At 36.9% G+C, this 130994-nt stretch overlaps 3 protein-coding genes and 2 long non-coding RNA genes across 8 annotated transcripts; 3 read left to right on the forward strand and 2 right to left on the reverse strand.

Annotated features, from left to right (window-relative positions):
• The first annotated feature begins 7400 nt into the window (after window positions 1-7400).
• Window positions 7401-20407, forward strand: st8sia2 (ST8 alpha-N-acetyl-neuraminide alpha-2,8-sialyltransferase 2). Its single transcript, XM_081372373.1, has 6 exons — window positions 7401-8147; window positions 11094-11150; window positions 11529-11681; window positions 11798-12055; window positions 15653-15946; window positions 19119-20407. The coding sequence occupies exons 1-6, from the start codon at window positions 8050-8052 to the stop codon at window positions 19402-19404; spliced, it is 1146 nt and encodes a 381-aa protein (XP_081228499.1). The 5' UTR covers window positions 7401-8049; the 3' UTR covers window positions 19405-20407.
• A 3897-nt stretch (window positions 20408-24304) lies between these two features.
• Window positions 24305-27013, reverse strand: LOC308694532. Its single transcript, XR_014030619.1, has 2 exons — window positions 26879-27013; window positions 24305-26044 (listed from the first exon to the last, which is right to left on the reverse strand). It is a non-coding gene; the product is annotated as an uncharacterized lncRNA (long non-coding RNA).
• Window positions 27014-32699: 5686 nt separating this feature from the next.
• Window positions 32700-40766, forward strand: LOC308695213. Its single transcript, XR_014030674.1, has 5 exons — window positions 32700-32960; window positions 34424-34482; window positions 34628-34678; window positions 37954-38009; window positions 40504-40766. It is a non-coding gene; the product is annotated as an uncharacterized lncRNA (long non-coding RNA).
• A 543-nt stretch (window positions 40767-41309) lies between these two features.
• On the forward strand, window positions 41310-69742 carry chd2 (chromodomain helicase DNA binding protein 2). Of its 4 annotated transcripts, none has more exons than XM_081373255.1 (39): window positions 41345-42045; window positions 42359-42465; window positions 44398-44483; window positions 46444-46690; window positions 46800-46886; window positions 47199-47260; window positions 48210-48326; window positions 48747-48917; window positions 49419-49552; window positions 49658-49883; window positions 49999-50099; window positions 50941-50982; window positions 51076-51245; window positions 51372-51496; window positions 52713-52929; window positions 53018-53107; window positions 53214-53404; window positions 54616-54804; window positions 55019-55181; window positions 55263-55415; window positions 56854-56925; window positions 57912-58061; window positions 58179-58327; window positions 58443-58632; window positions 59827-59997; window positions 61700-61869; window positions 61954-61995; window positions 62077-62216; window positions 62307-62445; window positions 63242-63392; window positions 63483-63605; window positions 63826-63942; window positions 64071-64208; window positions 64569-64685; window positions 64800-64978; window positions 65069-65168; window positions 65254-65440; window positions 65918-66164; window positions 67685-69742. In XM_081373255.1, exons 5-39 carry the CDS (start codon window positions 46800-46802, stop codon window positions 67986-67988), a joined length of 5124 nt encoding a protein of 1707 aa, XP_081229381.1. In that variant the 5' UTR covers window positions 41345-42045; window positions 42359-42465; window positions 44398-44483; window positions 46444-46690; the 3' UTR covers window positions 67989-69742. The 4 variants fall into 4 exon arrangements, with proteins under 4 accessions (XP_081229379.1, XP_081229381.1, XP_081229380.1 ...); XM_081373254.1 differs by having other exon boundaries at window positions 46444-46678; XM_081373253.1 differs by lacking the exon at window positions 44398-44483 and having other exon boundaries at window positions 41310-42045; window positions 46444-46678.
• Window positions 69743-72948: 3206 nt separating this feature from the next.
• rgma (repulsive guidance molecule BMP co-receptor a) lies at window positions 72949-83853 on the reverse strand. The gene is made up of 4 exons (XM_081373256.1): window positions 83710-83853; window positions 79877-79992; window positions 76112-76629; window positions 72949-73803 (listed from the first exon to the last, which is right to left on the reverse strand). Exons 1-4 carry the CDS (start codon window positions 83721-83723, stop codon window positions 73102-73104), a joined length of 1350 nt encoding a protein of 449 aa, XP_081229382.1. The 5' UTR covers window positions 83724-83853; the 3' UTR covers window positions 72949-73101.
• Between the last annotated feature and the right edge of the window lie 47141 nt (window positions 83854-130994).

The following is a 130994-nucleotide window of genomic DNA, read 5'->3' on the forward strand; positions in this document are numbered from 1 at the left end:
AATCTGCCCTGGTGTATAAGAAGATTAAAGTCTTTATTTGATGTGGCTTAGATTCCCTTTTGCAGGCTTGACAGATAAACGAAGAATCAGTAGAACTGGAAGGAGAGTGCGATTCAAGACTTAAGGGAAAGAGACCCATTAACTAATAGAGAGGCTCAAATGCTGAAAATTATGTGCAGCAGTGCTATTTTAGGATCATTTATATACTATTATAGTTTTTGTTCTTATATTTTCTGTTTTCATGTTAATTTTAGTTAAAGTTTTGTAATTTAGTTTTTGTTATTTTTATTATATCATATTTTGTCATGATTTTTTTTATATCTATATTTTATATTTTCTATATTATATTATCCATATATATTTTTTATGTATATATATATTTATTAGGATTATGTATTATTTTAATAATGTTTAGTTTTAGTTTATTTAGTTTTAGTTATTTTAGTACTTAAACTAAATGAAAATGTGAATGAGTTTTTTTATTATTAATGTTTATTTTATTTCAAGTAATAAAATATTTTTTAATGGGTTTAGCTTTAGTTAACGATAATAACCCAGGTTTTCAAAGCAGAACAATTTAAATTTTTTTTTTTTAAATGCACTTATTAGTAACAAAATGAAGGCAATATTCACTGAATAATGTACTAAATATTTATTTATAGCATGATGCCCTGTTCATCAGCACCTGCAGAAGACACAAAACATCTGCCAAGACTAAAAAGCTACTCTTGTTAAAAATATGCCTCACTGTTGTCAACACTGACATCTCAAACACAGCTTTGGTGTTGCTCAGTTCCCACTTTCACACATCTCAGAGGATCCATACTCAGGAGGGATGATGATATGAAGCATTCGTGTTCTGCAGTGCAAGACTATTTATCAGGGTTTTTATTGTCAGCAAATAGAGAGCTAAATTGATGTATAACAATAGCACAACTTAGAGAGCTAATTAATTTCCTTACCATATCAAATGTCTGTAACACTTTATGTCCTTGTTACACATGATGATATATAGTTACTACAGTAATAACTATAAATTATGCATAATTACATGCAACTAACCATAAACCAATCCCTAACCCTATAGTAAATACATGTAGTTCATTATATAACTCAGCTACTTAATAGATACACTGTAACACGGACACCTTAAAATAAAGGGTTACACTTTATTTAAGGTTTCATTGTCACAGTGTAATTATATATTTAAGTACTGAGTAATATTAATTAACAACATGCACTTATAGGATTAGGGTTTGGTTAAGGGTTAGTTGCATGTAATTAAGCATAATTTACTGTTATTACTAAGTACATGTAACATATATGTAATTAAGACACTAAAATAAAGTGTGCTGAGGATAATGGAATACAAACAATGTTTCCCTATGTGGTCTGGCATTGTGTTTATACGTTTATATGCATGTTGCATTCCTTTAGCTTTGTTTCACATAATAATCCATCACTGCTATGGCTATATCCCATTCAACTGTGATAAATCTGAGGATTCATTACAGGGCCTAATTTCTCAGGAGGCTGGTGTGTTTGTGTGAAAATGCACAGAATATTTTATGTAAATAAGTCATTCAAAATAGAGTCGATGTTCTGCTGCAGTGCTTTGCTGAATGTATGGTTATGAAAATTATCCTCCAGAACCAGTGCTCAAATTGTCCAAACAATTTATCGTCTTAAACTGAAGATAGCTGGTCTGCTGTGTCACAAATATAAATCAAAAGTACATCTGACACTCTTCAAATGGCATCCGTAATCTCTGAGAGAGAAGAGAGAAGGGTGGTTAGTCAGGCGGCTCTTTGTGTTGTGTATTTTTGATGTTCGGTTCAAAGCAGATGTTGAGAGCAGCTCAAATGCTCAAATACAGACTGAGTTTAGGAGAAAAAGAAGAAGCTTGATGCTTGATCAAGACCGAAGGATCCAACGCACACACACACACACACACACACACACACAACAGAACAAGCTAAAGTAAAAACTAAAATCTGGAAATTAAACCATTGTGGAATAGCCTATTCCTTCTTTTGAACTTTGTTTGTCGTCCATATAGGCTACACTAAGGTCCCATTAATGTTAAATAATGCTTTAATGAGCAATTCATTTGTTATTTATTAATCTGTGTTAAAGGGAAGTTTGGGGCCGTTTACACTGTTCAACTAAAAACTGAAAACTTTTTTTTTTGCGTTTGGCCATTAATTTACACGACAACGCCGTTTGGGGGGCCTGAAAATGCAAGCTTTTGAAAACGGTTTCAAAGTGCAAATTTTTGAAAACAATACCATTATCATCTCTGTGTAAACTACAAAAACGCAAATTTGTGCAAACCGTGTTCAGTCTATATGCTGATTTCACCATAGACAGTATGGATTTCACGCAGCCGCCATTTTGAAATCGAAAGTGAGGCTCCGGTGGGAAGAACCCCGGAAGTAAAGATAAACAACAATGCCTTGGACTACCAACCTGAAGCTGCTGCCGCGATTTACACTATTGGATGTTAATATTCAATATAGGATATGTATATACTGTAGTTCATTCCTGCTTCTTTTTTTACTTTCTTAATTATATATATAAAAAATATCTTATTTATAAATTAAATTCACTGTATATAGTCTAAAGTATGAAAGAAATGTATGTACAGTTTTAGAATTGACACAACATCATTAAACACAACAATACGCCATCGCATTCACGACTCTCCTGTGATTAAAGGCGACACTTCCGGTCCCACCAGAGCCTCGCTTTCGATTTAAAAATAACGGCTGCGTGAAATGAGCGTATGGGCGACAGCGTGTAGTGTTTCTTTTCAAAGTGACATCGCCAACTACTGGCCTGGCAGCGATTTTAATCGTTTTCACGGATACGTGGAAAAGTGTGCGGAACGTCATTTTGATAACGTTGTCATCTGTTTCCACATTCATCGCAAAACTAGTAGGCCTAAAGTATTTAATATTTTCATTTTAAAACAAATGAATACACATTTATAATGATATATTGTGTTACCTTGTCAGTAAATTACAAAAAAAAAAAAAAACGATTTAAAATACGATTTAAATCTAAATACATTTCTAATACAACGACGGCAAATTTGACACTTTTCTCTCTTCTGACCAACGTAATCAATCTCTCGATATTTTTTCCCTCTTTTAGAAAGTTGTTATTGGAGCCAATGGAAATACAAAAATTATACACTCACCTAAAGGATTATTAGGAACACCTGTTCAATTTCTCATTAATGCAATTATCTAATCAACCAATCACATGGCAGTTGCTTCAGTGCATTTAGGGGTGTGGTCCTGGTCAAGACGAAAATGCCTTGTTGATGCTAGAGGTCAGAGGAGAATGGCCCGACTGATTCAAGCTGATAGAAGAGCAACTTTGACTGAAATAACCACTCGTTACAACCGAGGGATGCAGCAAAGCATTTGTGAAGCCACAACACGCACAACCTTGAGGCGGATGGGCTACAACAGCAGAAGACCCCACCGGGTACCACTCATCTCCACTACAAATAGGAAAAAGAGGCTACAATTTGCACGAGCTCACCAAAATTGGACAGTTGAAGACTGGAAAAATGTTGCCTGGTCTGATGAGTCTCGATTTCTGTTGAGACATTCAGATGGTAGAGTCAGAATTTGGCGTAAACAGAATGAGAACATGGATCCATCATGCCTTGTTACCACTGTGCAGGCTGGTGGTGGTGGTGTAATGGTGTGGGGGATGTTTTCTTGGCACACTTTAGGCCCCTTAGTGCCAGTTGGGCATCGTTTAAATGCCACGGCCTACCTGAGCATTGTTTCTGACCATGTCCATCCCTTTATGACCACCATGTACCCATCCTCTGATGGCTACTTCCAGCAGGATAATGCACCATGTCACAAAGCTCGAATCATTTCAAATTGGTTTCTTGAACATGACAATGAGTTCACTGTACTAAAATGGCCCCCACAGTCACCAGATCTCAACCCAATAGAGCATCTTTGGGATGTGGTGGAACGGGAGCTTTGTGCCCTGGATGTGCATCCCACAAATCTCCATCAACTGCAAGATGCTATCCTATCAATATGGGCCAACATTTCTAAAGAATGCTTTCAGCACCTTGTTGAATCAATGCCATGTAGAATTAAGGCAGTTCTGAAGGCGAAAGGGGGTCAAACACAGTATTATGGTGTTCCTAATAATACTTTAGGTGAGTGTAATTTGCTGTCGTCTCCTCTTCACGTCGCATGTTCTTCCGGTTTGTATTTCCACCGCATATAAAGGTAAGTTCTTACTGATTTATGAATGAACCGCTCGTTTTGAAATCTTCCTGGTCTCCTGACATCTGATATGACATCCGTTTTAAACATTACATTGCTCAGGATAATTTAACTCTACAATAAGTAAATCCACTTCACCAGCTAATTATTCCTCGACAGCGATGCAATAGAAAAATACATGGCTACCGCAAAAACGGAAGTTCACTTCAAACACAAAACTCGAAAGAGTTGAACAGGCGTGCACGCCTCTTTCTCAGGCGCATAAGGCCTTCAGCTTCTGAGATCCCAGGGTCCATAAAAATACTACAACTGTCCACATTAGTTCATGCTAGCTCAGATCCATAACCTAATGTTGATACAACTTTTAATTTTAGTAATGTATTAATAAATGTTGAAATTAACATGAACTTATAATAAATGCCACAGAATTGTTTTTATTGTTAGTTCATGTTAGCTAATCTAACAGGTTAACTAATGTCACCATATTGTGCAATTATACAAATCGCTGTAGAAAGTCTCAGGAAGAGATTTTTCACGTGAAGAAAACGTGTCAAACATTCTTTGTTTCAAAATACCATCTTACATAAATTATTTTCCTTCCCTGTGGCTGAGCGTTGAGCAGTTTGTGTGTGGACGCAGGGGGAGATTATTTAAAAGCATTACAAAAACCCATTACTTGCCTTCATGAAATCCTTAGAAGCAGATTGGATATGGAGCATGGTCATTTTCCGTTGGATAACTTGATATACAAGTTGCATATGTGGAGCTAAGCTCGGTCCGGTGCAATGGCACACTGAGCTGATGGAAATATGGGCACTATTTTCCACCTTAATGTTGCAGCAGATGAATTATATCGGCTCAAGGCATTCAAGAACTGCTGTGACTCACTGACATAAAATGTTGCTCATTTATTTGCAGGCAGCTCTGCTGACTCTCCGACTGCTTCAAGAGCCTGGTCCAAATTGGTAAGATGAGGAAAAAAAGACCTACAAACAATTTTGAAAGTTATACCTTTTAAGACAGTTACATGAAATTTGACTTATAACCTATACAAATCTCTTTCACTTCGCTAGCATTTTCACTGACAGGTAGTAGATATTACACTACACATATATTACACACAATAAGCAAAATGTTAGTCAAAGGGTTTTCACAACCCATCATGCATACAGACTCCCTACGAAGCAATTGTGAGGACAAATTAAAAATATGGCAGAAAGATGACCCCCTTTTCCCTTTCCTTACTCTTTTCTCCACGGATATCACCATTTCTAGGTCATCTCTGGCAGCACGGTGAACATGCATTTATCAGGATGATTCCAATAAGATTCCTTCTGTCTGTCTGTCTGTCTGTCTGTCTGTCTATCTAAGATGAAAAATGGGACATATACAACTATCAGTTAATAGGTTGAATACAGGTAAAGTGGGACCCTTTCAGTTTACTCTTCCATCATTATGTGTAAAAACAGTATTAGGTTCAGCCTAAATATGCATTGGATGACAGTGATGTATGATGCATATTTGAATCATAAATCAATGCATTTTTGAATCATACATGCATCATAATAAATAGAATAAACATCCCACAGTGTCCCACTTTACTGTTATATCAGTATTACCTAATACAAACTTACACTGGCCTACACAAGCAGCATATTTTCATAAGCATTGGGGGAGTTAGACCTGGCAGGAAACAGTGATATAAACATAAACCTTTCACAGTGCTAGAAGCTTCTTCATGTGTAGGTTTAGAAATGATATGTCAGTGTATTCCTGAGGATGGAAGACGGTGAAAACTGTCATCCATGTTCTTCACATAAGTAAAATTTTGTCAGGTTTTTTTTTTTCTAGATATGTCTGCTGGGTGCACACAGCAAATTGTAATACCTCCCATAAAATCTGGTGTGCTAAGTGATGATAATAACCAGTCAATCTTAGCTATTAAACAATTATACTGCCTAATTGTGTTAGGGTTGTAGATCACTGAAATATCCAGCTGACAAAAACACATTTTACTACCTTCCAATTAAATCAGAGACGATGAACGGACTGTTGGCTGAAGCAGCAGGTGCTTTTGTCAGTCTGTGTGTGTGCTGTAGCCGGGGTTAAATGACCAAATGTCCCCACAATGAAAGCAAAACCACATTAGCACAGTGACATTGTGACCTCCAGCAAGTAAATTAGTTTTCTAACCAGCTATGACAGGCGATGCTCAGATGTATAATACCGCATTGCTCTTACTATTGTTTCCATATAAATACACAGCAATATCCACCATATTTTTATTTACAAAAACTGTTAAAATGTGGTCACATTAGCAAAATCGGTAGAATTTCGCTGACAAAAGAGGTTCATGGTCTATTTTCAATTGCGTAGCAATATATGAGGCATACAGAAGTCACTATCAAATAAAGCAAATAAAGTCAGGTGTGGTGAATCTGCATGCCAAACTTGACCCCGTTGTGAAATCTGCAGCTTCCCCCTAAATGAAATTTGTGATTGCATGGATTTCTATTGAAATTATTGGATTTCTCCTGTGAAAATAGGCTACACTGAACGTTTCTTGACATTGCGTAGCCCTGCCCACACGGAATTCTCATTAGACCAAATTACTGCTCCAGACAGCGTGAAACAGAAGTGATAGTCTTTTCTTCCCTGTTTTGACATATGCAAGTGAAAAAAGTAGACAGGACTTCATTTTTGATCGGATCGTTAGATCATTGTCATTTGCTTTTGCTGTAATCTCATGTGATTGACAGGTTATTCCGCCCTCACGTCAATAAACACGTCATCAGTGAAGAAAATAAATGTTTTTTTTGCAAGAAGGAACATTAAGAGGGCACTTACATTAAAAATAATAATATGATCTTCACAGATAAGTAATTTATAATAAATAGCCTACCGTAATATTCCATGTGAAAATGCCTAAGTTGATTTCATGGTGACTTTAAAACTCAAACACGAATAAGGTAAGGCTGGAAGTTGAGAAATATTGTATAGGCTAAAGTTCCAAAGAGAAAACCATAAAATGAAAGTCGTGGATGTTGTGCAGCGTGAGAGAGCGTTCAAACGGAGAGAACGGTTCTGATTGGCTGTGTTTTGTGATTGATTATGTCGCGTCGTGCAGCTGTTTTCGGGTTCATTGTGGACAGACAAATGCCTTGTAAGCCTGTCGCGTCGCACCTGGTTAGGACACGGTTGTGGGATTAGATGTTATAGCCTAATAACCATTAGCCATTTTATTGAGACCATTAGCTTAATATAGAAGTCAATAGAAAGTCCTCACCGTAGAAAACCAAACGTCTGTCTTTGTCAAATAGAAACAAAGAGAGCAAGACAGAGAGGTGGATTCATATTTCATATTCAATTTTAAATGCACGCCTCTTCCTCTATATAGCCTTCCAAGAACGCAGTTTATCTGAATGCATTACATTCATATGTGAGTTTATGCACCTTGCAGGCAAAGTTTCAAGGGAACTGCCACCAACCAGATCTCCGAGGAGTAGCGGCAGGAGTAGAAGAGAAGAAAGGACGTTCACGTTTGCCGTATCCCTCCCTTCACTACTTTCGTAAAGGTGGAAGAAGCTGATGGACGTGATAGCCGATTTAACGCAGACAACTGTTCGTTAACCTGCACGGACTATTAGAATGGGTCCAGCTTTGTCGAGGAGACGGAGGAACATTACATGTGTTGCCCTGCGTAAGAGCCCAGTGTGAAAGAAGAACAGATTTCTATTGCGCTTTATAGTTCAACGCATTTGTAGAATCGCACGGCGGTCAAGTCATGTCTTTTGAATTCCGAATACTGATGTTTGGAATCGGGACAGCCCTGGTTATATTTGTTATTATATCTGATATATCGGAAGTGGAGGAAGAAATCGCGTAAGTAGCCTTGAATTCGATTAACCTACAATAAACAAAACAGTAAGCCTAAATATAACATTCTCTTTTTGTCTTTCTATTTGTTTTAACGCACAGCTGTACTCTATGTTTATGTGATGTTTTTGTTTAGGACCTATGTCTACCTAGCTTTGATTTTCTCAAGAGAGACTTTGTATAGAAGCCCAAACAATGGACAGTCCATTTAGGACTATGGGCTGTTGGCTATTGGCTTGATATGAATATAGGCTACACGAGAAAACAGAAAATAACTGTGTATTTTATCTACCTAATTATTATTATTTGTCTGGAAAAATCAGTTTTTTGGAAAAGAACTGGTTTCTAGTTGGTCATCATTAGGTGGTCTAAACCAGGTTTTCCCCCTCCTCTTGGCTATTGTACTGGTATATTATTTTTTGTGTATTTAAACATTTTTATTTGTTTTAATAAGTTTTTATTGATTTAAATCAAGTTTTTAATTTATTTTAATTCAAAAGAATTAATAAATACATTTTTACTTTTTCTTCTTCTTTTTTTTTACATTTCCAAGGACCCCCTATCTTGCGTTCCCCGGAGGGTCCCTGGACCCCAGTTTGAAAACCCCTGGTCTAAGCTGTTCAGTAGTCTGACCAGCTACGGTATTCCAAAAACCAGCCTGACCACCCTACAGAGCTGATTTGTTGCTAGTCTGAGATAATGTGCACATTGGGCCAACTTAATGACCACCTTGGACCTGCTAATGATTGGCTTGGCCCAGTAAATAACCACTTTGGCCCAGCAATCAACCAGCTTAGACCAGCTAGAACGTTCCAAAACACAGACTATACATTTTAAACTGTATTTTTCAGCAGGATTGGCTTGATCTTTCATCAATCAGTGTAATACTGTGTCTAGTCAAAGGAGGGAGACAATGTGTTGTCCCGAGGACTATTGTTTGCAAAGCCACAGTCTGTGGATGTGGGACTTTAATTTGAGGGAACACCTCACATGTTTGATATCACATCAATTTGATAGAAGATTCTGTACATTCTGGAGGGGATGTTTGATATTTTAAAGCCTTTAAACGGTTAGTTCACCCAAAATCAGTTTCTCATCCTCCTCATGTTGTTCCAAAGCCTTAAGGCAGGGGTGTCCAATCCTGCTCCCGGAGGACCACTGTCCTGCAGAGTTTTCAGTTTCACCACTGAAGCAGCCAATCAAGGTCTTACTAGGCATACTAGAAACTTTCAGGCAAGTGAGTTAAAGCAAGTTGGAGCTAAACTCTGCTGGACACTGAGTTTGGACACCCCTGCCACAAGACGTTCGCTCATATTTGGAATGCAGATGAAGATATTTTTAATGAAAACTGACCCTTTTTGGTTAATCTCTTATCCATTCAGATTAAGTTATCAGCAGAGCGATCAATCCGTGTATGCATTTTGGAACTGGTTTTGCTGAATATACATAGTTTCTTATTTATTCTTGGCTGATCTCCAAAATGTGTCATTCAGACTTTTGCTGAGTGTGAAACCTTGTATGGGAGCCATCAAATAAACGCAGCTGACCCTGCTGCTCTGTGACGGATGGCTGTTGGTCTGTGGTTTTGTTCTACTCTTGAGTGTGTTCTGTTTGCACCCATTCATGCAAGTGAAAAGACAGTCTGATCTGTGGTCTGTGGCATATAGAGGATTACTGTTTGATTTGTAGCTTTAAAGCTACAGATTGGGGACCAAAATGAACAGTGTCTTTCCTCAGCTATAATTGAACCCTGTAGCAGAAATCCTCAGGCTTACATAATTGCAAATCTTGCTGTCTCGGGACATACACTTTAAAGCTCCTGAGTGAGAAGAATGTTTGTGCATAGATGGATTAATTGCAAGAATAATTGCATGAGAAAACAAGAGTGTGCCGCCAAGACATGTAGTCATTCATTTTTAAATAGATACTTTGAAATGCCATTTGGCGTTTTATGCAAAGTATTTGGCTTGTTTGCTCTGTACCGTGATATTTTATTTCATGTTTCTGCCGCACTAATTACAGTTTATCCATTAAGCATGCAAAGGGAATATTTCCTCCCTCATATTTGCAAACCCAATATATCCCAGAGACAAATCCCAATTCGGAAATTTCACACCTCGTTTACTAGCTGTCAGAAGGCATTAGATGACACTTATGATCTATCTTTTGCTTAAGTTATTGGTAAGATTTATAATTTATGGAATTATATTCTAAATTGCAGTATCAAACAAAGGATCTAAGGGGTATCTCTCAGAACAGTTATAAGTGCTTTGAAGCAACACCACCATTAAATCTACATTTCAAGCTGCTCCCCAGAATTTTAAGAGATCAATGCTCTGTCTGCTTAATAATGCACGTAGCCATGACTTTGGGGGAAAGATGGAGAACATTGCAGTGAATGGTAGACAAATAGGACTGATTTGCTCAATTGGCACCCAGTAGGTATGTGAACGGCTCTAATCCTTGCCGTTATATTAATGTGATTCCTTAAAGTATGAATATAAATTGTAATGTTTTTTTAATTGCTGCTTCTGTTTGAGTTCACAATGACCAACATATTTGTTTACATGTATCTGACCATCTCAAACAGTTTCAAGAAATTGCTTTTGGTTGTTGTTGTAAATCTTCCTTCTAAACATCCTCTGTGCTAGTAATGGCTGAAATAATTGTTGTAATGAGTTGATGAAATGATTCATAAATAACAAGGGTTAAAACACACTAGCCATGTCCTTGGATTTGTACCATGAAAAAGAGTTCATATAAGTGGAATGGCTCGCATAAAAGTGCTAAATAATAATGATCATCATCCCAATTAAATTTGACGTATTTGTTCCAGTCTGAGGTCTAATTGCCTCTTTCTCAAATATCTACTCACTGATGTGATTTCAGAGCATTATTAATGGTCATATTACTGGATAAAGATGATGAATATTTTCTGCCTTCTGCTCTTAGGAACATTGAGGATTCGCAGAGATTTCACTTAAAAAGCTTTGTCTTTCAGTCCGACAGGTTTGTAATCTGATTTGTTATATCGTTTATGATTTATGTTTCCAGAGAAAATGTCATTGTTGCTTCCAGACAAATATTTAAGTCTGTTTTGTTTTAGCCCTCTAAAACTAATACAAGAAATTTAAATTTTAAATGTGTTCTATTTTCTGTTTCTTTACATTTCGTTTTTAAATTACTAAAACTATAATATCAGTGAGAATTTAAAATGTTCTCAAGATCTGTTGTTTGTTCTGCATTACGGTTTCATCAGGGTTTTGAGAATTGATTTCACGGTTTACCAAAACACATCAGATGATATTTGTAGCCGTGTCTAAGTTGCTAATACTGATGTATGGTAAGTGCATATAAACACACTGTTACAATCTTTCTTTTCTTCAGAAATTCAGTCCTGAATGCTGTCCCTACTACTCTAGTTACCTATAGAAAGAGCAAAGTCTCCTCTTCAATTCCACTGCCAGGAATAAAGAGCAAAACCTGCAATTCATCTTCACCTGAATGGACTTTCAACAGAACCCTGTCTAACCTCATCAGGTATGGCTCGATATTTTTCAAATGCACAGTATGACATTTCTGAAGAATGTATAATGTGGTTCCCTGTTAAAACTTCTATATTCATAAAGCGTTATGATTTTTCACTTTCCCTCCAGGAAAAACATTTTGAGGTTCCTGGATGCTGAGAGGGACATCTCAATTCTTAAGAGCACCTTTAAACCGGGGGATGTAATTCATTATATATTTGACCGCCAGAGCACCACAAACATCTCTGAGAACCTGTACCAACTGTTGCCGACGGTGTCCCCCATGAAGAACCAGCATTACAAACAATGTGCCATCGTAGGGAACTCTGGGATATTACTGAATAGCAGCTGCGGCAGAGAGATTGATTCACATGACTTTGTCATTAGGTAAACATCTGTCTTCTGTCACATTCAACGTCCGTTGACAACCTGTGATGTAACTTAGATAGTTAGTAAATGTTCTCATCTTGAATCAAACAACAAACCAACCTAAACTAGCTGTAAAGAATAATTATGTCATAACTAGCAATGTAGAGCTTTTTTATAAAACAAGCTCCTAAAAAAGTAATTACTCCATTTTGAGGCACACAACACACTGTGGTGTCTCTTCATTATCCATTGTACTGGTGAATCTGAGGGCGAGATATGCCTCATCATATTTTCTTGCCTTGGAGTACGTCAGAAATGTAACGGGGCAACAGTTAACTGACGGAATTTGTCGCGACACACCACATTCAGTGTAGACAGCAATACTGTTTATAATGAGTTCTGTTAGCTTTTGTCGTGTCGTGCCGTTTGCGTCTGGTGAAAACACGTAGTTGTGATGTTTAAAGTAGATTCATCATCTGCTTTACGTTTACCTGGCACTGGCAGGCCTTTCACAAACTTGTCCATGCTTAGTGCTGAACCATGGGTCGTTATATTTTTTGCACGGCTCCCTGCAATCAATTCTGATTCTTCAGTCGTGCCCTTTAGCGGTCTGTTATTCCACAACAACAACTGCTTCAGACCGTTCAAGCAGGTGTCTCAAGTTATCTTGAGGTAATAAAATGTCAAATTAATATTTTGTTCAATTATTTATTTATGTGGCAGGTAGCCACACAACATAATAAGCGGGATAATTTCGCAACGTGGTCTTCAATCACCTTGAAGGGGTGTCTTTTGCATAACAATGCTGACTGTACACTATCCCTTGCCGCTCCCCCCTCCATGTTTGGGAATCACTGCTTTAAATACTGTTTCAAACAGCTTGCTGTAACAGCTGTACGTGACAAAATACACTTTTGAAATATCTGTCAGTAGTACTACCAGGCTCGACTCACAAAGTCTTCAGTCTTTCAGAACTGAAGGGTGATGCATACTGCAATTTGTGACCAGCTGAGCAAATATGACATTTGTACAAGTCATACTAAGCCATAGCCTTGGAAACGTAATTAGGCTGTTTTCTGAAAGTGACTAAAGTTCACTTGCCTGTAAAATGTTCTGCCTATGGCCGAAAGCTGCTTGCTTAAAATACCAGCAAGTGTGCTTCATGTGATGCCTACAGTAGTGTAATACTGTGAAATTCTCAATCCTAAATGAGTCTCATCAGCCCAGATGTGCTCTAGGACATTGATGTCATTCAACCCCAGTCCAGGGACATATAGAGCCTCAAAGATTAAGTAATGTAGGAACTTAAATCCCTCTTGTGTGGTTGGCATGGCTGTTCCACTGGGCAAGGACAAAACTGTGTGGGAGTGTGACTGTGACAGCTAAGCCTCGGCAGTCGGCATGGTGCCAGTGTTGAAAGGTTTTTCCAGGTATTGTGGCAAGATGATAATGCCAGCACCCTGCTTGGTATTTGCTTTAAAGTCACCTCTGTGTTTTTTCATTTTTTTTTAAGTTAAATGATAGGATGAGCTGTAAAAGGTGCTTGCTTAGTCTTTTGGAGTATTCTGCACGTATGACTAATGCATAGTGTAATATTATGCTGTATTTTATAGTAAGATAAATTACTTGTTTTAAAATGAAGCAAGTCTGGTGTGAAGGTCATCCATGAGACCTGTGTCGTGCATCCTGAGACTATCCACGTGTGGGTCTGCCCAATGACACTACCATGAATAAAGAAAAAAGTGCTGAAGTTCAACAAGAGCATATACGTAAGGGATAACGTAGAGCGAGGCGGTTGTTACAGCGAATACAACCCCGACAGGCTGATCAGGACACCGACGTGAAGCGGAGGGGTCTTGAATCAGTCTGAAGGGGTTGTATTCGCTATAACAACCGCCTCGCTCTACATTTTAATAATAATAATAATTTGACACAAAATATTGATTTAAAAAGGAGTTTATTGATATAAAAATGATTGTATTACTTCCGCTAAAGAAAATAGTCCGTTCCGTCTCTATGGTTAGAATCCTGCATCCATAGCAACGCTCTGTTTTTCATGGCAACGGTGTGTTATACTTCGCAGCGGTCTGTTATTAAGAAATAACAGACCGCATTCTACATTGGAATTCAACCAAGCCATGTAATAACATGGATTAACAACCCTGTAGCTGCTGACATTAGGGTTATGTTATTATTTAAAAAAATACCCCTATGGACAAAAAATGAATGGGAGTTTAACTCCTTGAACTCAACTATTGCACTCGTTTGAAAAATGGACATGAAAGTTGTTAAATAGACACTTGTGCTCACTTATCAATGCATATCTGAATTCGCGGGTGGGCTGGGTGCAGGACGACTCAACCTCCATGCACAGTTTTTAATGTTTTATCAGACAATATCTACTCAAGATTTTGCTTTAGTATAATTTTTGGGACAATTAGGGCCGGATTCGGGACAACAGCTTAGATTTCGGGACATCTGGTCACTAGGCTAATTTCTACTTCAGATGACTTTTTTGCTCTCTGGGAAACTATGATAATAATGTTCCCACTGTTCAGTCAAATCAAATCTGTTATTGGCTTTTAGTGACATGCTTTTTAATTATAAATGAAAGCTGCAGTCCGTAACTTTTGGTGCTCTAGCGGTAAATAAATTTGCAGGCGTCTTGGTACTGTGCAGGTACGTGCTACTCGGCAGCGATGCCGACTCGCGTTTATGCGCGTACAAATTCGTTATTTCAAAAGTACACTGTAAAAAGTGAACAGTTGGATCAACTTAAAAAAATTACTTCAATTGGTAACACCTAAAGAAATTAAGTTTTCTCAACTTAAATTATCACATTTTTCACGATAAAACGTGATAATTTAAGTTGAGAACTTAATTTCTTTAGGTGTTACCTATTGAAGTTATTTTTTTAAGTTGATCCAACTGTTCACTTTTTACAGTGTAGGCTCATAATAGAAGCGACGCGGTCGGTTGAAAACATCTCAACTTTTCAGTATGGCAAGCGCACAGCTGGTCATGTGACAAAAACCAACCGATCAGCTTCGGCCTTTCCGTAACAACATTGAAAGTTCGTCCGAACAGCTGATCATAGCTGTAGAGGGCGGGTTTTTATTTCTCATCTCCATAAATATATCTAGTTGTAAAGCTAATGTAAGCTAATGCTTAGAAATCAATTAATCCTTTGCTGATACTTCCTCGTCATCATGTCATGGAGAGCGCAAGGGACCTGGATAATGGATAGGGGGCGCTGGCCCAAAAAAGGTTGAGAACCACTGTGCTAAAGCGTCTTTTTCTGCAACCACAAAAATGCAAAACGCTTCCTTTTAGCCTCTGCACTGACATATTTGTGTAGAATGTTTTGGGTCTAATGTGTATGTTTATATAACATATGAAAATAAAATTTAATGTGTTTATATAAAATTATGTTTATGGCTTGCTGAAGTGTTAAGATAACTAAGGCTGACCAAAAGGAATTACTATATCAGTGTTATACACTGTTTAAACGTTGAACTTTTGGGGGTTGTAATGTGTGTGTCCATGCATGGTGAGCCACCTAACCTGAGATTGTGACTTAACCATATATACTGTATGTGTGTGTGCATTTCCAAGGTGCAACCTGGCTCCAGTGGAGGAGTATTCAGCTGATGTGGGCTTGCGCACCAGTCTGGTGACCATGAACCCTTCTGTGGTCCAGCGTGCCTTTCAGGACCTGAACAGTGAGGAGTGGGTGCAGCGCTTCGTCCACAGGTTGCAGAGCCTCAGTGGGAGTGTGCTGTGGATCCCTGCCTTCATGGCTAAAGGAGGAGAGGAGCGAGTGCAGTGGGTCATCCGCCTCATTCTTCTGCACACCATGAACGTCCGCACCGCCTTCCCCTCCCTGCGCCTTCTCCATGCCGTCAGAGGGTACGTGCCCATGCATAAGGGTTAGGTCACCCAAAAATTACAATTCTGTCATTAATTTCTCACTCTGTCATTCCAAACCCGTAAGACTTTAGTGAAGATCTTTTTGCTGAAATCTGAGAGCTTTCTGTCCCTCCATTGACAGCTGCACAACTACTAGTTTGATGCTTTAAAAAGTTAATTAAGAGATTGTGTGAATAGATCGGTTGAGTCCAAATTTTATAAAGAGACTTGATCGCTTTATATTATAAACAGATTGAATTTAGTCTTTTATTCACATATAAACATTGATCAGCAAACATAAACAGAAGCTCAACTAAACTTGCTTGACGTGTGAGAACAAACCTCATTGGTTCTTGCTGAAGCTCAAACAGCTGCGTAAGACAAGAATGAACCTCATTGGTTCTTGCACGTCAAGCAAACATGCTTGAGCTTCTGTTTACCACAACTGATGAGTTGATGAATATTTATGTGAATAAAAGCCTAAATTAAATCTGTTCATCATATAAAGTGAACAAGTCTCTTCAGAAAATTTGGACTAAACCGCTCAATTAATATGGATTAGTTTTACGATCTCGGATCTCTTTATGAACTTTTTGAAGCGTCACAGTGGTAGTTGCGTTGCTGTCAATGGAGGGACAGAAATATATCAGATTTCATCAAAAAGTTCTTCATTTGTGTTCCAAAGACGAACAAAAGTCTTATGGGTTTGGAACGACATGAGAGTAATTATTGACAGAATTTTCATTTCAGAGAACTATCCCTTTAAGACTACTCAAATCCATGCTGGCTAAAGCAGGTGTATCAAGCCTCTCGCTATTTATAGTTCAGGCATCAATACATTCACATCTTGCCCCACGACCACAGACTGTTCCTGTAAATGGATGAGGGCGCACACTAAGTGCACTCAGGCATCTATGTATCTAACAGGCATCTATATATTACAGAAGGACTTTTGTTAGTTCGCTCAACAAATTCAAGCCCCTCTGGGCTCAATTGTAGTCGGTGGTTTTTAAATAGCTCAACCTTTGCCTCCTCCATTGACCTCTGCATATTTCAAGACCGTCATTCAGCCCTCCCTCAGAGCAGTGTCTGAACCCACCATCGTGGTAATGCACCTAGCCGAGGATGGTTTTTCTTAGATCCATCTGTGGGCCAGATTAAAGGTCAAGTAAGAGACAGCTGTTCAGTGGATGGTGTATTGAGGAAAACATGCCATAAACAATATGTTGTAGTTGTTCAAATGATTTAAAAAAGAAGTATATTTGTAAAGGAATAGTTCTTCCAAAAACAAAAATTCCATCATTTACTCACCCTCATGTCATTTTAAATTAGAATCTAGTTTATACGACACAGGCTTTTTCAGCATGTTACTTTTTGATAGGGTCGATATTGTCCCTACCACTTTTTGAAACATCTTGTACCTAATACAATCAATCAATAAATGCAAAAATCACCCAAAAAAATCGTAAAAAAAAAAACACATCTTCAGTCGACTATAGCAGAGTATTCATTTATTTAATAAAGAGGCGATCAGGTGCTGGAATGTGTTTTTTTTTTTTTTTTTTTTATCATTAGAGTGTTTGTTGCCACTGTTATCAGGAGTTATTAAATTGAAATTTATGGTACGTTTACATGACAGTAATGTACTAACTCATTTTACGTGTACAGATGACAATGTTGTTAAATCGATCCGCAAAAACGATCATGCACATGACGTCACCATTTTCACAAATTCGTGTTTTTGTAGTTTACATGGAGATGATAACGGTATCGTTTTCAAAAACTTGCACTTCGAAACCCATTTTCAGAAGTTTGCGTTTTCAGGCCCTCAAAATGCTGCTGTTGTGTACCAGATCTCTAAGTTTGAAAATGGTGCCGTGTAAACTGCTCCTAAATCCTGATGAATCAGAACAAAGGCATTGTACTCAGCCCAAATGTACAAAGTCCAAAGGTAGCTTTAAAAAATTAGATCCCAAACCCCTTTGTTATCTGAAACTCCTTTTCTCCAGACTCCCCTTTTCTTCAGCCGTCCTGAATGAATGGCACCTCACGGATACACAGAGAGAGCCCTATTCAGGGTTATTCAGGGGTGAGTGGACTGGAGAGGGTTCAGTGCATCTTAATGGACATTGTTCAATTGTCTGATCTCCTCCTTTTAAACGTGGAAGAGCTGCACAACCCTCAGGTTTGGATGTGGGTGGGGCTTGCATGAGAATATTTAAAAAGGGGGATTTAGCTTAAATGCAGCTGAGGCGCCTTTTTTAATAACCTTAGCTGAGCTAACAGTGTTTTGGGTGCCAATTTACACTACAACGGTGGTTTTGGGGCCTGAAAATGCAAACTTTAGAAAACAGGTTTCAGTTTTTGAAAACGATACCGTTGTCGTCTCAGTGTAAACTACAAAATTAAGCATTTGTGAAAGCGGTGATGTCATGCGTATTATGTATTCAGTCTATAGGCGCATAGTGTTTCTTTACAAAGTGACATCGCCAACTACTGGCCTGGCAGCAGAATACAGCATTTTTAGTCGTTTTCACGGATCCGTGCGAACGGGATCGTTTTGACAACATTGTCGTCTGTACGCGAAAAATGCATTGGAAAAAGTTTTCTGTTTTTAGTAGCCTACATCATTGTCGTGTAAATGTTCCCTTAGATTGTCACTCTTTTAAAACCTAATGTACTACCGTTCAAAAGTTTTAAAGAATTATTATTCTTTAAAGGACAAATTAAATTGAGAAGGTGACAGTGAAGACATTTATAATGTTACAAAATATTTCTATCTCAAATAATATTTCAAATTTCCACAAAAATATTACACCGCACAACTGTTTTCAACATTGATAATAATAATAAATGTTTCTTGGACACCTAATCAGCATATCAGAATGATTTCTGAAGGATCATGTGACACTGAAAACTGGAGTAATGATGCTAAAAACTCAGCTTTGCATCACAGGGATAAATTATATTCTAAAATATATCAAAATAGATTATTTTTTTTATTGTAATAATATTTCACACTATTACTGTTGCTGTATTTTTGATCAGTAGTGTGTCTGATTTTCTAGGTTTTCTGAAGATTTTAACAATGTAGTTGATCTACAAGTATAGATCATACTAATTTTAAAAAAGAATGAACTTCTTAAGTTTGTAATCATCAAATTTCTTACAGGTACTGGTTGACCAATCATGTCCAGATCAAAAGGCCCACCACTGGACTCCTGATGTACACCATGGCCACACGCTTTTGTGATGAGATCCACCTGTACGGCTTCTGGCCTTTCGCTCATGGACCTGACGGCAAACCGGTCAAGTATCACTACTACGACACGCTAACTTACCACTACACATCTAGAGCCAGTCCGCATACAATGCCTTTGGAATTTCGAACTTTAAGTGCTCTTCACAGACAGGGGGCGCTGCGGCTGCACACGGGACCATGTGAACTGCCAACATGAGTTTTTTACAGTCCCATTCAAAATGGTTTTATACACTGGACCTTAGGAAAGAAATGCTGTGAAAAAATCTGGATTACCTGAATATTCCAGGTAAATCTCTGACCAAATGTGAGAATGCAATATATGAACGGGGCAAGGGTTTCTTACGTGATTAACCTTAAGAAGGTTTTTAATCCCCAAATAAGGCTCTTTTTTTTGTGTGTTAAGAGTTTTTTCGTGTTTTTTTTTAACATGATTCATTAAGTGTCTCATTTGTTCAGATTTAGTTGTATGCCATATTTGGCCACAAGATGGGAGCATAGTGATAAAATGGGTCTTCAGCCTTAGTCTTTTGGGACAATTTGTGTAAAAAAGGAAAGGAAAGGAAAATCTAAATTAGGAATGTCATTTATTTGTTGCCTTTACAGTCGACGTGTCTGTTAAGCCCACAGACGGCGTGGCTGAATGTAGAAAGTTTTTGCATTTAACATGGTACAGTTTAGAGTTAGAATTAACATTTAAACAGTATAAAGGGGTTTTACCACTATGTTGCTACATGCGTTCTTTTAGACAATACTTTACAATTTAGTGCCTGAAGTAGGAAAAAACTGTTATGCTGATAAAGTTGCCTTAGAAAGACATAGCGAGTAGTGTTGTGACCTTTAGCGGGCATTCAAAACGTTTGCATTAATGAGCTGTAATACCTGAGGAACATGTTTGCACAGTGAGGCAGCTATCAGAGCCTGTGGAGCCACACACTGAGATACTGGAGCCAAATCCAGCACACACCCAGCTGTTCACACACTCATGTGTGCTCAAGAATGTTCAGCCGTGAAGGGACATTGAGTATGTAAACTTATGAATTTGCTAAAGCCACATAGTATCTGTTTTAGGATCGCAAACAGTGTTTCTGTATAAAGGAGGGTTTTGGGAAGGTGTTTTGGATTTCTTTTGTATGTGACACATATTACATGTTTAAGTGAATGTATTTGTGATAACTTATAAGTAAAAAACATACTGCTGTACTTCTCTGGCCTCTGTGATGATGACTGTGTGTGTAAGAAAATTACCATTCAAAACTTTTTTTTTTAAAGTCTTTTATTCTTACCAAGGCTGCATTCATTTGATCAAAAATATAGTAACTAATATTGTGACAATTACAATTTCAATTAACTTTTTTTATATATATATATTTAACTAATTTATCTCTGAATTTTCAGCATCATTTGTGTCACATGATCCTTCAAAAATCATTCATTTTAACTATCATTCATCAATGCTGAAAATAGTTGTGCTGCTTAAATATTTCTGTGGAAAACATGATTTTATTTTTCATGATTTGTTCACAAGAACAAATTATCTTGTGTAACAGTGTAAAACTATTTAATCTAATCTTTATTTTTTTTAAGAAATATTGGAAATGTAGTGTATATTGGCTTAAAAATGGGCATCTTTGTCGATACCCATAGCCTCGTGGTCAGCGCGCCGGCATATAGCGCCGTTGCGCTTCGGGCGACCCGAGTTCGAATCCCGGTTTGTGGACCTTTCCCAATCCCGTCCACCCATCTCTCTCCCACCCCGCTTTCTGACCACTCTATACTATCCTATCACAAGGCAAAAATCACCAAAAATTAAAAGAAAATTCTGTCAGTAATCACTCACCCTCATGTTGTTCCAACCCCGTAAGACTTTCGTTCATCTTCGGAACGCAAATTAAGATATTTTTGATGAAGTCTGAGAGCTGGCTAGTGAGTTCACATAGTGTAACAGGGCATTGCTTCTGGGTTGTACGTCAGAACATAGGCTCACTAAAAAAGCCCTGCGCTGTTACTCTACGTGAAAATGAATAGATGAATAAAGTTGTAATTTTTGTTTACTTTTTGTGCGCAAAAAGTATTTTCCTCGCTTGATAAACGGTTGAGCCACTGTAGTCACTTGGACTATTTTAAACATTGTCTTTACTAACTTTCTGGGCCGGAAAGTTTCAATTACAGAGAAGCCTATGGAGGAGTGAGATTTATTGGAAAGAAATTCATATTTATTGTAATATATTAATATAAAAGAAATACTTTTTAACTTTTTTCTTTTAATTAATGGCATTAGATTAGACTTTAAATTTAATACATAATCCCCTGGTTTCACAGACAAGGATTAAGCCTAGTCCCAGACTAAAATGCATGTTTAAGATGTTTTAACTGCACTGGCATATCTTAAAATATGTCAGTGCCATTGTTTCGTCTCAAGATGTAATGGTTTTTAGGAATGCATATGAAATGCACTTAAATGTCCTAATTGAACTAAGGCCTAATCCTGGCTTAACTTCTTCAAAATTGTTCAAAAGTTTTTCACAACCAACATGAGTAAGATTTTATTTTGGACACTTGTTTATTGACCCCAAAAAACGTATTTTTCCAAAAACAAGCTGACAAATTTAATTAGGCTACATGTGCTTTGAGGCCTGATAAGGCTGAGAGGACTTTTTCATAGAAGTTGGACATTTTTTCTAGAGGGAGTTAATCAAAATTAGTGAAGTATTTGAAATATTTCTGTGCCAGCCCAGAGAGGGGCTTCTCATGTTTTCTGAACCATGTGATCTGTCGTGTTTTTGACAAGCATTCACTGCACTACATGTTGCTCTTATTATGTCTCCATTTAAGTTAAAAATAGATAATTGTGTCTCGGCAGGCTAGCCGGCATAATGAACACATTTATCCGTAAAAGCATCCCTGTGTTAAAAAAAGAGAGAGAGAAACGGTCTGTAACCAATATGACTAAACTTAATTACACTGCAACTGACTGCGGGCCACAGCTGGGAGCACGTGGGGAAGAGATGTCCATGTTTCCTGCTTTCATGTGTTAATGATTACCACAGTGTCTGGTTTTGAGGAGAAAGGGGAATCCTTTTGTTTCTGTTTTTATTGGATGACCTGTGTGGTTAGAGACCCTATTAACTCTACACCCAAAATAGCTCTGATGCTTCTGGAGATGAGAGCTGCTTTGTCTTCACTGAGGTAAAACTGAGACAGGTTGTGGTAAATCCTTGTTGCCTAGTCGCATGCATATTAGGTTGGATGCTGGATCTCTGAGCCAAGGCAACTTACAAGAAAGTGATTCAGTTAATAAAGCGTCATAGACTTTAAAGAAAAAGAAAGACAGGAACTGAGGAGAAAACAACTTTAGCACAGGATGCCACAAGATGGATCCGGTCTGGGAAAAGTGAAACAATTTATGATCTGTGAGCCACATAACAGTATTCAGCCGATATTTTATGAGAAATATGTGGAGTGATGTCTTGTTAGGCTTATTTCTGGAAATGTGGTGTGTTTTAAGGTTTAAAAGGCTTGTGGGTAACCAACGCGTGAGGAGTTGCTGTACCCGTAGAATGATTCGTTTGTTTTTACAAAACTTTATCACAGGGGGAAAAAAAAGGCCTTTTATGTCAGGCAAAAGGGGAATTTACAATATTCTGTTAATTTAATTTAATTTAGAAGGGAACAGCCACAAAGGATGAAAGGCTCATTTAACACTAAAGTTCCACATAAACCTTCAAATGAATTTTTAAAGCCAGAATTGTGTTGTGTGGAACAAAATGTGTTTGCCTCCTGCACTCTATTATTTTTTTTTGCCTATTTCTAATAGTAAACATTCCATCAAATTGAATTGAATAAACCTTACATATTATTCATATTATGAATTAAGAATTTTAAAATGAGTAAAAAAAATCTTAAACTTAAATTTAAACGTATTTTCTTTTTCTTTTTCAAATCACATAAACGAAATGGTCCATTCCCTTGTTCCATTGTGAAATTTATTTCAAATGTTTTATTAAGCTCTAGGTTTTTTTACTCGTTTAAAAATCTTAATTCGTATGAAATTGCTATTCAATTCAATTGGATGGAATTTTACTATTAAGTGAAAATGCGCAAATCTTGAAGTGTTTCTTTCTTATGTGCATGAAGTGACAAAAACTAAGAGGGCTCGGCTATCAACATGCAGGTGTATCATTAAAGGGCCATTACAAAAATAGATGCAAACATTTTTAGCGTTAGGCTTGTTCACTCAACGACAACTATAACGATAGCCAGTTACTGATGTATAACTTCGGTTTCCTCACGTGACCACACCTTGTTTTATACAGTCCACACCAGTTCTGTTTATTCTAATCGTGCGCTGAGTTTTGTCGTCTGCCGATTTGAAAGCGCGAGCTCTTTAAAGCAGAATGGATTCTGATTGGCTGGCAATATTTTTATCGTTCACCAGCTGGAAAAATCGTAACGATATTGTTTCACTGTGTCATCATCGTTATAGTTGTGGTGTGAACTCTGCTATTTATATTTAGAACGATTTTTAGAACTATATTAGGGTTATCGTTATAGTCATCGTCCTTGATGTAAACAGGCTTTTGGATATAATAGTATAAATTTGCTCTAGCTGAAGCTTGACAAATTGAGAAACCAGACAAATTGAAAATTTGTTTTGCTTGTTGCTTCATGCTTCATGCTTGAGCTGTCGCAGGTCACTGGTTAACAAGTTTGAGGCAGATCTTATCTCACTCACATTCAGACTCAAACCCCAATAGAAGTCAATGGCAAAAATGTGAAATGTGTTACTAATAACAATTGAATAGTAACTACTCACTATCAAAATAAGTACTAGTACCTATGAACAAGTACTATCTAATATGTACTGGTATCTACTGAATAAGTACTGGTAGCCTATCTAAAAAAAATAGTATCGAATAAATGAGTAGCAGTATCAAATAAATAAGATCTAATAAATAAGTAGTATCCACTAGTACCTAATGGAGTAATTAAAAAATAATTACGTCTACTGGTATGTTTTAAGGATTAAATGTTAAAACGGCTTGCCATAAAACCACGTTTTAAACACCACATTTGACAAACCTTGTTTTCAATTAAGATTTTTATTGCATTTTGGATTTATTTTAACCAAGAATGAAGAAAAGTACATTTATGATTTGATACTCTTCATAAACAAACATTTACAATTAGCGCAGACATTAAGTTTGCTTTGAAAAGAAAGATTGTTGATATAACAAAACTTTTTTTTTTTTGTCCAGTGTTTAGACTACAAACATATCAGACAAAACCAGGAGAATGTTAAAGCATGTATTTTAAGACGTGTTCAATTTATGATGAATGCTAAGGACTAAAGGAAAACACCTTCATCTTCATCTCAACCGTTTTGCAGTCACTTCAGCAATTCTTTGCATTTAATAGGCTACTTTAAGCATCCTATTCCTTTCCTTCACTTCAAAGCATGAATTCAGATTTGTATGAAATGCACAGGGCAATTGGAAACAATTAGAACAAAGACAGAATAGAGAAAGAGAGAGAGAATCATATACGTGACTTCAGTTTTAGACTAGTCAGGAAAAAAAAAAACAGCTACACCATCATTTATAAGTCAATACAATTCTTATTGGCCCTTAGATGCTGGACAAGAGTCCTTCACATTAACATCTTAGTAGGAGCATCAAAATATGATAAAGTCACACTGAAGTTAAAGAAAAGTCACATAATATTATATCAATACATCACTGTAGCTTTAAGATATTTTAAATCTGGCATAGTACTATAACAGCTAAATATGTTTAAACCCTTCATGATGTGTGGCACTGCAGTGTTCCACTGTAAAAAACAGTTAATTAAAAAAGGAGGTGTGCATGTGACGATAAAAAACAATCCTCAACCTCAGAAAGCAGCATCATGGAAACAGTATTCTCTCAACTCAACAACACGCGTCCTCTCTCAGGCATACATTCAACCCTTATACAGTAAATATGCACGATTAGTGGTTAGTACATTAATAATTCTCCAATATAGGGATGTTTGAAACATATTACTCTTATTAAATCAAAATATCTTTCTAAAAATAAACTATTTCAGATGAATAATTTGCATACAATATATACAGATAATAGTATACAATAAAGGGGTGAAAAAAGACATTTTCAGTATTGGAGCATAAACAACCGTATAACATCGCATATCTTATTTCATTTGAAATTTTGGGCTGATTCAAAGCTCAGCTAAATCACTTAAAGTAAAACAACTTTAATTAACCTAACATTTGAGCTCCATGTGTACGGTTTTTAAATTAATAATTGCAATTATTTTTTATTATTTATATGATTACATTCCAAAAATATACTTAAAATAGCTTTAATGTGATATACTGTGACAGTAATATTCAAGCTGCCTCATACTTTCAAGAGCAATTATGCATATTGAATTACAGACTTTCTACCAAACAACAGGAAAGTTTTTTTAGGGGTAAAGGAAAAATATGAAATAATTGTGCAATAATTAGAGCAATAACTGATTTGTGAGGGATTAACTTTAGTGCCTCCTTTATTAGGAGCAAAGAAAACATTTTTTTTTTTTTTTTTTATCAATCTTTGATTATCTTTCTGTGCTTCCCACAGAAAAGTTCCTTTCATAAAACTTAAGATTTCTTGTTGGTTTGGAATGCGGATGCATACACCAAGAAACATTTGATATAATTTGTCGCCATGTTCCATTGAGGTTTCAAGGCTCTGAGGAAATGAATCAAATCAAAGGTCCCTGTTGAGATGTGTTCACACGTAGGGGTCTCCGGGGCTCTTCAACAGTAACTCTGAGTGCACCATTTCGTTCACCTATGAGTAAGCAAAGAGTTTAAATAAGAGGATTTGGTCAATTAAAAAGCATATTAAGTTTCAAGCATGAAAAATAAAAATTGTCAAACTGGTCGGCCTCACACTTTTGCCACATTGCCAATAAAAAGCTGATAAACAGGGAGCCATGCCCAGCAAAAAGGAAGCAGGTTCTCAGTCAAAGAACAATTGGACGGAAGGGAGAAGCCCACTCTTGACGCTCACTAACCCTCCAAATAACACAACTGTTTCCATTGTGACCCGTGAGGTCACTCACCAAGACTATTCACAGTCAATAAACAACTAGCTACTGGGTTTTAAATAACTGGTCTTATTTAATGAGAATATAGCAGTGTGCCATGTTAGTTAAAGCACAGCTTAGGAAGGCCTTTTCCATTAATAGTCTACTTTATTCTAATGAGACAAATGTCCTTAGAAAATTCTATTTTTCAGCACCATTTCCCTGTCATTCTCACTATGTTGCTACTAAGTTATTTAAAATTTCGTTTACTGGGAAAAAAATATGTTGCTGCACTGCAGACAGCATTGTCAGCCATCAGGAAAGAAACATAATCTTGTTTTCCTGGTAAGGCTGAATGTATCTGACAGGCAGACTTGAACAGAAATCAAATATGAGCCAGCCAGACCCACATTCCACTAGTTGAACTATTATTCCCCTTCCCTCGAATTTGTTTTTAAAATGTCAATTTCATCGACAAGCAAGCAAAAGTAAGGCACTACAAATTGAATCACTAAAAGAGGACAAACGTTAATACAAGAGACTTAATTTTATGTCTTATGACTTCATTATAATGCAAGTTGTGGTAAAGCACTCACCTGTATTTGACGTCGAACAGGGTCGAGTCGTCGTCTTCGTCGTTTTCTTCATTTAAAGGTGCCATCTCGACGCGCTCGGCGGGAGTTGTGATGATGTCATACTTTCGCGTTTTTCTGATCTTCTTTGCCGATCTGTTCAAACCAGGGTTAGAGACATGGTTATGAGGTTATGACCTGTACATTCAATAGCGTATTTGAGTTTTCCAGCTAGGCGAGTAGCAATCAGAAATTCTGAAATTCCTTAAAGTCACCATTATATCAAAATGTTTTTTTTTTTTATGGAATATTGCCGTATTAATATTTATCAGTGCACATCTTTTTAAAATAGATGTGTTGACGTGTTTACTGGCACAAGGACGGGACAACCTGTCACTCACATGAGATCACAACAATAGCAAACCACAACCGTCCAATCAAACCAATTCCCAATGACTAATTCCACGACTCCCGCCTAGCAGTCACTGGAGGTTTCATGCTGACTTTACCAGTTCTATTAATGATTGTTTTAGTAGTTTTGAAAAAAGAAATGGCCATTTATTTCCCTCCAAAATCTTTTGCCAAATGAGTTCATTTTCAAACCGATAGAAAATAAATCAGAAATTGTAATTGTTTTGGAAGGTGTGTTAAGGGACAGACTTTTTAGAGGTGACAAATGTGATCCTGACTATAAATAAAAATACAACATAACATGTACGTCATTCATTCATTTTTATAAAATATCACAACAAAACTCATAATGTATAACTTTAAATACATGCTGTGGTATTGAAATCAGTGACTGCATTGTTTTAAAGTCTCACGAGCTGTTTTGATTCGCTACAAAGAACCGGCTCATTAGCTCGAGTCATTTGTTCTAAAGTCAGACTGCACTTTATTTGCTATATAAAAAAGCTGACTGTCAGTCTATTTTAGTTTCGTTCGCATTTGCAGATTCGGACGTCGTGAAAATCATTCGATTTCGATTTTTTTTTTTAAGTCTCCGATTTCGAATAAGATTCTGAATAAGAATCGGTTCTCGGTTTCCAACCAACAGGCGAACCATCTGCTTCCAAAGAGGATTAAGGCCGGCGTCACCAAACAATCCAGCATGTTCTGAAATTGACAAATTCTGTATAAATGTTGTGTTTTTATTTATTTATTTCTGTCTTAAAGCAAGCCAGTTACACGAAATCTAAAGAGACCTACCAATGAATCGAAAAGGACTCCATTTTCAATTAAAAGTAAAGTGGCATTTTCTTAAAACCAACAGATGATTGGCACAATCACTCAGACAATAATCTCAACACAACAATAAACCATTTAAATATATCATATTACCTGAATATTTTTATGACAAGGCACGTGATAAGCAAGGTCGTTAACACGCAGATAGAAATCGAAATATTTTTGATGGTAGGAAGATCCCTTAAAATGGTAGAAATGCGAGATCCAACTTCTGCATCTGTTGTATTATGTGATGAAGAATAGTCTTCTTGCGGGGGTAATGTTGAATTCAACTGCATCGCTGAGGGACGCGTATGTGGTTCTCCGTTCACCTCCTGGGCAATGGCAATAAGAGCAAAAACAAAATAATATGGCATTGACCACATACTGTTTCCCGATTTAATCCGCTTACTTAATGATCTGTATATTGAAAAGAGTCAGTAAAAAGAAGCTCTGCGCTCTAGAACTCGAAATGCGAACAACAGCTGTCTGACGGAGGATGGGAAATGATGCTCTGAGTCTGACATCTCAAATATTCCACAGTTCACACAGTCGCTCGTCAAACATGTCCACAATCTCGCGAGTATCTGCTCATAATCTGTCTTCCTCCTCAAGTGTTCTGTCTCGTTCTTTGGTTTGCACTCACACGCAGCTCGGTCCGTCCAGGATGTTTTCCTGGGAATGCGTGTCGGCAGGAGGAAATGTGGATTATCCACACCCGGAAGAGCTCCGGTAGGGTCCAGACTGACGAGGAACCAATGTGCATCAGGGTTTGGCACCAACGTGCTGTTATAAAAGAAGAGCGCCTGTTGATATTTTTCTTCTTTCTTCGAGAGTAGCCTATATAGCCTATACATCAGACAATCTACCACTATAATATATTGCATAGTACAATATTGCATTTCTCCCTAAATAAGAAAATAATTGAATTAGTAGCCTACTTGGTTACTTACGTTACTTTTCCCCATCTGGGCTGGGCTTTCCTGTTTGTTTTTCAAATGTAAAGGCCCTTTCACACCAAAATGAAATTCAGACCTGTATAGGCTACAGCTAAGTAACTCGGATATTTTCTTGTAAATTTAATAGTATGCATAACTTATAGTTGAAAAAAGTAATCTGATTACATAACTCACATTTCACTTGTAATGTGTTGCCCCCAACAGTCTTTCTGTATGTCTGTCTAGGCCTATCTATCTATCTATCTATCTATCTATCTATCTATCTATCTATCTATCTATCTATCTATCTATCTATCTATCTATCTATCTATCTATCTATCTATCTATCTATCTATCTATCTATCTATCTATCTATCTATCTATCTATCTATCTATCTATCTATAAGGATCCTTAAGAATTAACCAATGAAGTGGAATAAGGTGTTTATGTGGTGTGTGGTAACTTTCTACTACTTGGTGGGTAAAGTGCTTTGCAAAGAGGCTGTTGTTGAAGATTAAATGTACCACAGCAAAACTGCCTGCTTAATTTAGAAAGAGTAGAAAAAAAGTTATGAAAAAAAAATAATTATACTGTTTATGTAGCAAAAAAAAAAAAAAAAAAAGCTTTACTACCCAAAGTGGATCTCAGTGGAATAAATGCATGATTTGATCTCTTCAGGTCATAAAGAGGGAAATGGGTTATTGTTGGATTAGGCTTTGGCTTTCCTGTGCTCCATCCTGTTATTTAACAATATTTAACAGAGGAGTCCCAGTCCATATTCTCCTGGATAAAAATGCATATAATATTACATCAATAATACGCATTAAAACCAAACATGTATGAGTAATGAGTTTTTTGTTAATAATAATACTTATACATACATAACCTAAATGAAGATAAAGATTTTAACTATAGATTTTAATAACTGTAAATGTAAGTTAACCATAAGCAGACACAGTATTCAGTGTATCAGACTGCTAAATTGTAAACTAGTTATGCGACCTTGGTTATGATTTTTGGGGGAGTTATTCAATTATTCTCAAAGTGGAGCACTTCTAAAGAAGAGAAACGTTTAAACTATAGTAAATGAAATACAAGGTTTATATTATCCACATGGTGGCGCAATCTACACAGATACATCAGTTGACCTTTCTGTCAGTGCATGCAGGAAAATAAAACTATTAGCAGAAATCAGGGGCCGGTTGCAGACAGACTAGTCTTACAAGTAAGTCATCACATTTATTTTCCTTAAGACTGTTCATAACTGCTTTAAGTCAGTTACATAAAAACATAGATTGGTCTAATTTGAAGCCAAAAAGTAAGATTGATTGCCTCTTGGCTTGTCTCCATTATGTTAAGACAGTGTCTTAATATCTAGTATGACCCAGTTAGTCAAGGGGCAGTCAGTCTTTATTTTCGGTATGAAATTAGGCCTGATTGAAAAAAGTTATTAACAGTCTTAAAACAAAAAAAATGATGACTAACTTGTAAGATTAGTCATAGCGGTTTATGCAGATTGTTATTCTAAAAAGCAAATTTTAATCATATTTTCAAAGTCAGACTTTTTTTTCAGTGCACAAACTTTTCTATTTGCCCTCAAACCAAAAATGCACTGCATGGGCGCTGGTTGATCCACAGTTCAAACAACACCAAAAATGTCATACAATGCCACAAGAGGGCTCTTATATTGTTTTATTTTTCAGTCCAAAATAATTTCATGTTCCCATTGTTCATGTCCCATGGTTTGTTCCAATTTGTGTGCAGATATAAAGGGTCAAAATATGGTGTCAGTATTTTTTGTATAAAGGAAAGTATAATTTAGTCTGGTTTTGGCATCTGGTTTTAACACCTCTTTCTATCTGTATTTTTTTTTTTTTTTTTTTTTATGTTTTAATGTATAGCTTGCGGCCTCTACCTTCCATGACACGTCCACCTGCTGCATTTTCCAGTGCCTACGTGGCATGACTATAGAGGAGAGGGGGAGGGAGGGAGGCTCATACAATTACAGTTGCTAAGAAACCAACAGTGGTATGCAGACTAGCTGTTGTTGGAGAGAAATGAGCCATTGACAAGAGCGGAGGTTCTGGTACACCATTTGCTGAAAAGAACTGTCATAGTCATAGCTCATTAATTGAAGGTTATAAATATTTAAACAACTGCATATTAGTTTAAGATCATTATATGTGCAAACTATATTGCAAAAAGTATTTTATATAAACTATGGATGTTTGGTTTGGGCTGTTGCAACCTTTACATGAAACATTTTGTCATAAATTCAATTCTAATGATTTCACTCAATTAGCCTATACAGGTTTAAATATCAAAGATGTCTGAAATTACTTAATAATAACCCCATGAATTACAATAAGTAGCCTTTTAAATAAATAAACAAATAAATATTAACACTGGTATCTGAGCCTTCCCTTGCTTCAAAATAAAAACTATATTCTTAATCCACAAATATAAAACATTAATGTCTCCACAAACCCCTCGTAAACAAATAACTTTGATATTCTACTCTGATATATTCTACGTCACAGATTACTTTTTTTTTTTCAGAGTCACCTATCCTTTATGTTTCCATACAAATCACATTGAATTCATATGAAATTGACCACCTCATGCCTTTTCATGAGATCAGGTTGGAAAATTCGTATAGCTTATGTTTTTAGAGCAGGTTTCAATTGATCAAATATGGCCTATCATTATATAAAGAGACTTTTTGAGAAATTTTGTTGCTGCTGCTGCATTTTTAAATGTAAATTATTCATGAAATAATATTCTTGTGTTAGCAACTTTCATTTTGTTTCAACGTATTTTTTTCTTTAAAATGAACTTTTTAGGTATGAATGTGTGTAATTTATCTGTAATAAAAGTTGATTTATATAGGCCTAGTTAAATGAAAAACAAAAACAAAGATATTTCTAATGCTAATTCCCTTGGTTTTAGGACTATAATCTGAATAGATGTGTTGCTTTGTTATATAAAGTCATTGCTTTATACAGTACCAGTCAAAGGTTTGGAAACATCATGGTTTTTAATGTTTTTTTTTGTTTTTGAATAAAGAAGTCTCTCCTCATCAAGCCTCCATTTATTTGATCCAAAATACAGAAAGAATATTAATATAGTAAATGATTATTACAACTTAAAATAATGGTTTTCCATTTGAATATACATTCAAGTGTATTCAAGAATGATAAAAAGTATCACAGATTCCAAAAAATATTAAGCAGCAATTTCTAACATTGATAATAACTAGTATGAATTAGAATTATTTCTGAAGGATCATGTGCCACTGAAGATTTATTAAAATATGCTTAAAGCATATTAAAATAGAAAACCATTATTTTAAATTGTAATAACATTTCACAATATTACTGTCATACAGGCTTGATGACCCTAGCCTTCTTTCAAAAACATAAAAAATAGTAATGTTTCCAAACTTTTGACCGGTAGCCTACTGTAAAAAAAGTTAACAACACAATATTCTATAGTAGGCTAAGCTAAGTAGTTGTTTTATCCTTTTTTTTTTATTGAAATATGAATGTTTTGCTATCGTACGGCTATTTGTCGTTAAACTGCAGCGTTGTCAGTATGCCAGTGTAAAAGAGTGAGCTTTTTTTCGGTCACTGAATTCAAAAGTTAGTTCACATACACCATCATGGATGCTGCGTTTCTTCTACCCAGAATGCTGCAGTGAGAGGAAGTTGTCTGTGCTTACGCTGAAGCTCAGGGCTGTCCGTCCACTGACTCGATCAGTATAACAGCACCGAGAGGACGAGGAGCGCGCGCACACGGAGAGAAGACACGGCGGTGACGGGTGAAGATGGCGATGCGGCGCGGTCTGAGAGAGAAGAACTCGCTAAAACCAAGAATGCTAACGAAGAGAAGGGCGTCGACCTGTTCAGATAAAAGAGCAGATCGCAACGGTGGGAACATGGTAAGATTTCATTACAAATTTAACTTCTAAACGTGTTTGAGCGAGTGGTAAAGACGCACCAATATGGTGGAAAAGGAGAGGGTTCGACGAGGTGTTGTAAAATGGCCATGATGGGGCCATTGCCAAGTACTGAAAAAGGGCATTCCGTCGATTTAATCGACGATTTTAAGGTAGAAACATCGTGAAATTGTTAGGAAAACAATGCATGGATATGATGCAGGAAGACTGTGAAGATTTCAACTGGCAGCAACGAAGAGAAACAAGGATTTAACTGTCTACGCATTTTAAATTCGCTTTGTCCTTGAGAGGACAAAATGTCCTTGTAACATTCGAGAGCGGAAAAAATAATTTATATTTAAATATTGTTGTAATAATGCAATAGAGTACGTATCGATTCCTGTCTCAACATTTTGAGTGTCTTTTGTTGATTTCAACTGTTTTCTTTGAATAAACTATTTTATTGAACATTCTAATGCATTTATTGTGTGTTAATTACTGAAAAAAAATAATCTTCTCCCCCCACAGATGTATATTGTTTTGAACTTGTTCAAAGAACGTTGTGAATGTGTCAACTTGCCTTTGGATTTAGTACATTTTGATGTTTTACTTTATTTTAAGATTGTATTGTTTTCTGCATAAAATGTAACAGTTAAACATTTCATTTTATGGTTCTTTTCCACTTGAGAATGAACTTAAATTAACGTATCCACTTGTATTTCTTGTGCTTTGAAAACATTTATGCTGTATTTTCGACGTTAAATAATAGGGTGTTGGCTTTTAACCCATTGTGGTCCACAAGAAAAAATTATATTCTTTAAAAAATGTAGAAACATGTTGCTTTATTTCTGTTTTTCCATTTTGAACAGAGATTTATGCAAAGTACATTTTCACCAGATTAGGATTGTTTTAAAGTATTAAATGCCCTAAATTTATACAAAAATTATTGATAAATGTAAAAAAAAGTCCAATTAAATCTGTAAAATCTTTTTATTGTTCTAGTTGCCACAATATCATAGAAACATATAACATAGAAATTAATGCTGTTAAAGTTGTCTTTATTTAAAGTGTAAAATGTTAGCTTTAATATATTATGAGGTCTATGCTGTAAAATAATTAACTGTTCACTGCTGTCTAGAAAACAAATGTTACTACTAATGTTGCATGTAAGAGAACAAATTAAAAATAAAACATGAGCCCTGAGTGATGATTCTATATCAAAGAAGTTGCTGATTTATGTATATTCTTCAGCGTATGAAGTATTGTCACATTACGTACTTACTAAATTTTCAACAATAGTACTTGCAGATTACCTCGACGTTAACTAAAGAATTTGTATTTCAATAGAGAAACCGCATGACTGAAATAAATGTTTCTTTTGAACATTTTGACTCCGAAGTGAGCATTACTATGTAAGATATACAATACAACACTAATTGTCCGAAATGTTTTTTTTGTGTGTACAGGAATCAGAACAACTGGATAAAAGATGATGGAGTTTTGTTAAGTCTCATGCCATATAAATGTAAGTGCAATTAATGTATTTACTAACTGAACTATACATTTGCGCAATCCGTTATTTACCTTATCATCGACCACCACTAGGTGTGCTCTAAATCAAATCGTAGGATGTATCTTCAATCTAACGAAGAATCTTTTTGTTGTTAAAGGTTCCTGATCTCCTAAATGTCGAAAGAAAGATGAGGAAACGGATTTTTGCCGTAAGTATTGCAATTTAAGGAACCCTGTATGACGTACAGTATTTTAGGTACTATATAGTTATGTGGTTCATTTACTAATGTTTTTAAAACAGTAACTTGGCCTGAAGTGTAGTTAACAATGCAATTTTTACACAATTTGAGCAAATACATAATACAAATCATCGTTTTTTAATAAATGCAGAAAATGTCCTTCAAATTCTAGAAAATTTCAACAAATTAATGTTGAATGCCCAAGATATTTAAAAACAGTTGTAGAATATAACAACCTAAAAAATAACATTAATCTTGGTTCTAGCTATGAACTCTTTACATGCATCGATGTTTAGCAAAATAAGATGAAATTCAGAACTTAAAATATTACGCAAACTATAGACCTTATGTAGCCCCGCCCCTTTTTAGCGCTGTGCCCGTTGTCTTTTGTCTTCCGGTCTGTATTTTCACAGCGATCTTGCGTATTTATGAATGAACGACTCATTTTAAAATCTTCCTGGTCTACTGACATTTAAGACATCTGCTTTAAACATTACAATCCTCATGATAACTTTCGTTAACTTTAAATAAATCCACTTCAAAAGCTAATTACTCCTGGACAGCAATGCCATAGAAATATACAGAGCGACCGCAAAACCAGAAGTTCAAAGACAATATTCTTAAGATGGCTGCGCCCTCGTTTCCCTGGTGCATGGGGTCTACAAAAATAAAAATTTGCGGTTATTAATAGAGGGATTATTAGTAAAAAAAATTTGGGGAATGGTGTGGAGAAACATTATTTAGGCCTTCTATAACCTAAGTATGTTACAAACATCAATTTTATGTAAAAAATTTTTTTTCCAATTTTGTCTCATTAGACTATACCTAAAAGTAGGGTTGTGACGATAGTATTGTGTATCGATGGTATTTAGAGATATTGGCAATCGCTGATGCCTTTGACGATATCAAGACCATTATTGGCTCGTTTTCCCATTAATGTATGAAATTATCATTACTATTGTTGAGCTGGTATTTCAGATTAATATTAGGTCCTACAATTCACTTGCCTTCCCTAATTTCATAATGACATCACCACATAACCACACTTGCGTGTCACGTGTACAGTAGTTGTTTGAGCCAAGGCCGAAACGGCATAATTTTTCGTCAGCATTTCCATAGCACATAAATAATACATTTAATGACGCTAGTAACACCAATAACAATACAATTACAAATTATTATTATTATTATTATTAATAATAATATTATTACTAAAGTTATATAGGCTTAATAACAGGCTTTAGATCCGAACACGGCACACGAATCGGTTATCGCTGAAAATTAAAAGCAGCTTCAAACACAGACTCAAAACAAGAAATATTGATTCTTCTCAGTTTTTTCACCTTCATTATTGTATGTTCCATAAGAGGAAAATATTAAGCCAATAAATTTGATATACCGTTATCAGCATTGAGGTAAATTCAACTCTCTAAAAGAAATAATTCGCCGTGCAGCATCGGACGCCAAATGCTTGGTCAGTTTTTGCTTTCACTTTCATGGATTAACTTGACTCCTTAACCAGCATAACTCTATATCTGTGATATCCACGGGCTCGCCTTTTGGGTGAAATATTTCATTGCAACGTGACATTTTTCTTCATCACCAATTCCATCTTTGCATGCAAAATGATAGAAAAAGATTCTCATTTCAAGTAATAAATGAGTAAATAAGTAAATTATTGTTCAAATAAGCAAACTATTGCATCCCCTGCCAGCGCTAATACTGCATATCAGCGATCTGGCAGGCTGACGATATGACTATTCCGCATTTTCCCAACACTACTTAAGTTTTTTTTAAAAACTTTAATATTTTATTATTATTGGAGAACCATTGACAAAGGCAAATGGTTTATCCATTGATAAACGAGCATTTAGATTTTTCTAATTGAATTTATTTAAAATGTTTTAACTATCCATTAATTTAAAACAATTTTCTCTTTTTCCACCCCTGATCAGTGTCCCTAGTGTGAACAGTGATAATACCAACTTCATACACTTTTTTTTTTTTTTTTTTTTATGCAGTAAATAAACAAAATCAATTAAGGACGTCCACCCTGCAACAAATTTTACAATAAAACAATAAAAGTTCAACTACAATAAAACACCTACAATAAAAGTTCACTAAACAATATTCTTTCATTTAAAGAGTTTTTCCGCTCAAGTTGGATTTGGTTTTAGTAGTGTTTCACATGCCAAGCAATTATTTAAAATTTCTCCAGCATGCCCCAATTCCTGCTCACCGTGGTTTCTAGTAAGTTAGCCACCTCATTGCCCCAAAGTTATAGAGCCTAATTAGTGATAACTTTTTTTGTTTTTGATTGCCAAAGCAAGCATCGCTATAATTACGACTCATATTGAGTATTACATTTCAGTGGGTAACTCGCACTGTAATGTTTGTTCTTCATGTGAAAGCAAGGAGAACTATTATTACCTTCTAAATGATCAGACTCAATTTCACCTGGACAAGTTTAAAACATAAATTTATACATATACACAGATGCCTCATAAGCGTCTGCTTCCTTGGGCCACTATGTGTAAGCCGTCCGCCATATTGTAACGGTCAAAACCAGTCTGCGAACACTCGAGAGCAAGTTGATGGAGTGTTTGCAACTGTAGTCAGACACATGTCTGAGCCTGAATATCTATATCTGCTGATGATTTTGCTAAACTGATACAATACAAGACGAAGGCGTCAGCTTACACAACATTAAAAAGTTACCTGTAATATTGAGTTAATACATATAATAAGACAAACCAACACATTCTCACATGTGAAAGCTTATCCCATTGCTTTGGGAATTTAAATCTTGGCGGTTTCACAACCAGTAGCTGCGAAATGTGGCATCATTGATTCTTACTGTGAATGACAACATGCTGACCGTTCCAAGATGGCGGGCGCACCGACATGTACATATGTAGGGACAAAAAGTAAACAACCACCTAGCAACTGCATAGCTACACGCTAACAACCACTCAGAACACCCTAGAAGCATGGCAGTGACTTTTGCATGGAGAAGAATCTCATTTTCAACAGAAAATGTAGATACCTATTTGGAAGATAAATAGAAATAGAAAATCTTTTGAAAGTAATGTAGGGTTCAGGCTTAAAACTACTAAATGGATGACAATGTTTTGCTTGAATTAATCATAGGGCAATGTGACACTTACTCGAGTAGCTAATGTAGTTCTCAACTGACAGTGTTTGGTTTTATACCTCTGATCTCACGATTGTCCTTCTCCCTGCAGAAGACGTTTGCCTGAAGAGGAAACCGCAGCAAAATCAAGGAAATGAAGACTACTCTGTAAGTCCTCAGCGTTATTTGTATTATCAAGGTATTACTCCATATGTCTGTCATTTAGCTGCATCTAGGCTTACAACTCTAGGAAAGTATTTTTGCCCAGGCAAATGTAGTAGGTAATAAACGGCAGAAAATGGATGTTTCATCAAAAAAAAAATATTTACAATTGTAGCAGTCTATATAAAAGGTAAAGAAAAAATCTTAAAGGAATGGTACTAAGGATGTTTTTTGGGGGAAAGAGCTCACATAGTTAGGCTCACAGTTAGGAAAGGTGTAAAGGTTTTTTTTTCCTAACTTTGTTTTGATGACAGTACAAATCATTTACTTGTACTTGTACCTGAGCATGCTTGGGTGCTCTCTTCACTTGATCTTGTTTTCAATGGAAACCTTTCTTGAGATTCTATGTTTCCATTCAAAGTTTAATTCATTTTGTCCGCAAAAATGGAATATCGCTTAAATTTGCCAATAAAGCAGCGATTCCATCCCATGTGTTCGAGAACAAAATCGTCACTTCCTGGGAAATTGGTGCAATCTGGGAAGCCACTGTTGCTCTTTTATCCTACACCGTAAATGACTTGCGTCTCAGAGCGCGAGAGAATGATATCTTGCGTTCAGATTCCTGATGTTTGGGAACGCAGAAATGTGAGGTCGTTCTGGGAGGTCATTATACCAAATGATTCAGATGACGGACTTTGGCTCGGGCATTTAATGACCAAACCAACATTTGAGATGCTTTGCGATGAAACTGATTCGCTGGTTAGTTCAGTTATCCAATCACATCCTCTGAGACAGTCAACATGAGTTTTTTTGGGGGGGGTTTGCATAGAGGGATTTATTTGTTAAATATGTTTCCATTGAAGTTAATGCACATGTCTTCTTACCGGATAAAAAAAAAATATCCCCCTCAAATGAGCGTAAGTTTTTATGCACATTTTTTTAATTTATGCACATCTTTGTTTTTCCATTCAGCGTGACTCTTTTCTTGTGGAGTCTATTCTGCTTTTGTGTAACTTGTTTTACACATCTTCTGCGCTACATTTGGCCTCCTTTTTCGCTGGCTGTTGCACACTTGCACTTGTGCCACATTTATACTGGAATACACTACAACATTTCCATTTCACTTGTGACATTTAGAGTGATGGATGGATAAAACATTTTCTGCTTTTGATTTTGGGATGGGTTTCCAGACAGGACAGACAAAAAAATGATTATTGCACATTAAACAAGTGTGCATTGGCCCATGTCCTTTACATTAAATCACCATTTAATTTAATAGTTTAAGGAAAATGTTCTCAACTTGTGGATAAGGCTACTGACATTTTCAGTAAGCAAATGCCATACATCTGTTGATAAGGAAGCTGTGACTTCAAATCTTTTTCAGCATTTTTCTGTAGCCCGACTGTACTTCATACCTTCTCTTTTTTTTTTAATTGAGAATTTTCTTTCTTTATAACATTTGGAACAACTCGTGTCCTTTTTGTTAAAATTCTTATTTCAACTTATACACATCAGTATGCAAATTTCATTGTCTGTTTGTGATCCGACAATTTGCAGTGTCGCTTCTCATTTTGGTGGTTAAGCCACACTTTTCATAGTAGTATTTTTTTTTTTTGATTATTTATTTATTCTAGAAAAAAACATAGAGCCTAAACATCCTGAATGACTGTATTGCAACAACTTTACAATTCGATTACTCCCTCTAATACACTTAATTTTGGCCCAAGTTACACATTGTAATAATCACATAGTAAAGACAAACACACTTCAATAAGTTGTTGCATGTTTTTCACCTATTAATTTAAATGGTTTTCAGCTTTGTAAGGCTCATCACTTGGATACAACTTTGTTCTTGTATCATTAACGTTAATGGTCATTATTAAACAAAAACATGATTATTGGAAGAAATTTACCTTTTGTGAAGCACATCCACAGAAATGATAGCTAATGACAGACATATGTTGTGTAATATGTTGTGTTTTTTTTTTTTACTATTGGTCTATCGTAAAGCTACTTTCTGAGTATCAATGTAATTGGTAAACTGATAAGTGAACCAAATCCAGGTACTATAGATTTTCTGGTAGTTGAAAGTAAAGGTTTTTGTAGTATTGTTTCTTGTGATTTAACGCTTGCCGAATTTAGTGTGAAATAGTTTCTTGCACTTACATTTGTAGGTGAATATAACAAAATCATGCAAACGCAAATGCGGCAACTACATAGCAGTCTTCTGTTAGCTACTATTTATTATGTTATGCTACTATTATTATATGGACAAGTTGTGCATGTTCATGTTGAAGTTGTCCTAATTGACCATATGAAGCTACCTTGTGAGATTGACCATTGTCGCTAGCTAGAGAACCATTTAAAACAGGATTCTGATTTCATGTTCGTAGCTACACCATAGCTGTACGTTACCGTTTTTATGAAAAGCTGTCATCGCATCTTTAAAAAAACATTTGGGGTTTACATGTTTTCCCTTCTCCTTTTTGATTTCATTAAGAACCAATTCTGGACAGTCAAGTGGAGACTACTGCTTAATGAAGATGGCGGCTCATATTTTGCTTTTGGATTTGGAAAGAAAGAGACATTTTATTTGTTTGTGATTTGCTATGTTTAATTCATTCGCAAATGTGCAAATGTATGTATTATGTCATTTTACTGCATTGTTGTTTTTATGAAATGCCTGTATTTCAAAATTTAAGTATGCTATTTTTTTTTTGCCTTTTTAAAATAAAAATAAAAAAGTTTCGTGATTGAACAATATCGAGTTGCTCTTATTGGATGGAAAATAAGAATGACGTTTCGCAAAATATTTGCTTTGCAGTTTACGTCCAAGCGTCCAACACAACTTTTCCAGGTTAAATTTTTCTTAATAAAAGAAAAGAAATGTTATTTATTTACCGAACTATGATTTGTTTACTAACAAGCTAGGTGATCTTTTCAAATTTTAAAGAGTTCGTTATGTCTTTAACTGCCCTCAATGGCTTGTTTTAATTTTTGCTACATTAGTTTTGTTGCATTCCATAATTAACTTTCGCAAATTATTTTCAAACTTTATCTATTCCAATCAAGGATACCACCTCAAATTTCCTGTTGAATTAAAGTCACGCTCTTGCCAGCCTGCGAGCTTGATTCACACAACCGCCCTCTTTCAAATATCACTTTTGCAAAGAACATTACAAATACAGAGCAGGTGTAAAAGGGTTAAAATGAAATTGTCTAAAATGGTGTCCAGTGTAGTCCAGCACTCACTGCAAAATGGCAGTCTCTTGTCTCATTTCCTGTCTATGCAGGAAGTGAAGCCTTACAGAAATAAATGTATTAACATAAAGATAAGTCCTGCCCTTTTATAAGCACTGATCAGTCGTTCCACTACTTTACTTGTAGGTTAGCACTAACTTGAGGTTTTAATTAATCTGTAAAACAGCTAGTTTTTATTCAAAATAAAAGGGGTGGGTCTTTCGTGCATCACCTGAGCCCTGTGTAAATGGAGAGAACGTCAATCAAAAGCTAAGCTCTCAGAGCTGGGAAGGAGCTTTAGATGGCGGATGAACCTTGGGAAGGGGAGAGCGTTGAGCCTCGTAGGGCTCTCGATAGCACTTGTATCTCAACTTTGGTGAACTTTGAGTGCCTCTAGGGGCACCGTAAACGCGCGAATTCCTTCGTTTTAGTACGTTTTGGACATTAGAGACGTTAAGACGTACGTTTTGTGACTTTGTTTCGTCGAAAAACGCCGTGGTGTGTGCGTAGAGTGGCCAGTCGTTGTTTTCCCTGCCTTGCACTGGCAGCCATGGCGGTCCTCCATTTTTAGTGCGCTCTGCTGGGCTCTTCTCATACTCTCTCTCCCTCTCTCTCTCTCCATTCAAATTGCCATCGGTGGATTACTGCTATTATTTTTCTTTTCGAATATCATTCCGATTATTTTAATCTCAATCCTGGACTCTTTTTGATTTTTTTTTTATTGTTATGGCCGAAGTAACAAATCGGATATTTTGTCAGATGTGAATGTACTACTACAATCCTCTTCCTGTCAATGCAATAGGTATGTTTACATCGTTTCTTTTCTATTGTTGAATTTATTTGCTTTCATCGTTATGTTTTAATCGTCCTTTGTCTGATGACGCAGTAAGAATTTATGCATGTGGCTCTGTGAATGTATTGCCTTGAAATGCCATCGACACATGGATATTTGACATCGAATAGAGTCGAGCAGGTGTCATTTCAATTCCGATGCCTTTTAACTTTACAAATACTGTAAATATTTATTTTCAATTTTCCGAGTCCCAACTTTTTCCATGCATCGCAACGGACTTTTTTTTCTTTTGATGGTTCATCCTACTTTAAACTTTTGACAGTTAATACCTGGACATAAGATCATCATTAACAAATCCCAAGACAAAATCATGATGAAGAATAAGAGTAAAAAGCAGGATGAAGGCTCAACTCAAAGCAATGCTTCCAGGTATGATCTTTCATATTTTTCCTCTCTTTTTTTAACATGTCTTGATTGTTTACCTTTACAAGCATGGTTGATCACATGTGAAGTACTTTTAACCACAATGTATGTAAATTTAAATGAGTTTCATATCATTGACCTTGGGATAGATCTATAGCCACACCCTGATTTTGCTAGTATTTCTAAAAGTGAATTCAAGGCCTATGGGCCCTTAGCAAAATTTATACTCAAGATGCAGTGTTTTGTACAGTTTGAGCAGTGATTACAGTTATAATATATTCACTTTTAAAGTGATATTGTTAAATGACCTTGTCTGATTTGTAGTATGTGCTGCATTGCACCACTATGTAAGGTTAATGACATTTTAAACACTTTTACTTTAACATTACATGGCAGTTTAGCATTTGATAGATGCAAATTGGTGTTGAAGTTCTTGTATGCAGAACATGTTCAATCGGATTTCCTGAAATATTTTAATGAAATTATTTTAACACATATGCAATTTAATTTTGTTCAAAGTGAAGTATTATTTTGCATTTGTATGTTGTTCATAATTTGAATTATTTCCTTTGTTTCATTATTAATAGCAACAAAACTATTGCTTTTTTATTTAATGTACAATTGTCTTTTTTGTGCTGACAAACTGTTGCTTAATACAGAAAGTTATAATCACTTTAATGTGTTTAAATGTTTTATTAAAGAAAACACAGTGGTGAATACAGTGGTGTTTGATCCTAAAGGAGTATTTGGGGGTCACACGTGAATTAAAATCTGTGTCCTATGCTTTAAGGTCTTAATTGCTTGACAAACATTTATGATTTCCTAATGAAATGGGGTCTATTACTTAATGTAAATATTAATGCAGTATTAGCTCAGCACTCAATTATGTATTTCAAAACTCACACCTCTTGAAATAATTTACTGTTGTATTGGAGCTCATTACATTTCTTTTTTTTTAGCATTCACTTTTCTTGAGTATATTTGTTTTAGGTTTGCTGACCAAAATTTGTGTTTTCCATACGTTCCATTTAGTGCGGTCAAATCGATTAATCATGTCTAAAATAAGTTTCTGTTTACAAAATATATGTGAGTGTGTGTGTGTGAATGTATATGTATGTATATGTATATATATATATATATATAATATATATATATATATATATATATATATATTAAATACACACACACACGCACGTATATTATGCAAACAGAAACTTTAATGTTAGGTCCGATTAGTCGATTTGACCGCACTGGTTCCATTATAACATATTTCCAAACCAAGGATGTCTTATCCTGATTGGAAGATGCAAAGCAAATTATTATGGTTATTTTACTTCACTCAATTACTTTTATTTCCATATAAAAACTGAAACTAATGAGTTGTAAATGTTATTGGGTTCATATTAACACAGTAATTTATCTTTTTACAGAAGTGTACTTATTGTTTACATATGCATCATTAATTTAGGCTAACAATTCCTTAAAATATTGCAAAATGATTAGGGGACATTGAAAAGACAGTGATGCCATTTTTCAAAGGTTCATGTTTTGTTTATCCAGGGAAATATCAAGGAAAAAACTTGAACACAACATGGACGATTTAATGATCACTATTCAGTTTCAAAAGCCTCGCACAATGTGAATACATTACAATCTGCATTTGACTTTCACGTTGCTATAATATCAATTGTCATTAAAAGTATACTGTTGAACACCGGCACACACAGCTTTTATTTAGTTTTAAAGTAGCCTATATATTTTCACTTTTATCAACATAGGACATCATCAGTGGGGCTTTTACCCTGTTAAAAAGTGGTCATCATATCAGCCTTAAAAAAAAAAAAAAAAAAAAAAAAAAAAAAATAGCACAGGATGTGTTGATGTTGTGTTTAGTGTTTATGACCGGGTCTGTCATTATTTTCGTGGTTGTTTGTCAAGAATTTCCCTCTGAATTGATGACACAGCTTTGAAGCCCCTGCATATGTTCCAGACACCAGTGTCTAAATCGAAAACCCCTCTCAAATGTATGTTATCTTTTTACAATTACACAGCAGTTTCATGTAATATTGTGTATGTGATCATGAATTTACAAATGAACATATATGCTGACTTTTACAGGTTACAAATAATTTCACCAGTGTGCTTGTGAGAGCCTAAATCAAGGCGTTATCCTCAGAAACATGTCTTCACTGTCGTTTAGCTCTGGCAGCCATTTTCTAAATATTGCTAAAGAAGCAAGAGCTGAAAAGGATACCAATTGTGATATTTCTTTCTATATTATAGTCAATATACTTTATTTGAGGTGTTCTTATGGCTTAGCGCCACATAAAAAGCACTGCTTTGTTTCTTCACAGTATGAGACTGGTTTCATTAAATGGCTGAAAGCCCTCAGTCACAAAATGGCTCTTGCTTTGTGCTGCATAGCTTGTATTAGTTGCTGCATTACATAAAAGCTTCTTGGAACTACAGGAAGCGGAAGCAGGAAGTCCTGTGGAGGTCAGATGATTCATGCTGAGATTTCATTGGTCCTTCACTTGGCTAGCAATAAGCAGCCAATGAGAATTCAGTTGAGAGGTTAGGTCCGCCCCGATATGACGTCATCAGCCATATAAGGACAGTCTGGCTGGTAAGGCTGCTTTGTCAGCAGCTGTTTTGCTCCTCGAGCACATGATGGGGGTGGTTGTTTCTAGCAGTGCATTCCATCAAAGCACTCAATGTGCTAGTGCTCGCTCAGATCTGCATTATGGTTTCCCGTGAAAGCCATCGTGTCAAATTAAATCAGCATTAACTGAGACACTTTCACATGATGTTTCGCCTAGTTAAGGCAGAATAAAGTAGATTTCACTTAAGATGATATTTAACCATGTAAGGAAGATGTAAATGCTCCATGTTGAGATTTACTATTATAGTAAGAGGGGGTGGGCTTTTTTCAGACAGAAGCCATTGCTTTTAATTTTAGACTCGAAAAGGGCAAAGGAGAGCAGAAGTGGCCAGACACTAAATGACCTGCAAGATCATGTAATGCATCTCATATACTTTAACATTTCATAAGGGGGAATTTTGAAATCCCGATTTTAATTTATTTAAACATTTTAGCAAACCCGATTGTATGCAAATGCTCATCACACTTGAAAAATTAAATGAATCATTAAAATTCTACAGGTGTTGTCTGTTTGTCATTAAATAAGCTTCTATGCTAGAGCTTTACATTAAGGTTTCATTACTTACCTATATTAAACTAACCATGAACAATATTTCTACAGTGTTCATCTTAGTGCATGTTAAGTTCAACATTTACTAATACAATTTTAAAATCAAAAGTTGGATCGGTTAACATTAGTTAAAAACTGAATACACTTCACAATACACTTCATTTACACTGAAAACTAACATGAACAAACAATGAACATGTTTTTAACAACAAACATTAACAGATTAAAAAGAACAGTGAAAAATATATTGCTCATTGTTAATTCATGTTCACTAATGTTAACAAATGATAACCTTTTTGTAAAGTGCTGCTACATATTTTCTTTTAAAAACAAGTGATGTTAATTCCAGCTAATTGCAGAAACGTTTACCATGCTGCTACATTTATATTATATTGGATTTCCTTTCCCCAGTTTCCAAATTTTCCATTTTAAAATGCTATTGTTTACAATGACAGACAGAATGGTTTAAGACATTTCACTTAGGCCTAGAGGAGTTGGCATTTCATTGTTGGACTGAAATAATTGGATTTCACTTTGTGAAAAGCCAGATAATTAAGCGATTTAGAAATAGGAAATAAGCTGAAATGAAGTTAAAATAAAAATTAATTACAAACTTACCTATTGACAATTCATAAAATGAGATTTTTTTTGTTGTTGCAATAATTATGTCTTGATTTCAGATTAAATTTATGAACATGATTTCTGCTATACTGTTCAGAACCGCTTGGTATGTTTTCATTGTTTCTCAACATGCACATCTTTAATGTTATAGCAATTCAGCATCAGAGGAATCTAACCGCTCTGGATCAGAGTCTGGGAGTCAGTCGGAGAGCGAGCAGGGAAGCGATAGAGCTCGTTCCCGGCGTTCCGAGTCCAACAGCACCTCCGATTCCGAGAGCCACTTTGAGTCAGGGAGTGAATCCACTGGGTCCAAATCCCGGCAGAACTCAACACAGGTCAAAGACAAACCGGTCAGGAAAAAAGACAACCTGGCAGACGTGAAGAAGGTACAAAAAAAGGCCAGTCTGAACATTAAGAAGGAATCCTGAATTATTTCCATTTGATTTAATTTAGCTGATGGTTCATTTCTTTATCATTTCAAATGAATTGTATCCATAATTATCATAGATGTGGGAGGAACATCCAGATATTTATGGTGTTAGAAGATCCAGTCGCAGCAGACAAGAGCCTGCCCGCCTCAACATCGGAGCTGAGGTAGGCTGGCTGTGCATAAAACTAATTCAACACTGACCCCTAGCGGTCACATGCATTCTGTCACATCCTCAGTTGACATTTGCAACATGTTCTGCTTCTTGGACCAAAGTAATCATCGACATAGATACTTACTAAAGCATAAATATTTATGTTTGGCCTTGGACTCAGAACTGATCAGGCTTGGCAGCCCAAGTAGTGTAAACATGCCCTGTGTGTTGAAAGGTTTGTTACCTTGATGAATCTGAAACATGACATTTTCATGCTTTTTAATCTAGTGTCAAATATTCAAAGTGGATTTTCATGGGTTTCTAGGGCAGCAGTGATTCAGAGGGGGAAAGTCCCAAAAGAAAAAGCCCACGGCAGAAAAAGAAAGAGTAAGTGTACTGAAAGTATTAAATTAGGTCTCCCACCCTCCACCTTTTTCCATAATTTACTGGCAAATATCTGATTTGCTGTTGTTTTTCTGTTCTCATTGTCTCCATATAAAACACACAGTATGCAGCATTTAGATTCACCCATAGTTACTGTGCATGTAAATGTCTTTTAAGCTCATTGTTTATATTCATATTGCATTGTTCATATTCAAAAGTATTTGAGATCATTATTAAGATACTTTGTTATATATAGTCCAATGACATTCATACATTTTAAGTATGGCTAATAACAAGTATATAACACACAAAAGACCTGTAAACAGTAAATATAAAAAAAAGATAGTTTATTAAAAAATGCAATACATTAGTTCTGAGTACGGCACCATTCAAAATATATATATATTTTTTACTTTAATACTTTTATTCAGCAAGGATGCATTAAATTGATCAAAAATGACAGTGAAGACATTGTAATGTTACAAAATATTTATATTTCAAATAAATTTTCTTTTTATGCATCAAAGAATCCTGAGAGAGAAAAAAGCAGCACACCTGTTTTCAACATTGATAATAATAATAATGCACCAAAGCAGCATATTAAAATGATTGCTGAAGTATCATGTGACACTGAATTAATAAAGTAATACAGGTTTGTCATCACCGAAATTACATTTTAAAATAGAACAGTTTTTTCATTATATTACTGTTTTACTGTATTTGTGATCAAATAAATGCACCATTGGTGAGCATTGGAGATTTCTTTCAAAAGCATAAACAAATCTTTTAAATGTTAGTGTATATGGACTGAAGAATCCCTCCTAGCATGTTAACCTGCCTGTGCGATGGCTAATAAGTGGAACTTATAAGTGGCTTGCAGCTTCACGGTAGGGTAGCAGTTGAAGCCATTAGAGGTCCTATAGATGAACCTGTGGTATTTCTGTGTTGAAAGAAATACCTGGAAAGATGATGACTCAAAAGACGAAGAGGATGTTGAGGAAGAGGCCAGCAGTTCAGAGAGTGAGCAGGAAGAGAAAAAAGTTAGATCCAGACGACTTCCTGCTAGAAGGTAAGAGTGTAGCGAAGCCTGGCCTTCAGACAGCGCATCGTGAATTATCAACTGAGCTGTTATTAAACACTAATGATGATACATGGGCTCATTAATAACTGCTATGTTTGCGCTGATATGATTGTTGCTCTAACAATTTAGGATACTTGTGCTGATTTGTGATAAAGCATGTATCCTATGTCTGGGATAAGGATTAATATAATAATTGATTAACGCGTATAATATATGAGCGATGAGAACTGCTTATATTGTCGGACAGCTGTCTCAAGGCTATTGGCTCATGAGTCAGGCTGGTAGGCGTGAAAATGAATCGCTACACTAGCAAACACACCAGGGATGCAGAACGAAAGGCAGAAAGCCTAGTATGCTGAATGAGTGTGTATAAATGTGTGTGTGTGTGCTATTCTCTTCTCTTCCCAGACCACAGACCAAATCATCTGCTGGCAAGCAGCAGTCGCAAAAGGGACGGAAACAGAGGAAGCAGGAATCCTCAGAGGAGGATGATGATGATGACGACGACGATGACGATGATGATGAAGAGGAGGATACCCCAAAAAGACAAACAAGGCGGCGAGCAGCAACTAAAGTCAGGTATGGATTGTTCTTATCAAGGAGCGTATGTAGATTGCATGTATGGGAGATGCCAAGTAAAAATACTTTTCTATATATTTGCCCTTTAATAAATATCTTTGAAAATAATAATTAAGATGTATACACTCATGTCAAATCTTTACTGATTTTTTAAAGTAAATGTAAGAATATATTGTTAGCAACATTTCAAGATGAACAGTCACTGGACTGAAGCAACATGGATTTACCTGATTATACATGCATACATTATTTTTTGGAAAAGTCATGTCAAAATGTCTCAAATATGATTCATCAGGCTTTTTGAGGAACCTTTATGTTTACATCTCAATCATCACACAATAAAAACTACAGAGCTTTGATCAGAAAACTAGTTTTTAAATTTCACCCTACTAAGACATTATTGGAGATATAGAGTGAAATTATCATTGATATTCTTATTTGTGATTGACCCATACAGTTTAATGACTTAGTCAAATAGTAATGATGAAGCATGTGTCGCAGTTACAAGGAGGACCAGAATGATTTCGAGACGGACTCTGATGACCTCATCGAAATGGAAGGAGCCGAGGAGCAACAGGATGACGACAGCGAGACCATCGAGAAGGTCCTTGAAACCAGGATAGGCAAGAAAGGAGGTAAAGACCTTAGGTTTTTCTCTTCGTACTTAATATTCAGTGATACACACAGCAGTTGTGCTTATTTATTAAAGCCCTTTATTCTTTCTTCATCCTCGGTAACAGCTACTGGAGCTTCCACAACCCTCTATGCTATTGAGGAAAATGGGGACCCTGGAGCAGACTTTGACCCTGAGAAAGAGGAAGGGGAAACTCAGTTCCTCATCAAGTGGAAAGGCTGGTCCTACATCCACAACACATGGGAGAGCGTGGACTCCCTCACTCAGCAGAAAGTCAAAGGAATCAAGAAGCTGGAAAACTTCAAGAAGAAAAACGACGAGCTTAACGCTTGGTTAGTTCTCACACAAATGACATATTTCCATTTTTAGATCATCTATAGAAGAAACTGGCATTTTTACAGACCTGAATCTGACAGCAAATGTGTAAATTACAATTACGTTTTTTAGGTTGAGGAAAGCATCACTGGAAGATTTAGAATATTACAATTGCCAGCAAGAACTAACCAATGACCTGAGCAAGCAATTCCAGATATTAGAGAGAGTGATCGGTAAGTTCTGACTTAGTCAACATGAAATCAAAATGGGCAATTCTATGGAATATTGCAGTGTTTATTATTAATAATTTATCTATGCACATCTGATTATTTTTAAATTCATGTGCCCTCATAATCATTAATAAAAAGAACTTCCCCTTCCTCTTGCAACAACATTTCTTCTCTTATGACGTGTTTTCTGGTGTGAGGGCTGTCAATCACATGAAATCACAGCAATAATAAACCACCATTCAATCAATTCCCAATGGACACAATCAATGGAAGCTGTTTCACTCGGATATGTCACAATAGGGAAGAAAAAAAAAATTCTGTCAATGCCGACTTTAATGAGACAAGTCTCTGATTCTCACCATGGATGCATTTATTTGATCAAAAATGCAGTAAAAACAGTAGTTATGGAATGTTATTAACATTTAAAATAATGTTTTTCTTTTTAATACATTTTAAAATGTAATTTATTCCTGTGATCAAAGCTGAATTTTCCGCATCATTACTCCAGTCTTCAGTGTCACATGATTCTTCAGAAATCACTCTAATATATGCTGATTTGTTGCTCAAGAAACATTATTAATGCTTAATTAGATATTCTACTTAATATTTATTTGTGGAAATCATTTTTTTAGGATTCTTTGAATAGAAAGTTCAAAAGAATAGCAAAAAAAATAAAATAATTCTGTAACATTGTAAATTTATTTACTGTCGCTTTTGATCATTTTAATGTATCTTTGCTTAAATTACTTTTAAAAACAAATCTGACCCCAAACTTTTGACTGATAGTGGTTGCTTTTTGCCTTTTATGATCTGATACTAATTTTCCTTTTCTCTTATTAATCAGCAACAAGAGCAGGGAAATCACAAGCACATTCAGATTTACCCTGTAAGTTCACTGCTTTTGTGTGCACTATTTCTTATTTACTTGGCCAAAAGGAGATGTTTACTACTCAAATAATTTTCTGATATGTTGCAACAGCCCATAAAACCTCTTCCACTGAGCCAGAGTACCTGTGCAAGTGGATGGGGCTGCCGTATGCGGAGTGCACATGGGAGGATGGCGCGTTAATCAGAAAGAAATTTGAGGTCTGCGTTGATAGTTTCCTACACAGAAATGCTTGCAAGACAATCCCTTCCAAAGACTGCAAGGTGAGAATGAGAGTGTGTACTAATGGAGCTTTGTTTTTTCTTTTTTTTCTTATCATTCTTATATTTTGGAAAAAGGCTATGCTATAGTTATGTGAACCCTGTCGTCTTTTTCTGCCCAAATGGAAGGTGTTGAAACAGAGGCCAAGATTTCTGCCCTTGAAGAAGCAGCCTTCTTACATTGGAGATGAGAACCTTGAACTCAGAGATTACCAGTTAGATGGAGTGAACTGGCTGGCCCACTCCTGGTGCAGGTATGTAACATACAAGTGGAGTTTTTAGACAGGAGTTTTCCGCATTTAATACTTTGCATTAGGGATGTCAAAGTACAGGTAGTGGCATTACATTTGTGTAAATCAATGGTTCTTAAATGGTTTGGCCATGTTTTCCCATGCTCATTAAGCCACGATCCAAATGTTTAGAAATTTGAACCAAGCTAAATTATTTCTGAAAAATGCTTGACGGACACAAGTACCATCCCTCTTAACACACACATAAATTGTAAGAATATCACTAAAACTGATGAATACCAGTATAAAGCCCTATTCAGACGGGACAGTATTTTGTTTTTGTTTCTTTGACTACACACTCCATGACTCACTCAGAAACCCACTTTTGGGTCGCAACCAACCGGTTGAGAAACACTGCTGTAAATTATCCTAATAAATGCTGTGTTTTATTAATTAAACAACAGTGTTGACAAGAAGTGCTTTTTTGTTCCTTTTTTATGACTGTTTACTCCTTGAAATAACAAGTAATATTAACACAATGTAGAAATACTTGAAGCTAACCCTAATGTTGTTGTTTTTAATTTAATTAAAATGTAATTGGTTAATATTAATATTTAATTGTATTAATTGTTGAAAAGAGAATAATCGTGACAACCCTAATGGTTATTATCACTGCTATTTTTAGTACTATTGATATTTTAATAATTTAGATATTAGTATACTATAATTTATATAGTGCTTATTTTGTGTTAGCTTTTATTTTTTATATTTTCTGTTTTACTTAAATTTTTTGTAATTTTATTTTTTTATTTCTAAATGTTTCCCTTTAGCTTCATTTATTTTTAGTTCAGTTTGAGTAATTATAGTACTTCAACTTTCAGTTAGTTTCAACATTTCCAATTTGTTTAACTAATATTTAATATTAATATTACTAATTTTAAATATATTTATATATTTATAATTACTAATAATAAATATTTTTATTATATTTTATTTCAGCTTTGTTTCAATTAACACATTTTTATTTATATATATATATATATATATATATATATATATATATATATATATATATATATATATATATATATATATATATATATATATAGTTCAAGTTTTAGTTCAAAATAACAAGAGTGGTGGTTATCATGCTTTCATATTAGCTTGTGATCATTTAAGAATAGTTTATTCCTTCTACATTTTTGTTCTCTTCATCTCTGGCTTCTGTTATGTCCTGTAGGTGTAACAGTGTTATCTTGGCTGATGAAATGGGCCTGGGAAAGACCATTCAGACGATCTCCTTCCTGTCCTACCTTTTTCATCAGCACCAGCTTTATGGTCCCTTCATCGTGGTGGTGCCCCTGTCAACCCTTACCTCCTGGCAGAGGGAGTTTGAGACTTGGGCCCCGGATATGAACGTAGTGGTGTACCTAGGAGACGTCACAAGTAGAAAGACGGTAAGCTAGTACACATGCTGAGACAATCCAAATGCAAATAAAAAAAAAAAAATACAATTTTGAGGTATAACGCTGTGTTTTTGACCAGATCCGGGACTACGAATGGATCCACCAGCAGACAAAAAGGATCAAGTTCAATGCACTTTTGACCACATATGAAATTCTACTGAAGGACAAGGTATAGGAATCTTTGATTTAATCTTTTGAACCGACTCTGTCTCATGGAAATGAATTGTTCTTCATTATTTGCACATTATTTAGTTAAGGCTTGTCTGTGTGTGCAGGGAGTGCTGGGGAATATAAACTGGGCTTTCCTCGGAGTTGATGAAGCTCACCGGCTTAAGAATGACGACTCGCTGCTATATAAAACTCTGATCGACTTTCGATCCAATCACAGGCTGCTCATTACTGGGACCCCTCTGCAGAACTCCCTCAAAGAGCTGTGGTCCCTTCTGCACTTTCTTATGCCTGACAAGTAGGTACTCGCAGCCAGGGTTTGAAAATACAAGTTCATATTTGCCATTTGGAGTCCACCAGAAAGAATGATAGAATAGATATATCTATATCTGTATCTATATCTATCATTTTTTTATGGCCATCAAAAAGTTAAAATGTTAATATATTTGTCTTTTAACCTTGCTTTAGAATGATAACCTTGCTTTAGAATGATATTTATTGTGAAAGCACTGTACAAATAAATTTGTAAATACTAAAAATACACTACTGTACTGAAAAATCTATATTTTTATGGCCATCAAAATGTTAATTACATTTTTTTTTATAAATATATTTGTCTTTTTTAACACATTGCTTTAGAATGATATTTATTGTGAAAGCGCTGTACAAATAAATTTGAATTTGAATACGTTTCTGTTTACTTTTAGACATGTAAAATTGATATTGGGTTGAAAAAAAACTAACATAAACATAAGAAAATATTTTCAGATAAACACTACCGTAACCGTTCAAAAGTTTGGGGACTTTGTTTATTTAATTGATCAAAAGTGACAATTAAGACACAATATTACAAAAGTAATTTCGTGTGACATTTCAAATAAATGCAGTTCTTTTGAACTTTGTTCATAGAAGGGGGAAAAATGTATGGCAGTTTCCACAAAATATTAAGCAGCACAAATGTTTTCAACATTGATAATAATTAGAAATGTTTCTTGAACACCAAATCAGCATATTAGAATGATTTCTGAAAAGTCATGTGACATTGAAGACTGAATAGTGCTGAAAACGTTGAGGGATAAATTACATTTTATATTAAAATAGAAACCGGTGATTTTTAAATCATTCTGTAATCATATTTCAGAATATTACTCTTTTTACTATATTGATGATCAAAGAAATGTAGCCTTAGTGAGCATAAGAGACTTCTTTAAAAAATATGAAAAAATCTTACTGAACCAAAACCTTTGAATCATAGTATTTTCATATATATAATATGTTTAATTATTCTTTTGGCTTATGTACAATAACAATATAAAAGCCAATTATTCAATTTAAGAAGCAACACGTGGTCTTTTTAATATTATGCGTAGCATTTTCTCACACAGTATAAATTGGTTATTAAATATGATCTTATGTAGCTGTCTTTATATTTAAGGAAGGGGGTCATAATATTTAGGGGTCCTTGGCATCAACTTTAAAACCCCTGTTTTTGACTTTGCCTCCCTTTAGGTTTGAGTCCTGGGAGGATTTTGAGGATGAGCATGGTAAAGGCAGGGATAATGGTTATCAGAGCCTACATAAAGTTCTGGAACCTTTCCTACTGCGTCGTGTCAAGAAAGACGTGGAGAAATCCTTGCCGGCTAAAGTGGAGCAAATCCTCAGAGTCGACATGTCTGCCCAGCAAAAACAGTTCTACAAGTAAGCGCTGTTTTATCCCATTTCATGCCTCTTTCCAAGGCTGTGCGCTTTGGGACGGTAACATAGCTCTCTAAATCAAGTAACTCTTTGATTGAGCCAAATTTTGGTTCCAGACTCTAAGACTGCACGCTGTTGGAATGCAAGTGTTTAGAGAACGTCTGCACATCTCATCATTGTTCATTTGGAGTCTTAATGTAATGTTTGACTTTTTTAGATGGATACTAACAAGAAACTTCAAAGCCTTGTCCAAAGGCACCAGAGGCAGCTCTTCTGGCTTTCTCAACATCGTCATGGAGCTGAAGAAGTGTTGCAATCATGGTTTCCTCATCAAACAACCAGAGGATGGTGAGAATGATAAAGTACAAGAGCACCTACAGGTATGACTGTCCTAGATTGGAATTCAATGGGTTTGTTCATAGGAGAATATCATTTTCAGGATGTTTTTGATGTTTGTTCAGTCCTTGGTGCGTGGCAGCGGGAAACTGGTTCTCCTGGACAAGCTTCTCACACGACTGAGGGAGAGAGGCAACCGCGTGCTCATCTTCTCTCAGATGGTCCGCATGTTGGACATCCTTGCTGATTACCTGGCTATGAAACGATATCCGTTCCAGGTATGAACCGAACAACACTGAAAAGGGTTAAATTGTTTATCTGTTACAGCTTCATAGTAAAGACCATTTTCAGTGGTTTCGAATTTCACATGCGTATTGTTTAATTTTACTTTTACTTTTCAAGAAATAGATTACAATATTTTCCAGAATATAAGTCACACTTTTTTTTTATCATCTAAAATGGACTGTGACTTATATTCCGAAGAGGCTTATGCAATTAACATCAAGCAAGCAACACAAGCATACACATTTGGATTGCCAAAATAATTTATTAGGGCTGGGAGAAAATCGATTCACCTAGCTATCGCAAGTAAAAAAAAAAAATTCAAATTCAATTACTTTAATTTTGTCCTTGCTTATAGATGAGGTTGACAGAAGGTAGCCACTTTTGTTCCAACAGAGGATGAAATGTGTCATCTATGAGTGACACAATATCCCAAGTGGACGCGTGGAGGAGACGTGAGACTGAAAGCACTGAAAAGCCCTTGTGCTACTTATATGCTGAGAGACATATAAGACTGTAGAGCTGCACGATTCATCTTTAAAAGACTGTGGTCTTGATTCAAACACCCACGCGATCTTTCAATTGGTTTAACTTTTCTCGATGGATATTTCAATATTGAATTGCAATACTTGTAGAATCGCAATTCTTAAAAAAAAATTTTTCGCAATACATATATCGGCACCCATGTATCATGATAGTATCGAATCGGGAGTTAGGTGTATCGTCCCAGCCCTATAATTTATGTTGGTTTTATACTTTTATTTGTCATTCCTGGTCTGTCGTCTTCAATTTCAAGTATTTGTTGTGGAGTGAGGGGAACTAAAATACATGTTTTTAGTGTTTATATTTGTAAATATTTAGTTTTATTTTATAAGTATTTTACATTACATTATAAATAAAATGTGACTAATACACAGATAAGACTTATCTGTGTGTGTTTTTTCTCTCAACAATGCAATTTTGACCCAGTGCCACTTCTAGTCAGGTGTGACTTGTTTTTGTGTGTTACAGAGTACTCAATTACATTGAATTATACAAATACCCTTCCCTAGTGTCCTTGTTCAGATGAGAATTTGCAGTTTTTCATCTGTTTTTATAACCTCTGTGAAGACTGGAGACATTCAGAGGTGTAGTGTGTATGGCTCTGGTGACTTTGGGAATCATGTGTCAGGGTTGCACCATGTTTGCTCCGACAGCAAGTTCCCCGAGCCTATTTTTATCCCCCAGTTATTTTTTGATCGGTGCAGCTTTGAGCATTAGCACAGCTTGCACCTCAATGTTGTTTTGGTCTGGCAAATGTGTCGTCAGGATTTTGTGGTGACTTAGGTTTTTTTTAGGATTTTATGGGAGCTTATCTAGCTGAGATGCCCAAGTTTGGTCAAAGTGCCACGCTTGACATTCATTAACCGTATCTGTGTTTTCTCTAATGTTCAGCGTTTGGACGGCTCCATCAAGGGAGAGATCCGAAAACAAGCACTGGACCACTTTAATGCAGAAGGCTCTGAGGTAAGAACCTAAAATGTGGCATGCGTGTTTGTTATGTTTGGGCAGAGCTTCACTGTCTGGAGACATTTGCTATGGTTGTGATGTTCCAGTCTGAGCTCACTCGACAAAGCACTTTTCTTGTTCTGGGAATGCTTGATCCATGGGAAATACAGGCCTTATGTAATTATCAGGAGATTGAAAATATAATCATAAAGTGTCAAAGCGATTGTCGGATTGGAACAGGAAGGACCATAAAATCAACAATACAATCATTCAATAAAATATAAATGATATAATAAAATATAATAAATATGATAAAAATCATTTCATATAATATAAATAATAAACTGTTATTTGAGGTTCCATTAGAGTGATTTATATCTCATATAAGATGTGAGTGATGCAATATAATAAAGTCATTTAAAGGTAAAATGTGCACCACAAGTGTCACCAAAAATAACAAAGCAAAAATAATTATTTTCTAACCTGTAATGATTTTCTCTGATCACTTCCCCTGTCGGCTATTGGTCGGTCAAACAAATTAGACATTAGACAAGCTTTTTGAGGAAATCAACCTATTATTTTTATAATATACTAAAAATATCTAGATATAGTTATCATATTGAAGTAACTTTGCAGATTTTAAACCAACTTTGTATGGTTACAATGTAAATGTTAAAGAACAATGTTCTCTTTCTTTGTGTTACCTGTACCTAGAGACAGTATATGCCCTTTATTAGTCTACAAAATACTTTTGACAGCTTGAAACTACTTGAAAACTAAAGATTGTACTTTTGCATCTTTTGCAAAGATTGTACTTTTGCTTACTGACAGTCGGATCAAGCATAGTGCATTATGGGTGTAGAAGTTTTTCCACATTTAGATGCCCATCTTGTCAGCAGTGAATTTCCCCTGTAACCTAGAATAGGATGTATATATTTAAGTATTAATTAAAAAAAGACAAGCATTTGGCACTTGTTCTCACTGCCCATCTGTGTCGTCTTCAGGACTTCTGTTTCCTGCTGTCCACCCGAGCTGGAGGGCTTGGGATTAACCTGGCCTCAGCCGATACAGTGGTTATCTTTGACTCGGACTGGAACCCACAGAATGATCTTCAAGCCCAGGCCAGAGCCCACAGGATTGGCCAAAAAAAGCAAGTAAGTAGAGCTCAAACCTTTGACCTAATGTGTAACTTCACTTATTGCTGAATCAACTTAGACTCACAAGTAGCAGTACTTGGATTGCATTGAAATGTATTTGGCTTCTTTGCATAGGTGAATATCTATCGTCTGGTCACAAAAGGCACTGTGGAGGAAGACATTATTGAAAGAGCGAAAAAGAAGATGGTTCTAGACCATCTCGTCATTCAGAGAATGGACACAACTGGGCGAACCGTACTGGATAACAACTCGGCTAATTCAAAGTGAGAACCGTAAAAATTAAATCTAATTTCTCTGGTCAAAATGTTTTAAGCATTCATTGAAATGACAAAAAATTTAACAAATAATAATTAATACCTGTTTGTTGGCCATTTCCAGTTCAAACCCCTTCAATAAAGAAGAACTGACAGCAATCTTGAAGTTTGGAGCAGAGGATCTGTTCAAGGAACCTGAGGGAGAGGAATCAGAACCCCAGGAAATGGACATTGATGAGATCTTGCGGCTTGCTGAAACCAGAGAGAGTGATCAGGGATCTAGTGCCACCGATGAGCTTCTGTCACAGTTTAAGGTACTCAGGAGTCTATTAAATCTTTTAATGTTAACAGGGTTTCTGCTGGGTTTTAGAAAGTCTTAATTTGCCCACAAATCAAGGCCTTAAAGTGTAACTTCGCCAATGTCGGTTGTAAATGTAAATGAACAATGTTTACTCATTCTCTGTTACATGGACTGAGAAATTCACGTTTATTTGTCATCAAAAGTTCGCCGGATAATGCAAAACCCATCGTCCAGCTGAGTTTTGACAGCTCCGGGGCTTTTGTGTAAACTACAGATTATACTTCTGCATTTTTTATACCCCTGCACACGGACAGTCGGATCGACAGGGTTATTAACAATACAGTCACTGTTAAGGGTAGGTTTCTCACTGAAAATTGTATCGTACAATGTCTACTCTTTAAACGGCATTATAGTAAAATAGGAAAACACTCCTAAAACACTCTGTGTTGGTATGCACTGGATCCTGCACTGGAGTGGAAACTTTTACTCGTTGAATTCTTGCACCCGAGAACAATACAAGTTGACACCATTATGACTAAAAGTTTGCTAAGAAGTATTTCCTACTATAGCAAGGCAGTATTTGACTATTGTTGTTATTGTCTGTTTTCTCTAGCCAGGTATCACTGATATAAAAAACAAAATAGCCTTTCTATAGTAGAGGCAGCCAAGTTTTATTGAAAGCCCATTTTGTCAGTGGTGAAGAACCCCTTTAAGAAGGTCTTAAATCAGAGTAGAAAGTCTTAAATACACAAAGTCATGGTATTACATGTTGCATGCCTTGTATCTTCCTCAGTATTTACACCTTTAAATTAAGATACATTTACTTGAGATTCAAATGTAAAATGAAGACTTTGAAAAATTGAACAAAATGAGTCTGTCATTCTAAAGATACTTAGGGGTCCAAGCTCCAAAGGTTTTATAGACCCTAGGGAAACACATTTTTCAAGTTGCCAGACATGATTAAAGATATTACTGTCCATTTAAAATGAAGATACAATTTTAAATATATTATGATTGCATGGCTTACGACAGGAAACGATAAAAAAAAGACTTATTTTTTTTATCTAACAGTATAGAGGGAGTGATTTCTTTTGAAAGTCAGTTGCCCCTTTTGACACCTGTGTGTGTTGCTCAAACAGTTAAGTTACATATTTTCTCCTGATCTTCAGCCCAGCATGAACTGTGTGTGTGTTTTTTTTTCTGGCAGGTGGCTAACTTTACCATGGATGAAAGCACACCAGATCTTGAGGAGAGGGCTGTGCGTGACTGGGATGATATAATTCCAGAGGATCAGCGGAAAAAGGTGGAGGAAGAACAGAAGCAGAAGGAGATGGAAGACATCTACATGCTGCCCAGAAGCAGAAGCTCCAACAAGAGGGTGAGGAGGTGCTTCTAGGTTACCTGAGCTGGTTATTGTCTGTATTTTCATGCACTCTGTCTAGGGTTGTGCCAGCTCAAATTGGGTTATGTTGGTTGCACGCTGTGTAATCTGCTGCCATAGGAGCTCTTCTGTTGGGAGAAATCGCATATCAATTGTAGATGCTTGTTTGGTCATGGCTCGCATCATGTGAGAGGAATTACAAGCTGAGCCGAGCACCTCCCAAGCTCCCGATAATTTTTAAACGTTTAAATAAATTTGTGATTCGGCCTGAATTTGACCTGTGTATAAACTCTCCCTTATTCCCAAATCATACAACATACATACATAGGTACATCATACACAACCACATCACGCTACTAGCAACTGTGTGCGCATACACTGACACACCAATAGAGGTGCAGGGATGATGTCAGAAACTAAAGACTAATTCGTCCCTGGTTCCTTTGAGATTTTCCTATGGGGTTTTTCAATTTATGAGTAAAAAAAGCCTGTGATAAACATAACTTGGCGATACTTTGACGTTTTGTTCTACAACATAAATTACACACACCCATACCGAAAACTCGAAAAAAGCGTTTTTAAAATGCAAGTTTTTTAAAAACGATACCGTTTTGTCTCTGTGTAAATTACAAAAACGTGAATTTGTGAAAAGGTGACGTCATGCGCATGCACAAGTTCGGTCTATAGGCGCGCAGGTCTGCACGGATGGGGATTGTTTTAATGTTGTCGTCTTTACGTGAAAAAAAAAACGTGAAGGATCGTTGTCTTGTAAAGGTAAACGTACCCTCGGATACTGAAAGCACTCTTTGTTTATTGCTGGTAATATGTCTTGTTGTTCCTCTTTATTATTTAGGATTTGCTTGTATGTTTTGAAACTATACTTGAAAATTCTTAACATACAATGTTTTAATTTTCAATTTGTAATTGTTAAAACATTGCTACTTATAATTACATGAGTAATTAAATATTAGATTTTTTTTTTTACAAATAAATGTAAGATTTAAAGTCAGTAAACTAATTAATTAATAAGAAAAAAATAAGTAGATCATCAGATCGTAAATCAGATCGTGACTACCAGAATCGAAATCGGATCAGATCGTGAGGTGCCTAAAGATTCTCACCCCTGTTATTTTTGCAGAAATGCTTCAAAGGATTTTCAGTTCTATAAGCGTAGATGATACACTTATCAGCATGCATTTATACTTAACATATGTATGTGTGAGTGCACATTTATGAACATTATAAATGTATGTACATAGCAGACAGTTGTGTGAAGTGCTCCCTGTGGCTTTTCCGTGCTTTTATCCTCTCCTGTGAGCCGGATCTGTAATGTCTTGCGCATACTGTAATGACTCATTAGATTTTATAGCCACACGCTGCATTCCCATGTGATGGCAGCACATGTTGAAGTATGCGGCGTCGTAGCTTTTGGAAATGAGTCATTAAGTTTTACAGCGCAGCGGACTCCCCGGCGATAAGGCCGTGCGTGTTTGCAGCCACATGCTCATTACTCTTGCTTTAATCCCGAGCAGAACAGAGGCGTCCACTAAAAATTCATGTGAAACCACTATATCAATATTCCTAACACTTTTTTGTTTTTCTATGCAGTTTTGTTAATCTCTGCGTGGAGAGGACAGATAAATACAGTCTGCATGGATACGTCATGGCACATTGTGTAAAAGCTGTATTATGTTTTTAGGCGCAGGCTAATGACAGCGACAGTGACGTGGGGTCTAAACTGAAGCACAGATCCTCGGGTTCAGATAGTGAAACGGATGACAGCGAGGATGACAAACGACCAAAGCGGAGAGGCAGGCCGAGAGCTCGCAAAAACAATGTGGAGGGATTTACTGATGCAGAGATCCGCAGGTAATATAACAGAACATTCAATTACACATTTAAGTGAGTCTTTGCTGTAAACATTGCAATTACTTAATGGTCTATTTATTTTAGGTTCATTAAGGCATACAAGAAGTTTGGAGCTCCGCTTGAGAGGTAAGAAATGCACCGCTATGAGTAAAATATGTAGTCCATTTAGAAGCAGTATTGCTGAACTGGTTATGGTGTTTTCTACAGGTTGGAGGCGATTGCCCGTGACTCTGAGCTGGTGGATAAGTCCATCGCAGACCTGAAGCGACTGGGGGAACTGGTACACAACAGCTGTGTGACTGCAGTACAGGAGCATGAGGAGCACTTGAAAGAAAACCCTGTGGAAGGTGTGTGAATGTTACCATAGCAATGCTGAGTAAAAATTATGATTTAATTAGTTTTTTGCTCTTTTAATTGGTTTAATTTCTTTGTTGCAGCTAAAGGGCCAGGAAAAAGACGAGGCATTAACATAAAGATCTCTGGAGTTCAGGTCAATGCGAAGTCCATTATCCAGCACGAAGAGGAGTTCGAACCGCTGCATAAATCTGTGCCTCCAAATCCTGCTGAAAGGAGCAAGTGAGTCCAAATTAGAAATGTAATTTTTTTTTTTTTTAAATATAGTGCATAGTTACAGAGTGCAGTGTGTCCAACCGTCGCAAAGACTATGTAGGTGGAGATTTAATCAAGCCACTTAATTTGATTTGATGAGTTTATTGGGGAACTCAGTTTCATTGTCCGAAGAAATATCCATTCCAGGGTCGTGTGCCATTCAAAATTGATTTGAGAATGCCTTTTACATAAGTTCAATTGAGGTAGCAAGGAGAATCTAGAATAATTTTGTTTTCAGTATTATAATTATCTGCCTCATTGACTCGTCAAGTGTAAAATGCATGGGATAAGTTCAGGAACATTAGATGATGTTTATAATGTTTGTGAATTACCACCACTTTATTTCCCAGAATTATCAAAGATAAAAAATATTATTAAGTCAATAGATTTTGTATCCAATGTCTATAAAGTAACATTTGTCTGCCAGAATGTATAAAAATAAAGTTATCTGAACACAATGTGATATATTTGACTGTATGGAACTTATATTGAATAAAATAAAATAAAAAATAAAGATTTCTATTTTTTAAACAGTTGAGAAAAAGAGGCATAATTAGTCAAAATTAACTCATGAAATAACGGACTAATGTAATTCTTCCGTGTGACAATTCTTCTTTTTTTTTTTTTCAATTCATTTTTTTTGGTGCAAGGCCAGTTCAATTCTAATTTCAGCTAATGAAGGTTTTGGCTCAGAGTTATTCCTAAAGAATGAATAGAATGCAACTGAAGAGAGTGAGTAACGTTTTCTTTCTTTGTTGGCCAGATTTCAGCTGACCTGTCGGGTGAAGACTCCGCACTTTGACGTAGATTGGGATATTCATGATGACACACAGCTGTTATTGGGTATCTATGAGCACGGCTACGGCAACTGGGACCTGATCAAGACCGACCCTGATCTCAAACTTTCTGAGAAGGTACATTGAGTCAAATGAATGCTTCCTCGCAGTTAAAAGACTGACAATAACCTAACCTGACATCAAATGCCTTGTTGTCTTTATTTGTAGATTCTCCTAGATGACCCTGATAAGAAGCCTCAGGGAAAGCAGTTGCAGATGCGAGGAGACTACTTGCTTAAGATGCTGAAGAAAGAGCAGGAAAGCCAAGATGCTGTTAAAGCAGGAGATGAGGTGGAGATCATGGGCCTCTAGGCCATTTTAAACTACTATATTTGCAAATGCACACCACATTTGTGGGACATGCAGGTTTTTAGTCTTAGGGTTGGGGTAAGAGTTAGATTACTAACTTTTTTGGCCATGTGGCAGTGCAAATGAAATTTCTTAAGTACAGTTCAGTTTCATTCAGTATGTTTTATGACCTTTTCATTCTTTGTATCTTCCCACTTCCCAGATCAAAACCAAAAAGAGGAAACCTCGAAAGAAGAACAAGGTCCCTAACAATGATCTGGTCAATGAAAATGCCTCTCCTCGTCTCTCCGACAACCCTTCAGAAGAGGGAGAGGTGAAGGTAAGTTACTTTTAATGCATCTTGTCACCTATATAACAAACTCTAGTTGTTAATATAGGGATTTACAGACGCAGAATCCACAGCACTAACCAGTTAGACGGCCTTTTTTAAATTCTCTGATTTTCCAGGACGATGGAGCTGAAAAATCACCCACAAAGAAGAAACCGAAAAAGGATAACAAAGAGAACAAAGAAAAAACAGGAACTACTAAAAAAGAAAAGGAGGCGGACAAAGACAAAAAGCGTTTCAAGTCCAAAAAAGAGAAGGTACTTTATATGTTGGCAGTCTGCGGTGTTACGTTTCACCATGAGAACGTTTCCTTTAGAAGCCTGGACTTGGGTATGATGTTTCACTGTCGTCCTGTGCACAGTGGTTGTTAGTTTCTTAGACAACAAGTTGACTCAAACTTAGATTTAAATTATACTGGTATTAGAATGAAATTCTCTGTATTATAAATATAATATTTTCAGGTTACGTTTTTCTTTTTTGAGTTCACTTAGTTTTTTTATATATATATATATATATATATATATCCAGGTTTGGTCAGGCTAAATCTGTACATAATATACTAAAGTTATATCTTGAATGAATATGTCTCTCATCAGCTCAACTTCTCCCTTTTTTAGGCCAAACCAGGAGGAAAAGGAAAGAAAGCTCAGGGCCCCGTGCACATTACTGCAGGAAGTGATCCTGTACCAATTGGAGAGGAAGATGATGAGCTGGACCAGGAAACATTTAGCATTGTGAGTGTTAAAATGTCATTCATTCCTTTACCAGGCATGATCCCTGACGGGAATATATGAAGTACTTGCAATGTCCCGAGTAGAAAATTGATTAGTGGTGTAATGTGTGTGCAGTGCAAAGAGCGGATGAGGCCGGTAAAGAAGGCTCTGAAGCAGTTGGACAAGCCAGACGAGGGGCTGTCGGTGCAGGAGCAGTTACAGCACACTCGGACCTGCCTGCTGAAGATCGGAGACCGCATCACAGAGTGCCTTAAAACGTACAATGACCCTGAGCACGTCAAGATCTGGCGCAGGTATCTCAAATGCACATTATACATCCAATTCCAGGAGTTCCAGTTATGTTTAAATATCATATTCAACCTCACTTTTGTTTAATTTTTCAGAAACCTCTGGATTTTTGTGTCCAAATTTACTGAGTTTGGTGCCCGGAAACTGCACAAGCTGTATAAGATGGCTCAGAAGAAGCGCTCGCAGGAGGAAGAGGTAAGCTCATCTTAAATCCACAGTTCTCAATCACTTTCTTCTCCTCATGTACCACTTGCTCACCTGCTCCTCGTATTTCACACAGAAAGAGCAAAAGAAGAAGGATGATCCTTCCAGGAAAAAACCCTTCAGACCTGAACCGTCTGGATCTAGTCGAGACTCTACAGGTGCCCAGCCCACAACCAAACCCCATCCTCCGCCTGGACCTCCCCCTCACGCCCACCACAGAGATCAATACAACCATCCCAATAAAAGGCACTTTCCTAATGATGGTGAGAGATGCAACATCTGCTTGTTTGACGTCCGATGTTACAGTTCCTCGGGTCCAAACGCTCTATCAGATCTAAAAATCAAACAATAAACGTAGCAGGTTGTGCTGTAGTACTACTGAAAAATCATGTTCCTTTATCTCTATACCAAAATCTCAGTTGTCCACATAGTTATTCATCTTTTCTGATTCGTTAAAACATTTGTGTCTGGGATGCTGTGAGCCCGGAGACTGTAGTGTACTCTGAATGTTTTTAAAATCTTAAATTTTATGCTGTAAGTGAATAGTACTCATTAACGGCTTTTGAGATGGTGTTCTTTCTTGAAACAGAGTAGAGGCTTTGACCCACAAACAGTATTTGTTACAACATTAACTGTTTGATTGGCTACTATTGGTTTTTGAACAGCCATAAATTACATAATTTATGATTCCTTTTGTCATTTTTATGATCTCATTTGGTACCTTGTGCATCTATTAACAGATAGGGGAGATTGGCAAAGAGACCGTAAATACAACTACCCAGGTAACAGCAGTCAGCCCTGGCAAGGGGATCGGCATCACCCATATGAGAGTCACAGGTACAAGGACCACCACTATGGCGACCGTCGTCCTCATGGTGACTACCGCAGCTCAGGAGGTTACCGTAACAGCAGTTCCCCTCGCAAACGAGCCTATGACCAGTATGGCAACGATAGAGATCATCGGGGCCATCGAGACTATTATGACAGGTAAGCAAGGGGAGCTTTTTTATTAAAGCTACACAAACAAAATTTAAATAAGGAGCGAGTATATCATAAAACTATCTTCCAAACGTGTTTTTACCTTAACTTAAAAGACTACGGTAAGCCTATAATAATTATTTATATTTTAGAGTTGTCAGGACCAATTTCCCAGCAAACTTAATAATTTCATCGTTCATCTGCAGCGTTGGGGAAAGTCTACTTTTAAAAGTAATTTGTTACAATATTGCGTTACTCCCTAAAAGGTAACTAATTGTGTTACTTTATCGGAAACAATGCATTGTTACTTTTTCTTAACTAGGCTAGGCTTGCTTGTTTGTTGAATAACAAAAAATAGTTATATTTTTGGCAAATATAAAGGCCCTTTCACACCAAAAGTGAAATGAATAAGCCTCAGGCTGAAGGAAATGCAAAATCACGCCTGTACAGTAGAGGGCAAACAAACCTTTCAGCTGTGCTGCCTTTCTGGATTGCAGAAGAATAGGAGCAGGAGAAGAAACACTTTTACTTTAGCTATAAAAATGTAAAGTCATTTTTGCTTATTATTATGGTTGAATTGGATCATCAAAGGTCAACAGCAAAGACATTTGTTAATAAAGTGAGGTTAAATACATATGTTAAATAATAAATACACTATTTAACTATTGCAGGTTTGCATAATATTCTGAGTTTGCTGTTTTTGAAAATAATTTTAAACAATGAATCTGTTTGAGATGAGTAAATGCATGTTTACATTTAGTCTAGAACTGCAATAACCATCATGTTTACACACAACGCCTCTAAACACAACGTCTCTCAACATGGGGACAGGAGAGGTGTCAGTCTGTAAATGGCAAAACAAAGTAACGTATTTGTTTTTATTTGAAAAAGTAGCTTGTAAATTGAAAAGTAATGGGTTACTTTACTCGTTACTTGGAAAAAGTAATCTGATTACCCCCCCAACACTGTTTGTTTGTGCGTGGTTATGTCATATCCGTAAATAAAATAAAGATGCTCAGGAGTTTGCAAGCAAAAAGGGAAAGCGCCAATAGGCTACCCATAATAAAACACGGATCAACAGTTTGCATAGCATCACGTTTGCTGTGCATTGAATAGGTTCACAAAACAATGTTTATGTTGGTAACAATGCCATTCTCTAAAATAGTTACTAGTTTGGTCTATTGGTCTTGGCAAGTTATAGTTTCAAGTGTTATCTGATATGAACAGCTATCATTATGATTTCAACAAGTCAAAACAAGCTACTTACTTCCTCACAGGATTGTCTTTTGCTGAGGTTTTGATGTTGTTAGTGACATTCACACTGATAAGGCGATCATCTGTAAACACACAGTGGTCTACCACAACTCACATAATGCCCAAAACATTGTAACTGTAGCTATGCTTCAACCAAAAGCTACATAGTGTAGCTTTATATTTGTTAACGGCAACATGAAAAATGTCTGTTCTCATGTACAAAACTGTTTTAATGCTGTTTGTTCTGTAGCATTAAAATGTATCTTTGTTTTCAGACATCCTGACCCTAAGAGGAGGCGTTCGGATGAGTACCGCTCCCCGAACTACCACCAAGGGGGAGGAGGAGGGCATCCACAGGACTTCAGAAGGATGCCTGACCACAGGAGCCCCCCTGGAAACCATGGCCCCATGGGGCCTGATCACTACCGCCCCTTCCACCCGGACAAACCCCCACCCCTGATTGACCCCCGTTCCCCTCAGGCTCAGAAATCCCCCCTTGAGCCGATCTCGCCTGCTTTGGAAAGAACTGCCGAGCAGAAACCTGTGACGGACTTTAATTGGAACAACAGGAAGACGTGAAGTGAACACGTAGTGCAGAGATGGTCTGTACTGCCAAAGGAAGTGGCAGAAAGGCCACCCAGGCAATAAATGGAGGAGACGTAACCAGCCACCACCAAACTCCTCTTTATCGCCACTGTGTCCTCTGCTCTCTTCTAGGTTTCATGACAAGGTTAAGTCTGCCATTTTGGACTGAGGAGAAAGAACAAGGCATGGTTAGTCCTGTGGACTACGCTGTTGAAGTATGCCTGAGTTAGAAAGTGCCTCGTGTATTTGGTCTTTGTTGAGAGTCATTAGCAGAAAGGGACTATCCCCAAAGCAAACTTTACTTTGATGTTCATGTCTTTTTGTTTTTGTTATTTTGGTATGTGCAAAAAAGGATTATTTCATGAAAGTAGCCTTTGTGGGAGGAGAAAAAAGGAATCATTTTAATTGCACCTTCAGATGTTGATTCATTGTTCTGTTGAGCTATTCGGTTTGGTTTTGCTCTCTACAATACAGACCCCTGTGATTGTACGTCATTTTGAGGGGGAATTACATGTGCGTTTTTGTCTTTTGATATTTGTTATAATCATGTAGGAGTATTTGTGATGAGCAACAACTGCAACAATTGTTCAAATTGTTTTTCTCAAAATTATTGAATCAGCTAAATGTGTTTTCGCTATCGCAGACACGCCATTTGTTAATATTGTAATGCTTAGATGCTCTGTTGGAGGATAGTAGCCTTGTTTAAAAAAATGAAAGAAGAAAATAAGGCTGAACAGTATTCAGGGTCTATGTCGACCTTGTCAGAACACTAGATAATCATAACACGTAAGCTATCTTTGTCTTTATTTTCTTACGACTGTAACACTTGGCGCCACTCAAGTCCACTTTATGGTCAGTGCTTGTACTGATGCAACTTTTTATTGCACTAAAAGAACAGTACTTGCTTGTTTTTGACTATGTAGTAATGGTAGACAATTACCTGAATTTGATTTTCATGTTTTGTTGAGTTTTCTCAGTATGAGTGTGCTGAAACACTGATACCGTTGACCTATAAGTGGAAATGTGAGTACTGTATGAATGGACAGATGCGTGTTTAGGGAGTGGGCAGGTGTCAAAAGCTATTTTTGGTGAACCAGATTTTGTGCCAAAACTGACAGACTGGCATGCTGGTAAATACCATTCATTGTTTATTTGATGTGTTTCTCCATCTGTGCCTTATTCTTGTGTAGATTCAAACACCGGATTGATATAAGGAAGACTAGCAGTATTATGCTATCTACAATTTCAAAACATTTGCCAGGATGGAATTTTAACTAGATGCATGTCAAGCCAGCTCTGGTGAGTGGGGAACAATGTGGTGTGCTCAATTCCAAAAAATCATGGTAGCAGGACTAGGAGAACAAGCTGGTGAAATGTGGACGTTTGCTATGAAATACTTGAGATGTGTAATCTTCCCCACCCAAGCTCCTGCTCACACTCCACAGACATGTTAAGCTTTGAAACAAGCCAATTTAAAGTAATTTATATTTGTGAAAAGCCACTGTTCAGATTAATTGTACTGTACATATGTTTATAGACCTATATGTATTAAACTTTCCTACATCATGGACAATCTTTGCTTTTGTTCTGCCTCAGATACAATTAGATAACTAGTTTAATGAAACCTACAATGCAGTTTTAACAACATTGTATTTTATTTTATTTAATGTTATTTAGAACATCTCCTTAAATGGTTTTTAAGTAAATAAATTAAAAAATGACGTTTTTGCCTAATAAAGTCACCTTTCTATTGCACTTTTTACAATACAGATTGATTCAAATCAGCTTTACAGTGATGACAGGAAAATAATGCAACAAAGGGCTCGGGATATTGAGATGAGTTCAGTGATGGTTAATTTCTGTTGTTTTAAAGTTATTCGTTTTGTTCATTTATCTAAACAGCTGCTCTGGAGAATACACTGATGTCGTCGTCCAGCTCAGTTCAGTTCTCATATAATGGTGTCGATGCAGGCAGATCAATAATGTTGAATATTAAGAGAATTGTCTCAGCTGTTCGCGCGCTTCACTCGTGTGGATAGCTACTCAGAGGAATGGCGGGGATTGCTGAGGTGAGAGACATACTTCACTGCACTTTTCAGCACTTTTTAAAATCAAAATTACATTTTCCAACAGTTAAATCGAAAAAAGGAATATAAATATAAAGTTATTGTCTGGTAAGGTCCCTCGTTTCTACACGAAGCACGTGTTTTAGAATCATATTTGTCGAATTAGTTATGAAACCTGTAACAACCTTTGAGTCTTTCTGCTCAGTATTTGTTTAAGATAATTATGCAGTTTTATAGCGCTCAAACACGGTAAAGTAATAAATTGTCCTCTGTAGATATGATTTATCATCATCGTTGTAGTCTAAAATGTTTCAGCATTTACCCATTATAGGCTACCATCAGGTGGCAGTCTTAGCCCAACATACTTGGACTAAAAAACTAACGCTGTGCTGTGGTAACTTCCATAGTCAAACATGAGTTCAAACTAGAAACATGAATACAAAAACCCACACATAAAAAAACAAATCAACATGACACTTTATTTTTTATTCAATAAATAATTTACAGTATTTACATGTGGTGTGTGGCACCGCTTTAGTCCTACATACAAAAACAGACTAAGCTGTCTGGTATCTCCCATTCAATGTTAATACATTTGAAAAAGTTATCCACTTTTCTTTAGCGTTACAAGTCTGATAACCTTTTTCACCATCAAGTTAAAACCATGTAAGAGCTAGGTTAAAGAGAATAAAAACATAAAGTGCTTTTGTAATAAACAACACATGAACACCGCAAGTCACACGTTTCCTACCTAGTATTTAGTTACTTTAGGAAGGTGATGTCTCCTTTTTACTCTTTTTCCAAATTAGATCGTACTAAGTCCCTTATATTGTTTTTGTGGTGTTTGTGTGTACACAATATCCCTTTAAACTTAAAGGTAAATTTCACTACACCCTCTGATGTACCAAAAAAAACAGCACAAAATATTATTTGCCAAATCACACAAACGTATATACATGTCACATTACACATATAAATCCAAAAAGCACTGACAACACAAGCACACTTAAACACAAAAGTCATTACAATCATTTTGTATGCTTTCAAATGTCTTTTTAAAGCCATGAACTGCACCAACACAAGCTTTCTTAGCAGTAGTAAGGCTCACAAAACTTTACAGTGTAAGAATAAATTACTGTGAAGTCTCTCAAAGGATTTGTTATGTATAATTAACATCTAAACCATACTTTCAAAGTTCAAACTTTTTACTAAGAGAAATCAAACACTGGTAAGAGACAACTGTGACAGATGACATGATGATGTTATGTGAGCTTCATCTTCCACAAAGACCTTTCCAACAGTCCCTAAACATGGCCTATGAAATAATTACGCCATCAAGGGTGCAGTTTCACTCTTCAAAATAGTGGTGCTATGCATCGTGTGACTTTAGCTTGCCAATACTACTACAGCTATTTACAATACTGAGTTGCCAGTAATCCTGAGCCTGCTAATAGCTGGAGAGCGAATGCCCTCATTTCAAATGTCACAAGAAATGCATGGCAGATGAAAACAATAGCTCCTGCACTGGTCCATCCACCACACTGTAGTTAGCAGCACCTTCCAATATTAGACACAATCAGGACATCTGGTCTGAGCCTAAATACTTAAGTGAACCACAAAGGCCCCATGAGAAAGAGAAAATTCAGCTGTTTGGGAAATTGTTGGCACCATGGCTTGTTCTTTGGCAAAACGCCTTCGCCATAAATTCACAGATCTACAGAGTCGTGAGTTAAACTGGGCCTACAGCACAGCCACGTCGACACCCTTTTGAAATGGAGAGCAAGGCGTTGCTCTTTAAGAAACAGAAAGGATGATTGATGGATCTGCCTTGTGGGTCCCGTCTCAAACTGCAAATATTGTATGGAGAAACTTGGCTCTCTCCTGGATATATATGTTGATTGTTACTTACATGAATATTTTTTTCCATACATTTTTTTTATCTGAAGCAATTGTGCTATTTTCAAAGACAACTCTGTCTTGGGCCACACCATTGTATGGCTTGAATATTTATTTATTTTCGGACTCAATGGCATTTACTTTGTGAACAAAGTAAAGTTATTCTCAACGTGCCTGAAAATGTGTTCAGGCTGAATTCGAACATCCAATTTGACAATGGCGTGAATTCAATAAATATTTGTCAAAATTATAACACCTAAGCAGTATGAGTGTAGTTTAAAGTCTGCTTGACACCCCTTTTTATATTTAAAATGTAGGAAAGAGCTCTTGGCAGGCAGTAAATCTTCTTACTGACCCATGAACCACCACACCAGAGCTACATTAGGACCCTGGGTGCAATATACAGCTATTATGAAACACTTCACATACACACACACACTCACAAGCATTCATATAATCACCCACACAATAACACATCTTTCTCTTGCACACACATAGACAAACTATACAAAAGGCCTGATGTTATAGCCTATTAATCTTCTCTGTAGACAACACGACTTACTAGTCTGACATGGCCTTGGCCAGGGGGCTTTCACTAGAAAGCTACTTTTTCCAAATCTGGAGCTTCTTCAAAGAAAGAACTCCTGCTGGCCCTCCATTGTTTGGAGACGTTAATAAAAGCTCCTGTCATGTCTTTCAACCTGGCTCCGGGAGACATACTTCACCTCTCACTTGGCATCAAGTGAACTGAAGACCATCTCCAAACTCTTCTTTCTGCAAAGGATCATCCGTCTCTCACTCCTGTCAGTGGCACGACACTCTGGTGAGAGCAAGGATGGTTTCATCTGACCCGTGTCTTAGGCCCTCTCAGCACTGCCTTCTCTGTCATTGAGCAGTTATGAGATCAGCAGAGATGGGTGGATCTCCAGGAACGCTTCGGCTCTGGCCTTATGAATGAACGTACGTGATGATAAGAGATGAGTCCATGGCGTGATACAAGACACACAAGTGTGAAAGCCCTCAGCAGAAGCTCGGGCTCTAGCTGAGAAGCCCAGCCTCTGGTAGATGGAAGACAACACAGTGAGAGTAGCATTTCACATGCATACAGCTTCTTACAACCATCTAACAAGAATGTCCAATGGGGACTACAGACAAATGGAACACGAGTCAGTCCATAACTGTACGACAACAAGGCTGATGAGGACTAGGAAACTAAAACCTAATTTTTCGGAGGCCGAGTTGAATATTGTATCCTTTTCAAAGAGGTGGTATCTGTCTTTGTTGGAGTGGAGCATTTTAACATCCTCAAAGGCATAGTAGGCCGCCAGGGTGAAGTTAATGTCCCCAGAAGATAGCAGGTCAAAAACACAGGATTGGAAGTACAAATCCTCCACTGGTAGACGTTCTTTGCACTTGGCCATGGCTGACTGATAAGTGAAGCCAGGGTTAGGACTGCCTGGCCGTCCCCTGCCTAAGCCGTGGCTCTCTGCCGCCCGCGCTCTGAAGGTCCTGAAGTCTATTCGCTGGTTGGCAGGGCAACCATGCAGGCAGAGGTAAAGATCCTGGTTGTCCTGGTCATCCAGCGAATTCACGACCTCCTCTGGCATCCGCACCGCAAAGGTGAGGTAGCGGCCAACTTGCCGAACTACAATAGTGGTGCCAATATAGCGTGCCTGGATCTCTATGTGTTGTCCGGGCACCTTCTCTACCACACGCAGGGTGTTGGCCCCATGGCGGTCCCCTCCATTCTTTGAACCATCAGCAAATGCAGCTGGAAGCTCGTCAGTTTCAGCATGGTACATCTTCTGGTCTACACATTCTTGGAAGTTCTTGAAGATGATTGTTAACTGTGGTAAAGAAGAAGTGAGAGTGAGAACAAGTGAGAACAAATCATTTATAAGTTGATTTAGATTGTGCCAAATTAAGATTAATTATTATTTTGGACATAAATACATTAAAACGCCAGGAACAGAAAGAAAACATTAACTGAATTGCAACATATGTGCTAGTTAACACCATAATCAGATTCTGGAGAAAAAATAGATAACAAATAAAGTGTGCACAATTTAAAATGCAATATTTGTTCAATCAAAACCAGCCAATAAACAGCAGCCAGACAGTGTGTTATGCACCACTGCATGTGGCAAAAGATGGTCACTACTCCATTCTGCATAACTGAGCCTTGTCTTTATAAAACCAGAGGACTGTGTAGTGCAGACCCTCCAAGCCCAGAAGCTTTCGTAATGTCACATTTCAGCAGCAGCTCAAGATACAGGGGGCCAATGTAAACGCACTCTGGAGAAACACAGGTCCAGTCTATGTTACAGCAGACCTCAGTATGCAGACACAAAGACAATCCATTCATGCTGCTCAGAGCCTGCCTGTGAACCCCGGATTCAGCTCCAGGGAGTGGACTTGCGCCAGCTAGAGAGCACAGCCTGCACATGGGCTAATTAGAGAAGGCTGCTCCTACCTCTGACTCCTCCAGCGAGCTGCCATTAGGGGGCCAATGGACTGCTGACACATATGTGACCTCGGGATGTCCAGGCTGCTCTGATCTTGCAAATGATGCATATGAGTGTGTGTCTATGTCCGAGTGGAGACTCAGTTTAGCCAAACCGCCCTATAATCACTAATAGTCCAGTGATCTGCCCCCTGTTGACAGCACCCAACCAATGCTTGATTTTCGCAGGACAGCAAGAGCTTGTTTAAAACTATAGGAATGTCTAGTTTGCACATTCGCTTTTGTCTCTGAGCCACTATTATTTAATAAAAAATCAGCCAACTTAACAGAAATATCATGATCCCTTCCCTCCCTACAAGAAGGAACTGTGGGTCCGTCTACTTAATGGGGAATCATTAGAGGTTTTTGATGGCAGAAAATTGCTTTGTTTCTTAATGTGACTGAGTACAAAGTACTTGTGTTTTTCTGCAGAGGAAAAACTCTGAAAAACATTTAACCCTGGTCACAAAATTACTGCAGCCAAAAGGACATCAGACATAAACGTGTAGTCCTGTGCTTTCACCTTAGGCTCCACAGCTGGCCAATTCTAAGGCAGCTTCCCAGTTTGTCCAATGAGCCGTAAAGCAAAACAATGATAATTTATGAGGTATGAGGGCCAACTAATGCAGAGAAAATATCAGCAGTTTCCTGTATGGACTGAGCACTTAGTTAAAACAACAAAACTCTTAAATCACACACAAATAATGGCAAGGACTGCCACAAATATAGTAACATTAGTCCACAAAAATAAATAAATAAATAAGGCTCTTGAGCCTGGTAACATTCCAAGTTATTACCTCTCTTTTGTTGCTGACATTCCTTTAAAAAAAATTAATCAGACTTTCATCAATTGTTCCTCTTATCACATCTTCATCTAGCCTGGCAAGCCAGACCTACATCAAGATGTTAGGTCTGGCAACTCACCATTGGCACAGCTCAATCCGAGGGGCGGGATAAACGGTTGTCTTTCAAATTCCCTCGGCACGCAATAGGATAGCGCTATAACCAACCAGAGCGTTTTCCCACCAGCGGAGCTAGTTGATAGATGCAACTTTTGCCATATCTGGTCAGCAAAACTACAAACACATCTTCCTTTTTTAAGAATGACTTAATAGCCGTTCTTTGTTTTTTTCTCAAAGAAAAGCTTAACTCCAAGTCCTCCAGAGTCGCGGCCAAAGCCGATTCGAAAGACCGCTGTTCGCCAGCAGCAGCAGCAGCCATTCTTTGTTTTCAAGTAGCAGGGAACCGTCGCAACTCTTGTCGTCATTATGTTAAGCCCGCCCCGCCTACTCTATACACGATGTGATTGGCCTGACTAGAGTTTGGTTTTTCCAGCTCGGAAGTCAACGGAGAGTTGCTAGACTACACTGGCTGCAAAATAAATTTTGCTGCCGCTAGGGTGCGTCTAGATTTCTAGGCTAATCTTCATCCGTTGTGGAACAGATCCAAATACTAACTAGACTCTGCACTTAAGAAGTCTGCATTCTCTTCCCACTGGTAAAACCACACTGTCTTTCACCATTAACTAGTTCATGTTAATGTAGTAGGCCTAGTAGTTGGTTGAGCTAGTTGAAAAGCAGCTGGTGAAATGAGACGGCAGAATGATGCTGAAATACTTTTGCCTATTTATATGAGCCACGAAAAATCCTTACCTTGCTAGTAGCCGTAGCAGAAGACCCAGGCACAACAGGAGTGTTCGTAACCTGCACAGACAGGTACTTATTGTCAATCAGTGGCCAGGCTCCCTCAACTTTACAGGTTTGAAAGTCATCGTTGAATGTGCGGAGATGTGGGTCCCCAAAAAAGCCGCAATGAGTGTAATTGGGAGGCGCAGAATCACGTGGTAGACTCCGCTCATAATGGCACACCTCTGGCCCATCAGAGGGAACGTGGATGTCCGGTTGGGGTGGTGGCTGTACTGGGGGCAGGGGTGTGCGGGCACGAGGCTGGGTTGTGGGCCCTTCTTTGGAGCAGTTGTGTTGGCTCATAAGATCCTCTATACCATGTTGGGCTGAATGGTAGGCCAGGTCACCTCGACATGTACGGGCGGTGCGACGGACGCAGTTGTTGTATGCTCGTAGAGCGATGCAGGGCTCCTCTTCTGGGCCAGATCTGGAGGTGGAGGCCCAGAACTCGGAGTTACACTTGAGGATCTTACACTGCAGAGTTGCTGTAAAGCAAAAAGGGAGATAGCATAAACATACTGGCATGGTCAAACCAAGTTTACACAAAGCTGAAATGAAATAAGCATCAATCAAAGTAGCTGACAAAACTGATTAAGCTTTTATATCGATATTAAACAAACTCCATTATCTTTTTAATCAAGAATAGCCTGTTTTTGTTTCCTATTTTTAGTGTCTTCACTTTTTATCAACATGTCATATAGTAATACTTTTTATTTCAAGTATTTCTAACCTTTAAATGAAGTTTAGTTTAGTTTAGTTTATGTTATGTTCATGAATGCCAGTTGCTCAAGGCCCTCATAACAACACATGAATTCTCTCTACATCTGGACAAAGTGAGGCTTTAATTCCATCAGTAATAAAAAGAAAACAACATTCCAACCAAGTTCCAAGTTTCTGTGTTTTGCCAACTTCCATCAAGTCTAAGTGCTCTAAATGTAGTTTAAAGCAAGGCTATTGTTGTCTCATTGCCTTTTCAAAAATAAATGAAACATACATATTAGAGTAGGCCAATCAACAATTTTTGATTTCATGTGAAATTCAAAATGTTAATGGCATATTCTTATTATGTGTATATATCACAGGGGAGAAAAGCTCAACACTTAAGAGCTATTGTAATACAAAACGTAAAGCAATAAGCATCTAAATAGGCATCGTTACAATGTAATGAACTCTCGACAGGCTTATCTAACTTCATTACCTCACCATGAATGACATCACTTTATATTAGTAAATGGGATATGCTTTATCAAAAAATGCTGATTAAGCTCCCTGTTGGATATCTAGCAATTTCACACTGTTTACGGTGCAACACAAATTAATAGCATTAAGACAAACTGGAAGGAAGCCTTCAAACTAACATTCACACCAACAAAAGTCTATTATTTAGAAGTGTTAATCATCTCATATCAAATTCACACTCATTCACACCTTGTGCTGTCTCTTTGCATTGCTAAGCAGATTGTGGGGGTGCTTTTCAGTAAAGCACCATGGGTGTCAGTGACTGAGGGCAAATGCACATCTGAAAAAAAATCACTTAGAGCTTTAACAGAAGGGGGTAGCTGTGAGTGTGTGTGTGTGTGTGTGTGTGTGGGAGGGTGTAGTCCTAGGACTCTGAATGAAGACAATGCAATTTGCCATTGAGAAGAAACCAGCAGAGTCATAAATTAGCCCTGTGTAAAGGGATTAGGTAGAGTTTCATCAGCCATGCAGGGCAGGAGGGAAAGGGGGCTGAGGACAGCCTTAAAGAAACAGGATCTCTGGAGAGAAACTGGCTCCAGGACCAATGGGTGGAACACAGAGAAGGTCTCACCATTCCACAGGTCAAACTGGATATGAGATAGCCACCTGTCCAGCGCAAAAGGCCGTAATCAAAGGCAAAAGCAATTTCAAGCACATTCCCCTTCCTCGAATTACATGGTTGAATTGAAATCCGAAGGCTTTAGAATCATGTGTTTTTTCATTATTTAAAGATTATCTCTTTCGTTTAATAAAATACAAAGACATGCCAAAACTACACACAACTTTGTTTCCAAATAATCATGCAACTATCTTTGTTGTCTCAGTCACAGACCTGTCTTCCACCTACCAGCTATAAAGGGCATTTATGACCATCTGATAAGAGACAATAGGCTAATTTAAGATGTTAGTGACTAGCACTTGCATGATTGTCTTTTGTTTGGCGTTACATAATGTGAAAGAAGATGGGACACAGGGTGTGAAATCAAACTGAACACTACTTACAACTGACTAGAACCTTGACAGACAAAAACAACACTTGTAAATTCCATTATAATGAGATATAGATCACATTTGGAAAACACAGCTGACCCATTATCACGTGAGAGTGGCTACATTCTTCTACACACATTAGATTTTTCTTCTTATGATATATACTACACTGTAAACATGCCAGGATTTTATGAGCAGTAATTTCCTTGAAAAAATGCTGTACTCAGAATTGAGTACAGCAAAGTACTGTAAAATCAATGCAGGCTAGGTCATTTATCTTTTAATATCATATATTACTATCATATTGATTGTATGTTACTATACACACCAATTAAGGGGAGGAGTATTTGCAATATTGTGGTGATCTGAATGGTTATAATCTCTAGTAAATTTGTGATTTTAGAGGTTGTCAACTAAATGTGCACATCAATACTCTTTATAGAAAAATCTCAATAATTATGACAATACATATTTTTAGATAAAGCACTGAACATTACAAAACAAGTAACTTAAAGTGACAGCAACTGCATAATTCAGTACAGTATAGGCTGGGAACTTAAGTGTCAGTATGGCACTGTGGACATGAAAATATTGCAGCTAATCTGTAAACACAAGTCTGTAGTGTAGACAGTGATAATGTCTGTGATTCTACAAAACAACACTACAATATTCGGTATTTTCCTACTAGTGTTCACTGTGAAGTCCATGTAGTACTACCCAGTATTTACAGCACTGTAAATGCAGACTAATTTTTGTGTGAATTTAACCATACACCTATATAAAAAATATATAGAGATAATTATGACATTTTTAGACTTTTGTTGCACTTTAAAACGTTGCTTTACTATGCTGAAAACGGTCTTAAAAGACTTAACTGTTTTTTTTACATTTTGCCCCAACAAGTCGTGCGAAGGCATGTTATAGGCTAGATGTGGAGGGTTCGCTTCCCCTCCCCCAAACACAACAGCACGTCCCCGCCAGAGCTGTGGGAAACACTGGTACTGGTAGTGCAGCGGAATCAACCCGAACCTTCGGACCATTACGCTTTAATCGAACGGTTTAAACAATGGCTATAAAACAACTAAAAACATCAATCTAGCTTTGCACCCACATTTGTTTCTTCGCATCTTTTCAATGCGAAAAGGTTTAGCACCGTTAATTTAAATGCACACAAGTAGTGCAAACTTGAAAGATATAAACAACAACATTACTCAAGCGTACATTATAAGGAATGTACACTGAGAAGATAAATAACTTTCACCAGACGTAACTGGGTCATGACTAAACGAAATACACCCAACTGCTAAGTAACAAAGCATAAGTTACGTTTGTCGGCGTCATTTCAACATGTTTAACTGCTCTAAGTCTTTTTGTAGCGATTATAATTAACATAGGTTGCACAATTACTTCGAAAGTTAAATGCCTGGAAACAGACATATCATCATTTCCAGTCTTAAAACTTAAAAAAAAAAAAAAAATTATAAATGTGTTTTTTTTTCTTACCTGCTGGAAACAAACAGAGAAACAGAACAAGGAACTGGCAGACTTGTAGCGCCGATGGTCCTGCTCCTTTCCCCATAACCATCCATCCAGCACGGGACAGCGCTCCTCTCCTCTCCCTATTCACACCAGCAATGTAAAGAAATGCGAATTAGAGCAATGCTGCAACTTTCCGTTTGAGTAGAAGTTGCCGAAGAAACGCAACACCCCGAAATCATGCCGCACGCCCTTTCCGTCGTACAAATATCGCTGCTTTTGTCAGGTATTCTCCGTGCAGTGTTGCCAGATTGGAACGGTGATTTCCAGCCCAAAAGCTCACCAAAACCCGCCCACTACAAGAAAAAACCGCCCAAAATTTTACTGCCAAAATAATATGATATAATTTCATTACCATGTCATTCAAGGTTGATAAGCACAATTTGTATCTCCTTAAAACAAATAACAATGATAAAAAAAAATCAAAAAAAAAAAAAAAATCCAGGAAAACAGATCAAAACGGCAATAATTAAGGAGAATTAACCAATATGACTAAAATGTCCAGATGGACACTGTCAAAACGGCAATCAAGAAATGAACCGATGACTTTAACCCTAGGAAAGTACACAATGCAGAACATAACGCAGAATTTAGCAGTCAAAACTGATTCATCGTTGATTCAAACCTTTTTCAGCAGGTGTCAGGGGCGAGTATAGTGCAGTCTGGACGGTGTAAAGTTGACGATGTCTGGTACAGTTAGGCTAGTGTGCACATGACCATGGACATAACTGTGCTCTCCTCTCAGAGTAGTCACCATCGATATCTCCCACCACGTGTACATTTTTAGAGTTGCTCACTATCTCACTCTTTACTGTGTACATACAACTTAGTAGAGGCATTAGCCATCACTTGAATATACAGCTACAACTTATCGCGCTCAATCGCATCTGCCTGCTGATCGCTGATTGGCTAAAAGTGCGTGCTCGTCGGTGATGTCAACACCAATGCCAGCTGACTCTGCATGGGCGTGTGTGTACAGTAATGTCGTGATGACTGATTTTATGGACTACATGCACACTTTATTTTAGTTTTTTAACCAATTAGACTTTAAAATGTAGATGTTTGAAAACCGCCGAACTGATCCCAAACCAGCCCAAATTTTGTCCACCCGCCCAAACCCTTTTTTATCCGCACAATCAAATTCAAAACCGCCCAATTGGGCGGGAACCCGCCCAATCTGGCAACACTGTCTCCGTGTTCACACATTCCCAACCCTCGCTAGAAACGTGCCATCGATCTTCGAGTTTGCTAGTGTCAAGAGGGCGCAGCCTACACTGCGAAGTGCACCAATAAGAAGTCACTGTTTCTCCACCAACCCCTTAATAGTTTCAAATTACGCCTGTGCTTTGAAAAGTACTTTGCCCGTTTGCCATGTAGCCTGTACTCAAGAAAGTGAGCACATTACTGTTACTCTTTAATACATAGCTAATGTGTAAATACTTCCCTGTGCTGGTGCATGCATTTTCAGTTATGACAGGATCAAAATAAGATTGGAAATACAGGTTGCACTTTATTTTAGAGTACGTGCACTTACAGTGTACTTACAAGTACTGGTTAATAACTACATGTTAGGTTCAGGGTTAGTGCCTATAGTTATAACCTAGTTATTGTAATAACTATAGGCTTATAAGTAGGCTACATACATGGGGTTCAGGACTGTAAAATGAAGTGCTAGTGAAATATATTTAAATAAAAATGTAAATTTAAGAAGTTTTTAGAATATTAACATAATATTTTACCAGAGTATGATAATAAAATAGCATTTATTTAAGTCTTACACAAATTCACCCAATTACCCACTTAATCCCATCTGTGCAAAAAAAAAAAAAAAAAAAATTGTTTAGGGTCTAAAGAGAGTTTGTCTATTTCAAACAGAGTTGTCCCCTAAATGTAAGTACAGACGGTCTTGGTTTGATTTCATTTTTTACATGGCCGGTGTAAATAGTCACATGACCAATGCTGTTTAAGTACCATGTTTAGTGCACATTATAATCAAATAATCTGTTGTTAATATATCCAAAATTAAGATAATAAATAAAATGTGTCTGTCTCATATAAAATATAATCACAATGTTTTAACATGAAAGTTGTCATGGGAAAATAGATCAATTTTTTTGTCAAAATAGGGCTCTGTTTTCCCACACATATAGGCTAACTGTAAATTTTATTTTAACAGTAACTTTATTACTACTACTATTTATTTAATTACATTTTTATGTTTTTTTTTTTTTTTTTCAGTTTGTTTCTTTAGACTGTCCAACACAAATGCTTAAATAGTTGATTTTTTTTTTTTTTTTAAAAGGCTTAAAGCAGGGTTGTTCAATCCTGGTTGTGAAGGGCCAACATGAGTATAGCTCCAACTTGTCTCAACATACCTCCCTGGAAGATTCTCGTAATCCTGAAGACCTTGATTACCTTGGTTCAGGTCTTTTTAATTGAAGTTGGAACTAAACTCTGCAGGACAATGACCCTCAAGAGCAGGATTAGAAAACTCATGTTAAAGGCTCATTTAAATACAAAAGAGAGAAACCGTTTTTTTTTTTTTTTGTTTTTTTTTTTTTTGCATTGGTAATATATGCTTTATGAGACAAATAGCAGACTGATTATAGGAAGTAAACAGAAGGGACAGAAGCTGTCAAAATGGAAGAGAAGCCCCTATAGCACCCACAACTAAACTGCAAGAGCACATGAATGTATGATCACCTTTTACATAGTGGTCTGTCTCTGTCAACATAAATGCATCCACCTAATCATCATCATACATCACTGTCATCAATACCCAGGGCTTTCAAAGTATCTAAACCAATATGTGATATAACACTTTATGTCACTGCATTTCCCTCACATTTCAGAATCCCAGACAGATTCCCTTTCCTTAACCATTGTCAATCTTAAAATGCACTGCTGAAATGTGAATTATTGACAGTGCCCCAATCAACCTGAATTCACCCTATAAAATACGTAATCTTACTAGGACTAATATTATTATTTGTGTGAACATGAAGGATGCTTCCCATCTATAAAGTATAAAAGCGAATTATTAAAGCAATCTGATCATAATAGTCTTTTTGAGATCTTGGCAGGTCAAGGTAATTGAAAGGTCCTAGAAGAAGAGGGATGTAGATATGTAATGGTTGTGTTTTTAGTGGTCAGCTGTTGCAGTCCAACAGATGGCGCTTGCACAGTGGTTGAGAATGAATGATATCTCCAGAGAGAGAGATGCGTCCTCCTCATGCATATTTACAGTTTAACTGTAAAAGTGATGCCTATTTTCATTTCAGATTATGAGAAAATAACTTGAATGTAATTAGGCTATATAAAAGCCAAAATATAGCATTATGGTAGCCTACCTTATCTTTAATGAGAAGATATAGATGATGTTGTGAACCCAACCCAGCACAGATGTAGTCTAACAATTTGTGAGTTTAATTGATCATCAAAAGCGTGCGGATAATTTCTAGCGCGGCAGATGCTAAAATATTCAAATTTAGATATAGAGCAGAAGAACATTCATTAGTGATAGCTTGACATCTTAAAACCTCGTTTTTATTTTCTTCTATTCTAATTAATACAAAAATAAAAAAAATACAATCTTTACTTTTTAGACTATTCTTGAAGCCAAAACACATGGCTACAGGCTACAATATGATTTAGACTTGATAAAAAAATCGGTGATATAAGATGCTGACGATATATTGACTATGCCGTTGATAAGAGGAGGTCTTCACATTAACGAACCACTGCAGAATATTTAAAAATAATTTTAGAAGTTATATGTCAAGAAATCACCAGGAACCCACCTTTTTGAATGCATGGAGCTCTTCCACACTTTTGGGTTGAGTTTCTTTGCGGAACCGGGATGGGTCTGCGACTGAAGCGCGTGCAGTCGTGCTTTTATCAGTACGATTGTTTTATTTAAGTCTATACACCGATGTCAAACTCGCGGTGAAGCTCTGCTGTCGTCCTTGCATGATGTCCCCTGTTCCGATAATTTTAAAGGCAAGATAGGTCTTTATCTCAACGCTGCGGTGTCTGATGTTATTTTCATCGGTGCCGTGATCTGGAAATAAAGGTATGATCCGTCAACCAGTTTACCGAGGCACAAACGATAAAAAGGAAAAGCTCGTAAATGTTTTCGAATCGATAGTATTCTTCATTTTGCAGTGGTATTCCCAGGTTCCTCTGTGGCTCTCAGGACTTGAGTAGGAAGAGCCCTCGGGGCAGCAGTGTTGATAGTGCTGGCTCGTTTCCTCGCCTCAGTGTTGTGAAATGACGAGTTTGAAAGTGTGAGGCACAATGATCAGCGCTGCAGTCTAACTCCCCACACTGTCACAGTCAATGCAGCGTTATGTCTGTTAAACCAAGCCTGGAATATATTAACCCTTTTTTTTTTAGTTAATATAATAGAACTAAATAATTAAATGCATGAGCACGTTAGTTACAATGTAATTGCATTAGAAAGATCTTTTTTTTTTCATCTGTAATTCAATGTTGTTGTTGTTTGCGTTATGTGTCTCAAAATTATATATGCATTTTCGATATCTAAGTGCTACAGCTCAGAGTAGTTTAGCATTCTACTATAAACTGTGCAAATTAATGGAAAGTATAAAGAGTGCTGTTGTTACAAACTATCCAAACTACTGGATGGATTGTGACATTAATAGGAAACATGGGCAGTTAAAATTTTGCCCATGAATTTAATGTGGTCAGCAAATTTACGTTCAAAATAATCACCTGTGACTAGGCCCATTGTAAGTGTGATATTGTTTTTTAACAGTTCTATAAACACAATTTATATCCAATAACATGTTTTAGACAAAACAAAAAGAAAAATTGGTCAGTTCTTATTCTACAGTAAATAAAAATGGTCAGAAATAGCCAGAGTATCAAGCTTTGAGTAGCTACCAAGCAACACACAGACTGAAAGCTGGTCTGGAACAGCGTATATATAAGTGGAGTGGAGAGATAGTGATTTTTCCTCCCCTTCTCAAAGCAATCAGTAATCATTCCACTCCAGTTCAGGTTTTTCCACTTACCATTTTCCACACTGAGAAACCCAGTTAGGAGCGAAAGCTATAACACTTCACTGACACTTGGGCTGCCTCCGATGCTGGTAGGTCACATGATAATGACAACATGGCAAATGTATAGTCCAGATTACATTCATACTTCACACATTCATATTAAATAGAACATACTTTTTTAGCGGTCGTGAAGTAATTACTTATTCAAAATGAGTAGGCCAACCTACTCAAGAGAGTATGCGATTTCGGACGCAGCCTTGGACTTATAAAAAACTAGTTCTAGTCAGAGCTGTGAAGCAGTGAGCTGTGCACATGCTCAGCACATGGGGACCCTGCAGGTTTGAGTCTGACCTAGATGCCAAACCCTAACCCCTACAGGTCTGTAAGTGGAAAAAACTCATGGATTTGGCCAATATTAGGGGCTGAATTTGATCAAATTCATGCTACTATGACCTGACTACATACCAGTCCCATATTCATGTAACATGTTTCAAGCCCTGTTAAAGTTGGTTATTATGAAATATTAAGACAAAATAATGGCAAGAACATTTTGTTTTTGTGCTCCAGACAAGTTGTCAGTCTGTCTGTGCATACTGGTGTGGATTTTTCAAGCTTTTCATTTTTTCAAGAACAAAACACCACTTGCACTGAGACACAACGGCTGTTTCTGTGTTGATTTTTTTGGAACTATTTCATTGGCAGAGCAAAAGTAACTGGCAATATTGTGTGTAAAATATAAGTAATTCAATATTAACGAATCAATATTTTTCTTAATTCCTGCAGCCTATTACCTATTCTTATATTCAGAATGACTGCACATTTGCAAAAATGAGCGGCTGTTCACGGAATGCAATTTTGCGTCCAAAATCGTGGGATACGGCAGTAAAATTAAACAAAAAAACATGCATGAGTTATGATGAGACGCAAGTTTAACTTCCTCGAAAAATGCAGCTGTCACGTACAAGACACGAAAAGACACAAGCACAACCATTGTCTAGCAAGTTTGCATAGAAAAACAGAAGCACAAGCTCAATACTCATGAAGGGTCAATAGGCTATAATAAAAAGTCTTCTTTGAAGCATCGCTCGCTTGGGGTATTACAGTAGAGTTATTGCATGTCAAATCAATATAAATTGCCATATCAATAAAAATGACTGGGGTCATTCAATACCCAGCGCTTTACAAAAAAGCAGAATATATTAGGTGCTATTGCCAGGGACTGTGCATGCCTCTGCTGTAAAAGACATGAGAATTAGCTTTTGACTTTGAGACTGGTTTGTTGTCAACCATAAATAAACAACCTAATGTTTGACAACCTAAAATTCACTTAACATAATTAAATGGTAACGTATTTTATTTTCACTGGTTTGACACGTTTCACTTTGACTATGACAGATGCTTGAGGGATATCACCTTGACATTAATCTGCTAGTTTTCAAAGGAGAGGCTTCCACCCTGGTGTGAAGAGAATGGCTTTACAACAGCCGGATACTGGACATCCACCTCAAACACAGCTGGCGGAGGACAAGAAAGAGGGGGGTGCAAGGGCAAACAAGGCTTGCTAAAGGTATGCACTCAGTTAACATACGTTTGGCTGACATCTGAGCGATAAACATTGCAGTTGTGAAGAATGCATCTTTTGCATTCAGCACTTCAATTACAAATCCAGCATGAGCATTAGCAAGAAAGAATAACAGAAGATGAAAAGGACTGTTAGATATTTTGTGGATGACCCAGGCAGAGAGAGAGCATGAAGTAATAATAAAAAATAAAAATAAAAAATGGTGAGAAAAACACAATAAGTGAAAATGGAAATAGATAAAGAACACAATAATGGCCAGACAGAGAAAAGAAAACTGCATAACATAAAAGATACATATCAGATCCACACAGCTACAGAATGTCACACATGCACTGAATGAATATCATTTATTATATTTTGGCCCGACACAAAGACATTGATTTCAATATGTTTCAGTGGTTACTGATTCAGACACAAAAACAGATACAGTCAACTGTAGTTATTACAAGAAGAAATTAAGAAAAATCAATGATACTCCTCCTTTTTTGCTCCCCTTGATTTCCTTTCATTTGCTTCATGATTGAACACTGATAGTGCCAATCTAATTATGTTTCATGTAATCCATTATAGACACTGTCAGTTTTAGGCACATCTTAAAGCCTTGGCCACTATAACAGAATATGAGGTGAGGACTTGCCAGAGAGTGAGGCATTCCAGCCAGTAATTATGGAAAGAGACCGTGGGATCCCAATCTGGGTGAAAACCATTAATTTTCCAATTTGTTTAATGAAAAGGCAGAGGATTGCCTTCATGCCAACACTATGATCTGAAGCATGGTCACACATTTTAGATGAATGCTGAAATATGATCAAATTAAGCAAGGTTTATCTAATTTCTTTTTTGTTGGGTGTAATTAGGTAGATAAGTTTAAAGAATGGCTAGACTGCAACTTTCCCCTTTGTTAGAGGGGACTTTATCAGTGTGTATGTGGGTTAGTGAATATCTGCACTAAGCTTTCTAAACAGCAGCTTAAACAGAGCTGTCGCCATGTTATCTTCTTCACAGCTCAACACCACATAATGATGAAGCATGTGCATAGTTTAAAATCGCTTTCAAGTGCACCTTGCTTTAATGCACTTGAGAATAAGCCAAAAGATGCTTTCAATCTCATTGTGGGCATTTTATACAGATATATGCAGATGTGAATTTGCAGTGTGCATATGTGGGACCATTTCCATATTTAAATATGCACACAACAAAGCTATTAAAGGTTAATTATGCCTGACCTCAGTCTGCATCTAATGAATACAAATGCTGAGGAAAAGGGCTTGTTTTCAAAAAGTCATTTTGGTTGTTTAGATATTAAAAATGTTTTTAAAATAATTCAGAATGAAAGACTCAAACAGTTGTCCAATAGGAGTCTCACACTTTTTGTAATCAGGACTATTCATGATAAGAAACATAATAGGTTTCATAAATATCTTTGAGCTCTTGTTTGCTTCCATAAATAGAACTATTAGATTCAGGTTTGTTTACATTCTCAGTCGGCACTGTTTTACCTGCAGGGACATTCCTATAAGTTATTTGTTGTACCAAACTGTAAAGCAAATAGATTTGTCACATTCATCAACCCTTCCGTAATCTGACTCACAACAGCAGATTGCAATAATAATAATATAGGCTGTTCTGAATTCATTTTGTTTTGATTTATATTTTTAATGAATTCATCTGAAGTTAAAAACACATTTTGTGAGGCTGTAAAACATTATTACCAATTTGGAAAGAGTCGCAATCATACAAATTCATTCTATAGCCATAATTACAAATGTGTGTGTGTGTGTGTGTGCGCTATATAAATAAAAATTAATATTAGTATATAAAGGATAAATATCTTTCCTTTTCTCATCACGTATTGCTGTCACAGATCCAGAGTCTTATACTTTGAAATTACTCTCACAAACTTTAAACAGATTGCCTTGATTGACCCAGTCATCATTCATTCCCTGTTGATAAGGTAATTTAGTGATTCAGCAATAACTAATGAGACATGAAGCCAAGGCATGTTGTAGACAAACTCCAAACAAATATGTCAGAACTGCCTGGTAGGAACACCCCTATCTGTGATTGCTGTGCCAACTGAAATAACTACCTTCATTTATCTCTTTCTCCCACAGTGCATATCAGGATAATCCCTCTTCTTTAAACTTCATGCATAATGCATCAACCTAATCCTCAAGAATGGGTGGCAGGTGATTAAACTGACTCAGGTAAAAGCGTATCTAAAAATACAGAACTCCAATTATCTCATTATCTCACTTGATCATTATAAATTAGACTTTTTACATATTCAAATTAAGTCAATATATATTGATCTTTGTCATTGCCTAGATAAAGGATAGATAAAGTTATATGTGAGTGATAGCATTATCTGTTGAGAGAGCAAAAACAATCTTCATGAAATCAGTCCAGAACTGACACATCTAGCTGTCTTTAGAAATGAGTTTTAAAGGGATAGTTGACAGTTTTCAATCATCCAGCTAGGTACATCAACGATAATCCCAGTGAGTTCGGCCAGGCATTTTGGGGTAATCCGAGATGATCAGATGAACTTTAAAGATCACATTGCAAAAACAGAATGATCATGTGTAACGGAAGCACTGACACTAGAGACTGCAGTCTTTAGCGTCCTTGTTAGCACACCCGCCTCCCATACCGGAGACGCCGGTTCGAATCCCACACGAGGGGGTCGAGTAGGACTGGTTACATTGGTGTCGTGACCCGGATGGGGGTGAGTGTAACGGAGGCCAGCTAGTAAGTGCAGTGCGGGTTGGTAAACCCCACTCCCCAGGCCTCAAGAGGCGCACTAGCGACTGACCGGAGATGCTGTTTCAAGTCCAGATCAGAGCAAGTAGAGTAGGACTGGTTATACATGCAGGTTTGCACTGCACAGCATTAGGAATATAATAATAATAATAATAGTTTGTTACATTTATATAGTGCTATTCTACGCATTCAAAGCGATTTACATGGAAGGGGAGAATCTCCTCAACCACCACCAATGTGCAACATCCACTTGGATGATGTGACTGCTGCCATATTGCGCCATGAATGCTCACCATAAACAAGTTATTGGTGGAGAGGAGACAGAGTGATTAAGCCAATCATTATATATGGGGAGGATTAGGAGGCCATGTTGATGGACAGAGGCCAATGGGCAAATTTGGCCAGAATGCCGGGGTTAAACCCCTACTCTTTTTCCGAAGGACATCCTGGGATTTTTAATGACCACACAAAACAGAGTATGCAACACAGCTTCTCGTCCAGGTCCTTGTCATGTCCATGCTGAACTATTGCAGTGCTCTTCTGGCTGGACTTCCAACATGTGCAGCCAAACCTCTGCAAATGATTCAAAAGCATGTATGCAGCAGCATGTATTGTCTTCAATGAGCCCAGGTCACTCACACCTCTGATTTCAGAGAGCCCACACCTCTGATTATCTCTCTTCACTGGCTTTCAGTTGCAGCTCACATTAAGTTCAAGACACTGATGCTTGTGTACGAAACGGCCACGGAATTTGCACCCTCCTAACTCGGCTGTCTCTTACAAGTCTACGTAACGGAGGCCAGCTAGTAAGAGACGTGCAAGTAAACCTCACTCCCCTGAACCGGAGGGGTTACATTGGTGCCGTGACCCAGATAGGAGTGAGGTTTGGGGGGTGAGTTTAACAAAGGCCAGAAAGTAAGTGTTATGCGGGTAAACCTCACTCCCCAGGTCTCAAGAGGCGAACTAGAGACTACAGAAACGCCAGTTCGAATCCTGCTCAGAGCAGTGCGAGTGGAACTGGAGGAATTACATCAACAGAAGCCCATGGTCGGTAACTGAGCGGCATCTCGTGGGTCCATCACAGAGGCACAAATTATATTATACATTTCCTCTATGCTTTTACTATTCCTTCATCTATGCTCTCATTATTCCTCAATCCCTTATCTTATGCTATCTTGAACGATGACTGAAACTTTGTATTACTGGCACTTCTCGTGTTCATTGCCGCCTTAAGATTAATTGCTTGTTGTATTCCTCAACTGTAAATCGCTTTGGATAAAAACGTCTGCTAAATGAATAAATGTAAATGTAATTTTGGGTGAAGTATCCAAACCAGACTCACTGGGAAAGCGTGCATGTGGTGGCATTTCTGCAAAATTACATTAAGATGTTTCCTGCATGATTCACGACACTTTCAAAGATAAATGCCATGCGAGTTGCTCTAAAAGCATGCTCAGTTTTATTCTATAAAGATGAACACAAATCCGACAATGTTTTATGACATCGGTTGTTTTTCTGTACTGTGACAGTTCTGAAATGAAATGTCCGCCGATGTGAGGCTCTAAGGTTAATGCTTTCGAAAATAACCCACCTACGCTAAAATAATGCAAGATAAAAACACTTTGCTGAAGCAACCATGCATGCCATTTAAACTTGCGTCTTTAAAGCTCTTTTATCATGAATCGTGTTTCATGGGGGCGCTTCGCATGACAATTGCAATGCTGTACCAGGTGTTAAAACTAAAATGTTTTAGTTTATAAATCATGCAAAAGTCTTTATTAATGAATAATCTGTGTAATTTGTGTGAAAAGGAATAAAAGTTGTGGGTTACTTTTAACGCCACTAATTTCAGATGGAAACTACAGTGAAATGTACAGTATGTGCAGGAGTTTTGCAAATATGTAGAGGCACATTTTTCCAGTCAGCCTATGTTTATCCCTTTATGTGTGAATAAACTAGTGGTGGGGTGTAACTGAGCTGATGCAACCAAGTAGGGCTATAATACCTGCAGAAAACTATTCATTAGCATTCATACTTATCTCAATGGCAATTGCTCAGAAATTGCAGTGCCAATATACATGTATAGCCTATATGCATATGCAAAAAAAGTATCTTAATCAGAATACAAAGCTAATTTTGAATGACGGGCAATGGAGAAAGATGCTTTTCAGTTTGTAGTTTCAGCTTCTACAAGCAGGGGCTAACAGGGCTATGTAACAGGGCAAGGCAAAATACATTTCTCTGCCAAAGTGGCTTTGTAATTGCCACACATCCATTTGTTAAAGCATTCTAGGACTAATCTGGTAATCTTGATGTAATTCAAGGAAATTTCACCAACATCTCTTTAGTGAAACAATTTGTGAAAATTCAGTGCTTTATGTAATGCCTATTCTAACGGACTGTTAAACTATTTGCCTTAAACTCTCATTCATGACCAAAATGACTATAGATTGTTTTTTTTTCTAATCCCAGGATATTATGCACACACACACACACACACAGACACACACACACACACACGGGCATGCACAGACAATGCATTGAGCTGGTGTGCCGAGACCCCATTGATGACTACTGGCATGCATTATGCATTAGAAACGTTTGCTGAATTAAAGAGGCAAAGAATCAGTGGTGCACGGTGTCTCAGTGCACTTACATCACCGTAGCTTATTCTCACAGGCGTGTAATTTCCTCCTTGATGAATCACAAAATTAAATGCGCTGCCCTGAGAGCAAATAAATAAGAAATAGATGAGAACAGATATAAACACAGACAAGTGTCACTCGGAAAGAGCTACCCACAAACACAGGAAAGTGCAAGACTTAAAATGTTGATCTATCTGTATGATTGGGGGTTTGTCTAACCTTCTCAACACTGTACAAACCACTGATGTAGAGTGCTAGGAGGCATCATTACGTTCACTTTATCAGACTCAGACAGCATTGATGTGTCTCCCAGTGAAGCGTCGTATAGCGAACACCTTTTAGGTGGAAGCATGGAGCTGAATGCTCAAAGCCTCATTATGTGAACACGTTCTATCTTAAAAGCTGAGATCGTTAGATGTTTCTTAAATAGGCTTAGTGCTCCAAAAGCTGCACATGCTTTTAATTCACACTTTGCTCTAAGAGGTGAGTATGGTCTGCAATTATAATTATTCCAGAGGCAAACTGGAGTTGATCAAAATTAAAATCACTACCATCAGGGCAAGTTGGTTGTAAGGAGCATGACTGTGTTGATGAATGCAAAACTGGTCAAACAGATTTCATTTGTGTGGGAATTAAAGGGACAGTTCACCCAAAGGTGAAAATGTTGTTTCAAACCTATATAACTTGATTTCATCAGTAAGAACACCGAAGCTATTTTCCATACAATGTAAGTGGATGGGGACCAAGGACTGTCAAACTCCAAAAAGTAGGGGTGTAACGGTACATATCTCAGTCGCGGCTTGGTATATGTTTTCGGTAACCAGGTATGTTTAAAAAAAAAAAAGATTTATTTTTTGGTTTATGGTGCTGTTGTAATTGGGGGAAGAGATTTGAATTGTTTACAATTTTGGATGCAAAATATGTTAGAAAAATATTTTAGAAAATATATATTTTTTAAAATATTTTAGAAGTTTAGAATTATTGTATTCCCATTCTAATCCGCCCTGTCTATGTGAAAAGCATGTGTGATTCAATGTGCGTGAATTTGATTTTGTTTGAAGTGCTTAATATAAAGCACTTCTCATGTTTAAGACAACTTTGACCGTGCACTTATCCGGCGGTAGCAGCTTTATTATTTTCAGGTTCGCAACAACAAAGTATATCATTATAAACGATACTGTCCCATCGTTAGGGGGGAAACTCAGAGCTTTAAATTATGTTTTGCACACACAGAAGTTCTGCATGTGCAGTGGTTATTTATTTCAATTTTTTTGTATCATTACATCCCTATCAAAAAGCATCATAGAAGTGGTCCATATGACTTGTGCGCTATATTCAAATCTACTAGAGCCATATAATAGCTATGTTTGAGGGAAAAACTAAAAGTTAAAGAGATAGTTCACCCAAAACTTGTCATCAATTACTCACCCTCATGTCGTTCAGAGACTGAAAAGGAGTCTTCAAAATGACTCTGTGGCGACTGTCATCTTTGTTGCCACGGTAACCACTAATCGCAAACGCACATTTTGATATAGAAGACTTAAAATGTAAGTATATTCTATGAAGCCATGATTATTTAAACCAGGATAATTTAAACCCACACAGTCTTGTCTGTATGCATATGTGTGATTAGAATTTGAATTAGCATTCATCTATCATCCAACTAATGGAAAGTATATAGTAACACATATAGCCTAGACGACAAGCACATCACACAAAATTATACTACTCTGATTACCACAAAAATAATATCTATCTTACAAACACGCGAGTAGCAGAGATAAGAATCAATAAGCTAGGTGGTGATTCATGTCAGGGACATGTCATTCTCTCTTACTGTCTAATAGGTGTGTTGTTAGATTGGAGGAGGGTCCTGCAGTGGTCTTGTATGCACAGCTGTATGGGTACGTCCTTTCTTTCCTTTGTAATGTCCAGTCGCCAAGGCCAGAGCTAAAATTTCTACAGCTGCAAGCCAATTATCGACCCTTCACAATTATTCACAGCTTCTCTGTCTGGCAGACGGAAGATGGCAGCTGCTCTGAGAGCTGCAATGGCGAATAAAAGATGATGTGTTTGGCCCAGATCCCTTGGATTGGAGTATGCAGGTTCTAAATAAGAATCGTATCTCAGATCCATGCTAATAGACTCTCTTCAGACAAAGGCTCAGGTGTTTAGTGGTACAAGATTGTGAATGTAGAATTGCAGATGTGATTTCAAAGCATTTTTATGAGTTGGCAGGACTCCTCGAAACACTTTAGACAAAATTACTTTAATTAAGGAAAAACAGAAAATACAAGTTACCCAAATACCTACTTTGCTGGGAGGATTCCAATAGTTCTGAAAGAGAAAAGCGAATGCTTTATAATCTGCTGCTTGTAATGCTTGATATGGATTAAGAGCTGAAACTCAATTAGTATTCTAATTAGTGTTAGCAATCCTTCAGATCAATCTCTATTTGATCTCTGATTCAAATATTTCAGATTAAAGGGATATTTCAAGTTATTTGCAACCTAATGTCTGTACCACCACATTTGTGCATGTTCACGGACACTGATTTTCATGTATTTTGACTCTTACTAAAAGACCTTAGTGATGCTAGATGCATATTGAATTTAGCGCAGATGAAAATGAGGCTGTAAGGCAGATGTACAGTCTTTACAATGGCACACACTGTATAAAGGTTTTAGATCACATAATTTTGTTAAAAGACATTTCGTCAGCTAACCAATCAGATTGTTGTTCAACAACAGTACGATCCATTGAACGCTCTGTATTTTATTCCTCACAGCTTCATTTTAATTCTTGTCAAAATATGGCACTAAACTGACTAAAGGTCTATTGTGTATAAATGAGAGGCAAAAAAGTTTACAGTGAATACACTTTCAAGCAAGTGGGCAGCACAGCGAATAGATGTGTAAAATATGCTATCACACTGTTTAGTAAAATTGAACAATCACTTACCAACCCTGTGCAGTCTATATCCAGTCTTTCAACTCATGTCATCATGTCTCCAGCTAAAAAGCAAATATTGTTTGCTTTTGTTAGGCATCCGTATGAGGACACCACGAAGGTACATGAAAGGGAAGTGATGTAATAATTTGTAAAGCTCTATTTACGTGAAGCTGAGTTCTGCAAATGCTTGCCTCAAGTATTATGTCCACAACGCTTAAACAAAAGTTGCTCCAGAAAAGCAGTCCCACCTCAATATGACAATTTCATCAATGTTACAGCTCAAGAAACAAACATTTCCTTACTGAAGAATTCATATATGTAAGTGCTTTAACAATAGCATCGCATTTCTGTTTTTAAATTCCTTCCAATTTGCCTGATAGTCTTCCATTTTAAACTCAATAGTGTGAATGCATTGGAATTGACAGTATGCAACAAATGTTTTTTAAGACATTGGAAGATAACCCAGAATACACCTTTGCATTGTAACGGAAGTAGCGACATATAGCTTCCACATTGTGACATACTACATTTGAGTGAAATGGATTATCGAAAAAAGAAAAACGTGGAGTTTGCAGTAAATTGTAAGTAAGGGTCAGGGTTTAAGCAGACTTAGACCGTTTACACCTGGTATTCAGATGCGTTTTGGTCGATTAGATGTCGATCAGGTGTAAACAGCGTCTAAAGCGTTTTGTGCTTGTCTACTTTCAACCAATTCCAGAGGTAGTCGAAAATGCATTCGATCGGATTGCTTTCGTTGTGTAAACGCTCATGTGGTCGAATGCATTCAAACAGCCACAAAAGACGCCTACTCTCCACCTACACTCTCAGAAAAAAAGGTACAAAAGCTGTCACTGTGGCGGTACCTTTTTAAAAGGTACACCTTTGTACCTAAAGAGTGCATATTAGTCCCTCAAAGGTACATATTGGTACCAAAAGTGTACATATTAGTTCCAAAAGTGTACACATTAGTACCTAAATGGTACGTATTAGAACCCTTTTGAAGGGTACTGTGTCCCAGTGACAGCTTTTGGACCTTTTTTTCAGAGAGTGTATCGACCTAATGCATAAACATTATGGGAAGTACGCTTGCCAGACGGGATTTAAACTTTGTTGACTGGAGACCCAAGTTTGGTTTGAAGACGAAAAACGTACTAAGCACAATGTTCTCTCACCATTCTTGATTTCTAACACACACTCATAGCGTTTGGCGAGGTCTTGCAGCTGTCAGAGCAGAAACGAAAGCTGCTGCTCTCCGTATGTTTTTCCATCATCTTCGTGCGCATTCAAATGTAATTTGCGCAAGCTTAGTTTGTCCATTGGATTAAAAGATCTGAAAAAAAAACATACCTTTACCCAGCCCATGGCCCTACCCTTGAAGAAATCAGGACAGAAGTGGTTGAACGTGGACAAAAGAGACGGATTTAACCACCAGGAGTAAACGGATACGAGTCTCCCTCGTTTACTTGTGATCCAATCAACCAAAACGCATCTTAATACCAGGTGTAAACATGGCCTTATGGTTGGTGAAGTCCAGCATATGACAGAAGAGAGAGGTTTGTCATTTCATGCATGGATGAATCATTCACAATAAGATCAATACGATGCTTTTAGAAAATAGGTAGGGTGGATTTACATTTACATAATTTAAAGCTGTTTTTTGTGACTTTTAGTCCATTTGTGGAAGCTTTCATTTGTGCAAAATGAAAGACAGTGGAGCCCAGCATTGTATGGACAAAAAACAGAGACATTTTTCAAAATATCTTCTTTTGTGTTTAAAAAAAAAGAAAAATGCATACAGGTTTGGACAAAAATTAGGGTGAGTAAATGATGACGGATTTGAAAGAATTTGAACCATCCCTTTAAGATATGATTGTTAAACTTGGGTAGAACGCCAACTTTATTATTCCCTAGGCTTTTTAAAATTTTAATTACTCTCCCTAAACATTGGAGTGATTATTGGCTAATATTATGCAGGCGTTAAAGTGATCAACAAAGAGAAGTACATTAATTCATCACTCAATATTTGAAATGAATTATTAGTTTGGAGTCGCGCAGCAGTTCTTAGAAGCAGACATTTATCTTGCAGTTAACCTTTTGTCACTGTGAAAACAGAACAATGTTATGCTCTATGGTTGACATGTCCTGGTTATATATGCTGGGGAGAGTACAGTGAGAGAAGTTAAACAGGTTTCTGTTCAATACACTGACTCATTAATGAGCTGGGTAAATGTCACTCTGGAGGTCCAGATTAATTGAAAACCACAGACAGCTGATTACAGGAAAATGACTTACAGATTTCCTACCGGCTGCTGAGAGTCAAATGCAAAGTTCCGATGAGCTAAATTACACTATTATTGATTGCTTGCAGTAAAATTAGACTGTAATTGCTCCAGCTCGCATTGAAACTGTTAAAGATGGAGTAAATCCTACAAACAACATAAAAGCTATTCTGGTGCTAAATGACAGACATGTGAAAGTAATTTCTAAGACAGTTAGCTTCCTGCTGAGATGCATCTAAATGCAGCATTCGGGGCAGAAAAAGCTTAGAGATTTGGGATTTTTAAACATGTAATACTGCACTTCACCAGAGAAATGCTTACAGAACAAAATAAAATGAATGGAAATTGATTTCCATCTGATATAAAAGTACATGAGTGTAAGTGAAAAAGTATTGTTTATTTTGTGTGTGGAAATCCTATTGACAGCATAAGGTATCCACCTAAGTCGTGTAAACCCTCGGCCTTATGACATTATTGAATTTATATATCTGTTGACAGTATGACGTTGAACCAGACAAACCTGATACTGTAAGTCACAGTGAGCCTTTAAATATCAGCATATGGTAATACAACTATTGTGGTAACTTATCACCATACCTTAAATGATACATTTTCAGCATAGCTGCTTTATTAGCTGCACTCGGTTCTTTTGTTTTGTGCCCTATATGTATATTTATCAGGGCAGGGCAGAGACAGCCCTGAGAAACAGAAACTGGCTCTGGACAAAAGTTGCTGAAACAGAAAAAGGCAGAGGCCCGACACAACTGCCACTGCCAAAATAATACCAGTGACTCATAGTTGCCTTCAAGCCCTGTTTCAACATGCAGTCTGAGCATGAACTTTTAATTAAACACACTATATATAGAGGGGCTACACAATCTCCGATATCTTACTATATAGAAGAAGTGAAAGTTGTGATATACTTCACTCAAAGTCACCTGCCAAACAAACATACGCCTTTCATTTGTCGGAGGGTTAAGGACAAATAAGTTTGAAAAATATTCAAAATTACTGTTTTTATGACACATTTCTCAATACTTAAGTCACTTTTTCAAAACTCTTTGCACAGTTCTCCTTCACTCTCAGAAAAAAGGCAAACAAGCGACAGTCTCTACTTTACAGAATTCAGTGCAGTATATTTGACCCCTTTTGATGGTAATGAAATTAAGACTAACACCTGTGTAGGTGATTAGCTACATCTAATTGTTTTTATAGTATACTTCAAAATGGCATTACTGTACAAATTTGACAAATTGCTGTCTTATTCAAATAAGTTTAACAGTTTTGAAAAGAGTATGTAAACATGCAAATGTGTATGTAAAGTCCACATGTATGTAAATGCTGTGATCACTGTGTGAAGAGTTCTGAAAAACTGACCTAAGTAATGAAAAATTTGTCCTAGAGATTTGTCCTTGACACATTCAAGCTATTTTAAGGTAAGGAGAAATTATTTTAACAGGAAAAAACGTTTAACCCTCTGGTACTGTTCACCAGAGGGTTAAACAAAAATGACCTTTTTATTTCAAAGTAATGATTGTACAATATTTTAGTTTGATAATGTATATATATTTTGTATTTTAGGGGCATTTTAGGGTACGTCATTTTATTTAGGCAGTAGTTATAATCCATTTATTCACTTTTTGAGCATGGACCTTAAAATGAAATTTCCAACTTAAATGGTCATAAATCTTTAATGCTTGTTTAGAGCACAAAATTTTACTTATAAAATGTTATTTTACATTTAATGTTATGGAAATTGCATAAAATACCCTTTTCAATTTTAATATGAAATATATATTTTCCAAAACACGTTTTACTCTAAAACTGTGAGAAAGTCAAAGCCATAAATCTGAACAAGCTGTGTTCCAAATTTGAGGTTGTTATCTCAAAAATGAGCTTTCAGTAAGTATACCAAACGTTTTGGGAAATTCGTCTCCCATTAATTTCCAATGCGGTCAAAAATAATTCAAGTGTGAATATTTTTTCAAGACCATGTCCATGATTAAAATTTTTTTTTTTTCACATAGCAAGTGCCAAAACCTAAGCTTCAAGCCATTCCAATGGCGTAAAAAAAAACAACAAAAAAAAAACATTCTTTTTTTTTTTCTGTCAAAATTGACTGAACAGCACCATATGCCATTTTGATTATCATAGATGCGTTTTAAGGGATACAATTATTGACTGCAGGGGTTGACTGCAACTTTAAGGGTTAAGCAGGACATCCCTAGTAAAACAGGCCTGGAGTGACTTCAGCAGATGTCTGCAGGCTTTTCCCCTCCAAGAGTGGGATGGAAGCTGTTTTATACATGCTATGTGGGAGAGGGATCTGCAAACTCTAATGCAATGTTCTTGCAGTGCACAACATGAATAATAATAATAAAAAAAAAAAACTCTAGTCAGTCTCACTGAAACAATATACCTGGCAAATTTCTGGACAACGGATCTGTTGTCCAAACCAAGTAAAGTGTGGGCGCCTTGACCCCTCTGGCCAACTCAAACCCTCCTGAATTTGTATTCAGCCACACTACACATTTTAAAACAAGTGTTTTGGTATTGTAGTGCCAAGCTTTCTCTGCGGAGCTAGAGCAGAATGCCAATTCAAACACAGTTGTGCAGCCGTAATATTCTCAGCGCTTAGGTCTTGAAGAGCTGAGCGAAAGCAGGATAGATGGTGTTATGTAACCGCAACCCGTTCCAGTCTGTTTGCGTCAACCAAAACAGACGGCAGCAGTTCTGAAAGGAGCAGAATGCAAAATTAGACTTTGCAAACAGCAAAATGAATCCTTTGTGTGAGCATACGGCAGGATGCGCAGCATCTACTGCTCATCCAGATGGCTAACACATGTTCTTTCCTGTTGCTGTCACTCTCTCCCTTTTTTCCTATGGAAAGGTGATCCACACCAGCAGCCCTGCTATATCTGTCTGTTTGGCAAAGTTATATTGTTGCAGCAGAGCAGCGCCTTGATCTAAACTCCACCACTCTGAGCTAAGAACCACCTTTATTCCAATTGGCAAGGGTTTGCATGCATGCGCACACTCTCTAACCGCAAAAGAAGGAACGCTGTAATACACCCCCACAGTGCTAGGTAGTAAAGCATTGAAAAAAGAGGTGGAGCAGAGGTGAAAATGCGTGTCAGGTTAATCCTAACAACTGCAAACCATTTTTTGTGCTAAATACGCTATTGATTGAAGCCCATTGATTTGTGCACATGTGTGCGAGCGCATGTGTGTGTCTGTGTGAGTGTGTGTGTAAACAGCTGCTCTTGTGACACATTGGCATTCCTGCCAATATCTGTCAGTATGGAGCTCTGAAAATAAATCCCAGGCTTTCGGCTGTCTCGGCCCACACAGAGGAAATTTGAAATCACACAGCAGTTTTAGATAAGAAAGTCACACAGCCTCGATTTCTGCCAGATGCGTCAGCCAAAAACTGCCCGGGCTACAGATGCTGTCCATACTTGTCTCTTTGTTGCATCTATATCAATATTTAGGGAAGGTGTTGGCTGTTTTTGTAATTTTAAGTATGAGAGATACAAAGTAAATGGCTGATGAATGAAGCTTCTCTGCCTTTAGGTGTACTGTGATAGAAAGAAGGCCCTCCACATTGATCATTCAGCAGCACGTCTCGGGATTTTCACCAGATGATGATGTCAGCTTTGCCTTAAAATATACCCGATGTAAAAGTAATGCGGTCTGTTGCATATTTTCATCTGTAGTGGTTTATTAACGTATTCCATACATACAGTGACTTGAATACCTCTTCTAGGAGCATACGTCAAAACGTCAGGGCGATACGACGGTCCTGGTTGCATAGTGAAAAAAAGGGCTCATTAAAATGAAATTAATTAATGAAATGCTTCACTGCTTATTCATATTCAAGAAACGTTTGGGCAGCAAATCAAAGTTATGTGATGCGAACAACAAAACAGGAAAGGATATCATAGAGAAGAAGACCTCATGATTGTGTGTCAAGATCGAGTCATCTCTTATAAATATCAGAAAATGTGACCTTTTAATGACAAGGAAGGTTAGTTCAGGTTGTCATGTGGCGTGACTCCTCAAAAACGTAACATTTATGAATGAATAATTCATGATTTTTCTTTAAAAATGTCCTTAAAAATGTTTACTTGATCGTTACACCGCATGACATTTAAACCAAGACATTCAATTTCAACTTTTAAATTGAGCACTACAAAAGTGTTTCAAAACTATATTTATAACATTCATAAAATTGCATTAAACTAGATTTCCCCCCTTTTATTTGTCATTGACCTACACCATATTTATTCAGATAGACTTTTTTGTTTGCAAAAAAATCTGCTGTGATTTGCTTGTGATTTGTTTGGAAATTGACCCTGACCTTAAGTACAAAGTGTATTTGGACACATGTGTGTATGTGTACACACACACACACACACACACACACACACACACACACACACACACACACACACACACACACACACGCTGCTACTTCATTTATAAAGGCGTTCTTTTGCACCTGCAAATCCTTTGGCACAATGCAGCTGACTGACAAAGAGGTGAAGCCTTCAATCTCATTGAAGCAACTGACAGCCAATGAGGCTCCCACACAAAAAGGAGAAGAAAATAAGATTCTTTAAAGGCATCCAATGGAACCATAGAAGGAAACAGCTAAAAAAAAAGAGACAAAAAGGAGGGGAGAGAGTACGAGTGTGTTTGAGAGTTGAACTCAGGCAGGCTATGCCTAAAGCAACTCATCCCACTCACCAGCCTTCACCAAACACAATATTTCACTAAACAAAGAAAACGGGACTTCTAAAAGTTCATTTGAGTCGCAACTACATTCATTAAAATGACAGTTATGTGTTCAGTTAAGCTAACGCTCCTCTTCACAAGCTCTCAACTGTGGTTTCATGCCATGAATAAACCTAATAGATTATATCAGCCTCATGAACTGTTTACTTAGTCAGGCCTACCTGACTTGGGATGGGGGTTGAACTCTAGGTGGATAAAATATGCAAAATCTTCTTTGTTATCAATGTGACAATGAATGTCATCAAAATTACCAAGCACTTATCAAAAGTGGATAATGTAATGCTTCGTAACATTGTTAAGGGGATTAACACAGGGCTGAACCTGCATATCAAGTTCTGAATCAGCATCTAAATTTACTGAAAAAGGCAAGGTGCTTCATTGGCATCTAGTTCCATACAGAACCTTTAACATCCATTAAACCTTTTCTCTGCACAAAAGGTTCTTTATAATGTACAGATTATTAAAAGAACTGAACCCCCAGATTTATTGGAAGCTTTATTTTTTAAGAGCGAACCAAGTTTGTAATCGTAACTGCAATATTTCTTTCATTCACCCCCAGCCCATGTGATACCCCACCTCTCTCAAACAGTGGAAAGATGGCAAGACGTGCTTTGCCAGACACCTGGGATATAACTCATGTGGACCGGCCCTCCCTCTGTAAATGAAAGCACCATGTGTCTGAAAGAAGCGGCTTGAAAGAAATGAACCCTGCACAGCAATAAGATGGTGAGCTCTGTTGGCCTCTATTTGATAATCGCCTTTATTATCCAGACTATGGATAGTGTGGAAAGTCTAATTTGAAATGATAGTCCATGTGGTGTGAACAAAGAAGAGGTGACACCTGGAGTTTCACTATAGTCAAACTGGCTATTGTATTTAGTTGAATTAAGCTAATAATTTGGAACATGCGCTTACAATGAAGTCTGTTAAACTAGAAGCGCAGGAGAGCAAATTACATTGATAACGGCAAAAACACATTCTTATAGCCTAGTCACTTCCTCGTAGTGTGGTAATGTAACCCCAGAGATACACACAAGGTCCTCTGGTTGAAAACATCTAATGTTGGATTTGACAGTTCTGACATTTGTAGGCGGATAAGGACTTCAGCACTCATCCCCACTGACTGTACTGACTAATACCCGTTTTCCTTCAAAATGGTGCTGGTTATTATGCCAGAGTCGGTATTGTGGTTATTAACAGAGTCGGTATTGTGGTTATTATGCCAGAGTCTGTCTTAATTTGATGTAAGATTTAAAGGTATAGCGGAGGATTTTTTACTTCCGGGTGGATAGCCTATACTATTGGTCCTCCTAATTGTCAATCATTCTGGTGAATCAATCAAACTTTTCAAAAAGTGGAGAGGGCGGGTCTTATCTAAAATTCGGAAAGATCCTCCACTATACCTTAAATATTTTTGAAAGAAGTCTCTTACGCTCACCAAGGCTGCATTTAATCTGATGACAAGTAAAATACGGTGAAATATAATTACAATTAATATTTTTCGATTTTAATGTATTTTAAAATGTAATTTATTCTTGTGATGCAAAGCTGAAATTTTTCAGCATCATTACTCCAGTCTTCAGTGTCACATGATCCTTCAGAAATCATTCTAATGTGATGATTTGCTGCTCAAGAAACATTTCTTATTATTATCAATGTAGAAAACAGTTGTGTTTAATTTCCCCAGGATTTTTTGATAAATAGAAAGTTCAAAAGAGCAGCATTTGTTTGAGATTATTGTCACTTTTGATCAATTTAGTGCATCCTTGCTGATAAAAAATATGAATAATATTTTTACTTTAATAATTAATGAATAATATGATCAAAACTCTAAAATCTGCAAAATACAGCAGTAGCGTTCAACTCCTTCGGCCACACTTATATAATATTTTTCTGAAGCAAAACATACGATTTTTGGTGAACTTTGCAAATCAAGCCCAAAAGCAACTTTTGAAGGAGCATTAACAGTTCAAGATAATTTGATTTATTGCAAATAATATTACTTAAAGGGAAAATTCTGTCATCATTTACTTACCTGTATGTTGTTACAAACAAGTATGACTTTGTTTCTGCTGTCAGTAAGGTGATGAAAATAATGACAGTATTTAATTTTTGGTCAACTATCCCTTTAAGACTTTCTTTTTTCTTTTTTTACATAACTCACTCAAAATGCATTTTTCCCAAAACATGTTGACTGCTACTAAAAGTGAAGGAAGTAGAGGGCTGAATCGTGTTTGCACATACCTCCTGTGAGCGCTGAGCATTAAGTTATTACTGATGTTACATTTATAGAGCATTACATTCATACCGGTGTGAAATGAATAATTTCACCTAAATCCTTTTGAGGTTTAAACTGCATGTTTCTTTGTTTTTGCTTTTTTACAAAAACATAAACTCATATTTCTGAAGGGAATCTAGGGAGAGGCCATTTCTATTTGCACAATACACAATCATTCAAAAGAAACTAATATGACAAGTCAGTAGTTGCACATTATGTATTTTCTCAGCCCCACCCACCAACAGTGCATGTCATCCGTTCAACCCTCTGCCACTTCAGAAGAATGATTTAATGTCCATATCCTTTTCACAGCCCCCCTATTATTGTCCACGGTGAGAAATGGCTCTAGTCCCTTTTTATAAGGTTAAGACAGAAAGTGACAGGGCAATACCTGTAAACAGGCCGACGAGTCTGGGAAAGACAGAAGACCTAATCTCAGTTTGGTTGGATTTATCATATCTGCTCTAGTAATCCTTAACACAAAGCCTGGATGAGTGCCGTCTTTGTGTGTGTCAGAATAGCAGGCTTGCAGAACAAGCCTTGGCGTGTATTTTCTTTTTTCTCTTTTTTCTTTGTTCAGCGGTAACACTGTGGCAGGTATGGAATCTTAGGTTACAGTGGGGATATCTTCTGACAGCATGGAGGTACTGAGGGTACTGGGTGGGGTAAGCTGGGCCGGAAGGTTGATGTGGAGCATCGCAGCTATGTGCATCCATACTGCATGACACACAAAAAAAGTCTAATTCTATCATGACAACTCTCGGGAGATTTTAGCATGGTAATGGATATGACAATGTCAATGTATTTGGTCTTGGCGGAATAGATCTGCTACGCTGCTGCAGAGCAAGTACAGGAGCTTTCTACTGCCAATGCTGTGAGTATGTAAGACACACTGCTGCTGCACAAATAGCATATATCAATTACCGGAGCATGGAGCGTTTTAGACGAACGCTGAAAACTGCTATAGTGAATGGTAGCCTGCTATGTAAATGTTGAACAGCAAGCTCGTTGGCTGTAGATGCAACATGAACCAATCAGCTTGTGCCAAGTAGTTAACGCTGTAAATACCATCAGCTGTGTTAAAGGGTAACTCTCGCCAAAATGCAACTTAAGGTCTTTTTGTTAATCTACCCGAGGCAAACTTTTGTTTAAAAGCATAATTAGAATGGAAACGCCACTTTTATGTTTGACCGTATTTTCGCTTTCGGTCAAATTGCCTTTTGAATGGGAGTGCTTCTATGATCACTATTTTTAAAACACTAAGAAGGCTCGACACAACATGAAAGTATCACCAGGGGCTCTACACATGAACTCGAGCATTGACAACATTGTTTGCGTACACAGAGTTTACTAAAAAGAAAGATTTTGAACAACTCACTGTAGCTGTGTCCGCCGGCATTTTGACAGTCAAAAATAGTCGATCTCCGAATGCAACGTAACGGAGGAGAGTAAAGATGGAAAGCTCCTAAAGCTTAGTTCCATATAAATTCACGGATAATTTGTTGTTTTGTCGTTAGTGAAAATCAATATTTGATTTTTTCATGTGTAGAGCCCCTGGTGATACTTCCAGCAAAGTTTCATGTTGTGTCGGAACTGCTTAAAAATAGTGATTTTTGATGCTATCATAGAAGTGCCCCAAGCACTCCCATTCAAAAGGCAATTTGAACGAAAATTAAAATACGGTCAAACTTAAAAGTGGCGTTTCCATTCTAATTATGCTTTTAAACGAAAGTTTGCCTCGGGTAGATTAACAAAAAGACCCTAGGTTGCATTTTGGCGAGATTACCCTTTAAGGATACATCAGCCTGTGTCATCTAGAGTTTCATGACAGAACTAGGCATTTTTCCAGCTAAAATGTTTAAAAAGCCTTAAAACAAGATACATTTCATTGAGAAGCAATACTGAATAAGATATTAAGAGTAGTTTAAAGAGAATGGATCTTTAATATGTGTATTTTGGCACATTTTTCACTTGTATAAAGTAAACAAGTTAAAAACGAGTGGAAAAAAGTCTGCCAGTGCAGGAAGATAAAATACACTTGTATTCAAGATAATACACTTTATGAAAGCGAATCTTAACCTGTAACCCCTGACATATAATATAATATAATAGCCAGATTTATTTATTTATTTAAATTTTGAAAGCAGTTTATTGACAAAAAAAGTTTGCATGTGTTTTTTGTTGAGTATCATATTTGATGTTGTCATGTTTTGACTTGTCATACTTGACAAGAAAAAAACAACTTGATTTTATTCAGAGCCACAAACTGAGCAAAAATATGCAATTTGGTACAGTTAAAATAAAATTAAATGAAATTCATTAAAGTACAGCAGACTACTTGCTTAAAATGTATATGAATATCACTTGTCACACTTTATCTTCCAATAATATCTTAGTAAGATGATATTTACATCCTTTTTATGATCAAATGCCTGTTTTTATTCTGGGAGGGCAAAACATATAATGAAATACGATATAATGATGATTGAGAAATGTACAAATAAACATTCCTCAAAAGCCTGATGTATTATACTTGATACTACATTTTAACATGATTTGTCTAAAAATGATATATGGATAATCATGTAAACCTAAGCTGCTTCAGCCCTGCAAGTGTTCATCTCGAAATTTGACATTTACTTCATAAAAATCTGAAAAGATTTCACAGCAATAAGACGCGTACCATGACCTGAAGAGGGATGTTTTTATAATCATACTAAAAAACCTTTTATTTGCTATTTTTTTTATTATAAACAGACGGCATGCAATAGATTGCGTACAACAGGTTTTTCAGCAAAGACTTGATCATGTTGATAATTAGGAGGCCATAGAAATTTGTGTATCAAATATTATAGGGTTAATGTCTTGTTTAATTATCAAGATTAATCTTGTTTTGTGATTTTTAAAATATTTTTTTTTTTTACAAAAGACTAGTCAAAAAGATTAGAAAGTCAATTTAGCAGTATATTTTTGTCTCTATTTTTTCTAGTTTCAAGCACAAATCCAACAAATTTTTTATGTTTTTGCCAATGAGAGTAGAATATAAATATATTCTCTTGTTCTGAGCAGTGTTGGGTAACGTGAGTAATATGACGTGAGTTACGTAATCAGATTACTTTTTTCAAGTAACTAGTAAAGTAATGCATTACTTTTACAATTTCAACAAAATATCTGAGTTACTTTTTCATAATGCAAGATAATTTGTTTTCCCATTTATTGACTGACAGCTCTCCTGTCCCTGTAGAGAGAAATCAGGAATAAGTGCAGAGGCGTTGTGTGTGTGAACATGATTGTAGATCTAGACTAAATGTGAACATACATTTACTCATCTCACTTGCACAAAAACAGATTCAGTATTTTTCTGTTATTTTGTTAAACAAACAAGGTGAGAAAAAGTAACGCAAAGGTAACGTAATACATTACTTTCCATAAAAAGTAACTAAGTAACGCAATTAGTTACTTTTTTAGGGAGTACCACAATATTGTAATGCATTACTTTTAAACTTAACTATTCACAACACATGGTTCTATGCTCATAAATGAAAAAATAAGACTAAATACTGTAAAATTATAAAATACTGATTTAGAAAATGTATATTGCAGCATGTATCTGCATGAGTAATCTTTAACAGTGAGATAATGTGTAATATTTACATAATCAAATATTTAAAATTATTCGAGGAGCTGTAAGTATGACAGAGCTCAGTTCTGCGCAGACCTTATTCTGAGACATGCTGAAAGAACAAAAGAGCCACAGGTGCAAGCTCACTTTACACCTTGACCTGGTTTGTCAGCTTGTCTGCTGAATTTGTGCCACTGCAAAGCGAAGTGTCAAAAGCAGCAAATCTGCGTTGACGAGAGGGAGATTAAGGGCTAGAGGTCAGAGAACAAACACAAAACTCCTCGGAGATTCAGGGAATTCTCCAAAACACAATGCCGTTTCACACACTACGGTTTCCTTTATTGTTAAATGAATATCTGATGGCTAAATGGGCCTGGATTGCAATCGGATATGTTAAGTATGCGTGCTTTGTGTATGCGCACATGTGTGTTTATTTGTTGCTCTTCGGGTCTGTGAACCTGAGCAAGGTGTTACCGCAGTGCAGCTGTTAAAAGACGATATCACTCTTTAGTCATTGTGTGTTTATTTTGTGTGTGTGTGTGTGTGTGTGTAGACATAAATGCACCTGGGGGTGTCCATGCTTGCAAACCTTCTGAAAACCTCAAAGCTGTTCTAGCTGAGACACAGAATACCTGCATCATTGTCACTTCAGCACCTTAGGCAGGCAGAAGGCGCGCAGTGGATGGGGAGAATAAGTCATTTGTCAAGAGTTGGGCAAGTTGAAACTACAACCCCATTTGTTCCACTATAGAGCAGGTTATGGATCCAGTTAATGAGAAGAGACAAGGTCTTACACATTTTCTAGCACACACATATTCACATGCAAACATTGACCTAGCTGTTCACACACACCCACACACACAAAAATGGCCGCAATACTCACTGTAATGCAGTCGCATGGAAAGCGTGAGAGACGTTTTGTCATCTGTCTACATTACTGTAATAACGTAGATGGGGAAGAGTCAAGAGAAAGGGTAAGAGTACTGCAATGACACATAAAAGAACAATGATCATTCACCATAAAGTTTCTACAAGTTATGATGTGTCAAGAGGCAAGACGTCCTCTCGACAGCCTCTGTCTCGTGAAATATGAGCCTATATGTCTGAGGAAGTTATGAAATTGTGTCCCGAATATAAAAACAGGCACTGGCTGGTGAGACATAGATTCTTTCAAACTGACAAATGACCAGGCCCAGTACATTTTAGCACTGTGTTTTTGTTAAAAAATTTGCTATACTAACGTAAATGTGGTCAAATGTATTAAATGGAGCTGATATAGCAGGCTATAGTATAGGAGTTTAGTTAAAAAATATACATGTATGATATACTATATTATACACTCACCTAAAGGATTATTAGGAACACCTGTTTAATTTCTCATTAATGCAATTATCTAATCAACCAATCACATGGCAGTTGCTTCAATGCATTTAGGCGTGGCATGGTTGTTGGTGCCAGACGGGCCGGTCTGAGTATTTCACAATCTGCTCAGTTACAGGGATTTTCACACACAACCATTTCTAGGGTTTACAAAGAATGGTGTGAAAAGGGAAAAACATCCAGTACGCGGCAGTCCTGTGGGTGAAAATGCCTTGTTGATGCTAGAGGTCAGAGGAGAATGGGCTGATTCAAGCTGATAGAAGAGCAACTTTGACTGAAATAACCACTCGTTACAACTGAGGGATGCAGCAAAGCATTTGTGAGGCCACAACACGCACAACCTTGAGGCGGATGGGCTACAACAGCAGAAGACCCCACCGGGTACCACTCATCTCCACTACAAATAGGAAAAAGAGGCTACAATTTGCACAAGCTTACCAAAATTGGACAGTTGAAGACTGGAAAAATGTTGCCTGGTCTGATGAGTCTCGATTTCTGTTGAGACATTCAGATGGTAGAGTCAGAATTTGGCGTAACAGAATGAGAACATGGATCCATCATGCCTTGTTACCACTGTGCAGGCTGGTGGTGGTGGTGTAATGTGTGGGGGATGTTTTCTTGGCACACTTTAGGCCCCTTAGTGCCAGTTGGGCATCGTTTAAATGCCACGGCCTACCTGAGCATTGTTTCTGACCATGTCCATCCCTTTATGACCACCATGTACCCATCCTCTGATGGCTACTTCCAGCAGGATAATGCACCATGTCACAAAGCTCGAATCATTTCAAATTGGTTTCTTGAACATGACAATGAGTTCACTGTACTAAAATGGCCCCCACAGTCACCAGATCTCAACCCAATAGAGCATCTTTGGGATGTGGTGGAACGGGAGCTTCGTGCCCTGGATGTGCATCCCACAAATCTCCATCAACTGCAAGATGCTATCCTATCAATATGGGACAACATTTCTAAAGAATGCTTTCAGCACCTTGTTGAATTAATGCCACGTAGAATTAAGGCAGTTCTGAAGGCGAAAGGGGGTCAAACACAGTATTAGTATGGTGTTCCTAATAATCCTTTAGGTGAGTGTATAAACTATTCCATTTAGTCGGTTGTAAGCACTTCTTAAAGAGACAGAAAAAAGCATAGAAGTAAATAAACTCAAACGGTAAAAGACAAATGGTCTAATGATCATTTGTGGTTTTGAAGCCATGATAAGAGAACAGTTTTCAATTATTCTAAAGTCAGACTCATTAAACTTATCGCTATTTCAGCTTATCTTCTAACAGAATGATTAAACAGATTAGTTTTAAGGTTAGCATGTATATACCCTTGAAAAAAGTAAGTGTGCTTGATTGTATGTGCACTTTTAGTGTACTTTAACCTTTAGGATATATATAAATAACCTAAAGGTTTAAAGCACACTAAAAGTGCAGATACAATTAAGCACACTTCTTTTTTCTTTATGGCACATATATTAAGGCCTACTTAATAAGTGTAGTTAAAGGGATAGTTCACCCAAAGATTTTAATTCTGTCATCATTTACTCACCCTCAAGTTTTTCCAAACCTGTCTGAATTTCTTTCCTCTGTTGAATACAAAATAAGATGTTTTGAAGAATGTTGGTAACCAAATAGTTTATGGGCCCCATTGACTTCCATAGTATTTTTTCCCCATGCCATCGAAGTTATGTAAATGATGTGTACTAAAGAAACGCACACTGGGCAGATCATGTGTAGAAAATTTTACACTACATTCTCATGGTGAACGTGATTTCACCAAGTACAACATGTTCCTGGATCAATATCTTTGTTGATCCTGGAACAAAGTTTCAATCAGCTAACCAGATTTGAGAGATAAGTTTACAGTTTATGCCCAGTTTAGGCTTACAACCAGGGTTTGGTGCTTCTACATTAGTGTTATGCACTTAGCATTTCCCTCTGATTTTAGGGATAAGTTATATAGGGCTCGGCTGAGGGGTAGGGATATGGTTAGGACACAATTTAGGACCGGAATTTTGTTCCAGCATCAACAAAATAAGGTAGCATCAGAAACTCACTGCATCAGCCTGATAATGACCTGTTTATGTTTACTGTCCCAGTGTGATACTGGATGCCTTAAAATGAATGGTTTTGTTTTGTGTGCATCATAAATTCTGTTGGTGGCCATTAGCAGCCTGGATTCTTTTCCACTACCACACTGTGCCAGCTGTTCTCAGGTCACATCAGTCACCTGACATGGACACATCTGTCTCGCCTCAGACAAACCTCACTTCTGCCCTTTACAACACATTTTACAATCGCCCTCCTGCTGTACTCTCATTGCAATCCATGGCCATCAAACTCACCCTCAGTTTGAATCAAAATGAGCCTCTCATACATATTCAATATGCAGCATTTTCAAAATCTACATGGCTGCATGTGGACTTTTGTGGATGATTTTTGCATGCATCATGAGTGTTCATTTTGGCAATGTGTGTGTTTTTAGGCATGGCGGAAAAACATCGTTTTCATACTGAGAATCTGCTGTGACAGATTAAAATTGCAAATGATATTCATGTCTGATGTGCATTGTGGGTTTTCAGCTGATCACACTGAGATGCATAAGAACTGAGGGTTCAGTCAGCATAGTAATGTTCATTATACCAGTGATAACAAAAGCATGACAGCTGCATTTTTTCCAGTTGCTGGCTTGAAAGAGACGAAAAAATCCGACGTCTCTGACGATTAATAATTACAGTCCCTTCCTTTTGAAAATAAATGCTGTAGTAAAACTGTACTATATATAGTGGTTCATTGGATATATGGATACTGTATCAAAATGACAACACATGGCATTCGTAAGAATTTGTATAAACGTGTGCAATTTCATTTGTAAGTTATCATACATTCTGCTTATGCCGTAATAAGGGTTTTGCTTATTTATTGCTAAAATGCAATAGGTGTTCCAGCAAGAATTTTTTTCAGTGTACAAATTTAGACATGGCCCAAGACAGAGATCCTGTAAATTGAAAATTCACATCCTTGCATAATGCATCATTACTATAAAGGCCTACAGATAAAAAAAGCACTTCAGTGTCGTTTTGCTCTGACATTGTGGCAGTGAAAAGACTAGAGCTTTACTATATGTCAGCCATGAAATGTTTAATGAAGGATCAAGAGTTATGCAGGGAGAAGTGGGACAGTGCGTATGGGAGTTGCTTTTCCACATTTTCCACAAGTCTGCCATCTGACTGGCATGTCTGAGCACATTCTGCGGAAAAAAAAACGGTAGGGAGGGGGGTATAAGACGGTACATTGTTTAGAGGATTACTGTCATATCAATTTTAATATATTTCTCAAACATGTTAAACGCAGGCTGTCCACACTGGGCTGCTTCGTTCACAAAACTGTCCTTATGGGAGAAAAGGTGACCATCAGAGCTGAAATAGATGGGCATATAAGAAAGACTGGGGCATTGCTCAAGGATGAGTTGTGTCTGTAAAGGGAAGGAATGCTATAAATCTCTCTGGCAATGTTCCGGTAAATGTCTAGAGTCATCTCAAAGGAGCAGTGGAGGAGATGCCTTATGTGTTTTAATCCAGCAAAACACCTTTGATTCTGAATGCTTATTCTTTTGTTCATTCATTCTTTTTTTTTTAAACAGTCAATGAGACTTAATTCAACTTAGCTTAATTTAAAACCATAATCATTACTTCAATACAAACTCATATGTAGCCATACTACTACTCCAGGAAAAGTGAGAAAAAAAAACAATATAATACAACTGATAATTAGTGGAAATGAAGATCAAAAACAGGAAAACAGGAAAAAAAATGTCAAAAAGTAGAAGAACAAAGAGCTGCCAAATATTAAAGAATATTTAAGTTACAAATTCACTTGCTTTTATAAGCAGCCCAATAATAGGGCAATTTTATATGCATGGTAAGTGAGTTTAATTGCAAATCTTATATAAATAAACTGGTTTACACCTACAGTGTGACTAACTTGAAAAGATGCAAAAAATACATTAATAATACTTTGTTTGGTACTGTAGGTTACGTGGTAAAAAATCCTCTGCTTTCCCAAGCACAAAACAGTCTGCTTGGAAAAAAGCCCAAGCATTTAGTTCAAAACATACTTTATGAATTACAGTACTGGTGGATAGGTTAATACATGTACTTCTGCTCAAGTCAAATTGACTTGCAGGTCTAATCAAATACTCAGATGAGAGAAAAGGTCAAAAAGCACATTAATGCTCTAATAACGCAATTTTTGTTGCTTCCCAATGGTGCCGTGATCATATAAAATTTGAAATTCTAATGCATTTACATGAATAATTAAACCAGAAAAAAACAGCGCTACAAACTGACTCAATAAATAAAACCCATGATGCATTATTCATATATGTGATGTCTAAATTGGACTTTAATGTGGGTCAGAAAGCTTAGTTTTGGAAAATAACAACAACTTTGTCCTCCTTGCTATTTTTGCTTGTTTTCTCTAATGGTATTCTAACAGGGTCTCGCACAGGCACTGCGATCACGGTAGGAAATCCAAATGAAGGGAAAAGTGAATAAAACTGCTGGGTCTCATTGTGCGAGCATCTCCCGTTTTCATTCCAAGACTGCAGTAACTAAGCATCCTCCAAACCTCACAGAAAGCATCTGATGTGTGCCCTGCGTCTCAATTCCACGGCCGGCTCCTCGCTTCTGTCAATCAAACACCCGAACTCATACACACAAAACTATCTCATACAATATATTCAATTCAAGAAACAAGTACAAACAACTAATGTTGACAAAGGACCTCCAGTGACACCACAAAAAGGCTCAATCAGGGAGAGCAGCACTGCGGCAATGACAGTTTTGTATGGGCGACAGCTGGTTTTGTTAGAGCCGACTGAGAACAAACCCGGTTGTGCTGGGAGCGTGTAAGAAAAGACCCCGGAGATGTCTGAATTTTGGAATGACGGAACGCCTCTATGCTGTCCATTCAGAGAGGCCGGATGGATTTTCCCAACCTAGCAGTTCTCACGCTTAGTGCTGCATCTCAAATAAACCTCCTATGGATTCCCAACTTCAGAGAGGAGGCCAAGGAGGGGTTATTGGGAGTGGGGGGAGGAGTGGGTCACGCGTAAAAAGGCGTTTTATAGAGATGCTGATTTCTCATTCAGCCCAGGCTGAGGGGGTACGGAGGCCCAGGAAGGAATGCAATGTGGAAAGAGAAAGAGACAGAGAATGATCGAAATTCTCTTTCAGGGTATGTTTACACGACAACGCTGTACTAAAAAACTTTGCTTTTTTCGCGGACAGGCGACAAGGTTGTCAAAACGACCCCGTTCACACGGATCCGCGATAACGACTAAAAATGCTGTATTCTGCTGCCAGGCCAGTAGTTGGCGATGTCACGTGGTGAAGAAACACTACGCGCCAATAGACTGAACACGTAACACGCATGCGCATGACGTCACCGTTTTCACAAATTTGCGTTTTTGTTGTTTACATGGAGAGTATGTAAACAAGAGTTACAATTTCAAATTGTCATGTAAATGAATGGCAAAAAAGCATATTTTTTTTCCCATTTTTTAGTTGAAAACTGTTTCATGTAAACGGCCCCTTAGAAGTTATAATATGTATTTAAAGTTACCATGAAATCAAAATAGACTTTTCCACATTTTGTATGGAATATTGCTGTATTTATTATAAATGATTTATCCTTGCACATTATCATTTTTTTAAAGTCATGTGCCCTTGTAATCAAAATAACGTCCCCTCCCTCTTGCAATGAGTTTGCAAGTGTTTAACCAAATTATAGGATGATATGATATGATGATATATCTTCTCAGATGATGTGAGACAACCTGTCACTCACATGAGATCACATCAAACCACAACCATCCAATCAATTCCCAATGGACAAACTCAAGTCCCATCCTCCATTTTTCTTGCTCGAGAATGTCACAATAGGGAAGAAAAGACTATCACAACTGTGTCATGCCGACTTTCAGTTTTGAGAAGCAACTTACCGCTGGGAATGGGGTGGCCTTTCAACCCTGCCTGGGAAAACCAGCAATTCTCTGCAAAAGCATTCAAAGGTAGCTTTTTCTCACCTGCAGATAGAAAGAAACAGAGAGTGAGAGAGAGGGAAGGAGGAGGAGTGTTTATCACAAGCCCGGCTCTTCTTTTGCAGTCAGGCGAATATATACATGTATAAGTCCCGCTTGATAACGGTGAGATGTGGATTTGCCAGATTGTAATCTCTTTCATTCAGGAATACCATTGAAAAGGCACACAGAACTCCAGGCCTGCGTTTTCCTCCAACTCACTTCCCTTTCTCCGTTTGTTCTGTGGTAGATCAAGCCGTAGACATTACCAAGCATGAAGATGAGCGTGACAAAGAGCTGTCATCCATGATAACGATCGTAAACACAAAACCATCCGCTGTGAAACAGGTTACAGCATAAACAAATGCTTTTCCTCCTTCCTTCATCCGTATTTAGCTTGGGGAACCTTTTAAACATTTTAGTAGAAGTGAATAAACTTATCTCTCTTCAGCCAAAAGTTTTACCAAACATGATTAGATTTTAGAATTTATTAGAAATTTGGATTAGAAATCCAAATTGCTCGCTGAGTGTCTGATGCATGTTTCTCACAAAAGTGGCTTTAATTTGAATGGCTATATATGCATCTTCTTGTTTACATATATGTTTACAAGGCATATCAACTTTTAGATATGTCAAAGCTTGCCAGATTACTGGCATTAAATCTTTAATATTTAGAGTTTTGTTCGACTTAAAAGCAAGTTACACTAAAAAGTTTAGGGTTGGTAAGCTTTTTTAATGTTTCTTATCTAATCAAAATATCTGTAAAAAATGTACTCCAGTTTTCAGTGTCACTTGATCCTACAGAAATTATTGTAGTATGCCAAAATAGGGCTCAAGAATCATTTCTTATTATGGTGAATTATTTTTATTATTTTTGTAATGGTTTACTGTCATTTTTTATCAATGTGTCCTTGCTGAGTAAGAGTATTCATTTCTCAACAAGCAAACAAACTGTATTATCTGTATTAAACAAATGTTTTTTCATCTCTGTTTTTTGAATAGTTGTGAAATAGTTTGTATATCTATTACATTTTTGGCTGTTTCTCCTGTACAACCATTTCAAGAGACGCCCACACCATTACTATTATAATAATGATTATTTTTACTAGTTTGTTATGGCAGTGTCTATTTATATTTGATGCAAAGAGTATCTTCACTATTCACATTAAAAAGCATCTAGGTTTTTTGCACTTTTTGTAAATAGCTGCTGTTGTCTATCAGCACATCAAATCTAAATAAATTGCATTTAGCTGCATTGCATATCACCCAAATGGTGTCTTTCTGTCTTGGGCGGTTCTTGGTCAGATTAATGTGGATCAGAGTTATAATGTTTAGTCAAAGGTCTGGATATTCTCTCATTCTATCACTGTCACTCACATTATTCCCAGTCTTCTCCCTGACATATGGCCAATTCCTGTATCTGAATTTGCTAAAAGTTCAAATTATGCACGGACACTGACGGGCTTAACAATAATTTACTTTTCCAGCTGACGTGACTGTTAAGCAGATGTTCGCAATGTGGAAAATAATCCCCAGTGGAAAGACGGCAAAAAAAAAATACAGTTCGAAAGGACGAACACATGGCCGTCAAATTGCAAATGTGAGTGTGTGAGAGTGTCTGTGCTTGTGTTTGCATGTGTTTACCTCACCGAAGCTCTGTTTACTGGGGCACCCGCAACGGTTTTGCTCACATTGTACTTTACAAAAAAACAAAAACTTTGATTTGACTCAGTTTCCAGATTTTTTAACATAATCGTTTTTTTTTTTTTAATACACATGAATCAACTGTGAGACATATCATGAATATTTAAAGCTGATATGTGTTGTTTTTTGGTTTGGTGTTAAATACTTTTTCCTATCCCATCTTAACATGCTGTAACAACTGTAAGAACATCTTAATTCCTATACTATTTCATAGCATGTACTGAATTAGATTAAGGTGCTCTACCATTCTAGGTCAAATAGATCTTTTTTTTTAAATTAGCACTTTTGATAACACTTTATTTCGATGGTCCACTTTAGACATTCTAAGTGACGCGACGTGATCTGAAGGCCAAGTATGGAAACCCATACTCGGAATTTGTCAGAACTGAATTCACTCCCCCACCTACATTTTCCTGCTGTTATGGAGAATCGAACCCGCAACCCTCAGGTTACAAGTCTGACTCTCATTAGTAACTTTGCAACTACTTGTCAACTAACAGTCATTAGTATATTAGTAGACTGTCTGCTTAATATCTGCTAACACTTTATTTTGATGCTCCCCAACAAACATTCTACTGACTATCAGGAACTTTGCAGCTACATGTCAACTTATTCTACTAACCCGAACCCTAACACCTAACCTTAACCAAAAAGTCTACTAATACTCTAATGAGAACTAGTTCACACGCAGTTGCAAAGTTACTTATAATTAGTAGATTGTCTTAAGTGGACCATCGAAATAAAGTGTATAACCACACTTCATCTCAGCAAGGTGACAGTAAAGACATTTATAATGTTACAAAAAAAAAAAACAGGCATATTCGAATGATTTCTGAAGAATAGTAATGATGCTGAAAATTCACAGGAATAAATCACATTTTAAAATATAATAATAATATTTCACAATATTACTTTTTTACTGTAATTAATCATGCAGCCTTGGAGAGTTTATCAGACTTCTTTCAAAAACATTACAAAATCTCTCTAAGCCCAAACTTACTTCTCGACCATAGATGAACATAATAAAACATACATACTACTGCATATCTGCGATAGTCCTTTGACCCATAATGACTCATGACACTGTGTGGAACAAGAACAATTTAACCACAAAGAACACATTTTTTGTTCTGTTTATAGTTAACACTTTAGTTTAGGTTCAATTCTCACTATTAACTAGTTGCTTATTAGAATTAGGATATCGCCTTTTTATTAGTTCTTCTATTAATGCCTTATTCCACATGGCCATATCTACATCCCTCAATCCTATCCATATACCTAAACTACATTACTAACTATTAATAAGCAGTACTTAGAAGTTTGTTGAGGTAAAAGTCATAGTTAATAGTTAGTTAATAGTGAGAATTGGACCCTAATCTAAAGTGTGACCCAAAGGATAATCAAAACATTGCAGAAAGCTGAACATTGGCTCAAATGATGATGTGAGTTTTTGGGTGGGTCTGTCTTTTTTCCAGCCAATGACAGACAGGGAGAGTGTTCTGGAAACAATAATATTTTTTTCAAATATATTTGGTGACATTCAAAGCTTAACTCTATAATACTACATTTATCTGCCTAAATTGATTAAGAAACGAGCAGGATGGAGTTTTTAGGCTGAGAATGGGAGAATGGGTGAGACAAGACACAAGAGAACGACTGACAGCCATTGGACACATTTCGGTTTCCTTGGTTACAATGGGGGTCAATGCGAGCTGTACATACAGGCTCACATTAAAGATTCTCTTTATTCTCTCTCCTTTCATGTGGCCAACCCCACGCTCCATTCACCACTTGTTTTTTTTTTTCACGGTCCACCATTAGACGGCTGTCTAATAAAGGTTCGAGCTTTTCTTCCGCCCTCTCTTTTCAAAGATCACCATGTCCATTTACTGAATCCATATGCTGCATTCTCACCAGAGATCACAACAAAAAAAGAGAGAGAAAAAAGTGGAAGAGGAACTTATGATGCGTTTCTAACCGAAATACGTTTCACTCCAAATATTTGAGGGTGTGAAACATAGTGTCTATCAGGGGAGAAATTGCTATTTGATAAAAGACAAAGTAACTGTTACTATGGGACACTTAGGTGGATTGAACCGTAACACTTGGAAGAAGAAGAAGAAAATTGGGCTTTGGAAAACCTTAATGAGCAGATGTGCTTCTTATTTACAACGAGGCACGCAGCAGTGCGCTGAGAGCTCCATGTCTAGTCTGGTAATGTGTTAGGGTGGATGCGCAGTCACATACTCGACGGGGCCGTGGGGAGGCACAGCGCTAGATTCACTGACGGGAGGGCACAAGGGGGCTGTCCAAGCCAAAATAAATCAGCCTGCCAATTAGGTACTGGCTGATTTAGCTTTGATGTGGCGTCCGTGCCTAAGAGCCCTCAGTACGCAGCACCTGAGTCTAGAGAGCAACCGAGGGAACGTGGACTCGATCCAGCGCCAATCATCGACTAGGCCTTATTGTTCCCTAGCTGACCTTCCCATCAATTCAGAGATGGGTAAAAGGAATTAAAATTGTAAGGAGAGGAGAGGGAGCTGAGATGCCTGAGAGCTCCTAATGAGCATGTTGAATACAACAGCGCTAGGCAACTAGCAAAGCCCAAAAAACACAAGGACGGAAGCAGGCCTTGAGTCCCGGCTTGTGACAATAGGCCTCTAATTGGGCTCCCAATACTGGTGGGCTAGTCTTATATGCAGCACTGTGTACACATGACCAGCCAAGTGTGAGAAACTATATTACTCTAAGAGTCTTAGAGATGGAGAGCGCTCTTGTGCTCTCTCTTGACATTCCTTCTTTGAGCATCAACAGATGGCCATGAAGCATTTGGTTTTTCATTCATTCATTCGTTTATTTCTTTTGGACCATTTGGAAATTTAAACGATTAACCACGAGATAAAATTAGTTATCATTATAAACAAATTGAATCTAAAGTATCTTCTAAATAAGGAGAGCTCGAGGCTAGTTGTCAGACGTTTTACTCCAGTGAATATTTGAAGTCAGTATCAGTGGCCTTGAACATTTTTCAGATTCTCATTACAAACAGATATTTGAAACATTTCAAACATTTTATATTTCGAGAAGAAATATAACCTTGTCCTGAGTAAACAGTTCAACACTTATCTCTGTGACAACTAGCCCCGGACTCCCCTGCTTAAATTAAACAACTGATTTAGCAGAAGGGTTGAGCTTTACCCAGTTGAATCCAAATAGCTGTCTGTCACTCTGAGCTGATCCCTCATAGAAGTGTCTGCCTGTGAGCTATTTAAGTCATAAGATCAAGTCTAAAGAAACATATGGCGGAGTGAAACTGGTTCCTGTCAGCAGTTTCTAGCACCTCTGTGTTGGCCAGGAGAAATTTATGAGCAGAATGGGCCTCCTGTTTTTTTTCTGTGTGGTGTTAAAGCATGGTATTTGTTGAGGTCACAACAAACAGCGAATGATGTTTTGAAGTTTTTAGTCTTTCATGTGGCCACAAGTTTAAGATGGACGAAAGTGTGCTCAGAAAGAGAATTTGCAGTACATGTTCTTGGAGAACTACTAAGAAAATAAGCTTATGTTTTAAATAGTAAGTTCAGACCTTCATATATTATTGTTTTTGATTTAGAAGACCTCCAAAGAAAGAAAGAAAATAAAATCTTACACGTGTTGTCCAAAAAAACATATGCCATGTTAACCTAAGGGAATGCAAATTCATTGTGGCACATTTTTAGAAAGCCTTGAATAATGTCAGCAATGCTGTTGTTTTTAAACCTTAATGCTGTTGCCTCTTTTGGAATAAAACAACCTCTTGTCTGACTAAAATTACCAGCATGTGGTATGTGGGAAAACGTTTGTCACACAAAAGGCATTGCGTGTCAGAGACTAGGGCAGGTGAGGAGCTTTACTGTGTGGCAACTGCTGCAATAAAACAATGGAGCCAAATGAGCACAAGCCGTCAATGTCTGCCTGTCAGACAGATGCTCCGCTCAAGGGACATTAGTCTGCTAAAGCACGTATCTGTAATCTAATGGAACTGTGGGAAGTTTAGGAGACAATAGATTAACAGTTGTGTTCAAATCTCACACACAAATAAGAGAAAATCTGTCTTTTTCTGTGCGTCAGCCAGACAGATGACAGCCATGAATATTTAGATATTTGATATTTTACTGCATATATACATGTATATAGGATTCAGGTAAAATCTAGATATAATCTAAATCAGGTAATAATCTAAATATTCTAAATAATAAGAAAGTGAAATAAAATAAAAGACAAAAATAATATTTTTCTGAGTCATATGAGTTTTCATAGAATATTTTTAATATGAGTGTTTTTCAGTTGTTTTGAGCAAATTTAGACCTTTTTATTGTTCAAGACAAGCTAAATTAAATAAAACTAAATGAACATTCATGTATATGTTCTGACAACATTGTGTAATGCATTTTTGCTTCTCAGGTAAATGTATCTTGTTTTAAAGATGTTTGAATATTTGCTAAACAAGACAAGGAATAAGAACAGGACTGTTGTGCAGTGTAATACCTTCACCATGTGGTCACTTACAATGTGTGTAATCTGAGAATAAATCGACTAATTGCGAATGTAAGACTTTTTTGTTCCTTTAAGTGAACCTTTCAGTCCTTTGCACATGACAGCGCCAGAGCTTTCATAACCTGTTTTTTGAGTTTGACTGTTGCTGTCATTGAGTATTTGCGCTCTCATATGCATAAGGGAACTTAACGTGCTTTCGGGGCTGCAGAATGAGACGGCTGTTGAGGTGTGAGGAGTGTGTGGAGGTGTGAACAGGTGTCTGGGTTCACTGGAGTGTAGGAATGGAAGCTTCTCCAGGTGCACAGCTGCAGGGAGGGGCACTGCTGACACAAAGACACATATATATCCTTGGGGGAAGTGTGTTTATGCAAGCATGTAGCTGTGTGTAGGTCTGTGTGTAGGGGTGTGTGTGAGTGGGTGTGTGTGAGTGGGTGGGTGGGTGGCTAAGGCAGGTGGCTGTGCATGCACTGCAAACAAATAAAAAAATAATTGTCTTATTTTCCAGAACAAATTTCTAAACATTCTTATAATAAATATTTGAAAAGCAAAATTGTCCAATAATATAATAAGACTTGCTTTCAGGAAATATGCCTTGAATTAAATCTATTATTATTTGTCTAATTAATGTGATTAGTTGTTTCAAAGTATAAATGCAACAAAATGTAGTGAGGTTTCCTTTATAAAATTAGAAAAACAAGTTTAACAAAAATATGTACAAGTTCTTTTTTATTTTATTTTTGCAGTTTGTGAAGGCTGGGTGTGGGAAAACAGTGAGATGGAGGCAGTTGTATTTGCCTGGTGTGAATGTTTGACCTTTTCCCAGTACTGTTCAAATCAGTTCATAATTAAACTGCGAGTTATTTGCAAACTGGCCGTTCATCTGTTTTATTGGAAGCCCAATGCAAATGCCAAGCGTTGCTGTTTTTCTCACCGACCTCATCCATCATAATTTGGGAAGGGTTACGATTAAACAAGCGCTCTCATTGATAAACACTTACAACCTTCCAGTTGCTGTAAGACAATGCGCCAACAGCAAAGGTCAGAGCTGCGCTCACATGCACACACATACTGGCCCGAGAGAGCAAAGATAGCAGCGAATGGTGTGAAGGAATAGTTCATGCAAACATGAAAATTATGCCATTATTTATTCCATATAATCATATTTACATTATAAAAATAATCCATTTGCACACTGCAAATCTTTTGAAGTTACAAAACCGCTTTTGATGGAAATTTAAGTCACTGTTCACTCGTATATCAAAATGTTCATTATAAACAAAGCATTTATTTAATAAAGCTCCAAAAACGTCTCATTTTGATATTGATCTGTGACGTCACATGGCCAAATCATGACTGCCACCAGAGCAAGACATCGACAAATAGTTCTACATCATCTCACCATAAGCTCCGCCCTCTGCTTAAAGGGGTGGTATAATGCCCTTTTCACAAGATGTAAAATAAGTCTTTGATGTGTAGTGTGTTTGTGAAGTTTTAGCTCAAAATACCCCAGATATTTTTATATAGCATGTTAAAGTTGTCACTTTTTGAGGGTGAGCAAAAACGCACCGTTTTGTGTCTGTTCCTTTAAATGCAAATGAGCTGCTGCTCCCGGCGCAGAGGGCGGAGCTTCAACAGCTTGTATCCTTTTACCTCACACAGACATGCACTGAAAATTTCAAAAACTTTTAGCCTTTTATGTTCAAACCGGAGTCAGACAATGATGGAGAGACTCAAGAAGAAGTGACAACATGTAGAAGCAACAGGACATTTCTGAATGGTTAGTTGATGAATTTATGTGTAGTTATCTTCTAGTCATTGATTAGCATATTCTGTCATGATAATCTATAAATCGCGTTCCCAGGGGCGGCTTTATGCAAATTTTAGGGTTTGTGATGTCACTAACCCGGGAGGAATGTCGTGTAGTCTCTACCAGACGTTTGTTGTAGTCCTTAAAAAACTATTTCTTTAAAAGCAAATATCTCCCTTTGCTTTGAACTTTGAGCATTGCAACTTTGCAGATGTTGTTTATGCTCAAACAGCAGCATTACACACTAACTAAAGTTAGAAAAGTGAAATCATAATCAACCACCCCTTTAACTGCTAAAATTTGCTGGATGTGAGCGTCACGTCAAAAGCATATAGAACGCATTATAATCACTGTCACTGTCTACACTGGATACAGAATACAGAAGCGCACTTCTGAGTGTCGACAACAGGACAAATGGAAGTGTGAAAGAACGTTTGCTTTGACACGTCCAGTTTAAATAGCTTGTTTGTGTCTCTGTACAGATTTCAGAAGGATCTCAGCGTCGGAAACAAGTGGATGGTTTATTTTAATGGCATCATGGATCACGTCTGAGGATATGTTTGTTCGGAGCATTTGACAGCAGACTGTTTTGTAAAGAAGGCATAGTGTAATGGAGAACATTTTGTTGAAAGATGCAGCAGTCGGCTGTATTGAATCTGACAGCAGCTGCATCACACACCGTAAGTAAATGATGTCATAATGCTTTGTAAATTAAGGGTTTTCTGCATATATTTCCGCAAAAACTTTATTAACATTTTAAGTGAACCTCAAAGAACATTTTAAAAAATCCATGTCATGACCACTTTAAATTTCATTCCATTCATCAGACAGTGCTATAATATCAAAATATAATGTCATATGGCGATTGTCCTTTAATAGTGTTGTTGTTGTCACTGCACACTGTATGGATAAAGCAGCATGAATATTATTAAAAATATCTTCTTTTGAGTTCTAGAGAAGACTGGAAGTCATATGGGTTTGTAATTAGATTTAAAGTAAATATTGAGAAAATTGGGTAAATCTCTCTTAGTTGTTATTTAAAGCAGATGGCCAATTGTCCCGACATCACAGAAGATTTCTGAAGTTAATGATCCTGTAACACCAGCAAGTAAATGTGACTGCCTAAATGCTTGTTTCACTAACATTCCTTCCCTTATTTTAATGTAAACTTCAGGCACTGAGCCAGACACACGCCCTAACCTCTGGCTGTCCTTGAGACATACATTCATCATTCTCTCATCCAATGAATTTTAACAACATTTTTCACCTTTTTTTTCAATTTCCATCCCCCATGCCTGTGGTCTCTCATGCCGTGTTTTGACTCAGCTGGATTGATCTTTTGTTATTATCTTCCTGAACTCCAATTACTGTATGTCCTGTGGAGAAACAAAGCTTTAGCGCACAGGCAGAAGAGCTGAAAACTACAATGCATGACAATATCCTCAGGATTGCTCAGAGCACATAGACGGCTCAGCAAAATTAGTTCTCTGACAAATGAGCATAAGACGGCTAAGCTTCAGGGCTGCCTCTAGCTCAGAGGGACAGGAGACAGAATATTATACTAAAGACTCTTAAAGGGACAGTTCACCCTAAAATTAAAAATCTGTCACTATTTACTCACCCTCATTCTGTTTAAACCCTTTATGAAACTTTCTTTCTTCCATGAAATACAAAAACCAAATATCCTTATCACAAACAAAATAATCATAAAAGTGGTCCATAAAACCTGTGAACTATATAAGTAGCGAACCATATGATACAGTAGCTATGTGTGAAGAAGAGACACCCCCCCCCCCAAGTCTTCCAAAGACTTAAAATCATTCAAAGAGAAATAGTTATTTGTGGGAAACCAAAGTTTGATTCAAATGTTTTAGTGAATCAGTTGATTTAAGTTCTCAAGCTAAACTCACTGAAGATTTTCAATGCATATGCATAACAATTTCAATTTCTGTAGTATTATTTAGGCTACTTGATCTGTGTTGCTTCAGAAGGTTTGTTAGTGACAATTTACTTAAAGCTTTTATGTGTAATGCATTATAAATGTATTCATAAAGCCCGTAATAATGCATTTTATTTTTTCATAAATGATTATAACCAAAGTTAAAATGCATTTTAATATTTGCAGATTCCTTGTTACATCATTGGTTGTTTGCCATGTCTTTTAATGCATTATTATAAGATTAAAATATAAATTTAAGGTGAATAGATAAATATTAAAATGTATTACAACTGTGGTTCTAATTAGTCATGAGAGCATACAATACATACGGTGCATTACAAGACATAATTAATGCATTTAAAATATTTTTATATATATTAAAAAGGCTGTGATTCATATGGAACCATAATTTGCAACAAACGTATGCCAACCGCATGTTTGACCAGTTGACAAGTCATTCTAATCACTCTTTAATATAATACAACAAGCAGGGATGGTTCTTACCAGCACAAGAAAGTAACAGAGGGCTGTAGAACAGGCCAATGGACAAATGAGAATGAAAAATTCCATTAGCCCAGGTCAAAAAAGTGACCAGTCCTGGAAGTAAAGGTTGTATGCAAATCAGCATTCAGGCAGACAGATAATATGACGGCCTACATTGCACATTTCAAGAATGTCAGAATCTATTAGAAGTGGGAAGCTAATTACCACAGACTCTGAGGTTGATTAAAAGAAATCACTAAGCAGCAGCATAGCGCATTATGCTAATGATCACTCATTTAGATGTGTCATGGTCTGCAGCTTTTAAGAGGATTTGGGTAAGTGTGCTTCAGTCGAACATCATGTTCTGTTTGGAGGCTCATTCAAGATGATATATCCAAGATGATAAGTGTATAAAAGAAATTTATATATATATACACAACAGTTCTTGAATCTGATACTCCCTCCGTATCAGCACTGAAACCATTTCACTGTTTGTATCACTTTGCTTGCATCATTTCTCACAGAGAGTGTAATGGCGGACGAGCAAACCACCATACTTTTACAAATACTACTGTTGTTGTGTCACAGAATGAGTTTTTAGGCGAGAATGTAGTTATTTAGACCTTAAATATAGACATAGTGCATATTTGACAATTTGTTTAGATGATTTTTGGAGACTGAGCTCCAGACCATCGTCGGCTGTTCAACGCTCATGTACCCGCAGAGAGCAGCTTCATCTCGGCTCTTATGTATTGTTTGAACATGAGGTATAATTTATTTTGGATATATCAAAATGGGCAATTTTTGGTCTTAATCATCTATTACTTGTTCCAAAGCAATTGATTTGGCTATTGAAGGGCCACGAGTGTGATATTGCTCATATACTGTATGGCCACATTACTATACTATATACTCACATTATATACATTATATATCAGTACTAGAAACCAAAATTTTTGATTTTTTACCAACAATATGGTAAATCAATAACATATATAGCATCAAATGTCAATTTTGTTCAAATTTGGAAATGCATACATTTTGTAAATGTTTTCAATAATTAAAAAAATAACAGCTTTTATTATTTTCATTTAGCATTGTCTTTCAGAACAGACGTGTGAACCACTTGAGGTCCACTGATGTACTGTAGAAAACATGGTCCTACTTAGTCGGATGTTCAGATTGCATTTACAATATTCATTTGTTGTTATGAAGGCAATAAATCATCCATCTAATCTAAATAACCTTTTCATCATAGTATACTTGCTTATTTTACGAACATGCATCACCACATGACATGATCTTACGGGATGAATTGCCAGAATATTTGTCATTAAGGAAGCTAAATTAGCCTTGAAATATTCCAATGCGAACGAAACCAATCATCTGCAACTTTGACACTTACACAAAAAGAAAGACAGAAAGAAATCAGCACCATTCAAGTTTCGCCTAAAGGCATTACGAATCACACAAAAGGGAAAGGTAAAGGACTGTCCAATCTACGTTCCAGTGGCTTTTCAAACAGAAGTGTGTTGTAAGTAATGCATTTAGTGCTAAATACTTGTGATGTGTGTTCATGTATTTCAACATCATTCATTAAGTTAGTTATTCACCTTAGAAATTACATACTAATGTCCTTAAAGGCACACTGCTCAATTTGATCACCTATACAGTGTTTCGTCAAGCACAGGTGCCTGATATTATGAAACGAATAGTATTCACTGCAAGTACGATAATATACAAAGCGGAAAAAGATGGCATTAATCAAATGTTTAAAATATAGGCTACTGTTTTTGTGTTGTTTCTACATTCATTTGGAGATTAAATGTGAAATTATTACAATATAAAAATATATAAAAAATGTTAGGTGCGATTAATCACGATCAATTACAGAAAAACGTGTGATTAATTAGTTAATTCTGTTTATTCGATGTACTATATATGTGTATACATATGCTATATATATATATAGCTACACATATACATATATATTTCTCAGTTAATATGAGGTGATAAAATCTTCACACATAATATAATCATAAAATAACTGCAAAAAGTTTAATCATAAATCAACTTACCAAAAGTATTTTATTTCTCCACATTAAGCAATACGTCATATATCAGGACAAACATTCTATAAACAGTGGGGTAACAATATACTGAAGTAAGCATGTAACTCACTAAAGAATTAAATGTGATACTTTTTAAAGCCCTGAAGGAGGTAAACAGTCAGAGTCAGAGGAAGTCATGAGCTAAAGGCCCCCACACAAGGATACAATCAGTTAGCTATCAGCAATTTGGAACACACATTGTATGCACTTCACACCCATTGTGTTTACTCTGGTTAGTCAATAACGAATGAAGAATAGCAAAGCTTTCCCCTTCATTTGATAATGCAAATAAATACTGTTTGGCAGAGATATTCCAGTTCCATATGAAACTGTACACACACGTGTTCACATGCCATGGCCGCACAAACATTTATACTGTATGCATAGTGCACACATGCACACTACAATGATTAAGAACAAACAGGGCCTTAAATAAATAAAACATAAATAATTTCTGTGTATTTGAACCACATTCGATATTTGGATATTCACTTCCTCTATACGGAGTCCTGTTTTCATCCGCAAAGACGCCGGAACGGGGGACTTTGTTTAGGTTTTTCAACCCTGTAGGGGTTAATCCACTGACTGAAAAGAATCACTTACCACTCTGCCTGCTTCCTTGGCCTTTCACGATGCCCCCTCAGTAATCCCATAATACCCATGCCTTTCATCACGAGTCCTGTACTGTGTGCTGTCTCAAAGAAAGGGATGAGGGAGGGGAAGAGAAAGCAAAACATATCTTGAAGAGGTAGTGTGTTGGGCAATTTGACATGCATACCCCCTTTTTTATATTTGCTCATTCCACAAGACTGGAGCAATTTCCCTTCCGGGGACTCGACCTTATGGACTCAAAGTTCAACAAAGAGAGCAACTGGGGAGTGGATTTCTCAACCACAGATTGCTTCTTTACGCTCTGAGTCAGACTATGTGCATACAGAAAAAGAGTGACAAATCATTACAGTCGGATATCAACATAAAGCACTGTATCAATCAATTAGGAAATCCATTATCATGTTTGCTTGTGCAATCCATCAAGTTACTTTAGAGGACAGAGAGAGAGAGAGAATGGAAATGAACTAGAGATTGCTTTTATGACCAATACCTATTCAGATGACTTTTTAAACGTAAATATCTGATAACCACAACCTGATAAGCATGTTTGTCACAATAATAATTTAATGACCACTGTACGACTGTACAAAAGTAGAAACCTAATATGAAGTATAAAAATGCTGCTACTAGTACTACTACTAATTTAACAGATTTTAAATAATTGTTTTATTTATTATTGTTTAAAAATATAAAATTCATTATACAGCAAAAATTAAAACACTATAACACTATTACATTTTTAAAATATAATAATTATTATTATTATTAATTACAACAGATTATTAATGATTTATTTATTTATTATTATTTGTCAAAAATCAGTAATAATAATAATTATTAATCAGGGCTCTAAAAGTATTATTAATAACAATGATAATAATATATTGTTTTGCATAATGTTTTTATTGTTTTCTTGCAGTCTAAATGGTCACAAATGAATCTATTATTTGTTTATTATATAATTCATAATTTAATTTATTGTTCATTTTCTTTATTTACACAAAACATATTTCTCACTTGAGAATGAATTTCTATGCTAAATATCGATAATACCAGTCCAGTGTTCCAGGCAGCGGGGTGTTATCAGTGCTTTATTTGTAAAGTGGGAGGTCCCGGAGCGCAGAGGGGGGGTGGATCCGGCGACTCAAAACGGGGGTTGGAGGTAACGGAACAAAAAAAATAAATAATAATAATTACACTGCCTACGTAGCTTCTCTGCAGGGACAGCGCCAGCTGAGTGGGTGCTATAGATAGATCATTGACGGGGAGCTGCGCAAAACTTGGCCACTAAATATTTAATATTCAGTTATGTTAATGATCCCAATTAAAGTTTTAATTTTATTAAATTGAACAAGTAGGCTACTTAAATAACATTCAGCATTCAATCAAATATTCTAAAAGATGTAGGCTATTATTAATAATAATGTTTATTTATTTTATTACAGATAGAACAAATAAATTAATAATAATGACTGTTATTTCAACAAAATATCTCGTTATTTCGAAATAATATGTGTGCGTGCATCTGTAAATCCGGTGACGCGTGTATTGATTTTTATTAATAAAAACAATAAAGTGTTTTCTCTAAAAGTGTCGACTCAGCTGCAAAGATGAAGTTGACGATCGCCATCTCCGTGTGAACGCACTTATAGAGAGAAATGCACATAAATAGGCCTAATGGATTACATAATCAGAGAGTAGCCTTTTTCCTTTTTCGTTTTGAATTATTTCGTTTAAAGACATTTCAAGCTTTGTGTATTTGATGTATTTGTCATGTCTGTGTGAGGCATACACTGAGTTTCGTGCTGCAGTTCACGTGCAATGCAAGTGAGCGCGCTGGCGCCTCCGTTATATTTTTTTCGTATTCAATAAATAGGCCTACAGGCAAATGGTTGATGAAAATTTGATTAAAATTAAGATACAATTTATACAAAACGAAATTCACTTTAAAGAAAGGCTTTCTAAACAACTTCAACTTCAACGGACAAAATCATGTCTGACCCGCTCCATGTCTCATATTGCGCATCCTATCTTACTCGGTCGTGCTGTTCACTTTTCATAAATCAACATAAATGAAAAAAAAACAAAAACATTATAATATTTTAACAAATATGAAACTAAATGTGCTTTTTTAATGGCTACAACGGCATAGTAGGCCTACATACTCTCTATTTGTACACATTTCTGCACATTAATTTAATTCTGAATTTTGCACACACAAGTGAAAGGCATTTGTTCAGATCAAGTTCACGGATAATTGTGCGTTATTAATCATTATGATACTAAAATCCTGACAAATATGCTATGTACAAAAAATCAGATGAGCCCATAATATGAACGCATTTACACGTTAAGCATTTTCCTCCCATATATAGAAAACCATTATAAGAACGCTTAATGTGGCAGATTAGAATGTCCCCTTATTATGTCGAAATAACGAGATATAATGTCGATACTAGGCTACTGTGTCCACCGTGGTCTCCTTTTTGA

The sequence above is a fragment of the Scardinius erythrophthalmus genome, assembly GCF_964197995.2.
Source record: "Scardinius erythrophthalmus genome assembly, chromosome: 8".
In the NCBI taxonomy this organism is placed as follows: domain Eukaryota; kingdom Metazoa; phylum Chordata; class Actinopteri; order Cypriniformes; family Leuciscidae; genus Scardinius; species Scardinius erythrophthalmus.

Excerpts from the sequence above, each read along its gene's own strand:
- st8sia2 (XM_081372373.1), top strand. The coding sequence starts at position 8,050 with ATGTCTTTTGAATTCCGAATACTGATGTTTGGAATCGGGACAGCCCTG. Across the intron at positions 12,056-15,652 it reads TCACATGACTTTGTCATTAG|GTGCAACCTGGCTCCAGTGG; the intron begins GTAAACATCTGT and ends TGCATTTCCAAG. Across the intron at positions 15,947-19,118 it reads CTTCTCCATGCCGTCAGAGG|GTACTGGTTGACCAATCATG; the intron begins GTACGTGCCCAT and ends AATTTCTTACAG.
- chd2 (XM_081373252.1), top strand. The coding sequence starts at position 42,407 with ATGATGAAGAATAAGAGTAAAAAGCAGGATGAAGGCTCAACTCAAAGC. Across the intron at positions 61,996-62,076 it reads TTTGGAGCTCCGCTTGAGAG|GTTGGAGGCGATTGCCCGTG; the intron begins GTAAGAAATGCA and ends TGTTTTCTACAG. Across the intron at positions 66,165-67,684 it reads CATCGAGACTATTATGACAG|ACATCCTGACCCTAAGAGGA; the intron begins GTAAGCAAGGGG and ends CTTTGTTTTCAG.
- rgma (XM_081373256.1), bottom strand. Across the intron at positions 76,630-79,876 it reads TCTCTGTTTGTTTCCAGCAG|CAACTCTGCAGTGTAAGATC; the intron begins GTAAGAAAAAAA and ends TTTGCTTTACAG. Across the intron at positions 73,804-76,111 it reads CTGCTACGGCTACTAGCAAG|TTAACAATCATCTTCAAGAA; the intron begins GTAAGGATTTTT and ends TCTTTACCACAG.